At 43.5% G+C, this 128,031-nt stretch overlaps 5 protein-coding genes across 6 annotated transcripts; 1 reads left to right on the forward strand and 4 right to left on the reverse strand.

Moving 5' to 3' along the window:
• Positions 1-1,187: 1,187 nt before the first annotated feature.
• On the forward strand, positions 1,188-2,189 carry LOC120046255 (histone H1.0-B). Its single transcript, XM_038991331.1, has one exon. It carries the CDS (start codon positions 1,408-1,410, stop codon positions 2,002-2,004), a length of 597 nt encoding a protein of 198 aa, XP_038847259.1. The 5' UTR covers positions 1,188-1,407; the 3' UTR covers positions 2,005-2,189.
• A 7,428-nt stretch (positions 2,190-9,617) lies between these two features.
• On the reverse strand, positions 9,618-22,375 carry rhot2 (ras homolog family member T2). Its single transcript, XM_038991332.1, has 19 exons — positions 22,213-22,375; positions 21,190-21,248; positions 20,564-20,645; positions 20,274-20,317; positions 19,043-19,096; positions 18,799-18,851; positions 18,534-18,642; positions 18,242-18,343; positions 18,025-18,123; positions 16,655-16,763; positions 16,356-16,476; positions 15,544-15,628; positions 15,138-15,283; positions 13,242-13,342; positions 12,309-12,439; positions 11,993-12,073; positions 11,772-11,894; positions 11,394-11,596; positions 9,618-11,205 (listed from the first exon to the last, which is right to left on the reverse strand). Exons 1-19 carry the CDS (start codon positions 22,247-22,249, stop codon positions 11,088-11,090), a joined length of 1,857 nt encoding a protein of 618 aa, XP_038847260.1. The 5' UTR covers positions 22,250-22,375; the 3' UTR covers positions 9,618-11,087.
• A 6,408-nt stretch (positions 22,376-28,783) lies between these two features.
• Positions 28,784-33,318, reverse strand: LOC120046257 (adhesion G protein-coupled receptor E3-like). 2 transcript variants are annotated; one of them, XM_038991333.1, is made up of 6 exons: positions 33,204-33,318; positions 32,089-32,949; positions 31,806-31,928; positions 31,357-31,511; positions 30,747-30,908; positions 28,784-30,596 (listed from the first exon to the last, which is right to left on the reverse strand). In XM_038991333.1, the coding sequence occupies exons 3-6, from the start codon at positions 31,906-31,908 to the stop codon at positions 30,453-30,455; spliced, it is 564 nt and encodes a 187-aa protein (XP_038847261.1). In that variant the 5' UTR covers positions 31,909-31,928; positions 32,089-32,949; positions 33,204-33,318; the 3' UTR covers positions 28,784-30,452. The 2 variants fall into 2 exon arrangements, with proteins under 2 accessions (XP_038847261.1, XP_038847262.1); XM_038991334.1 differs by lacking the exons at positions 32,089-32,949; positions 33,204-33,318 and having other exon boundaries at positions 31,806-31,938.
• A 4,562-nt stretch (positions 33,319-37,880) lies between these two features.
• wdr90 (WD repeat domain 90) lies at positions 37,881-87,435 on the reverse strand. The gene is made up of 42 exons (XM_038991335.1): positions 87,144-87,435; positions 86,885-86,976; positions 86,401-86,577; positions 80,551-80,689; positions 80,163-80,333; positions 76,138-76,264; positions 75,725-75,792; positions 75,412-75,524; positions 74,945-75,205; positions 74,717-74,779; positions 74,506-74,574; positions 73,782-73,892; positions 73,373-73,518; positions 73,032-73,089; positions 63,552-63,670; positions 62,949-63,110; positions 62,117-62,247; positions 61,344-61,460; positions 60,256-60,491; positions 59,732-59,868; positions 57,249-57,379; positions 56,325-56,455; positions 52,773-52,934; positions 51,009-51,137; positions 50,719-50,852; positions 50,531-50,571; positions 50,239-50,370; positions 49,771-49,959; positions 47,717-47,799; positions 47,508-47,610; positions 45,792-45,913; positions 45,389-45,545; positions 45,051-45,241; positions 44,518-44,686; positions 44,213-44,336; positions 42,240-42,411; positions 41,993-42,115; positions 41,157-41,331; positions 40,808-40,938; positions 40,445-40,588; positions 38,939-39,143; positions 37,881-38,628 (listed from the first exon to the last, which is right to left on the reverse strand). The coding sequence occupies exons 1-42, from the start codon at positions 87,154-87,156 to the stop codon at positions 38,471-38,473; spliced, it is 5,616 nt and encodes a 1,871-aa protein (XP_038847263.1). The 5' UTR covers positions 87,157-87,435; the 3' UTR covers positions 37,881-38,470.
• Positions 87,436-91,927: 4,492 nt separating this feature from the next.
• LOC120045392 (glucagon receptor-like) lies at positions 91,928-106,268 on the reverse strand. The gene is made up of 13 exons (XM_038990266.1): positions 106,230-106,268; positions 105,566-105,668; positions 98,574-98,681; positions 97,450-97,571; positions 96,926-97,032; positions 96,472-96,628; positions 96,117-96,273; positions 95,963-96,023; positions 95,786-95,855; positions 95,517-95,608; positions 95,177-95,315; positions 95,023-95,064; positions 91,928-92,247 (listed from the first exon to the last, which is right to left on the reverse strand). Exons 1-13 carry the CDS (start codon positions 106,266-106,268, stop codon positions 92,176-92,178), a joined length of 1,269 nt encoding a protein of 422 aa, XP_038846194.1. The 3' UTR covers positions 91,928-92,175.
• Between the last annotated feature and the right edge of the window lie 21,763 nt (positions 106,269-128,031).

The raw sequence follows: 128,031 nt of genomic DNA on the forward strand, positions 1-128,031 counted from the left end.
GTGATTAATATATATATATATATATATATATTAGGAAAAATAGTACGTCACAATTACTTTATTAAAAACAGTCATAAAGGCCTAATAGCAGAAAATGAATTAAAAAAGAATATGACTTTTACTAAGGGATCCAAGATGGCGTTTGGGCTACAGGGAAAAATATCAGATGAAAATCTGAAATAAAAACAAACAATTGCAATGTTTCCTGTTGTAACAAATGTAGCCTGTATCACTGCGCATTAAACATTTATAGCAGTGGGAAATATGTGTTGATCCACGCGTAGTCATGTCGTTCAGTCGACGGTCCTATAGACTACCAGCCACTGAACAAAAGAATGTCATCAATGCGCCCTATGTTAAATGATAGGTTTAGTTTTGTGTAGATAGTAGTCACTCCACTTGAGCGAATACCACGTCAAATATCAGATAATCATGTTTCTTTGATGAAAATGTGGACAGATTCCGTGAATTATTATCAGAGAAGCAGATCTTTGGAGGTGTTGGCAACTTTCCTGACAATGGAGCACAGTCGCAAGAAGCATAGTGCCAGTTTGTTTATTCCCAATTCTGCCTTAAAACATCAAAGAAATGAAACGTAACCATTCCACTAAAGCCTATATAAATCTATATTAACATCAGATGCTTTACCCATACATCAGATATTCTGTCATTTATTTATAGGAGGTTTAACAGTAAATAATCTCGACCACGTCACTCAAAGTCAATGGCCGGACTGTGTTAGTTCGAAAATTATATCGGTGTATTAAAAGCAAAAACGAGCTGTTGCACGGGTCAAACCACGTGCATTCGTTAAAGTATTGATTCATTTTCATTATGCATTCGTCATTTGTATCGTCGGTTCTGTCTGTTTGGGTCAATTTAATAGGAATTCTTCAATATTGATAACAACGCGCAGTGCTTCGGGTAGGTTTTCATGAAATAAAAGTTTATCGGTCAGCGAATTCTATAAAAATATGAATATGCCCGTAAAGCCCAAAGTGTCTACTTTCAAGCCAGTCGATTTTGTAGACATATGCAATTCAATACTTTTTAAATTTAGCAAGAGTTCGAGGATGAAGAAACACAAACGGGACTACGTGAGTTCCATGGAGCCTGCTGGATCAGCTGCTGGCGGTTGGTGTTCTCAATCACGTCCGCGCTTACGCTTCATAAAGTCAGAGGAACGTTTGTAGAATAAGATGCCTTAATAGAAAATCAGCTGTGACGCGCCATCGTGTGTGGCAAATTTACATTAACTTATATGTTAATAGCAAACCCGGACCTTTCCAGGACTATTACAAGTTAGGAAATATTTATTTAGCAGCTTTTGACGTTTTGTGACAGACGGGAATACTTGAACTGAACCCGCATATTCTCACAGAATTCAACAACTCTCACGAGTCAACTATGGCAGAGACGGCGGCAGCTCCAGCCCCAAAGGCAAAAAAGGCGAAGGCACCCAAGAAACCTGCTTCACACCCGAAATACTCGGATATGATTAAGGCAGCCGTCCATGCAGACAAAAGCCGTGGAGGTGCGTCCAGACAATCTGTCCAGAAGTACATCAAAAGCCACTACAAGGTGGGGGACAATGCCGATTCTCAGATTAAGCTGTCCCTGAAGAGGATGGTGAGTGAAGGGGTCCTGCGCCACACCAAAGGCATCGGCGCGTCAGGCTCCTTCAAACTGGCTAAAGCAGAGGACACCAAAAATGCACCTAAAGTTAAAGCCGTTGTGAAAGCAAAGAAGTCGCCTGTTAAAGCCGCCAAGCCCAAGAAGGTTGCAAAGCCCAAGAAGGTGGCCAAATCACCAGCAAAAGCCAAGAAAGCAAAAGTGGCAGTGAAGAAAGTGAAAAAGTCCCCGAAGAAAGCGGCACCAAAGCCCAAGAAAGTAGCAAAGAAAACCAAGGTGGCCAAGCCAGCCAAGGCAACGAAATCCAAGAAGGCCAAAGCTGCGAAACCCAAACCCAAGGCCGCAGCCAAGAAAGCCGCAAAGAAGAAGTAAATGGACATTTCAGAGAGACTTATTATAATAAAAGTCACTGTAAATACTTTGAGGAAATGTTTTTCGTATATGTAATATTATTTTTGTATGGTCTCATGCGAACTTATACGTTTTTACCTATTGTTTTCCACTCCATTGATGCTGTAAAAGAGGGTCTGGAATTAAATTGTTGGTGTGTGACAGCATTAATTGTTGGGCTACTATGTACGCTATTAATCCTCTGTGATCTTTGGAAACCTGTAGCATATGGACCTGTTAGAAAATATATGTGACACTAATCTGGAATTATTATTGTTTAGGCTATTGGAACAAGTGAATAGTTATTGTTCTCTTTGCACGAGGTCATTCTGAAAACACACGTTTCAATAGCGAGCATTGTTAAACTATACAATGTATAGAACTGTGTAGGCAATGGACGTCAGCAAGATTTTCAAGTGATGCGTAATGGCTCCAAATGCGGAGTAGTATGCTACTACTTTGTAAACCAACCATGTTCAATTAATTAATGCTACTACTTTGAAAACCAACCATGTTCAATTAATTAAGTATATTTGTAATACACTGCGGACTATGTATTGCATTACTTTTGAAACTGTTTATAATACAATAAACTTTTCTCATCGAAATATGTGTCACAACTTCACGCGCATTTTAAGCATGCGTAGGCGTACATGTCTAAACTACCGTTCGCAACACTTATTTGAATGAATTGCACAGATTACGTAATCGAGGGGCTATTGACGAATGAAACAATTATTAACTAAATTCTACGCATATAAAACGAGTCAAAAGGAGAGCTTCCTTGACATCTGCAATCAGCTGAAAATGTTCGACTCGTATGAAGTTATAAGCCCCGGTATCCAAATTGGTAACATAATGAATAAATGTTTTATGTGGTTTATGCGGTTTGACTGAAACTATTAGCTACCGTAGACCTACAAATGTCATATATGATTGAATTACCTAGAATTGGGGTCATTGAAAGCCCACTTCAAGGCTTTTTATTTTATTGACCAGATGTAGGCCCACACTACAGTTAGGACCTATACGTCTGAAGACAAAAACAGACATCAACCAACACTACAACCATACATAACACTACCTACACAAACTGACGAAGCTATTACAGTTTCAGAACATGTGCCTATCAATTACCAACAAATGGCGGAGTATTAAAAAAAACAGTGTTGTTAAATAAACGACTTGTAATTTATGTTCTCAAGGTACACCTTTCAAGAAAGTACATTTTCCAAATCCTGAACCAAGCCCATTAGCCCGAACTAAAGGTCAGGAACTGAGTCGAGCTAAAGAAGCATCCTTCGCTAATTTCCTTGTATCATTTCTCTGTAAAGTAGGCCTAAACTATAGGTGAAGCAACATTATTTGTTGAGCGGAGCATCTGTTTTAAGCCATCGCTTTTTTCTGTCCTACTGTACAGTGCAGATGGGATTTGGACAAGGAAAGGATGCCACCCCTAAAGAAAACAGTTTTTTTCTACCTGAAGTTAACTCGATACTTCCATCTCCTGGTCGCTCTCCATACTTTCATGCGGTTTTCAGTGCAGCAGTTAAAATGTTTCTAAAAGGACAAGAATATTCAAACGTTCTTTTCTTCAAAGTAGTATAGCATTTATTTTCTATTACTTTTGAACTTTAAACATCAATATTTCAGTTATTCAGCCATGCTACTTACTGCTTGTAAAAAAGGAAAAACTCTTGGTTGGCCTGGTAGGCCTATCCTACCATTTCAACTTTACAGCTGCCTGTGGCCAAGGTAGCCTAAGTGAACAGCTATTTTGCGTTCAGTAGTTCTTCATGGCAAATATGCCCTGGGGTCGAGACAGTAGTTCATTCCAAATATAAAATATGTTTTAAAAGGTTGCCGTTTTTCACATTCCAAATATAAAATATGTTTTAAAAGGTTGCCGTTTTTGAATTTGTGAACGTTTTTGGTCACAATATAGTGACATGCCCATATACACTGCTCAAAAAAATAAAGGGAACACTTAAACAACACAATGTAACTCCAAGTCAATCACACTTCTGTGAAATCAAACTGTCCACTTAGGAAGCAACACTGATTGACAATAAATTTCACATGCTGTTGTGCAAATGGAATAGACAAAAGGTGGAAATTATAGGCAATTAGCAAGACACCCCCAATAAAGGAGTGGTTCTGCAGGTGGTGACCACAGACCACTTCTCAGTTCCTATGCTTCCTGGCTGATGTTTTGGTCACTTTTGAATGCTGGCGGTGCTTTCACTCTAGTGGTAGCATGAGACGGAGTCTACAACCCACACAAGTGGCTCAGGTAGTGCAGCTCATCCAGGATGGCACATCAATGCGAGCTGTGGCAAGAAGGTTTGCTGTGTCTGTCAGCGTAGTGTCCAGAGCATGGAGGCGCTACCAGGAGACAGGCCAGTACATCAGGAGACGTGGAGGAGGCCGTAGGACCCAGCAGTACAACCCAGCAGCAGGACCGCTACCTCCGCCTTTGTGCAAGGAGGAGCAGGAGGAGCACTGCCAGAGCCCTGCAAAATGACCTCCAGCAGGCCACAAATGTGCATGTGTCTGCTCAAACGGTCAGAAACAGACTCCATGAGGGTGGTATGAGGGCCCGACGTCCACAGGTGGGGGTTGTGCTTACAGCCCAACACCGTGCAGGACGTTTGGCATTTGCCAGAGAACACCAAGATTGGCAAATTCGCCACTGGCGCCCTGTGCTCTTCACAGATGAAAGCAGGTTCACACTGAGCACATGTGACAGACGTGACAGAGTCTGGAGACGCCGTGGAGAACGTTCTGCTGCCTGCAACATCCTCCAGCATGACCGGTTTGGCGGTGGGTCAGTCATGGTGTGGGGTGGCATTTCTTTGGGGGGCCGCACAGTCCTCCATGTGCTCGCCAGGGGTAGCCTGACTGCCATTAGGTACCGAGATGAGATCCTCAGACCCCTTGTGAGACCATATGCTGGTGCGGTTGGCCCTGGGTTCTTTCTAATGCAAGACAATGCTAGACCTCATGTGGCTGGAGTGTGTCAGCAGTTCCTGCAAGAGGAAGGCATTGATGCTATGGACTGGCCCGCCCGTTCCCCAGACCTGAATCCAATTGAGCACATCTGGGACAACATGTCTCGCTCCATCCACCAACGCCACGTTGCACCACAGACTGTCCAGGAGTTGGCGGATGCTTTAGTCCAGGTCTGGGAGGAGATCCCTCAGGAGACCATCCGCCACCTCATCAGGAGCATGCCCAGGCGTTGTAGGGAGGTCATACAGGCACTACTGAGCCTCATTTTGACTTGTTTTAAGGACATTACATCAAAGTTGGATCAGCCTGTAGTGTGGTTTTCCACTTTAATTTTGAGTGTGACTCCAAATCCAGACCTCCATGGGTTGATAAATTTGATTTCCATTGATAATTTTTGTGTGATTTTGTAGTCAGCACATTCAACTATGTAAAGAAAAAAGTATTTAATAAGAATGTTTCATTCATTCAGATCTAGGATGTGTTATTTTAGTGTTCCCTTTATTTTTTGGAGCAGTGTATTATTCTTAACCGCAAAGTTGTCTAATTAAATTCAGAGGATGCCAACTGCTCACGTGCGAAATAGTTCGAAAAAAATAGGTAAATAAGCAGAGGGCACCTCAGAAACTATTATTTTTAAAGAGTTCTGATAGCATAACTAGTCACACCATTCTGTTAGGCTATACCTTTTACCATATTGTCAATGCATTTATGTAAAACCTGTATCATTTTATGTGGAGTTTTGCACAAAATCTATTTGATATTTAATCATTTGCCTTTGGGCCCTCACATTAAGCACACATTGAACCAGTGCACACTAGTGGTGTGTATTCATGGATTCAAAGGGAAGCCAGGCTTCCCAAAGAAATGGACAAATAAATAACAAAATAATTAATATTTTGTCTCTCTGTGTTTCATAATGTTCCGGCTGAATGGATCTCACAGGACAAAGCATTCGAGCGACATATTGCCCCTCTGTCTCTATGTGTATGCCATCTACAGTTGAAGTCGGAAGTTTACATACACTTAGGTTGGAGTCATTAAAACTCGTTTTTCAACAACTCCACAAATTCCTTGTTAACAAACTATAGTTTTGGCAAGTCGGTTAGGACATCTACATTAATTTTTCCAACAATTGTTTCCAGACAGATCACAATTCCAGTGGGTCAGAAGTTTACATACACTAAGTTGACTGTGCCTTTAAACAGCTTGGAAAATTCCAGAAAATGTTGTCATGGCTTTAGAAGATTCTGATAGGCTAATTGACATAATTTGAGTCAATTGGAGGTGTACCTGTGGATGTATTTCAAGGCCTACCTTCAAACTCAATGCCTCTTTGCTTGACATCATGGGAAAATCAAAAGAAATCAGCCAAGACCTCAGAAAAAAATGGTAGACCTCCACAAGTCTGGTTCATCTTTGGGAGCAATTTCCAAACGCCTGAAGGTACCACGTTCATTTGTACAAACAATAGTACGCAAGTATAAACACCATGGGACCACGCAGCCGTCATACCGCTTAGGAAGGAGATAAGTTCTGTCTCCTAGAGATGAACGTACTTTGGTGTGAAAAGTGCAAATCAATCCCAAATCAATCCCAGACAACAGCAAAGGACCTTATGAAGATGCTGGCGGAAACGGGTACACAAAAGTATCTATATCCACAGTAAAACGAGTCCTATATCGACATAACCTGAAAGGCCGCTCAGCAAGGAAGAAGCCACTGCTCCAAAACCGTCATAAAAAAGCCAGACTACGGTTTGCAACTGCATATGGGGACAAAGATTGTACTTTTTGGAGAAATGTCCTCTGGTCTGATGAAACAAAAATAGAACTGTTTGGCCATAATGACCATCATTATGTTTGGAGGAAAAAGGGGGATGCTTGCAAGCCGAAGAACACCATCCCGACCGTGAAGCACGGGGGTGGCAGCATCATGTAGTGGGGGTGCATTGCTGCAGGAGGGACTGGTGCACTTCACAAAATAGATGGCATCATGAGGAGGGAACATTATGTGGATATATTGAAGCAACATCTCAAGACATCAGTCAGGAAGTTAAAGCTTGGTTGCAAATGGGTCTTCCAAATGGACAATGACCCCAAGCATACTTCCAAAGTTGTGGGAAAATGGATCAAGGACAACAAAGTCAAGGTATTGGAGTGGCCATCACAAAGCCCTGACCTCAATCCCATAGAAAATTTGTCGGCAGAACTGAAAAAGTGTGTGCGAAGCAAGAAGGCCTACAAACCTGACTCAATTACACAAGCTCTGTCAGGAGGAATGGGCCAAAATTCACCCAACTTATTGTGGGAAGCTTGTGGAAGGCTACCTGAAATGTTTGACCCAAGTTAAACAATTTAAAGGCAATGTTACCAAATACTAATTGGGTCTTTGTAAACTTCTGACCCACTGGGAATGTGATTAAAGAAATAAAAGCTGAAATAAATAATTATCTCTACTATTATTCTGACATTCCACATTCTTAAAATAATGTGGTGATCCTAACTGTCCTTAGACAGGGAATTGAGTGAAAAACTGAGTTCAAATGTATTCGCCTAAGGTGTATGTAAACTTCCGACTTCAACTGTACATGATGCTGTCTGGTCCAAACGAGTATGACATTGTTGCTGCCCATAGCACTGAACGCAAGGAAAGCATCTGGCCTCCCTTGACAAAAAAAAGTATACTAAACTGTGAATGGTCCTGGCACACCAAATAAAAGTGACAGACTCAGCGGGGATTTGGAGTCACTCCTACAAAGCCCATTGAGAGCATACATCATTGACAGAAAAACACGAATTGTTGCATCTTGTTGTGTTGTTGTCCTCCGGTGGCTAGCTAGCTAAAATTGGCCCTTTCCTTAAATTAGCCATGGATGGAGATAAGGATTTGGACTTGTGGTTTTACTTAATTCTCCATACTGGCCAATGATTATAACGGTGATTCTGATCCAACCATTAATTCATACATTGTTGTGCTCCTGGCCGGACAGGATGGAAGTTCAATATGTTGCTAGATGTAGAAGGCTAATGTTAACTAGCTAAGGTTACCCATGATTGGAAGGTAGGCTGGCAAGCAATTAGCCAGGTAGCATAGGACAACATTTTTTAAACGTGTACTGTATGACAGAGTGACAGACCATTTCATCAACATGAAAGAGGATGGCATTCGCGTTTCTTTAGAAGTAGGGTGAGTTAACATGTTTTTCTACTTCACAATGTCAATTACAAAATAGCCTCCAACACTCTACTCAGCAAATTGGATGCAGTCTATCTCGGTGCCACCCGTTTTGTCACCAAAGCCCCATATACTACCCACCACTGCGACCTGTATGCTCTCGTTGGCTGGCCCTAGCTTCATATTCGTTGCCAAACCCAACTCCAGGTCATCTATAAGTCTTCGCTAGGTAAAGCCCCGCCTTATCTCAGCTCACTGGTCACCATAGCAGCACCCACCCGTAGCACGCACTCCAGCAGGTATATTTCACTGGTCACCCCCAAAGCCAATTCCTTCTTTGGCCGCCTTTCCTTCCAGTTCTCTGCTGCCAATGACTGGAACGAATTGCAAGAATCACTGAAGCTGGAGTCTCATATCTCCCTCACTAACTTTAAGCACCAGCTGTCAGAGCAGCTCACAGATCACTGCACCTGTACATAGCCCATCTGTAAATAGCCCATCCAACTTCCTCATCCCCATGCTGTTATTAGTTTTGCTCCTTTGCACCCCAGTATCTCTACTTGCACATTCATCTTCTGCACATCTATCACTGCAGTGTTTAATTGCTAAATTGTAATTATTTCACCACTATGGCCTATTTATTGCCTTACCTCCCTTATCTTACCTCATTTGCACACACTGTATGTAGACTTTTTTTCCTACTGTGTTATTGACTATATGTTTGTTTATTCCATGTTTAACTCTGTGTTGTTGTTCGTGTCGCACTGCTTTGCTTTATCTTGGCCAGGTCGCAGTTGTAAATGAGAACTTGTTCTCAACTAGCCTACCTGGTTAAATAAAGGTTAAATAAAAAAATATATGTTTTTCTACTTGCATGAACGCACACACACAGAAATCATAACCATGGACAGCCACATATTTAGCTTATGTTGATTGGACTAAATTGTTTTTGGTATATTTTAGTTGTCACTGTCTTAAGACTTAGCAGAGTTGATTTGATGATGTCGAAATGTTGAAGTTCAAATGGTGCTGGAATAGCGGAGGCAGCTCCTGTTTGCTTTGTAACTTGCGGTAACTCTCTGGGGTTCTAAATCAATAGTCGCTTAGTGGTCCAAATATGTCAGAAACATTAACTTGCTTGACCATGCTGTAGGTAATGTAACTGTCTGTTGCTGTACATGCAATATGCTTTGTGGACGTCACTGGACAGAGGTTGCTATCCGGTTTTGTGATAAAACAAAAGGTGTGATTGAATTTATTCTACCACTGTCTTCTTATTATCTCTGCCTTTTTTTTGGGGGGGGGGGGGGGGGGGGGTTTGGCTTCCACAGTGATTTTACTCACGCACCAACAACACACTCTAATACTCAAACAGTCTGACAGTCAAGGATAGAAGTTTGGCAAAGCAGTAAACAATCCTTGTTTTGTTTTATTCAGCATTTCACTTCAGTTGTTTTGATATCACTTTCAATCAATAAGATCCACATAACTTTTTCTGTGGCAATAGCAGGTCCCCAACTAAAATAACCCACCAATAAAAATTTGTGATTCCCATATTTTTAAAAAATAAAATAAAAAAAAGAAAGAAAAAAAAGAAGTTTTTTTTAATTATACAATCAAAATCTTGACACACAGGTCCATGTATGCATACATGCAAATATACATGTGCACCCACACACACACACATGGCTGATTTAGCAGAAATAACATTTGGGGCCTAAATTCCTATTTGTGGTGAATGCACATAAAAGCCAAGACTAGGGGAGGCAGATATTTTCCTTATAATGATCATTCAAAGCGTTAATTTGCACGGGGCAGGATTTAGTCTTAATACCATAAAATAAAAATGATTCGGCTGTTTTAACATGACTGATTACTTTGAGTAAGGAGGATGCATTACAGAGTTCAATGTTTCTTTTTCATCAATCTAATACAATATAGTCACTTCTCTCAACAAGACATTGCTTCCTTCTCAATTCTAATCTGGCAAGCCACAACTACTGCTATTTTGTATTATTATTTTTTACATAAATAAATGTATCTAGTTAATTTCACCCACAACTGTAGTATTGTAGCAGAAGTTAATGGAGTGATAAGCATGTACTTTACTGGAACGGTCCGTAAGAGAGAGGCTTCTGTATTTGGCAAATCAGGTCTGAAAGTCTATCTCAGTGGCTTGGTCAATGGGAAGACAAGTCTTTAGCTTCTGCAGGGGACTTCCTGTGCCCGCTCAGAGTGTATGTTGCTCGGTTACGTCCGTGCAGCAGGGTCCTCCATACCCCCCCCCTGATATGGACTGTCTAAATTTGCCATTTTGGTTTCTAACCAGCACCAGACTTTTTAAAAAGTTTGATATGTTCTTCCAAATTGCATTATTACATTTTGAGATTCTTTTCCTTAGGAAAGACCACACATTAAAAATAAATCTATCCATTCTCCTGAACACCTTGTGGATGCAATGTGGAAAAGTCTTCTTGTATCTGTATATCCTCATTTGATAAAGCAACCACATATTCGTAGCAGCTCTTGGGGGAATCGTTGCATTGCGCACAGGGAGGCTGCCTCCTTAGCCTGGATTTTGACACCATAAGGCAGAGCGAGCAAAGGTGGTCAGGAGAGGGTGAGAGATATTGTCACGCGCCTCCATTTTGACTGAGATTATTACAGTCAGTCAAGAAGACGTGACTAACTGGAGTAGACTGGAAGAGCAGAGCAAAGACGAGGAGAGGGGAGGTTAGGGTATAAATCATGACAAAGTAAAACGTATCTGTGTTTTGTCTGTCTGGTCTAGTGTGTCTAGGCGCTTGGTCTGGAGGATTGGTCTGGAGATTGGGGTTGTGGGAAAAAAGAGGGAAGGTGGGCTCCGGTCAGGACCCTAGTCATTTCTGTCGGGCGAAAGCTCTGTACATGGCAAAGCCTAGGACCGCGACTACTGCTGCTCCTAGCGTCACTCTCAGCCAGAAGGATGTATTGCTCATGTCGGAGCCGTTCAGGTGTCTGTGGGGGGGAGACGAAGGCGTCAATGAAAGGACATATGAAACCGCATAGAGGTGCAGACATGAAAAAAGTGACATGATTTTCCAGTTTCTCAACACTGAATCGCAAAAACTATAGATTAAATGGCGAGTGATTGACAGAGGGACCAACAGTTTGTCAAATGTGACAGTCAGAGAACTAATACGTACGGGAACATGGCGGCCCAGGCCAGCTTGGTGTAGATGTTCTTGCTGGTGGAGTCCAGGGACAGGCCGGAGAAGGGGAGCGGCGGAGGCAGTCGGTGTTTGTAGCAGAACTCTGCCGGGGTCATCCCGTGGAGCTGTCTCACCTCGGGGAGGTCTGCTTTGGAGGCCACCATCACACAGGGAATACTGCTGTCCATGTAGTGTTGCTACAGAAAGGAGACAGATGTGGATGAAGAGGAATGGGATATGGCGAAGAGAAAGAGGATGTGGGGAAGAAAGAAAGGAGGGAACGAAAAAGAGAAGAGTGAAACACCGAACAGATTCCTGATCATATCTGTGAAAACCAGAGAAGCTCTGAAGAAGATATGAGATGCCACACACCTTGTAGATGCTGGCACAGTAGTCGAAGGAGTGGGGGTCGCTGACATCATACATGAGACAGGCTACGTCACACACTGCGTCCGACTCCTTTAGGAACTTTGTTTCCACATCCACCTCGTAGAGCTGCCAGGGGAAGACGACAGATGGGAGGTGAGGCTAATGTACTCTACCAAAAGGTCAGGGGTCAGAGTTGAGGTCAAAGTAAAAGGTACGGAACTCACGATGAGGAACTTCTCCTGGTTGCTAACTTGAACAGTGTTTATGGTGTAGAGGGAAAATGCACCGGTGGAACACTCCTCTCTCTGAAACAAACACACCGACTGTTACTCTCATCATTAGTTGTAGCAATGCTAGTAGTTGGGGCTTTCAACATCATTTCTCAGCTCGAACACGTATTGACAAAGTGGAATGGTTTTACAATGAAGAGTTCAAGGTGTACTACTAGTAACAAAGTACTAAACGGTTCTTCCAGGAATGTGTGATTCTGTATCGCTATTTAGTCTAAATAACAGGTCAACAACAGCGAGATAATCGTACCGCTGTGTTTCGGCCGAGGAAGGCCTGGAGGAAGGCAGACTTCCCAGTACCCCGTGGTCCGATCACCTTACATAGGAACACTGACCGCTGAGTCTGGCTCTTCTCCAGGTCCATAGCCTTCTCCCGCGTCACTGCAGAGGGACACACGCGGATAGCGCCAACACAGACACACCGAAAACACAGGGAGTACACATACACGGAAAAACAGACATATCAGGACAGGGAACCATTAATATGATGGAGCGCTATCAAAGCATTTCAAACATAATCGTATTTCCCCTTGTGGGTAACGCGGGATACATTTTGAATCTGATCTAAGGTGGTAGGACCTCTCCCACATTTATAGCCGCGTCAGCTAAACCTTCTCGACTCTGCTGGACAGGCTGAGTGGGTGTGAGACTTACGTCACCCTACCCTAATCCTGCTACCCCATGCAGCCACGCCCTCAGTTTTACACACACACACAGACACACACACACCAACCAGCGTTCCTGAAGCACCCTTGTTGATGCAGGTTTTCGCTTCAAACAATCCCACTCGGTTTCACTGGATGGTGGGTTGAGGTTAATTGACCAATTGAAGGAATGCGACTACGGTATTATTGGTACCCTCAAATAAATGTGTGAATTTTGTGTTAGCAGCGCATATAATAACTACACAACACACACTCTGGTAGTCTTCACACCAGTCAAATAGCATATTCAAAGTTGACCTTTCAGAGTCACTGTACATCCTCAGAAGGCATACATGTACTGTATATAATTCTGTCTGTAGGGCCTATAGTGAACCAGATTATAGTTCTAATCCTCCTCTATGTACAGCGAGTGAGGTTTACAGGTTCTTGTTAACATACAGTCTATTTTCCTAGAGAGGCTACTTGCAGCAATGTAAAAACAAAAAAAAAGATGTGTTGACATGCGTACAGACACAAACCTGTGACTGCAGTGGTTTGGGAGTCCTGCTCAGTGAGAATAGGGTAGCCCAGGTATCCCAAGTACTCCAGACAGCGATGGATGTCAAGGTACGCTGAAAGACTGTAATATGAAGAGAAGTCACATTAGTGAAATTAGGAGGGAATAAGAACACTCACTGTCCTAATCTAAATCCCCTAACACATTCATTTGTACTCACGGACCTCCTTACACTGAAACTCTAAACATAAAAACCCCCATAGCTGACATACACACATTGTCTGGCACACAAAGCTACAGTGCCTTATTCAGACCCCTTGACTTTCCCCACATTTTATTACATTACAGCCTTACTCTAAAATTGATTAAAATGTTTTTTTTACCCCCATCAATCTACAAACAATACCCCATAATGACAAAACAAAAACAGGTTTAGAAATATTAACTAATTTATAAAAAAAGATAAAAACTGAAATATCACATTTACATAAGTATTCCCTTACTCAGTACTCTGTTGAAGCACCTTTGGCAGCGATTACAGCATCGAGTCTGTGGGTATGACGCTACAACCTTGGCACACCTGTATTTGGAAAGTTTCTCCCATTTTGCTCTGCAGATGCTCTCAAGCTCTGTCAAGTTGGATGGGGAGAGTTTCTGCACAGCTATTTTCAGGTCTCTCCAGAGATGTTCAATCAGGTTCAAGTCCGGGCTCTGGCTGGGCCACTCAAGCACATTCAGAGACTTGTCCCGAAGCCACTCCTGCGTTGTCTTGGCTGTGTGCTTAGGGTTGTTGTCCTGTTGGAAGGTGAACCTTCCCCCCCAGTGAGGGCCTGAGCGCTCTGGAGCAGACTTTCATCAAGGATCTCTCTGTACTTTGCTCCTTTCATCTTTCCCTCGATGCTGATTAGTCTCCCAGTCCCTGCCGCTGAAAAACATCCCCACAGCATGATGTTGCCACCACCATGCTTCACTGTAGGGATGGTGCCAGGTCTCTTCCAGACATGACGTTTGGCATTCAGGCCAAAGAGTTCAATCTTGGTTTCATCAGTCCTTGGTCTGAGAGTCTTTAGGTGCCTTTTGGCAAACTCCAAGCGGGCTGTCATGTGCCTTTTACTGGAGTGGCTTCTGTCTGGCCACTCTACCATAAAAGCCTGATTGGTGGTGTGCTGCAGAGATGGTTGTCCTTCTGGAAGGTTCTACCATCTCCATAGAGGAACTCTAGAGCTCTATCAGAGTGACCATCGGGTTCTTGGTCACCTCCCTGACCGAGGCCCTTCTCTCACAATTTTTATTTAAAAAAATGTATTTAACCTTTATTTAACGATTGCTCAGTTTGGCCGGGCGGCCAGCTCTAGGAAGAGTCTTGGTGGTTCCAAACTTGTAGGCCACTGTGTTCTTGGGAACCTTCAATGCTGCAGAAATCTTTTCATACCCTTCCCCAGATATGTCCCTCGACACAATCCTGTCTCGGAGCTCTACGGACAATTCCTAATGGCTTGGTTTTTGCACTGTCAACTGTGGGACCTTATATAGACAGGTGTGTGCCTTTCCAAATGATATCCAATCAATTCAATTTACCACAGGTGGACTCCAATCAAGTTGTAGAAACATATCCAAGATGATCAATGGAAACAGAAGCACCTGAGCTCAACATCGAGTCTCATAGAAAAGGGTCTGAATACTTATGTAAATAAGGTATCTTTTTAAAATTTGTAATAAATTTGCAAAAATTTCTAACAACCTGTTTTTGCTTTGTCATTATGGGGTATTGTGTGTAGATTTTTAAAACGTATTTAATCCATTTTAGAATACGGCTGTAACGTAACAGAATTGAGGAAAAGCCCAGGGGTCTGAATACTTTCCGAAGGCACTTGTACATACCAAGATGGCTACAAAGCGAACAAAGGTCAATACTCACGTCCATTGACACATGTAGCCATGATTGGAGATGTAACCCTCGTCTGTGGTTGAGACCGCCGTGTACACGTCTGCGCCCCAGGGCATGTAGGGAAACACACTAAAGAGGTTCTTGAGCTCCGCGGGAGAGAGGGCAGAGTCCTTATCCTGGTGTAAAAATAAATATTGATAGAGGGGTAAAACACACCATTAAGTCCTAACAAACTTTCAGCAGCCCTAAAAACAGCCATGCTCTTGGAGAAGAGGGGCACATTTCAATGCCTAAAATGAACTGGGGGCATTCCACTTAAAAATGTGTATTCTATTTCCACTTAAAATATAACCTGCTTAGTGCTTTGTTGACAAATAGACAGATGGATATAAATAAATGGACTTCCTGATTGATGGCCACTGAGGTGGTCACACACCTCGTCATACTTGTCAAACAGCCTCTGGAGAAACTGGTGACCCAGATGATTGAGCTCGGTGGTGCAGCCCACGGGCACCCGTAACCTGGCAACACACAACAAACAGCCATATAAATACCTGGGCTTACCGTACACACACACGCACGCACGCACGCACGCACGCACGCACGCACGCACGCACGCACGCACGCACGCACGCACGCACGCACGCACGCACGCACGCACGCACGCACGCACGCACGCACGCACGCACGCACGCACGCACGCACGCACGCACGCACGCACGCACGCACGCACGCACGCACGCACGCACGCACGCACGCACGCACGCACGCACGCACGCACGCACGCACGCACGCACGCACGCACGCACGCACGCACGCACGCACGCACGCACGCACGCACGCACGCACGCACGCACGCACGCACGCACGCACGCACGCACGCACGCACGCACGCACGCACGCACGCACGCACGCACGCACGCACGCACGCACACACACACACACACACACACACACACACACACACACACACACACACACACACACACACACACACACACACACGAGACGTTACTTGCCTGAGGTTTAGCTAACGGAACGATCTATCGCTCTGGCTTGACAAATGAACATAAATCGTGTAAGGGCAGGATGTTTTCTGGAAAACACGGACTCACCAAAAACCTTTGTGACAATACTCGTGCAGTATCCTCTTCAATATCACATTAAAACATGGGGGAGGTAACCAACTGTCTCTAATACGTCTGTGATTGGGTCAGAAACACAAAGTAGTGGAGCCAGAACACCTACTGTGGGTATAGGTAGTCATCCGTCAGCTCCAGCGAGTCATCGTAACCAAACTTCCTCAGGATGGTCCACGTGGTCTCATGCCGACCCCTCTGGATGAACAACGTGTTGAGGAACAGGAAGCCTGGTGATAGAGGATACAATAGAATCATGTCTGTTATGTCGCCATCTTATCACGTCGGCTCCATACTAACTATTACCGCTACTAGCAACATTGAATTTCACCATTTTACCAGAAGCTAAACCCAACAAGTCCTATATCATTAAAGGCTGAGCCATCTCACTGTCGGTTCATCCCTCACCGTTCAGGGTAAGGCCGTTGTCCTGCACCCCGTCGCTCGTGTTCTTCCACACCACAGTCTTCACGTCCTCCAGAGCTTGAGAGGCTAGAGGGTTCCCGAAGCACGATTTCTGAGGAACCGCGCACACACACACACACACACACACACAGAGAGTTAAAACTATACCCGGCTGTTCCAATGGCCATGCCAGTTTTACACCTTGCCAGCAATTTATCTCTTACGCATGTACGTGTGGTGCGCGCATGTACACTTCCATTCAAAAGTTTGGGGTCACTTAGAAATGTCCTTGTTTTTGAAAGAAAAACAAAAAAATGTGTCCATTAAAATAACATCAAATTGATCAGAAATACAGTGTCGACATTGTTAATGTTGTAAATGACTATTGTAGCTGGAAACGGCAGATTTTTTATGGAATATCTACATATGCGTACAGAGGCCAATTATCAGCAACCATCACTCCTGTGTTCCAATGGCACGTTGTGTTAGCTAATCCACGTTTATCATTTTAAAAGGCTAATTGATAATTAGAAAACGCTTTTGCAATTATGTTAGCACAGCTGAAAACTGTTGTTCTGATTAAAGAAGCAATAAAACTGACCTTCTTTAGACTAGTTGAGTATCTGGAGCATCAGCATTTGTGGGTTCGATTGCATGCTCAAAATGGCCAGAAACAAAGACCTTTCTTCTGAAACTCGTCAGTCTATTCTTGTTCTGAGAAATTAAGGCTTTTCCATGCGTGAAATTGCCAAGAAACTGAAGCTCTCATACAGCGCTGTGTACTACTCCCTTCACAGAACAGCTCAAACTGGCTCTAACCAGAATAGAAAGAGGAGTGGGAGGCCCCGGTTCACAACTGAGCAAGAGGACAAGTACATTAGTGTGTCTAGTTTGAGAAACAGACACCTCACAAGTCCTCAACTGGCAGCTTCATTAAATAGTACCTGCAAAACACCAGTCTCAACGTCAACAGTGAGAGGCGACTCCGGGATGTTGGCCTTCTAGGCAGAGTTTCTCTGTCCAGTGTCTGTGTTATTTTGCCCATCTTAATATTATATTTTTATTGGCCAGTCTGAGATATGGCTTTTTCTTTGCAACTGCCTAAAAGGCCAGCATCCCGGAGTCGCCTCTTCACTGTTGACGTTGAGACTGGTGTTTTGCGGCTACTATTTAATGAAGCTGCCAGTTGAGGACTTGTGAGGCGTATTTCTGATCAATTTGAAGTTATTTTAATAGACAAAAAAATGTTGCTTTTCTTTCAAAAACAAGAACATTTCTAAGTGACCCCAAACTTTAGTGTATATATTAGTAGATTAATTGATGTATGGTTGATAGATTAAAGGATGGATGGAAGAGTGTTATTTGATTCTCACCTGGAAGCAGTTGAGTTCAGTGTCACTGAGGATGCGGTCATGGTCCTGGTCTGAGATGCTGAAGACTCGGCTGAGTGCTCGGACACACATTGACTTTAACTGGAAGTAACATCAGCACACAGACACAGTTAACACTCAACAAAGCAAGATTCTGCAATAAAACCAGGTCATTCCAAAGGTATAAAGCTAAAGCGATCCTCAAAATGTCCTCCCTGACCTGTTTGTCTTCCGGGTCGTAGAGCGGGGCGGTGGGGTGGAGCACAGCCTTCTGAGCGTAGTAGAACAGTTCAGAGATGTTCTTCAGGTTCTTGGCAGAACACTTGGGAGAGAAAAGTCAAAACCTCAGGTTTGCCTAATCATAGGTGTGTTCAAACAAAAACAGTTCAACTAAATATTGTTTGCATAAGATCGGTGGGAGTAATTATTGGTGCGAAATCAGGTCCTCATTGCGTTGAGTGAGTGGGGAGGCAGCTGAAGAGAGCAGAGTGAGTTTGAGATGCAAGCCTTACCTCTACACAGGTCTCAATCTCAGAAAACTGGTTCATGATAGGTAGAATGGTCTCCATGGAGCTCCCAGAGCGAAGGTCCGATTTATTCCCCACTAGGATTATGGGAACTCTGTGACATCATAAGGAATGAATTTAAGATCAAAGATATCTAAATGTTTTATGACACAAAAGGCCAAAGAGGCTAGTTCAAGCACAACACTTTTAGGCAAGGACGACGCACACAAGCTTCTAAGCACATGTCATTAAAACAACAGTATGTACATACTTATTCCCCTTCTCTGCTTCGCCATTTACCAAGGGGATCCATTTTGTTCGGATCTGAAAAGTGAGTATCATAAGAAATGATAGAAAAACACTAATAAAAATCTCTCATTTATCATATTGGTCCCATACTGTAGGCTACATTATACAAATGCTTGTTATACCATGCCAAATGCTTCCATATTGGTTTCTCCAAGAAGGAAATTTAAGATCTATAAAAGACAGTGTACATGTGTGAGAGAAGATACCTTGTCTATAGTTTCCTCCTGGGTGACGTCATAGACCACACACACCACGTTGGCCTGCAGGAGTTGGGAAATCATGGTTGGAGTGCAAGGTCTTTATCATCAACTAAAGCACGCAATTGAACACATTCTCCAAATGAACTCAAATGATTGTGAATTTGTAAGGCACAGCTGGGAAAGGCTCACTACAACACATACTCAACACATTATTAAATAATGAGGCGATAGATCAACTGGTGGTCATCTACAGATGCTTCTCCTGTTCATTAGTGCACTTTGATGTCTGTTAGGTTTCGGTTAGATTAGTAAAAAAATATTTTTTAAAACATAAAAAATGCACTATGCTGGTTGAATGTGCTATAATACAGAATAAAACAATTAATAAAAGACCCATGATGGTAGTGACTCCCCATTACAGCTTATCACCTATTAACCATCAGTTAATAAGTGAGGGCACATACTTAGTGTGCTGTGAATTCTGTAATGAATGTATTGTAATGTTTTTAAAATTGTATAAGTGCCTTAATTTTGCCGGACCCCAGGAAGAGTAGCTGCTGCCTTGGCATCAGCTAATGGCGATCCATAATAAATACAACACAAAGTTATTCACATTACTTTAATAAAATATTTATGTTGTTGTGTATATTACATTTGTTTTATTTGATCACTATTATTTCATTCCAAGTCATCAGCTCATCTCTTTAGAGCTGCTGCCTATGCTGTCTGACAGAATCACTATTTTAGTAGTTTTCAACGTAAATAAGGCATACTTTTATGACTGCTGAATAACAATACCTCGCAAAGCAACTGCTCTCTATGTATCCCCTCTTGATTGCACATTCTTCTATCTCTTACGTGGCAGGCATAAAAGAAACAGACCAGACAAGTAGCCACGCAATGGATTATGGTCATTGTAGTATATTATCATGTTTTCTGCGCATTGAGCTCACAGGAAAAAATAAAAACAATTATTTAACCGACGTCAGTCAATTAGTTGTTTAAAAACAGAAAAATAACAGATTTCGATTAATAGCTTAGCATTACCTGTTCAGCTAGGTGTAGCGTGTAGTTTCCCCTAGACGCTGATCTTGGGTCAGTTTAGTATTTTCCCCACTAATGGTTAAGGTTAGGATTGAGGGTGGGGAAGCTGATCCTAGATCTGTACCTAGGGGAAACTTCACCCTTGAGCGTTCAGCTAAGGAAGAGGTGGGTCAACACTGAGAACTAGCCTTACCTTGATAATCTCCTCTCTGAGGACCTCATCAGTCTGTTCCGTTTCTGTATGGCCAAAACAATGCACTCAATTTAATCAACTGATAACCAGTTGATAACATTTACAGCACCTCATCAGCAGCAGCACTGAATTGGACCGATAAGCAAGCAATTACACTTAACCAGGAGTTCTGTTAGCTTGCAGACTTTCTGGCAGCTAGGAAGATATTCGGTCTTCATAGAGACACACAGGCACATACACAGACTATAGCAAGAGAGTTGTATTAGGCCACTGAGCGAGCAGCACCTCACCTGAGTAGTCCACTATGTGTGTGGGCACCTTCTCTGGAGTGACATCGGCAGGGATAGTGATCTCCTCAGCTCGGAGGGGCACCTAAGGGGGATTACACAAATTCAACAGTCTAACAGAGGGACTCCATTAACCTTTAATTAGCTTGGAACTAACAGGCTGAAATTAACTTCATGGTTAGAGTGTGAGGAGTGTTTAGGCATTACACTGTCTGAGACTGGGATAATGACTTGGAAATGTCCTCTTTTTGGATGAGGTGAGGAGAAGTGGCATATTATGAGTACAACATTACAATAACGAGTGCTTATAAATGCAAAGTAAAGAGGACTAGTGGAGGTTTATTTTCCCTACCAATCACATTTTCACAGTTGAATAGAGCCACCCTCTGTGTGCTGTGGCGTAGATAGCAGACAATGTGTATGCAAACGTTGAATGTTCCAAGTCAATGAGAATGCTGCTTTTGTACGGTGTAGCAGTAGCCAGTGGATACATATTTTATAAATAAGCTGACTATTTAGTCATCAATGTAGAGTTTGCATTCGGTGGGTATAATTTCTTAGATGTGTCAGCACTGCACACAAAACGGAGAAATAAACCAGTGGGAATGTACAGTCATAGCTACACTTACATGCTCAGGAAATTCCTCCCCAACCAATGACATGATGAGTGATGTTTTGCCCACCTTGGCTGTTGACAGAGGGGTGAAAAGTGGAACGAGACATTATTGAAAAAGGAGGAAAATGAAGCCTGGAAGAAGAGTATTTCTGGTCTGCAAAACACATTTCACCTTGAGGTCATACCCTCAGGTAAACATATCACATTCTCCAGCTCATAAGTAGCCAGAGCTGGATTAAATGGGGGGCTAATACTTAAGCTGAACTATAACTAAGTCCTAAATCTAAATTTAGTCTAAGTTTATTATAAGTAACTAGTTAAATGTATTTTATTTTATTAACCACAGAGTACGGCCTGATAAGGGGTTCTCTTTGACATTCTCTTGTTGAGTTTCCATGAATAGGTCTGTTCATGAATAGCCTATTCAAAAAGAGGGGCAAACAAAGTAGTTAAAGTTACAATGCAGCTAGGGATACAAAGATAATTATTAGGAAAATACTTGGTGGTAGTTACTTGTAACAGTTTGCTAACTAGCTAGAATATATCTGTTTTTTTCTCCAACAACCAACCACCAATATTGTCAGCAAAACATGTCAAATAAGAAACATCCTCTTTAGCACACTTGGTGGCAAGGTATCTAAGTTAGTTTGCTAACTAACGCATGAGAAAACATTTTGACAGTTAACTAGCTAGCTAAATAGTTCTACCTAGCTACTAACTTGGCTAACTAACGTAGGCTAGTACTGTAAGTGCATGTGCAAAACAACACGTACTGACTAGGACTGTCAGATTTGGTGCTGGCTAACTAGCTAATGTTAGACTAGTTATGTTATGTAGCTAAAACATAATGATGGGATGGCTGCCAATGCTATAACATTGGGTAATTAGCTAGTAATTCACGGGGGGGCAGATTTAAAGAAAACTGCAGGTTTCCATCAGGCAGTCTGTAGCTAACAACAAGGCGTTAGCTGTACAGTAGCTAACTAACGTTAACGCGCTAAATATGTGTGTCAATATTAAAATAGGATTTACTTACGTTCCCCCAATAACAGTATCCTGACATCTCGTTTCATGTTTCGCTCCCTTTTCCAATGAGTGTACTCTGCTGGGTCTTATGCGTCTAAATTATTTTGACTTTTTAACCGCAGTTCAGGTAGCTAGCTACCTCTCGGACCCATTCCAGCTAGCTAGTAGCTACAGTTAGCTAGCAGCACCCAAGGAGAAATCTTGTGGCTTCCGGTTCAAGAGAGCCAAAAATAGCGCCCACTGTCGTCCATAGAGTGGGCGAACTTGTAGCTACTGTAACAATATCATGTGTACCAAGTACAGTAAGTTGAGGTTTTAAGAATGTCCTCTATAAGCCCGAGGCAAAAAAAGTAAAGAAAAAGCTAACAACCAATTTATTGACTCGACAATGTCAGATTTCATTTTCCATTTTTCCCAATACTTATATGAAATCAAATCGAATCCAAGTTTATTTGTCACGTGCGCCGAATACAACAAGTGTAGACCTTACAGTCAAATGCTTACTTACAGGCTCTAACCAATCAGCCTGATGGATAACAGTCAGATGCTGTATTATAAATAAAAAAATTAGTAATCAGTATTGGTAGTATGTTTATTGGTCTTACCAAACCCTCTTTAATGTAACCTAAGTGTTGTGGGCCATGGCGGCTATCACGTTACTTTAAATAACAATCATATAATCTGCACATTGTCGAACTAATCAAATCAAAGATTGGTCACTGTTCAGACGTATGGTCCAGGTCTCCAGGCAGCCAACTAGACAATTTCATATACGTAGGCACAGGCTAAAGTTGTTATGCACATCATATAAAAAAGGTTAAACAAAATCTGACAGATTGAAACCAATTGAAATAGTTCACTTTGCAATTTGTTATATCTATGTTGTAAAACATTTATGTATTTTGGGGGGTTCAGACTATATCCACAACTTTATCTTGAGCCATTATGGATCAGGGTTGCCTCTAGTAAAATCACAAGAATGTAAATAAAATATTAATATTGGCATGAGAATCTTAGAACCAAAACAATGACCATGTTTGTGACAATTGAAATACACCAATAAAATGCCAAACATACAGAATGGTGTATTAAAAAAAAATATATAATTAACCTTTATTTAATAAAGCGGAGGAGACCGGTTAAAGGATTTTTAAGCCTGGAGACAATTGAGACATGGATTGTGTATGTGTGCCATTCAGAGGGTGAATGGGAAAGAAAATATTTAAGTGTCTTTGAACGGGGTATGGTAGTAGGTGCCAGGCGCACCTCTTTGTGTAAAGAACTGCCTGAGTGGGTTCTTCATCAACCAGAATCATCTGGATTTCAGGCTTCGCCTCTAAGTCCATGCCCCGACCAATTGAGGCTGTTGTGAGGGCAAAAGGGGAGGGTGCAACTCAATATTAGGAAGTTGTTCCTAATGTTTAGTATACTCAGTGTATGGCGAGTGGTCAGTTCCATTGTCTGGTAGAAGGTGAGTTTTGCAAGACATACATTTTCAATATACATGATTGTGATATAACATTTCAGGGTACTGATCAGATTTGAAATACATAGTTATTTTAGCATTAACAGTATCAATGTATGAAAGGTACTTTGGAATTTCGACATGTGAATCAAAAAGTGTTCCCTACGCAGTGAACAGAGGGGTGGCACTTCCCAACTCCCCTCCGGAACCATGCTTTAACAACGGAAATCCGGTCGGACCTCCTTCACCAGAACACAGCTGGCTTCCATACTGCAGACATGGGGCCGGTAACTGCGGAGACAAACAGAAGACATTACCTAGAACTTTGACTGTTTGTTGATAAGGATATTAGTTCAATTATAACGTTAGATGATACCAGTGACTGGTTACCTCAACATAGAAAAACGATAATAACAAATGTCAAGACTAATTGTGCATTTCTGCAATAAAGCTATAGATGGGATATATGAAACCAAAACCAAGTGTCGCGTTGTTACTTATATATTATGTGTATAGCGCAAAGTGATTGTTAACGTGCATACATAACGATATTTGTTAGGCAGGGGGTTTTACTGTGCGGGCCGCGATGTGGCTGTCAGACTCCTTTCCCTCTTAGTAGTTCTACAGTGTTGTGCATCACCTTTCTCTCTTTGATTCCCCTGAACAGGTTGAAGCTGATGAGATGGGTGGAGGGAGAGGCGAAGCGAGACGGTTCACTCTCGCCAAAATCTGTCCAAAATAAGACCAGTGCGTTTCTATGGGCTTATTTTGACCTAAGCTTGTCACCTGCCTTGCCGCCTTTGGGACAACAGCTCCCAAAGTTAGGGCGGAGGCATGTGCATCTCGTCATTATATACAGATCTCTGGTGCAGGAGCATACAGCGTGGGTGGAGTTGGACACCCTATTAGATGCAACGTTGGCTTGACCTCTCCACCCTCTGACCAATTAACCTGACGTAGCAGGAGAAAGAAACACCTGAGTGGGGCCTTCATCAACCGGAATCATCTGGATTTCAGGCTTCGCCTCTATAAGCCTGTTGTCACTAAGAAGCCTAATGCCACTGCTGCTGAGTGGGACTGTACTTGGGTAATTCCTGTCCTTGCTGATCACTGTCTCCAAGGTGGTGTCAAGAAGGGCGTTCTCATTGGTCAGTCTGACTGGTCCTCGGGGTGGTGTCCTGTCCCTCTTCACCACAACCTCTACCTGTTTTACAAAAATCAACACTTGGCCATTCTTTCTCATTAATGTCTCCTAAACATACAGTTGAAGTCAGAAGTTTACATTCACTTAGGTTGGAGTCATTAGAACTCGTTTTTCAACCACTCCACAAATGTCTTGTTAAACTATAGTTTTGCCAAGTCGGTTAGCACATCTACTTTGTGCATGACACAAGCAATTTTTCAAAAAATTGTTTACAGACAGATTATTTCACTTATAACTCACTGTATCACAATTCCAGTGGGTCAGAAGTTAACATACACTAAGTTGACTGTGCCTTTAAAAAGCTTGGAAAATTCCAGAAAATTATGTCATGGTTTTAGAAGCTTCTGATTGACTCAGATGATGTCAATTAGCCTCTTGGAGGTGTACCTGTGGATGTATTTCAAGGCCTACAATTGGGAAATTGCTCCCAAGGATGAACCAGACTTGTGGAGGTCTACAATTGTTTTTCTGAGGTCTTGGCTGATTTCCCCATGATGTCAAGCAAAGAGGCACTGAGTTTGAAGGTAGGCCACAGGTACACCTCCAATTGACTCAAATGATGTCAATTAGTCTAACAGAAGCTTCTAAAGCCATGACATCATTTTCTGAAATTTTCCAAGCTGTTTAAAAGGCACAGTCAACTTAGTGTATGTAAACTTCTGACCCACTGGGATTGTGATACAGTGAAATAATTTGTCTAAACAATTGTTTGAAAAATTACTTGTGTCATGCACAAAGTAGATGTACTAACCGACTTGGCAAAACTATAGTTTGTCAGCAAGAAATTTGTGGAGTGGTTGAAAAACGAGTTTTAATGACTCCAACCTAAGTGTATGTAAACTTCCGACTTCATCTGTACATTCAATATGAAAATATATTCAGGTCTGTCTGGCTGCAGTGAAACAAGTGATTTTAAGGCTGCAAATGAAAGGTTTTTATACTGTTCAAGACTTACGGCATGGGAATATATTTCAGGATGTACAAGACATGTAGAGAACCCTGGAATGAGTAGGCGTGTCCAAACTTTTGACTGGTACTGTATATTCGCATTAAAATGGGTCGCCAATTGGATGGAAACCTAGCTACTGTAATAGATTTCCATTAAAATCTGCAAAAATTTCCTTTTTCCCAAAAACTATTTATCAAGCAATAATTTTGCTAGGACTGTCTGGGTGGGTAGGGAAAAACTGAAAACAAGATGTTATTGGCAGAGGGGTTTGGAACTCTTTATTGGTCTATTAAACAATTTACTGCATAGTGATGTCACCATGGAAAGCCCAAAACTCCCACCCATGCAATCCTGCGTAGATTGTATTTTCAACCAGCAACTATCAGGAAAAAAAACAGTTCATATTTTTTTCACACTTTTACAGTGTTAGTTTCATCAGCTGTTCTTTTGATCAACATGATACGAAAAACCCACATTTTGTCTGCACTAGTAGTGCACATAGAGAGATTAGTGTGATGACAAGGAAAGGCTTACACTTAAGACAAACGCATACATATTATTTCACAATTCTTACCCAGAAATTGTACAATTGCGTCAACCATGAACCCAGGTTGGCACTGACAGATGTAGTTGCCGATACAAATGTCCTCCACAGATGGAGGTGTGACACTCATCGATATCTATATTATACATACGGCTGAAAGACAATATATGTATGTCAGCCAAAATCACAGGAGGTTGGTGGCACTTTAATTGGGGAGGACGGGCTCGTGGTAATGGCTGGAGTGGAATCAGTGGAGTGGTATCAAATACATTATTATGAGCGTTCTCAGCAGCCTCCACTGGTCAAAATACATTCAATCGTCAAGGATGCTCAAAAGCTGTTTTTCTGGTCGATGTGTTCATACATCTTATCACATTTTTATTGGGCGCATACATAAGACCAGCATCATGACAGATAAGTTGTAGAGAAGCACATTCTGAAACAGTTGCACACACACAACAAAACATTAAGAACACCTGCTCTTTCCATGACAGACTGACTAGGTGAATCTAATTGAAAGCTATGATCAGTTATTGAGGTCACTGTTAAATTCACTTGAAATTAGCGTAGATGAAGGGGAGGAGACAGGGTAAAGAAGGATTTTTAAGCCTTGAGACATGGATTGTGTACGTGTGCCATTCAAAGGGTGAATGGGCAAGACAAAATATTGAAGTGTCTTTGAACAGGGTGTGGTAGTAAGTGCCAGGCGCACAAGTTTGAGTGTGTCAAGATTTGCAATACTGCCGAGTGTACAAAACATTAGGAACATCTTCGTACTATTGAGTTGACCCCCCTTTTGCCTTCAGAACAGATTCAATTTGTCGGGGCAAGAGCGTTCCACAGGGATGCTGCCCCGTGTTGCTTCCCACAGTTATGTCAAGTTGACTGGATGTCCTTTGGGTGGTGGATCATTCTTGATACACAGGAAACTGTTGAGCATGAAAACCCATCAGCGGTGAAGTTCTTGACACACTCAACCCGGTGCACCTGGCACCCACTACCATTCCTCGTTCAAAGGCACTTAAATCTTTGTCTTGCCCATTCACCCTCTGAATGGCACACATACACAATCCATGTCTCAAAGGCTTAAAAATCCTTCTTTAAGCTGTCTGCTACCCTTCATCTACACTGATTAAAGGGGATTTAACAAGTGACATCAATAAGGGATTATAGCTTTCACCTGGATTCACCTGGTCAGTCTGTCATCGAAAGAGTGTTTTGTACACTCATTGTTTATATACTGTATATATACACACACACACTGTATATACAGTGCCTCCAGAAACTAGTCACAACCTGTGTTTTTTGGTGGTTGTAGTAAAGCTTAAATTTAAAATTGGTTAAATTGGGATTTTGTGTCACTGGCCTACACACAATACCCATAATGTCAAAGTGGAAATCTTTTTTTTTGAATTTTTTACAAATTAATAAAACATGAAAAGTTGAAATGTCTTGAGTCAATAAGTATTCAACCCCTGCTTTCCAACAAACTGGGAGACAAATTCACCTTTCAGCGGGATAATAACCTAAAACACAAGGCCAAATATACACTTGAGTTGCTTACCAAGACGACATTAAATGTCCCTGTGTATTAAAATGAGCGGCTAAATGTGATGTTTCACCTAGTTACACTTCTGACTTAAATCGATTTGAAAATCTATGGCAAGACTTGAAAATGGCTGCTTAGCAATGATCAACCACCAACTTGAGAGCTTTAATGTGGTACAATCCAAGTGTGCAAAGTTCTTATAGACTTACTCAGAAAGACTCACAGCTGTAATCACTGCCTAAGGTGATTCTAACATGTATTGACTCGAGGGCATGATGTAAATGAGATTTCTGTATTCCATTTTCAATGAATTTGCTAAAATTTCTAAAAACATGTTTTCCCTTTGTCATTATGGGGGATTGTGTGTAGATGGATGAACCCCCCCCTCCCCCCATGCTTGGATCCCATGCTTTCTTGATAGTACAAACCTGCTGTCCGAACCAAGGCTTTAGTTATTAAGCTACTCTGAGCTCACGCCTGGAAGAAAGCACAGGGTTCAAGTGCAAGAAGTTTTCTGAGTTGATGTGTGATCAACGATTGCATGTTCTCACACACTCTCTGTTAATATTTATCATTTGATCTATTCTTGTGTTTCCTCCCTTTCTCAATCATACTTTTCATTTGTGACGATATGTACAGTATTTCATTTAACAGCAGAATGCGTAACTACAGCTACTCAGTCGCTCTATCAACATTAGGGGAACGGAGATAAAGGGTTAAAGCCATCCAGTCACATAACAAAAATAACTGATACACATGAGCTTTCGAGTATAACCCCAGTTACAAAATCGGAAATCATAAGCTTAAAAGGTCCAGCAGTCATATATTTCCCAAAGAAAATAGCATTTGAGTGACTAAAACACCCCCCCCCCCACCCCCCCAGATTCAAATGCTCAGAATGTACCTTCTCTCATTTCCAACTATCAGTAAGGCTGAAGGACCAGTCTGAGTGGGTGGGGAGCTCACCTTGATTGACGGCAACTTAGATGCAATGCTGCAGTGAGATCATCTCAAGCAAATGTGCTGATACACGAAGCGCAACTCAAACAAGATTTCAATCCTGTCATACATCACGGTTTCACAAATTATTTGTCTATCCAACTGCTTGGTTATTGTAACCGCATCGATAGACAACATCCTGTCTCAGTTCATGTTGGACAATTTCAGTTGAAACTGGTCGGGAAAAGCCTGGGTTGACTTCATCAATTACATTTGCTGACTGCCAGACCATGTACATAAACCATGCCTTGCCATGATGTCAATAATTTTGTATACATCGTTTGGCATGTCTCTTCTGTTGCAGTTCATAGCAGCACTGACATGACAACTGAGTCAGAGTTCCAAACATAATTTCTTCCCCCATGCTGGCCAGTAACTAGCTAACACCAGATACAGATGAAAGTGAAAACCTAAAAGTATATTTGCCACAGATAAATAGGAGAAACCTATAACAGCCTGCAGTCAAATTTTGACACCAGTAGTCTAGCTAGCTATGTAAACCACGTCCCTTTGCGAACACGTCTTCTGCAATGATGGTTACAAGGCAGTACTTATTTAAACAAGGTATGAGAATAAGACGTTACGATTGGTGTATTAAAATGAGCGGCTAAATGTGATGTTTCACCGATCCCCAATAAGCAAATAGTATCTGGATTCCTGAATTCAAGATTTTGACATAAAGAAGGAAGCAAGTCACTTTATGATCTAACTTTATCAATGTACCGGCGACAGTCATTTGTCATACTCTGATAGGGTTTAATCCAAGTCATCCAATTTGATGATAAACATGATTTTGACTATTCAGGACCTTTTAAATATGCTTTTCATTCTCTGACGTTCTAACCAAAACAGAAACTCAACCTGGACCGTCTGTTCTTCACCTACACATTTCAGGAAAGCCAGGTTTTAGGAACCTGCTGCTGATGGACTTGATGAGCTTTACTACGCAGCACTCTAATTTGAGCTTTCCTACTTAGAAAGCCTGAAATATTGAAGAGGTTTGCTGTTTTGTTCTCCTCGTTTCATGTTTTCACGCAATCTGCCTGATGCACTTGAACTGGTCTCCAGGCCGCCGATCATAGGCCACATAACAGTATGTATGTAATGTAGGTAAGCATGTGCAGTTTGTCCCTTTCTACGTGTACCTAATACACAGTGAGCGTAAAGGTGTGTGTTCATTCTTTCATGAACAAACATGTACGTCCTTCCTTTGATTACAACAGAGCTGCTATTTAAACTTGTACAATAATACTGTAAGGTAAGCTCGTCTACGTACAATTGAACCGAGATAAAAGTAAATTGACATTGATGGGAATTGAGAACAATCAATAATCTATCATTTCAAAATACATTTATATATTTCATGAAATCATGTTTATCAATTGACTGAGGTTGAAACTGAAACTTCATATTTACATTTTCTAACAGTTCGTTGACAGTCTAAATAGTTATTTTACAGTAAATTGACATAGGGTGGGATTATATACAAAACACAGGAAAGAGAGATTTTAGAAATCCCTGCTGTCTAAATTGAGGTGCTTTAGAGGTTAAAATGCTGTTCTGGTCGGCTCCCTCCATTGCTCTTTTTGCTGATAAAGCGACACCACAGGGTCATGAGCAGGGATAGGACCGCACAAGCCAGCGCCACGGAAGCGCCCGCCCACATCACCAACTGTCTGCATTTCTGTCAATGCGGAATAACAAGAATCAAATACAGACCATACTACTGCCCCAAGGAAGGTCTGCTCGGGATGGGAGTTAAGGCAAAAAGACCTTCTCACAGATCTAAGACCCTTTTCCCTCTTAGCAGTTCTACAGTGTTGTTGTATATCACCTTATTCTCTTGGATTCCCCTGAGCAGGGCAAAGCTGCTGAGATGGGTGCAGGAGCACACAGTGTGGGTGGAGTTGGACTTCACTGAGGTGCAGCCCTGGATTGACCACGCCCCCTCACCATCCTCTGACCAATAAACACAGGTGGTATTCGCATCACTGGACTGGGGAGATGAGGAGATGAGACTCATATAATTTTATGAACAGCTAGGGTCTACTGCGTGCATATCTGTTAAACATTTTTTACTTTTTTTTTTATATGTCTAATAAAACCTGTTTTAAAGGGATAGTTCACTTTATTTTGAAGTTAAATCCAGAATAATCTGGCTAGCATTTTTGTATCCGTTAGTGGTGCATTCAAAAGCATGGGGACGTAGACCACACAGAGCTCTTTCCCCATGATTTTGAACACATCGCTAATGGATACAATCCATTTCCACTAGCATGGCTACATTCCCCAAAAATTGTAGCTAGGAGATTATAAACATTGCTAAATACATTTTTTAAACCTGTTTGGAGCAAACAATCACAGCCTAGGGAAGTCAAAGATAAGCGAAAGAAGTGAACTATCACTAACTGACAGTCAGCCTTTTAGAGAAACACAATTGTTACCTTCAAGTGATTGAAGGTGAGAATGATAGGTTCAGACAGGTTTGTTGTGTTGGGGTTGCTAACAGATACAGTCACCACTCTGGAGGAGAGCTGCTCAGAGCTGTTGGTCAAAGTCTGCAGACTCTTGTAGCTGAGCAAAATGGCAAACCCAAATCCTGCAAACATCATAACACAAAACCAATCCACTTAAAACATACAGAAACACAAATAAAACAAAACCAATTCACAAATCATCAAGTATACAAACCCATCAACCTAAAATACATAAAATATGCCCCATATACAGTATAATAAGCCCTGCACAAAACACAAAAACCTCCACACAAATCCTACAAGATATAAAATAAAGAAACGTATAGAAATGTCAGTAAATACTTGTCACTCAGAAACTCCCAATTACTTTGTTTTTTTAAGAAGGCTAATGCCACTGCAGCTGAGTGGGACTATACCTGGGTAATTCGTGTCATCTCCGATCGCCGTCTCCCAGGTGGTGTCAAGTTGGATGTTTTCATTCGTCAGTCTGACTGGTCCTCGGGGTGGTGTCCTGTCCATCCTCACCACAACTTCTACCTCTGTTTTTCAACATAGGGACAAAAATCTATACCGAGTAGAAATCACCATTATTGAAAGAACAAGTGGTCACTTAGTGGTCAATGTGTTCGGTGTAAGGTTAAGTTGTGGTACCGGTGATGTTAAAGTGATCACCAAATGTGTTTTCATTATAAGTATTACCTGTATGGCTTGTATTTATCCTGCTCACATTTTCTCTCAGCTGTGGAGCAATCAGTCTGATAGAGTTTTCTACTGTCCTCAGTAGTGTAGTCACTTTACCGCTGTTACCACCTTGACCATTGGACTGGAGTTGAAGAACAGCAGTGACATTGGCCAGGACCTTTAGAAAAGACAGACAACAGAGGCGTGATGTAACGTGTGTGTGTGTGTCCGCGCGCGCTTGTATGTAGCTCAGGGAGGCAACATACTGTCAAAAGCACCTCTCCAGTCTTTTCTGTCGCTCCAGCCAACCCAGAGGAGTTACTCAACACCAAACAGTTGTTTCTCAGGAGAGACAAGAGGCTGTCAAAACCTGGTAGAGTCTGAGACAGAGAAAGTACACAGAAAGAGAGAGAAAGATAAATGAGAAGAATATGGTGAATAATCAAGATGAAGAGAAGTACTTGAGAAAATAATAATTTAAAAAGAGGAAGAATTTACCTGTTCAGGTGTACTCTGAGTTGCAAAAGGGTCACAATTCAGCTCTAAAGAAAAACCATGAATGCAGATGACCTCAGATCGTACAAATACAACACAATACATCAGGCCGGTCATCGCGATTGTGAAACTGGTAACTGGTAGGCTAGGTGGAGGTTTCAACAGATGGCCTCAAGATCAGTGGTCACAAGCGAAGACAACTGAGGTCAGCAGAAAATGAAAAGGTAGAACAAGCATTTCTCGCACCTTGACACTTAGATTGGTTGTTGCCATAGGTAGTGAATCCAGGGGGACAATGACACCTGTAGCTGCCCTCCAGATTCCAGCAGGTTCCAATCTCGCCACAGGGGTATTTGTTCCCAGCCCCTATACACTCATTTACGTCTGAGTGAGTGAGAGAGAAAGAAGAAGTGGGGGAATAAGAAAGACGATGACGACATGGATGTGTCGGATAGTGACCTAACAGAGTGATACTAAAGACACGCAATACCCGAAACACAATGTGGATAAGACGTTTCAAATAATTCTGGTCAATGCATTTATTAGTTTTGCGGTACTGTGAGGTAGTCCCAGTAAAGTGACTACCACAACTTAACCTTACACAGAACACATTGACCCATGGATGGTGTTTCTCTCACCTACACACATAGAACTTATATCGCCTTCCTGATGGAATCCCTGGAGACAACTGCACCAGTAGCTTCCCTTCATATTGTGACAGGTTCCCCACTCCCCACAAATATGTCTGTCCTCACCACACTCATCAATGTCTGAAAGTAGAAGAGATTGGTGGGGGAAAAAAGTGGTGGGGAGAGAGATGATGATGAAAGTGTATGTGATGAAAATGGGAGAGTAACAAAAAAATACAACATTGCAATTGTCTGTATATACAGTGCATTTGGAAAGTATTCAGACCCCTTGACTTTTCCCCCAAAACGTCCCCCCCAAAAATACGTTACAGCCTTATTCTAAAATAGATGAAATTAAATCTACACACAGTACCCCATAATGACAAAGTGAAAACAAAAAAAAACAGAAATATATTATTTACATAACTATTCACAGACCCTTTGCTATGAGACTCAAAATTGAGCTCAGGGGCATCCTGTTTCCACTGATCGACCTTGAGATGTTTCTACAACTTGATTGGAGTCCACCTGTGGTAAATTCAATTGATTGGACATGATTTGGAAAGGCACACACCTGTCTATATAAGGTCCCACAGTTGACGGTGCATGTCAGAGCAAAAAGCAAGCCATGAGGGCAAAGGAATTGTCCGTAGAGCTCAGAGACAGGATTGTGTTGAGGCACAGATCTGGGGAAGGGTACCAAAAACATTTCTGCAGCATTGAAGGTCTCCAAGAACACAGTGGCCTCCATCATTCTTAAATGGAAGAAGTTTGAACCACCAAGACTCTTCCTAGAGCTGGCTGCCCGGCCAAACTGAGCAATAGGAGGAGAATGGCCTTGGTCAGGGAGGTGACCAAGAACACGATGGTCCCTCTGACAGAGCTCCAGAGTTCCTCTGTGGAGATGGGAGAACCTTCCAGAAGGACAACCATCTCTGCAGCATTCCACCAATCAGGCCTTTATGGTAGAGTGGCCAGGCAGAAGCCACTCCTCAGTAAAATGCACGACAGCCCGCTTGGAGTTTGCCAAAAGGCACCTAAAGGACTCTCAGACCATGAGAAACAAGATTCTCTCGTCTGATGAAACCAAGATTGAACTCCTCGGCCTGAATGCCAATCGTCACGTCTGGAGGAAACCTGGCACCATCCCTACGGTGAAGCATGGTGGTGTGATAGACACATTACAAGATTATGTTTAATACTGTTTACGCATCAAATGGTTGTTTTATGCAATAGAATAGGTTTCTATTAGTACTTTCTCATGTGACTGTGTGAACTGAGAGGAGCCTCTGATGCTGACAATTTATTTATGAATGGTTTGGTGATACTATTTCATAGAATGAGTTGATGTTTGTACCAGGGAGAGATGGCTCGGGTATGGATAATAATAACGAGAGGAACCTTTTCTTAGGGGTCAAACTGGTTTCTATACAATAAGACCAGTCTTCACAGCAAATGCTATCTCGCTGGGGGATACTCCTTTCTCATATATCAAGGTAGAGAGATGAGGTAGTATTTCAAAAATAATGTTAAACACTATTATTACACACAGAGTCAGTCCATGCAAAATATTATGTGACTTGTTAAGCACATTTAGGATTGCCATAAAAAGGGGTTGAATACTTACTGACTTAAGACATTTCAGCTTTCATTTTTTATTAATTTGTAAAAAATTCAAAAACATAATTCCACTTTGACATTATGGGGTATTGTCTGTAGGCCAGTAATGTGGAAAACGTAAAGGGGTGTGAATACTTTCGGAAAGCATAGGATGTTGTTCAGTAACAGAATGACTACAAGGGATATTTAGGAATAGTTGATTAAGACCGAATTCCTTCATCCAAAGAGGATATGACTCACCAAATAAGCACTAATGCAATAGATAGATTTGTTATATTCCCGAGGTTTCTTATGTCTTAGATATAGGACAGACAGTTCAAAACCTTATGATTAAATTTTTTGACTGTCTATTTTAGACTTTTAGAGGTTAACAAGTAATACAATACAAATCTTTAAAAAGTTAGGGTCAAAATTATTGACACCCTTATTATCAATACCTCACCTTGTGAGGATAGGGGCATTTTAGGGATCTTAGAACATTCCTCCATACAGAATCCTTCCAGATACTTGATATATCTCTTAACTGAGCTTATGGACTGCCCTCTTCAATTTAAACCACAAGTTTTCAATGGGTTAGACATTTTTATTTGGTGGACAATAGACAATTTCTTTGTGGATTTTGATTTGTGCTTGGGGTTATTGTTTGACTGGAAGATCCACTTGCGGCCAAGTTTCCGCTTCCTGGCAGAGGCAACCAGGTTTTTGGCCAAAAAAATTACAAGGGCTCTAGGACCAGTGGAAGCAAAATAGCCCCATAACATCAAAGATCCACCACCATATTTTATAGTAGGTAAAAGGGGTTCTTTTCTGCTTATGCATTGTCATTTCCACGCCAAAACCATCCCTGTAGTGCAAGTCCACTGGTCCTGAGACCCTTGTTAAGGTCAATGGCATCATGAACTTTACCCAGTACCAAGTAATTTAACCAAAAAAAGGGTTGCCTCTGTCAGGAGGCTGAAACTTGGCCATAAGTGGATCTTCCACCAAGACAATAAACCCCAAGCACACAAAAATCCACAAAGAAATGGCTAATTGGCCAAAAATATATATTTTTTGGAATAGCCATCTCAGTCTCTGGACTTGAAACCCATTGAAAACCTGTGGTTTGAATTGAAGAGGGCAGTCCATAAGCGCAGACACGTGATATCAAGGATCTAGAAGGATTCTGTATGTAGGAATGGTCTAATATCCCTCCCAATCTGTTCTCCAATTCCAAACATTTTAGAAAAAGGCTCAGTGCCGTTATCCATGCAAGGTGAGGTATTGAAAACAGGTGTGTCAATTTTTACCCCTACCTTTGAGGAAAAAAGTATTACTTGTTTAACAAAATCTCCTTCTCTGAGCAATTGTACAAGTATAAAATCACATAATTTCCCAACATTTCTGAGCATACAATATAGCTCAGTATTTGAATTACGTATTTATTTTTTGATAAATCTTTATCAAGGGTGTCAATAATTTCAGACCCTACTGTATGCTACATTATCATAATGTTAAAACTGACAGACAGTGGTAGCTTTTAATTATCCTGTTTTATTCATATTAGTGGTAAGGAATTAAAGCTGTTATTAGTTATTAATAACATCTTAAAAACACAGTATTGACCTATACATCCTCCATCTGCAGAAGTGAAATAAGTGATCCTAGATTTGAACCCAGGATGACACCGACAGTGGTAGCTACCAAGGGTGTTGAAGCAAGTAGAATGGTTCCCACAGATGGAGGGATCTTCCACACACTCATCTGTATCTACATAACACCAAATAAGTATTTGAGGTTAGGACAGATCTTAGGTATTAATCAGTTAGTTGGTTGGCTTGAAATGAGTGAGAATAGAGAATAGTTTCAGCTAATGAACAGTGAATGCATTCTTTTAGACACCATCATTCTCACTCTAACCTCTTGGTAAGTCTGAATTCTAAACTTCTTATCCTAGATGTGAACCTGTAAAAGGCACCAGTTAAATTCAAACAGATAGAGATGAATGAAACAATAGCCTGCTGTCTACACTTGCCATTAAAATACAGTGATCTTTTTCCATCACCTGGGTAAATCAGTTGATCTTACCAGAACAGCCACTTCCAATCTTAGTAATCTTATGCCCTGTTTGACAGAGTGGAAGATATATCCCTTCCAAAGGTAGGGCCAGGTAGAGACCTGTAGGAAAAAAAAGAGAGAAGAAATATCAGACAAACAAATGATGCCTCTATATACATGCAAGCATATCCTTTAGACCAGTGCAGTCATGCCATTTGGCAGTGTCAAATTACAAACAGATATTCTCTCAATCTCTGAGATGCCCTCATCTTTATTTCAGGCAACAACAAAAAAACTCCTACAGTTGAAAGGCCCTCCAGTACCATGGGGAAATGAGCTAACTCACCAAGAATCAAGAAGCATAAATTCACTCCCATTACAAAGGCAGTTTTGTTGTTTGTCGATTAACTGTGCGTGCCGTGTAACTGACAGTGGTACTTCAACACGGTCACGTTATTCTCTCTCTGCAAATGTCTCCCTTTTATTACTTTTCTCAACACCGTCATCTGAAGAGATTTCATCTTGAAGTAGAAAAGGGAAGTCACTATAGCAGTTCTTCATCATCATCTCCACCTCCTCATTTACTCGATCAGTGATGGGGAAAGAGATGGGTAAAAAAAAAACAGTCAAAGATATCACAGACATTAAGAGCTTTAGCGTGTCACCCTACTTAAGGAATACAAAAATCAGCCACTTTAAAAGATGCATTCTTCCCTTATTTCCCCCCCTAAATAAAACAAAAAACGCAACTTGCAAAACTATGCATCATCCCAAACCTGGTTGTGCAATCAGAATGACACATTCAATAAACAAAAACATAATTTCTCAGTACTGGCTAAAACGCACGTCACACTAGATGGTGAGCGATAATGCAGCTTCCAGTACATAGCTGTCTAAATACTTGCAATTCAATGCCTCTCCGCCCCTTCAGGTCAACCAAAGTCACAATTTAATTTGATGACATAACATTAATGGAAATATACTTACCTTGCAATTGCATCACAAAAAACAATCACATTAATGAGACAATTTATGGTTTCATTTGAGGTGACAACCTTTATTGAAATTTCTTTGTTGAAAAAAATATATAAGTGTAGAACATCGATGGACAAAACATTTTTAGTGCATAATTTAGACTGAATGACCGTATTGGCTGATGGACATACCGTATTATAATTTTAAGAACATAAAATGTCAACAAAAAAAAAAAAGACTCCTATCAAGTGTAAAACCACTGAACAAAGGAGGCTCCCATATAAATAAAAATAAAATATTTTCTTCAAATATACAAAGTAATTTACAGGACTGATAAAAACCTCAGAATTAAAATGACTAAGGTAAACAATTGATCAATTATTCCGTTTCCTTCGTCAGTTGAACTGAGGCACTTGAACTGCGTGCGTGAGTATTGAGGACTTCTAATCTACACCCAACTGAGGGTTGATGCAGACAGGAGAGCAGTGTTTCAATTAACCTACATTACCACCACCCAACACCATGTCAATCTAGAAATCCATACTAACTAGGACCAATGTTGAAAGCTTGGGTCTATACAACTCCCTCATTGTCCTTTAATAATATAGTTCACAATCTACTAATGTATAGTAGTCTATCTTGTTCTAAAGGCCCTGCACCTCCCATAGCAGGATCTCATTGTAGGCAACGGTAAAAAGGAGTTTCCCTGAGGGGGAGAATCGACAGGTCTGCAAAGAGTCACTGTGGTGGAGGAAGTCCTGGAACCTACCGCTGGATGATTTGATGAGCTTCAGCACTCGCTCTGAGAGAGAGAGACAAAACACACAGCTTCATGCAACCTATTTACATACATACAGAATGTATCATTCCGTACAGTACTGTGCAGAGACACACATGCTGGTGGTTTGTCAAACTGATGCTGTATTGTAAATTCGAAAATACCAAGCAAGCCTGTGCCAAGCTGGTCTGCTTTTGATGGGTTTTTATTGCAGTTTATTTTAATGCTTCCGTCCTTGCTAGCAAACAAAGTGCTTTTTACAACACGAAACACAAGACACACCAGTCGCATTGTAAAACTGAAATGAGCGAGGTAGAAGAGAAGTGACATGCACCTTTTGAGCCCACAGCTATGAGGCGACCCTTGGAGGAGAGGCTGAAGCACATGGCCCAATGGGACAGGGCAATCTTCTTTATGACCCGTTTCTTGGCCAGGCTGTAGAAGGACAGCTCTCTCTCCACTCCATAGCCTGTGTACACCACCAGGCCAGGGTCTATGGGGCTGAAAGCAGCCAGGCTGGGAGGAAGGCTGTCTGACTCCTGATGAAGACAGAGATAAAGAGAGAGAGGACTTTTAAAACACAGAAATGTTCACGGTAAAACTATTCAATGCTTGCAAGGTTGAGAAAGGTTTTTCAAGTAAAAAACAGTCATTGACGATATCACGTCTCATCTTGCACTTCACGTCGGGGCCGATTCAGACTTTTTTAAAACCCGTTTTGATTGAAGCTCTTCTCAGTATTCAGACCTACCCTATGCACATGCGCAATGGGGTTTGCGGTTGTGGCTCCCTTGCAAGCGCTGAATAAATGTAATTCAAATCACAGAAAACACACCCCGTTTCCCACAGTGTAGTATAAAATGTTAGTTTTTTTATATACTTTTTTGTGTGGGAAATGGGGTGGAAATACCTGTCATCTTGATATGCTTTCCAGTTTGCTTCCATGAACGGTTTCACATTAGTCTCCAGCAATTAGAAGGAAAAATCATCTAAAACAATTGCTATTTGTATTTTACAATCCTCTTCTCCAAACAGATTACTAATTTACCTAGCTCTTATCAATAGCTCTTATCAATTTGTAAATTAAATTGCATGGAGAGCGGTGTGTTATTTCTAATAATTTTTTTTTTTTAAATCCACTTGGAACAAACAGGTAAACTCAAACTTATTCATGATTCCCGTATCTGTAGACACACCTCTGCCATACCTTCAATTTCTGTGATCTACCCCCCCCAAAGAAATACATTGCTGGCACATGCATTTCCCCATGCTTAAAGGTGCAATATGCAGAAATCACTCCGCCATTTCCTGGTTGATAAAATTAAAATAGTTTGCCTAATTTCAGTTTATGGTGACAAAACAAGCAGTCATTATGTAGAGAATCATTGTACCAGCTAATCCGCGGTGAAATTTATTTTCTATAACCAAAAATATTGAATTTTCATCTGTTTGAAGCTGGTGTACAAAACCGAAATGAAAAGACGAAAAAAAACGATACTTAAGAATGGGAAGCATAGAAATTACGCACATAGAACAAATCCACCAGTTCTTAGACTCGCTTTCAACGAGAATGACAGATCTATAACTTACTTTTCTATGTGAATTTGGTCGGGTCGCCTACATATTGCAGCTTTAAGTCCAAGTTCAGAATACATAGAGAAAAGTGCATAAAAGGGGAATAAAAAGTTACATTGATGCGCACGCGCATAACTTGGGTCTGAATTCCCAACATCCTGAACAAAATCCTCACCTGAAAGTGCTTGTCTAACTTGTCTAAGACTGATTTCCATGCTATTCATTTTGTGTGCATGTGTGTGTATGCCTATGAAGAGAGGTTTACCTCAGGATTGGCAGGGGCTGGAAATGTGAGCCAGTCCAGGAGCTCACACTTGTCCTTCATCCAATCAGCTGCCCAAACGCTGACCCGTCTGTCTGTACTGGCAGCCAACCACATCTCGTTTCCTTCAAGCCCAAATTCTTTGTACTGGTGGACAAAATGCATGACGACACAATTCCTTCATGTAGATTCTTAGTAGCTCCTCAAAAACAGTTACACTAGTAACCTCAGAAGACGTCACACAGAAGTATGTTCTAGTCATTCTATTATACTATAGGATGGGGTCCCCCCTTTTATTCATTATAATTTGAAAGGCAAAACTGATCCGAGATCTGCACTCCTACTCAGATGAATATGGGCCCTGACCTGTTTCTTCACACACTGGATGGTAGTAATGGGTGCCCCCTTGTGGTCGCTGATAAGTCGGACGGTAAGCCCGGTTTCTGGGCTGCTGACAGCCATCAGGCCGTCCCTCCCCGCAGAGAGGATCACCTGACCTGAGGGTCAGAGGTCACATATAGCCTCCGTTATTGGCAATGTGTATTATTATACATCCCAGTGAAATGACGTACAAACGGTGTCCCAACAGAAAGACTGCTATCACATCCTAAACATGAATAGGAAAGCAGAGTCGGCAGTGTCCGACTACCAAATTCACACACGAGACAATGTCCACTGGTAGCATTGACAGTGACCTTCCCAAACACACACACACCGTTAGCAGAGTACTGGATGGCGGTGACGGCCACAGGGTGCGGGTGCAGCTTGAGCTCCATCTCTGAGGAGGCCAGGCGAAAGATCCTTAGGGTCCCGTCGCTGTACCCCCCCACCACACAGGCACCCCCTTTAGAGGGACTGACGACCGGGCTCCAGCACGCACTACCACAGCTCTGACAGACAAGACGGGGGGACGGGGAAGGAAATCAGGTGTGTAGATATTGACAGTCAGACTCCTAGGTTTATAACTGGTGCATGATGCGTTGGAGCTTCTCTCTCTCTCTCAATGTGGCATGTAGCCTTGTAAGTACCATGTCATAATGGAATTGTTACAGCATGTGATATACAGCCATTTAGCCTGTGTAAGGCGGTAGTTGAAAATAATAGCTCTGTTCATGTCATAGCTCTAATTATAACATGCTTCACACAATTTTGTTGTTTATAAGCGCTTTATAATATTTGCATTATGATACTTATGGCTGCTGTTACAGTGTATTAATGTATATAGGTGTAATCAGGGGTTAAAGCAACAACAAAAATCCCATGACTGAAACTTAAGTGGATCTCAGATCGATTGTCTGCTGGCCCAAGTTATCCTCCCCTTCCATTTAAAAATGTCATGTCCATCATGCTTTTAGGGAGAGGATAATTTTGTACATGTATTAAAACGGCGAGTTTCACCACTATCAGTCCTTTTCGATTAGAAAGAAAAAATGACCCATACGAGTGGAAATCCGTCACAGCGACTGAACGCATTAACCTTATAAAGTATTTTTTTGAATCCACACGGCCATCTTAGCCTTAGCGGTTCCTGTAGTTGTCTTGCAGTCTCACCTGGTTGAGCACCTGAAACTGCACCACCAGTTCGTTGTTGGGGGCCGACCACACCCTCACACTGCCATCCTCCCCACACGTGGCAAAGTGGCTCTCGTCTGGGCTGAAAACCACGTCATTTACCTGACCACCGGGGAGGGGGGAGCAGGTCATTCAATGTACGGATAGAGGCGTCAACAATGAAAGGTCATATAGGATCCAAAAGTCATAAACGCATGCACACGCTGGCAAAAATGCTGCACTGTACCTTGCTCTTGTGTCCGCTGATGAGGCGGATGCTGGTGTTGTCCACCCAGTTGATGTACCACAGGGTACCCGCCGTGGTGCCCACGATGCCCATGTCCATGACGTCGTCAAAGGCCGCGCTCACCACCGTCCCGTCCAGCATCATCTCCTGCTCCAATAGCACCCGAGCACCTCTGATAGACAGAGGCAAGGACCAATGAGAGTAGACCATTAGATCAAATAAGCCAATTCATTGAATAAGAGTGGTTCTCTATATAAAACGTAATAGCCTCACAAGATCGCACTGATGCAATACATGTACACTGAACCAAAACATAAAAACACAAATAAACTGAGTTACAGTTCATACAAGGAAATCAGTCAATTGAAATAAATTAACTAGACCCAAATCTATGGATTTCACATGACTAGGAATACAGATATGCATCTGTTGGTCACAGATACAGTTCCTTTAAAAAAAAGTAGGGCCTTGGATCAGAAAACCAGTCAGTATCTGGTGTGACCACCATTCGCTTCATGCAGCGCGACATCTCCTTCACATAGAGTTGATCAGGCTGTTGACTGTGGCCTGTGGAATATTATCCAACTCCTCTTCAATGGCTGTGTGAAGTTGCTTGATATTGGCGGGAACTGGAACATGCTCTCGTACATGTCGATCCAGAGCATCCCAAACATGCTCAATGGGTGACATGTCTTGTGATTTTGCAGGCCATGGAAGAACTGGGACATTTCAGCTTCCAGGAATTGTGTACAGATCCTTGTGACATGGTGTTGTGCATTATCATACTGAAACATGAAGTGATGGTGGTGGATGAATGGCACGACAACGGGCCTCAGAATCTCGCCACGTATCTCTGTGCAGTCAAATTTCCATTGATAAAATGCAATTGTGTTGGTTGTTCGTAGATTATGCCTACCCATACCATAACCCCACCATGGGGCAATCTGTTCACAATGTTAACATCAGCAAACCACTCGCCAACACGACCATATAAAGCGCTGTCTGCCATCTGCCCGTCACAGTTAAAACTGGGATTCATTAGTGAAGGGCACACTTCTCCAGTGTCCCAGTGCCCATCGAAAGTGAGTATTTGCCAACTTAAGTCGGTCACGACACCAAACTGCAGTCAGGTCAAGACCCTGGTGAGGACGACGAGCACGCAGATGAGCTTCCCTGAGACGGTTTCTGACAGTTTGTGCAGAAGTTCTTCTGTTGTGCAAACCAACAGATGGGTATTCTCAGACAATCCGGAAGGAGAAAAAGCCAGATGTGGAGGTCCTGGGCTGGCTTGGTTACACGTGGTCTGCAGTTGTAAGGCCGGTTGGGCGTACTGCCAAATTCTCTAAAATGCCATTGGAGGAGGGTTATGGTAAAGAAATGAACATTCAATTATCTGGCAACAGCTCTGGTGGACATTCCTGTTGCCCTCTCCCTCAAAACTGGAGACATCTGTGGCATTGTGTTGTGTAACAAAACTGCACGTTTTAAAGTTGCCTTTTATTGTCCCCAGCAGAAGGTGGACCTGTGTAATGATAATGCCGTTTAATCAGCTTATTGATATGCCACACCTATTTAACAGGGATGTTAGACAGGTGTGACTAACAGGGATGTAAACAACACTTTACATGTTGCATGCTGAAATCGATCCGCCGTAAAAGACAAATAAACCAGAAGCATAGAAATAGAGCACATAGAACAGATCTACCGCTTCTTAGACTTGCTTTCAATGAGAATGACAGATCTGTAACTACCATTTCTATGTGAATTTGATCAGGTCCCCTCAAAAAGTAACATATTGCAGCTTTAACTAAATACCACATTTTCAAGGTATATAAATCAACAGGCCACAGAGATGAATGGGCTTTAAAGACATGTCATGAGAAGATACACTATGTAACATAGGAGGATGAGGGAAAAGGTATGTAAGGAGTAGAATGTGTAGGCTGAGAAGGAGTGTGCGGTGAGCAACAGACCTGTCCTCTGTGTTAGAGGCCTCTCCTCCAGGCCTCATGCCCTGTACAGCTGCTACGCCCCACAGCCTCAGCCTGCGAGTGTTACTGCCCGTCAACAGACGGTTCCCCCGACACAGCAGCACTCCTAGAAACACACACAAACGTACACTAATACTGTACATAGAGACTCACAAACCTGTTTTGGAGACTGGTTTATTTGCAAGGATTGTGATATGTGTTTATTTACCAACTTTAGTTGAATGAAGTCTGGATAAGCTTCGGATAAGAGTGCCTGCTATGAGTAACATTTTTTAAATGTAACTGACCGATCTCCCCCTGGTCAGCCTCCCAGGTCATGAAGCAACGCTGGGTGTTGCAGTCCCAGGCACACACATGTCCAGTGTTGGTGCCCGTGAAGAGGATGGAGTTGGCGTTGTAGCACAGAGCTGTCAGCTCCACGTCACCCACCTCCTCTGGCACACATACTCTCTGCACCTAGAATTTGAATTAGAAAAACTTTATTGTCCACACAACGTGGCCATTTTTCTTCAAAGTCTTTGTTTAAAAAAAAACGTTGTTGTCCTCGTTATGTGGAAATATGTCTTCCTATGAGGGAGGACATGTTGAACATACCTGGTGCCGGCCTCATTTTTATCCAAGCAGAGGGGCTCTAGTTAGCTCGACATGCCCAGCCCAAACCAGGCAGGAAATAAGCAGTGTTAAACAAAAGAAGGCTGGTATTACACCGAAACAACATGTTCTCTAGAAAGCAGGCCAAAAAAGCATAGATTGGGTCGGTACGATAGTTACCTTCTTAGAAAAACAATTAATTAGAAATTCATTCTAATTCTATTGTTACCTTGAGCTCCACGTCCAGGCCCTGTGTGTGGGTGTTGCAGAAGTAGAGTCCCTGGCTGCCCACACAGGCCAGCTGGCTGGCTGCAGAGGGGCTGAAGGCCACGTCGTGGAGCGGGCCGGACACACTGACCCTAGACAGCAGCTGGTAGGTCCTGGTGCTCCACAGCGCCACCTCCGGGTCGGTGAAGTCCCCTGCAGGAGGGCAGATTCAAATACCATTTAAAAAAAAAATGTTCTCTCTCATCCTTGAGGTAATCATTGATCTGTATGTGACTGGATAAGTGAATGCTATGTAGTGTTACTCTACTACACTTGTCCTTGAAGGACTGTTCCACTGACCCACAGTGAGGAAGAAGAAATCATCCCTGGAGAAGGACAGGGCCTGCACCGCCCCCCGGTGGTAGGAGATGGTATTACTGCAGGTTCCGTCCTGAACATTCCAGATGCAGATGAGGCTCCTGGTGCCACCGCTGCCCCCTGCCGCCGAGGCCACCGTCTGAAAGAGAACAACACACCGTCAGAGACGTGCAATGACTCATAAAATCACCTGTCTAGTTAGAAGGGATCAAAGTCACATAAACACTTTAAACAGGATAATTCAGACTTAGCACAACTAGTCACAGAGAGAAACCACATTCAGACAGTGGTTGAGACGCAGAGAATGCATCATCCTTATTGGCACCAGCACAGTCCACCACCTTCATCATCATCGCTCATGCTAGAGAGGAGACTGGAGGCCTACCTGCGCGTCATTGGTAACAGCCAGACAGGAGATCTCCTCAGTGTGGCCCAGCCAGTGTCTCTGGGAGCCAGTGTGTAGGTTCTCCACCACCACCACACAACCACAGGAGTACGCAAACAGACCTGCAATCAGTCAACACAACTAGGGCTGTGGCGGTCACGAAATTTCGTCAGCCGGTGATTGTCAAGCAAATAACTATCAGTCTCACGGTAATTGACCGTTAATTAATACAAACACATCTCCTGGTGTCCACGCATAGCCTAAAATACATTTTAAAAAGTCTAATAAAGCCATGTAATATAGCCTACATCTTCACAATAAATCCATTATTTATTTAGACAGGTCTAAAGAAGCATGATATGAAGAAAATGTAGTCCATTTCAGAAGAAAATAATAGCATACTCTGAGTTCTCCTTAGGTTAGGTCCTGGTGTGGCTGTGGGCTACACTAGTTAATTTAGCAGACAAGATTTGCTTATCATTCTGTGGCATTATTTTATAGAATGAAGAATACAATTGAACAAAGCTGAATAAAATATTAATATTTTCTCCAAACGATTTGATGGAGTTCGCACATTTGACTATTCTGTGTTGAGCGGTTAACAAAGAAATAGGTACTCCTATATGCTTAATTTAGAGTTATTAATGTAACTTGAGTAGTTATGTAAACGTTGGGCTATACGTTTTGATTTTTAATACATTGTAAGGCTGCATGATGAGACTAATGATGATTTGAAGAAAGTCGCTTGAAAGTTGTACACACTCCAATAGTCTCTCACAATTTGACAAGCACTTGATGATGCCTTGAATTTCATGGCGGCATCTCCTTTGTGGTCGTAATGCACCATTAAAAGATAACCATGCCTTTTGAAGCCCGGAGTGCTGCGTTGTGCCCTTCTCCCTGAGTGTGCTGCGCAATCCGAAACGTCTCTCACTCACACGGCTCTCTGTCACGTGATCGAGTCTTTCTCATAGGCTACAAGTGAAGACGGACACGTCGGGGACGCAACTGCGCGAGTCATTATCCAATTCTGAGGTGCATATTGAAAACATCGGATGAACTGTCCACATTTACTTTTCGTCAACCAACAAGATGAGTAGGCCTAACGCTACTAATGACCAGCAGCAGCATCAGAGCTTGGAGAAGCCTAATTACCGTGACTAAACGGTCATGTGGAATTTGACTGCCTTCATGACTCGTGACTGTCAGTGTGGCGGTAATATGGTCACCGCAACAGCCCTAAACAAAACCACATAACCCCCACACAATCACAGGAGTACGCAAACAGACCTGCAATCAGTCAAGTTTCAAGTTTTAATGTCACGTGGACAAGAAACATAACATGCCTTTCTTGCTAGCTCCAAACCCAACAATCAATATCAATGTAGTACTAAAAATAACATAAGATAGAACAAAGGCACAAGAGAAATAAAAATAAAGACACGAGAAAGTAAGAAGCTATATACAGGAAAGTATTCAACTACCACACAACCACAGCAGTACACAAACAGACCTGTAATCAGTCAACACAACCACATAAGATAAACAAACAGCGATGAAACTGTAAATAAGAAGGAAAGAGACACAAGGGGTCGGGTCATACATGCTTACGCCAAGTCTTACAATGCATTATAACTTGCATCATAATATTTTCTGTATTCTATCAGTATATTTTAGTCAGCCAATAAAATCAGTTGAACAAGCGCAAGGTTTTACCTGTTTCTGGATTCCACACCATGTTGGCCCGCCCATTGCCATTGTAACCAATTACTGCCTTCAGACTCAGGCCCTCTTCGCCCAGTTCGGGAGTTGCAGTACTCTGAGATGGAGACAAGCAGACAGAATGCTTGGAAAGTAAGCCTTAATGATGCAGGCTTCCTTATTTCTCAATGACAGGACCTGAGCTGGCGAGAGGTGCTCTCTACCTGGTCGAGGGTGGAGGTTTTGAAACGTGGGGTGAAGTGCTTGTAGCAGTCGGGGCGCACTGGCTTCTCCACCTCCAAAGAATCTGTATAACATACAACAAAGTAAGAAAAGGTTAAAGACATGCTCCGGAACATTGGTAACTACTGAGTATTTTTTAAACCTCCCGCATTGGGCAGGACGTGTCAATGTGTAGAAGCTATGCTGTGCCATTTTCCCTACATTTCCCCTCCCCACGTGGGCCCCTCCTCGAGCAGCTCAAGCAATGACCTTCAGCCCCTCACCGTATAAGTGTCCACAATATGCACATGAAGCAACCAGCAGAGCGAGAGAGAAAGCAATGAAGTGTTGCACGAATCTGCACATATGTGACATTGTACGCAATGTTTGGGTGACCATTTTTGGCTTGTTAGCGCTACTTTCAGAACTACTGGCTTAAAAAGTATACACAAGTACCGGATAATCCCTTTAATAGAGAGAGGAATGGCTTTGTCTAGAAATATCCACTATTGTCAAAGTCAACTATAGAGCATACTATATTAAAATAAATATTGAAATAAGTATATTAGACACACACACATATATATATACATACACACATATATACACATACACATACATATATAGCGCATTCGGAAAGTATTCAGACCCTTTTACTTTTTCCACATTTTGTTACGTTACAGCCTTATTCTAAAATGGATTAAAAAAAGAATAATCCTCAATCTACACAAAATACCCCATAATGTCAAAGCAAAAACAGGTTTTTAGAAATGTTTGCTAATTTATTATTATTAAAAGCAGAAATACCTTATTCAGACCCTTTGCTATGAGACTCGAAATTGAGCTCACGTGCATCCTGTTTCCATTGATCATCCCATACCATCCCTACAGGGAAGAATTGTGGTGGCAGCTTCATGCTGTGTGGATATTTTTCAGCGGCATGGACTGAGAGACCAGTAAGGATCGAGAGAAAGATGTACAGAGAGATCATTGATGAAAACCTACTACAGAGCGCTCAGGACCTCAGACTGGGACAAAGGTTCACCTCCAACAGGACAACGACCCTAAGCACAAAGCCAAGATAATGCAGGAGTGGCTTCGGGACAAGTCTCTGAATCTCCTTGAGTGGCCCAGCCAGAGTCCGGACTTGAACCCAATCGAACATCTCTGCAGACCTGAATATAGCTGTGCAGCGGCGCTCCCGATTGACTGCAGGAATGTCCAACAGAGCTGTTGCCGGAGAATTTCATGTTCATTTCTCTACCATAAGCCACCTCCAACGTAATTGTTATAGAATTTGGCAGTACATCCAACCAGCCTCACAAACGCAGAACACGTGTAGCCCCGCCAGCCCAGGACCTCCACATCCGGCTTCTTCACCTACGGGACCATCTGAGGGGGGTGCTGAGGAGTATTTGTGTCTGTAATGAAGCCCTTTTGTGGGGAAAAACTAATTCTGATTGGCTGGGCCTGGCTTCCCAGTGGGTGGAACTGGCGACCAAGTGGGTGGGCCCATGCCCTCCCAAGCCCACCCATTGCTGCACCCCTGTCCAGTCATGTGAAATCCATAGATTAGGGCCTAATGAATGTATTTAAAATGGACTGATTTCCTTCTATGAACTGTAACTCAGTAAAATCTTTGAAATTGTTGCGTTTATATTTTTGTTCAGTATGTACGCATGTACAGTACCAGTCAAAAGTTTGGACACACCTACTCATTCAAGGGGTTTTCTTTATTTTGACTCTTTTCTACATTGTATAATAATAGTGAAGACTTCAAAACTATGAAATAACACATGGAATCATGTAGTGTGCAAAGCTGTCATCAAGGCAGAAGAAGAATCTCAAATATATTTTTAATTTTTTTAATTTTTTTTTGTTTACTACATGATTCCATGTGTTATTTCATAGTTTTGATGTCTTCACTTTTATTCTACAATGTAGAAAATAGTACAAATAAAGAAAAATCCTTGAATGAGTAGGTGTCCAAACTTTTGACTGGTACTGCATTCATGATGATATTCTTTGCCACTGAATTTATAAATAAATAATTTACCACTGTCCGCTGCTCTCTTCAGACTAGACTTCAGGGTTGATGAGTCTCCGCCTCCTGCCATCTCAGTGACTTTGAGAAAGGAGCCAGACGCAGGGCGAGGGGAGGGGCCTGCCAGGGGGGCAGGGAGGGGGGCAGCGCGGGGAAGAACCTCGTCAATGTCCTCCTCACACAGAGACAGGTGGCTCAGAGCTTAAGAAAGAAAGAGGGAGACACAGGAGAAGGGCAAAGTGGGGGAGAACATGATACTTTAGGTCGGTTGTAAAACAACACCTTGCTCCTTATCTTTCTGTGTTTTCAGGAAGTCATAAGAAAAATGGTGGAAACCCATTGGTGGGCTAGGTGGAACGATCACCATAGTTTTTTGCACACTTTTCCAGGGTTTGGTGCTAGGGGTAATTTTACAAGTAAGGGTGAGATAAAAAACAAAGCGTAAAAAAAGTGAATGAAAAAGGGAGCAGCGATTCTCACCTTGTCCAATCCTGTCTATGAAGCTGATGTCCAAACAGGGCGGAGGTGAGGAGGGAAGGGGCGCTGTCCGTCGAGGCATTCCATTGGATAGCAGCCTACCGTTGACCTCTGACTCTGAATGACCTTTAAGGGCTACAGTAGAACCCCCAAATTCTGAATATCTATTGATAGCCAGAACTAGAAGACTTACTTCTTTCTGTACATGGTATTCTATTTACTGGCAACCTTTTAAAATATGGTGTGAATGACATAGAAAGAAATGATGATTCTTCATCTCTGTTTTTGTATTTACCTGGTTTAGGAGGGGAAACAGAGGCAGAGTTGGGTGGTGAACTGCGAGAGAAAAATGAAAACTGATAAATTACACACAGATGCATGAATACAACCTACTTATACAATTTACAACAGTACAGTAATGCAATGCCACTGTGGATAATTCTTTGGGGGACAGACAGACAGACCCACAGGCAAGACTCTCACCGTCTGTCAGTTCCAGTCTCCTGAGGGTGGGCCAGGAAGTCCCAGAAGAAGATGGCGTCTCCTACTGAGACCACAGCCATCTGGTCTGGGGAGAAGTTCACCTGGCGAATAGGCTGGCTGTGGCCTATGAACATCTGGGATGGAATGTCGTCTTCAGTCAACACATTTCAAATGAATAACGTCACAACTTTAAAAACTACTTGAAATTTGGTAAGATCACAATACTGAAATCCATAAATTGCTAATACAAAATGCAGGTTGGCATGGTAACTGAACCCAATCAACTTTACCTGCGAGTTGACATGCAGCTGCATGCTGTAATCCCACACCTTCACAGCATTGTGTCCTGCTGTCAGTAAGAAACGTCCATCCTCACTCACTGCCAGAGAGGAACACTGGTGCTTGTGTACCTTAGACACCTGGCAGGGAAACCATACACAAACACTGAAGAACTCCACCAAAACAACGTACATATATTAAGTACCTTGATTAATATTATTTATTTTTTTAAACACAAACACCCACGCTTTTCTTTTCTCACTAGCTCGGACTTTGCTGATAAGTTGCTTTGTTGAGGAAATGTTTTACTTACTACGATCGTGATATATGGTTGTGTCACCGAGCTACCTTAAAAAGATGAATGCACTAACTAAGTCCCTCTGGTTAAGAGCATCAGCTAAATGACTAAAATGTAAAAACATCTCTTTAGAAAAGTCAGTGGCAAAGATAATCATCACCTTCATTACAACACACATCACTGTATTATGCACATCCACGATGTCACACACACAAGCACACTATATACACAAAAGTATGTGGACACCCCTTCAAAATTTGTGGATTTGGCTATATCAGCCACACCCGTTGCTGACAGGTGTATAACATCGAACACACAGCTATGCAATCTCCAAAGACAAACATTGGCAGTTGAATGGCCTTACTGAAGAGCTCAATGACTTTCAATGTGGCACCGTCATAGGATGCCACCTTTCCAACAAGTCAGTTCATAAAATGTCTGCCCTGCTAGAGCTGCCCCGGTCAAATGTAAGTGCGGTTATTGTGAAGTGGAAATGTCAAGGAGCAACAACAGCTCAGCTGCGAAGTGGTAGGCCACACAAGCTCACAGAACGGGGCCGCCGAGTGTTGGGAAAAATTGTCTGTCCTCGATTGCAACACTCACCACCGAGTTCCAAACTGCAACGTCAGCACAAGAACTGTTCGACGGGAGCTTCATGAAATGGGTTTCCGTGGCCGAGCAGCCACACAAAAACCTAAGATCACTAAGCGCAATGCCAAGCGCCGCCATTGGACTCTGGGGCAGCGGAAACGCGTTCTCGGGAGTGATGAATCACGCTTCACCATCTGGCAATGCGACGGACGAATCTGGGTTTGGAGGATGCCAGGAAAACGCTACCTGCCCCAATGCATAGTGCCAACTGTAAAGACGGAGCAGGAATAATGATCCGTGGCTGTTTTTCATGGTTCGGGCTAGGCCCCTTAGTTCCAGTGAAAAGAAAATGTAACACTACAGCATACAATGACATTCTAGACAATTCTGTGCTTCCAACATTGTGGCAACAGTTTGGGGAAGGCCCTTTCCTGTTTCAGCATGACTATGCCTCCCCCATGACAGTGCACAAAGTGAGGTCCATATAGAAATGGTTTGTCGAGATCAGTGTGGAAGAACTTGACTGGGCTGCACAGAGCCCTGACCTCAACCCCATTGAACACCTTTGGGATGAATTTGAACGGCGACTGAGAGCCAGGCTTAATTGCCCAACATCAGTGTCCGACCTCACTAATGCACTCGTGGCTGAATGGAAGCAAGGCACCCGCATCAATGTTCCAACATCTAGTGGAAAGCCTTCCGAGAAGAGTGGAGGCTGTTATAGCAGCAAACGGGGGACCAACTCCATATTAATGCCCATGATTTTAGAATGAGATGTTCGACGAGCAGGTGTCCCCCACACACAACAAAAGTATCTCCCACACTAAAACGCAGGCACACACACAGCTCAGAAACAGAGAGACGGCATGCAAATCAGTACCACTACCTCTCTGAGCAGTCGTCCGGTGTTTGCGCTAATCCACAGGATCTTGTTGGCGGAGGTGGTGACCAGTAGGTGTCCGGTGGAGGCCGGGGAGAAGCACACCTTCAAGGCCGAGTCCAGACTGGTGCTCTCCACATCCAGGATACTCACGTCCACACGCAGCAGCTGAGTGATGCAACGTAGAGCATCATGTTACCTCGGCTCAGATACACATCCGAACTAGTTCAAATCTCATTTTAATTTGTCACATGCTTCATAAACAACAGGTAAAGACTAACAGTGAAATGCTTACCTTCCCAACAATGCAAGGAGATTTTTTTCTTACAAATAATAGGAAAGTTGAACACGTAATAAGTTATAATAAATACACAATGTGTAACAATAACTTAGCTATATATACACACAGGAATCCAGTACCGAGTCGATGTGAAGGGTAATTGAGGTAGATATGTACATTTAACATATACAGTTGAAGTCTGAAGTTTACATACACCTTAGCCAAATACATTTAAACTCAGTTTTTCACAATTCCTGACATTTAATCCTAGTAAAAATTCCCTGTCTTAGGTCAGTCAGGATAACCACTTTATTTTAAGAATGTGAAATGTCAGAATAATAGGAGAATGATTTATTTCAGCTTTTATTTCTTTCATCACATTCCCAATGGGTCAGAAGTTTACATACACTCAATTAGTATTTGGTAGCATTGCCTTTAAATTGTTTGACTTGGGTCAAACATTTCAGGTAGCCTTCCACAAGCTTCCCACAATAAGTTGGATGAATTTTGGCCCATTCCTCCCGACAGAGCTGGTGTAACTGAGTCAGGTTTGTAGGCCTCCTTGCTCGCACACGCTTTTTCAGTTCTGCCCACCAATTTTCTATGGGATTGAGGTCAGGGCTTTGTGATGGCCACTCCAATACCTTGACTTTGCTGTCGTTAAGCCATTTTGCCACAAACTTGTAAGTATGCTTGGGGTCATTGTTCATTTGGAAGACTCATTTGCGACCAAGCTTTAACTTCCTGACTGATGTCTTGAGATATTGCTTCAATATATCCACAATTTTCCTCCCTCATGATGCCATCTATTTTGTGAAGTGCACCAGTCCCTCCTGCAGCAAAACACCCCCACAACATGATGCTGCCACCACCGTGCTTCACGGTCGGGATGGTGTTCTTCGGCTTGCAAGCCTCCCCCCTTTTCCTCCAAACATAATGATGGTCATTATGGCCAAACAGTTCTATTTTTGTTTCATCAGACCAGAGGACATTTCTCCAAAAAGTACAATCTTTGTCCCCATATGCAGTTGCAAACCGTAGTCTGGCTTGTTTATGGCGGTTTTGGAGCAGTGGCTTCTTCCTTGCTGAGCGGCCTTTCAGGTTATGTCGATATAGGACTCGTTTTACTGTGGATATAGATAATTTTGTACCTGTTTCCTCCAGCATCTTCACAAGGTCCTTTGCTGTTGTTCTGGGATTGATTTGCACTTTTTGCACTAAAGTACGTTCATCTCTAGGAGACCGCGTATGACGGCTGCGTGGTCCCATGGTGTTTATACTTGCATACTATTGTTTGTACAGATGAACGTGGTACCTTCAGGTGTTTGGAAATTGCTCCCAAGGATGAACCAGACTTGTGGAGGTCTACAATTGTTTTTCTGAGGTCTTGGCTGATTTCTTTTGATTTTCCTATAATGTCAAGCAAAGAGGCACTGAGTTTGAAGGTAGGCCTCGAAATACATCCACAGGTACACCTCCAATTGACTCAAATGATGTTAATTAGCCTATCAGAAGCTCCTAAAGCCATGACAACATTTTCTGGAATTTTCCAAGCTGTTTAAAGGCACAGTCAACTTAGTGTATGTAAACTTCTGACCCACTGGAATTGTGATACAGTGAATTATACAAGTGAAATAATCTGTCTGTAAACAATAGTTGGAAAAATTACTTGTGTCATGCACAAAGTAGATGTCCTAAACGACTTGCCAAAACTATTTGTTATCAAGAAATTTGTGGAGCGGTTGAAAACGAGTTTTAATGACGCCAACCTAAGTGTATGTAAACTTCCAACTTCAACTGTAACTAGGAATAAAGTGTCAGATAATAAAACAGTACCAGCAGTGTATGTGATGAGTCCAAAAAGTTGTGCAAAAAGGGTCAATGCAGATAGTTAACCAATCAGCTACCCAAACTATTTAAATAACTATTTAGCAGTTTTACGGCTTGGCGGTATAAGCTGTTTAGGGTTCTGTTGGTTCCAGACTTGATGCATCGGCACCGCTTGAGGTGCGGATGCAGAGAAAACAGTCTATAACTTGGGTGGCTGGTGCCTTTGACAATTTTAGGACCTTCCTCTGACACCGCCTGGTATAGAGGTCCTGGATGGCAGGAAGCTTGGCCCCAGTGATGTACTGGGCCGGACACAGTACCCTCTGTAGCGCCTTGCGGTCGGATGCCAAGCAGTTGCCACACCAAGCAATGATGGGGCCAGTCAAGTTGCTCTCAATGGTGCAGCTGTAGAACTTTTTCAGGATCTGAGGCCCAGTGCCAAATCTTTTCAGCCTCCTGAGGGGCAAGAAGTGTTGTCGTGCCCTCTTCACGACTGTCTTGGTGTGTGTGGACCATGATAGATCCCCGCTCCACTAGAGCCATGCCGATGTCAATGGTGACGTGCTTGGTCCTCTGTTTCCTGTAGTCCACAATCAGCTCCTTTGTCTTGCTGACGTTGAGGGAGAGATTGTTGTCCTGGCACCACACTGACTTCCTCCCTATAGGCTGTCTCATCGTCGTCGATGACCAGGCCTGTCACTGTCATGTCGTTAGCCAACTTAATGATGGCGTTGGAGTCCTGGGTGAACAGGGACTACAGGCGGGGACTAAGCACACACCCCTGAGGGGCCCACGTGTTGAGGGTCAGCGTGGCGGATGTGTTGTTGCCTACCCTCACCACCTGGGGGCAGCCCGTCAGGAAGTCCAGATGCAGACAGAGGTGTTCAATCCCAGGGTCCTTAGCTTAGTGATGAGCTTTGAGGGCACTATGGTGTTGAATGCTGAGCTGTAGTCAATGAACAGCATTCTCACGTAGGTGTTCCGCTTATCCAGGTGGGAAATGGCAGTGTGGAATGCAATAGAGATTGCATCATCTGTGGCTCTGTTGGGGTGGTAGGTGAATTGGAGTGGGCCCAGGGTGTCTGGGATGATGCCGTTGATGTGAGCCATGACCGGCCTTTCAAAGCATTTCATGGCTACAGATGAGAGTAGTACGGGGCGATAGTCATTTAGACAGGTTACCTTGGCATTCTTGGGCACAGGGACTATGGTGGTCTACTTGAAACATGTAGGTGTTACTTTGTATCTGCAAAAATTACTGCAGAGACACACCAGTTGGTCCTGACCTACCATCTGGGAAGTAGAGAGTAAATCACAATTTTTTTACACTATAATTTGAACAATAAAGTTGTCCAAGCCACATATAGGATAACAAAGCTCAAAGACTAATTGATTGACACAATAACAGGGGGCAGAGATTTTGTTGATCGTAAGAGAACCAACAGTACCTCATCCAGGGAGCGGGCGGCCATGATGGTGACGGTGTACTCAGACGGCCCGACGAAAGCCAGACAGCGATTGTCACTGCTTACAGTGAGGGCGTCAGGAGCACGTTCAGTGCCTTGCGCAACCACATTACCTACACAAAAATAGAATGAGGGAGGGTGTGTTGGGGCATAACATTTACTTTTTGGGCTACCAGCCACTGTTGCAGGTATATTTAAAAATCTACAAGCCACTCAGATTTTTTAGCAGCCAAAATAAAAAAAAAGTCATTAAAATTACACCAACAAAACACACAAAAATCAGATATGCTTTCTAATGTTTCAAAAACAAATGTATTACCAGTAAGAAGTAATGTGGTGTGTTGTTTAATTTCATTTTTTGTGACCGGAGTATTTTAACCAAAATATCACAGCCCCCAGCCAGGCAGTGTTTCAGCGCGAGGTGGAATAGGCTATAGTAGGATTCGTAGTTCTTTGACTTTGTGCGATTAATTTACCAGCTATGAAACAAAACGTCAGAAATACTTTGAGAACAGCTACTGCAGCATTTATTTTACTATAAATGTGATCATACTTAACTACTTTTATTCACAAATCCGAGTGAAATGCTCGCACTGTGGAGCCCTGACCACTCGCCATTGTGGCTAGTGAAATGAACATCTTACCCGCAAATGCCAAAATCTACCCACATTTGGCTAGTGGAGGGTGTTAATATTAGGCCCTGCCTGTAAGTCATTGAAAATTGAAGATACAGTACCTTCACTGGAGATGGAGCTGTCTGACAGGTAATATCAGAACAATACAATACACTGAGTGCAGTCCTTGTCTTTCTGAAGGTGAAAGGTTCCATCTTCCATTCCATTCATAACATACCAGCTAATTCAACCAGCTCCTGTTGTATATGTGTGGTTGTCAGTGTTAACTCACCCAGTACTCGGAGTACATGGTGGTCTTCCTGAGAGGAGTTGTAGAGAGCCAGAGAGCCCAGAGACCCAGCGCTGTACATGAACTCGCCATCTGGAGAAAAGGCCAGGCCCACCACCTCCCCTCTGTGCTGCCTGCAGAAACAAAAAAAACACAGGAGGACTCGAGGTGTTCTGAAAGATGAGACGTCGAGAATTATAATAAATAGCACTTTGATGTCATAGAAGCAAACCACACACACCTGTGAGTCCAAATGCGCACTTCACATTTCCATTTAAAACTCATGTAATTTACATTTACAGTATGATGGATTCTATCAAAATGTTTCAAGTTAAACTGCAGTTTGTTAGTATTGTGTTTAGTGAATGACTTCTGTGAGTATTAAATGGAGTTTAGGCCATTAAACCGTGTGTACGCTAATTTAGAAAGGTTGACCTCATCAGATAAGAGGAAATTGCCTAGGATCAGGGTCAAGAGAGCAGGGTCAAGCCCAGAACAGAGGATGGACGGGGTGCGATTCTGACATCTGGCAAAACAAAGAGAGAACCATGGACATTCCACAGCGGAAAGGAGGGAAACTCATTGGGGTCATAAAATGTATAGCTGGGGAGGTGACGCCTACAAAGGAAGAGTACAAAATGTGTTGTGCGCTTTCTAAAATGTATGCACTCAGCTGACTGTATCCTCAGTAGTAAACACTTCCTTATTGCAAAGAGGTGGCAATAGCATTTTTCTTTTTAACAAGTATCAACGTTTCTGATCGCTATGTTTGATGGACAGTTACAAGGATACCATGGCGTCATAGCCTGGGTTGCCCTTAACAGAATGAGCCTGTTTGTTTATTGTGAAGAAAATAAGCAGCGGAACCACGCACTTAAATGCCCCCCTGACTCCATTCTATAAGCACCAAAATGACTATCCGTTTCTATGAAGTGCCTTGTGACAGCCTAATTTAGCTAGTCATGTTGGCAATAGAACAAGCTTTCAAATGATGCCCACCTAAGCCAGATTGAGATTTAAATTAAAAAATAACAGTAATTGTGTGATGGTGTAAATAACAACAGTAATTGTGTGATGGTGGGGACGCAGGGCTGTGTTCCAATCAAACATCTACAAGTCTGCTTCAGTTACTAAACGGCACAACTAAGAGAGCTAAAAAAAGCACAGAAAAGTTGAAAGCGCTTTCCTTTGAGTCATAAAAGCGCATTGAAAGTACTTAGAAACGGTGCACACTGGACAGGTGTGTGGCCACCAGTTCGACACCAGTTCGACCCCTCACTCAAACCCTTCGCATTTTATTTTGTCTTACATTGCACCTACCCCCACACACTTCATGAATATTCTTACTACGTTACAGAATGTATGCAGAGTATTTTCAGATTTCATTGTCGATAAATGCTGCGAAAAGCACAGTAAAACGTAAAATCAACAGTTATTTTAGATTCAGTCGTGTCAGGTGGACAGGTGTCCTCACCATAATCTCCAAATTGTTCCCTTTCAATTCCTGCCATGGTTATGCATATGCTTCTCATACTGTAGTTCTTCAATTAGAAACATTTCATCCATCTATCCATATAGGCCAATTCCCACGATTGTAAAGGATTAACAAACACCCAAATACAATGAGTCAGAGCGAGAGCCAAAAACGCTGCACTAATCATATATTTAATAAAACCATTTCCATTCTCCCTCTCATTCTCTAAACCTTTACACCGGTTAACACTGAAGTGTTCAAACTGCAGCGGTGGTCTCGACATTCATACAAGACCTTATTAAATGTGTCTATAATAGCCTTGCTGCCAACTCTGTCCCACAGACTCTGTGTGTGTGTGTGTGTGTGTGTGTGTGTGTGTGTGTGTACAGTAGGTGCGCGAGGGAGCGTGGCTCAGTCACGAATCACAGATTCTCTCATCTCCAGAAGGCCTCCGCTCGATTCCTCTATAACGAGATACCACACTGGTACCAACTGACAGACTGTGACAAGAGCCAAATCTCTGTCACCCTTCCTACACCGCCATTGCCCATGCCTGTAAGAGGCCAAAAGAAAAAAATGGTCAAAGAGAGCGAGAGATAGAGGCACAGCAGATGTCACAGGTGTGACACTTCCTTGTGAGGGGTGGTGGTGGTGTCCGAGAGGTTTATGGTAGGTCACAGTAATGACATGACTCAGCTGGCGGGATAAACAGTCACTGACTTAACTGGCTATATATTCAAATCAGTACCAAGACGTATGATCCACTGACAGCGACAGCTAGTCACGTCCGGCAAATTGGCCGTCGGGTTACGGCGTCTTACAGCACGTGATCAGAACTGAAAGGATTATTGCGAGTCAAGGCAAAACTGTGCTGAAGGTCTTTTCCTGCTCAGAGACTGTATCTAGATTCTGTTGGATCAAGGCACCACATAACGTCTGTTGTTCATTAATCTATCAACTCCAGAACCCACTATGTATACGACAGTATCTCCTCTAGTCTGGGTCTACCTACTTGTGTTCTGCCAGTAGTTTGGCGCTGGCGATGTCAAAGACCCTGACAAGGCCGGAGCTGGATCCACAGGAGAAGACTTGCAGGCTGGGGTGGAAGGCCACGGAGCAGGGCGTGTCTTCAGAAACAAAGTCATACAGCTGGAGAAGGCCCAGAGGACACATAGCAGTCATGAGGTTACAGCGATTCAGTCAGATAAGATCACGGTGGAACAGTCAGAATTCTAAGGAGGAGAGGTCAGTTACTTCAGGTGAGAGAAATCATACAATAATTCTCGAAAAACATAACACTGACCATTTTCTTACTATCGCGTCGACCTGTACCAAACTGTGGCATTATCCATATCAACACTGTTCAAGCAACTATGGTGGACGCATGACCAGGCCAGCTCAGTTTCCCTCAATTCGTCTCAGCAGTGCGAAAACAATATGTGGGTTTGAAAATGAGCCTTGTAGCTATGTGTGTCAGTGTGTGCCATCAGTGTGTGCGTCAGTGTGTGCCATCAGTTCCAGGGCTCGAGTTCCCACCTGCTGCATGGAGTCCATGTCCCAGACGCGCACGGTGCGGTCGCAGGAGGCGGTGGTGATGCGCCGACGGATACCGTCCACGCTGAAGCCCAGCACGCCGTCCGTGTGTGACCTCATCAGGGTGCTGTAGCCCCGGCTGCTCACGTCCAGGTAGCCCAGGTTACCGCCGGTGGTGGCCGCCATGACGCTGAGGCCGTCGTCGGACACGGACACAAGGCTCACAGGACCCTCGTGTTCTGGGGAGGAAAGACAGGGGGCTGAGGAACACCGGAGTGTGTGTCTGTGTACTGTAGGCTGAGAAAGTGCGTTGGCTGAGGAAATGGGAGGCAGCGTGCGCAGAATGTGGGTTTTGATTAAATGGCAGCGATTACATTACTCTAAAATCCCATCAAGACTGCTTTGAAACCCTTCATACGAGCAATACGATTTTAGCTCTTTGATAAGTGCTTTGACTGGGATTCAACCTGGAAACCCCTTTGATATGGGTTGTGTTCAAACACCTTCAGTTTATCAGAGACATTTACTTCAAACAAGTTACCAATTCTTTAGATGCCAGTCAATATTGACACGTTGAATGCGGCAGATGTACTGAATAAAACAAATGACTGTGGCTGAGTGAGATGTCTTTTCTTCCTGCCACTGGTTTTGCAGATGACTTTAGGAATGAGTGATGTGGTTGTTTTTTACCTATATTAGGGAAAGGGAGATACCTAGTCAGTTGTACAACTGAATGCCTTCAACTGAAATGTGTCTTCTGCATTTAACCCAACCCCTCTGAATCAGAGAGGTGCGGGGGGCTGCCTTAAATCGACCTCCACGTCTTTGGTGCTCGGGGAACGGTGGGTTAACTGCCTTGCTCAGGGGCAGAACGACAGATTTTTAGCATGTCAGCTCGGGGATTCGATCCAGCAACCTTTCGGTTACTGGCCCAACGCACTAACCACTAGGCCACCTAAGTCACTCTGGATTAGAATGTCTGCTGAATGACTAAAATGTTCAATGTAAATGTAGATGATTGACAGACCGAGCAGGGATGGAGCTGAATGTTAAAATAAGGGGCCCTGCTGTTGAACTGTGCCTGTTCTCACCAGCCTCCAGGAACACGGTGGAGAAGTCTAGGGGCCAGAGCCGCAGGAAGCCGTCCTCAGAGCCTGTGGCGCAGAACCCTGATGACACGCTGATGCTGTTGACAGCGATGCCCAGACCTGGTGGGAAGGAGAACTTATTTTATTTTTTATTTTTTTTATTTTTTTAAAATAAATTTATCCCATTTTCTCCCCAATTTTCGTGGTATCCAATCGCTAGTAATTACTATCTTGTCTCATCGCTACAACTCCCGTACGGGCTCGGGAGAGACGAAGGTCGAAAGCCATGCGTCCTCCGAAGCACAACCCAACCAAGCCGCACTGCTTCTTAACAACACAGCGCGCCTCCAACCCGGAAGCCAGCCGCACCAATGTGTCGGAGGAAACACCGTGTACCTGGCCCCCTTGGTTAGCGCGCACTGCGCCCGGCCCGCCACAGGAGTCGCTGGAGCGCGATGAGACAAGGATATCCCTACTGGCCAAACCCTCCCTAACCCGGACGACGCTATGCCAATTGTGCGTCGCCCCACGGACCTCCCGGTCGCGGCCGGCTGCGACAGAGCCTGGGCGCGAACCCAGAGACTCTGGTGGCGCAGTTAGCACTGCGATGCAGTGCCCTAGACCACTGCGCCACCCGGGAGGCCCTAGGAGAACATTTTTATTGTTCAACACAGCACAGTTTAAAGTGATCTCATGTCTCACCTCAAATGACCTTTATCCCTCTCTTTCTCCCTCCCTACATCCCTCCCCGCCCTCCTCCTCCACCGTCCTCTCACCCATGCCGAAGGTCTGTTTCTCACGGCGCTGAGCGTGGGGCTGCTGGGCAGGCAGCAGTCTCCTGACGTTCTTGATCGCCACGCTCCCGTAGTCTATCTCCAGGATGTGGCCACTGCGGCTACTGGCAAATCTATTGGAAACAAGAAAACCGAGGCTCCATAATGGCTCAAAGTCTTCTTAGAAAATTGAGCACTTACGGCCTCCTCTCCGAAGAGTGGGCGGGATTATGTACTTTAGACTGGGTTATTAGGGGATTGAGTAGTGTGGCTCCAGCAGGTGAGGTGTCAGTCACTCAGAGGCAGTGATGTGTGGATCTTTTCAAACCTTTCATAGGCTCAGCGGGAGAGAAGTAGAGAGAGAAAGAGAAGGCACTGGGTTCTGATTCCCCCCAAAATGGAACTACACAGGGCTTGGAGGAAGACATAAGTAAGCTCACAGTTTGGAGAGCCAGATTTGCACATATACCAATTTAAAAATGTTCTTCCGCCATGTTTTAAGGTCAAGGTAATTTATCTTAGATGGTAAAATGCTTACAGTGGGTCAGATTTAGCCTCGTAAACACCAGACTGAGTCACGCTGCGCTATCAGCAACATTCATGTAAGCTCGCGGGATCAGGCAGCTTTGCGAGGCCAGATTTACTGTAGAAGGGTTTCTAGATATACTGTGACATTTGCACCCTTCCAGAAATTATAGACTGCATCTCAAAATGGTATCCTATTCCCTCTATAGTGTACTACTTTTGACCAGAGCCCGCACTATTTGGGATGCAGCCATAGCCTACCTATAATATATGAAAAGTTTTTAAAAAACTGAAAGGAGTGTGTGCTCACAGCGTGCGGTCCTCAGGCTCGCGGTCAGCAGAGTGACCCTCCTCAAAGGCCACGTCGGTGAAGTCCAGGGCGTGGTACTCCCCCAGGTTGACCGGACAAGACCGCAGGACCCCGCTCCGCACACGCCACAACCGAACGTTATCCCGACCACAGGACACCATCCTGGGGCGTAAATACACAAAATAACATATTTACATTTTGGCTATTTAGCAAAGGCAAAACAATTATAATTATCACAGTGACACAAACTCAAGATGACAGAATGGACACATTCCTACACACATTTCTTTTAACCTCTAATGAATCCTGAATGAAGCCTTACATATTTGTATTTATTATGGATCCCCATTACTCTTCCTGGGGTCCAGCAAAATTAAGGAAGTTTATACACTTTTAAAACATTACAATACATTCACCGATTTCACTGCCAGAGGGCACACAGAACACACTGTGTGGCCTCAGGCCCCTACTCCACCACTACCACATATCTACATTACTAAATACATGTGTATGTATAGTGCGTATGTTATCGCGTGTGTGTGTGTGTGTGTGTCAATGTTTGTGTTGCTTCACATATTGAAGTATGATAGACTGTAACGTTACCGTGTGTCATCAAAGAAGGCAATCTTCATGGTCTGTATGTCCACGTCGGTGTGTGCTTTGGCCAGGACAGACACCTCTCCTCCTTTAGTGACACACAGGGTGTTCCACACAACCACCATCTGTGGAGGAGAGTTAAAAGAGTGAAAAGATTTGACATGGGCCCGCAGGTGCTCAAAAGTTCTATAGCTGCACCATTGAGAGCATCTTGACTGGCTGCGTCACTGCTTGGTTCGGCAACTGCAAGGCACGACAGAGGGTAGTGAGTATACCCACTGCTGCTACCGTCTATGATATATCCTGTTCCCTAGTCACTTTAACCCTACCTAAACTCAGCAAAAAAAGAAACGTCCTCTCACTGTCAACAGCGTTTATTTTCAGCAAACACGTGTCAATATTTGTATGAAACAAATACAAGTTCCACAGACATGTGACTAACAGAAATGGAATAATGTGTCCCTGAACAAAAGGGGGGGTCAAAATCCAAAGTAACAGTCAGTATTGGTGTGGCCACCATCTGCATTAAGTACTGCAGTGCATCTCCTCCTCATGGACTGCACCAGATTTGCCAGTTCTTGCTGTGAGATGTTACCCCACTCTTCCAACAAGGCACCTGCAATTTCCCGGACATTTCTAGGGGGAATGGACATAGCCCTCACCCTCCGATCCAACAGGTCCCAGACCTGCTCAATGGGATTGAGATCCGGGCTCTTCGCTGGCCATGGCAGAACACTGACATTCCTGTCTTACAGGAAATCACGCACATAACGAGCAGTATGGTTGGTGGCATTGTCATGCTGGAGGGTCATGTCAGGATTAGCCTGCAGGAAGGGTACCACATGAGGAAGGAGGATGTCTTCCCTGTAACGCACAGCGTAGAGATTGCCTGCAATGACAACAAGCTCAGTCCGATGATGCTGTGGCACCGCCCCAGACCATGACAGACCCTCCACCTCCAAATCGATCCCGCTCCAGAGTACAGGCCTCGGTGTAACGCTCATTCCTTCGACGATAAACTCGAATCCGACCATCACCCCTGGTGAGAGAGAACCGCAACTCGTCAGTGAAGAGCACTTTTTGCCAGTCCTGTCTGGTCCAGCGACGGTGGGTTTGTGCCTATACGTAACGTTGTTGCCAGTGATGTCTGGTGGGGACCTGCCTTACAACAGGCCTACAAGCCCTCAGTCCAGCCTCTCTCAGCCTATTGCGGACAGTCTGAGCACTGATGGAGGGATTGTGCGTTCCTGGTTTAACTCGGGCAGTTGTTGTTGCCATCCTGTACCTGTCCCGCAGTGTACCTGTCCCGCAGTGTGATGTTCGGATGTACCGATCCTGTGCAGGTGTTGTTACACGTGGTCTGCCACTGCGAGAACGATCAGCTGTCCGTCCTGTCTCCCTGTAGCGCTGTCTTAGGCATCTCACAGTACGGACATTGCAATTTATTGCCCTGGCCACATCTGCAGTCATCATGCCTCTTTGCAGCATACCTAAGGCACGTTCACGCAGATGAGCAGGGACCCTGGGCATCTTTCTTTTGATGTTTTTCAGAGTCAGGAGAAAGGCCTCTTTAGTGTCTTAAGTTTTCATAAATGTGACCATAATTGCCTACCCTCTGTAAGCTGTGTCTTAACGACCGTTCCACAGGTGAATGTTCATTAATTGTTCATTGAACAAGCATTGTTTAAACCCTTTACAATGAAGATCTGTGAAGTTATTTGGATTTTTACAAATTATCTTTGAAAGACAAGGTCCTGAAAAAGAGACATTTCTTTTTTTGCTGAGTTTATATGTACATAGCTACAACAATTACCTTGTACAACTGCACATCGACTCAACACTGGTACTTCCTTTGTATAGCCACGCTATTGTCCACGTCCTGTGTATAGCCACGCTATTTTCCACGTCCTGTGTATAGCCACGCTATTGTCCACGTCCTGTGTATAGCCACGCTATTTTCCACGTCCTGTGTATAGCCACGCTATTTTCCACGTCCTGTGTATAGCCACGCTATTTTCCACGTCCTGTGTATAGCCACGCTATTTTCCACTCCCTGTCTATAGCCACGCTATTTTCCACTCCCTGTCTATAGCCACGCTATTTTCCACTCCCTGTCTATAGCCACGCTATTTTCCACTCCCTGTCTATAGCCACGCTATTTTCCACTCCCTGTCTATAGCCACGCTATTTTCCACTCCCTGAATATAGCCACGCTATTTTCCACTCCCTGAATATAGCCACGCTATTTTCCACTCCCTGTCTATAGCCACGCTATTTTCCACTCCCTGAATATAGCCACGCTATTTTCCACTCCCTGAATATAGCCACGCTATTTTCCACTCCCTGAATATAGCCACGCTATTTTCCACTCCCTGAATATAGCCATGCTATTTTCCACTCCCTGTATATAGCCATGCTATTCTCCACTCCCTGTATATAGCCATGCTATTCTCCACTCCCTGAATATAGCCATGCTATTCTCCACTCCCTGAATATAGCCATGCTATTTTCTACTCCCTGTATATAGCCATGCTATTCTCCACTCCCTGTATATAGCCATGCTATTTTCCACTCCCTGTATATAGCCATGCTATTCTCCACTCCCTGAATATAGCCATGCTATTTTCCACTCCCTGTATATAGCCATGCTATTTTCTACTCCCTGTATATAGCCATGCTATTTTCCACTCCCTGTATATAGCCATGCTATTTTCTACTCCCTGTAAAGGCACGCCCTACTCAGAGACAGCTGCATGTGAGCTCTCACATTTTTCAACATGTTTTTTTTTTTTTTTTACAAAAGGATAGATTGGAGTTCGATAAACTTGGATTTTTCGGCAGGTACATACACAGGATGCTACCCTCCACAGCATGGCCTTCGCTCCAGATCAAAACTCCAAACCTACAACCTAATTTTGACGAAAATTAACCGGAGAGATGACTGCTTCCAAGGTTATTTTCCCAAGCTATACGTAGGGTGGTCTAGCAAACAAACAGCAGAGACCTGAGGACACCATCCAACCTGGAACTGAGTGAGCAGTGTTTGGTCTGATGCTATTTTGAAAGTCAAGAAGAAAAAATAAGAAAAAAATAAAGTACATTACAATGATATATTTTATGGGGACTGAATGCTGAGTTAAGGCTCCCAGGCTTGCAAGGACAGACCAGATACAAATTCAATTAGCATGAATGTGTGAAGTAAAAGGTGTCGAGGCCTTTGGGCCCAACAAGTGGCAGGAGTTTTTGAAGCATCCTCTGAAGCCCCCTCCCGCTGTTCTAAGACCATTCACTGGCATTTCCTACAAGAAATCTGCCTCCAGAAATAAAAACTTCTCCCAAGTGGGCGTGACACCTACTCCCGTTGCCTGCTACACTGCTGCTTGGATTCCACCTGGCGATCTGTTCACCGTCTGCCCCTGTCTGGTACAGGTACCCCCACCACACTCACCCCTCTCTCCCGAGCTTTCGCACGCCTCCAGCACTCATGCAGTTGGGCGAGTGACTCTGAAGTCATTATATATTTTATTTGTTTCTTGTGCATTTTGCTATTTGCCTCATGACTCCTGTATACTTTGTTGACTACAAACTTTCTTTACCCAACCGTGGGACAGACTGTTTGTTCCCACACTCGGGACTCTGACCCTCTATTGGTTACACTGACTTTTGGCCTCCCATCCTATTCTAACCACCTCTCGCCGGCTTTGTATTCATGTTACCTGATGAAATTGCTGTTCAATATGATCTTGTTGCCATCTGATGCACATTCATATGTCATAAATCAGCACTGCAGAGCTCTCCCTGCAGAGCTCTCCCAAATTCTGACTTGTGCTCTGATATCTGCATCACTGATTTCTGCTCTCGTAAAAGCCTGGGTTTTCTGCACGTTAACACTAGAAGCTTATTACCTAAAATGGATCAATTGAAAGTGTGGGTTCACAGCTCCAATCCAGATCTGTTGGTCATTACGGAGACGTGGTTAAAGAAGAGTGTTTTGAATACTGATGTTAACCTTCCTTGTTATAACCTTTTTCAGCAAGACAGATCTTCCAAAAGGTGGGGGAGTGGCAATCTTTACCAAGGATCACCTTCAGTGCTCGGTTGTCTCCACCAAGTCTGTCCCCAAACAATTTGATTTGCTGGTTTTAAGCATTCAACTTTCAAATAGCTCTTTGTTGACTGATGCTGGGTGCTGCTTGTCCTGCTTGGTGACTTGAACATGCTTAAACCACCTGATCAAGTCCAAAAGCAATGGGACTCCCTAAATCTTTCTCAGATTATCACCAATCCCACAAGGTGGGACTCCAAACACCCAGAAAAGGCTACTCTCCTCGATGTTATCCTCACAAATAATCAGTCTGGTGTTTTCTGTAATGACCTTAGTGATCACTGTTTTACAGCCTGTGTTCGTAATGGCTGCTCAGTGAAACGACCTGTCCTGATTTGTCATAGACAATTGCTAAAAACACTTTAATGAGCAAGCTTTCCTTCATGAACTGGCCTCTAAAATGGTATAGAATCGGCTTGATCCCCTCTGTCGAAGACGCTTGGACCTTCTTTTTTGATATTTTCAGTGGTATTGTATTAACAAACACACCCCTATAAAGAAAAAAAGAATTCAGCCCCTGGTTCGACCGTGATCTTGCAGAGTTACTCCACCTCAAGAATTGCATTTGGCGAAAGGCTCGGTACACGCATTCTCAGGTTGACTGGCTATCATTCAGGCAAATGAGAAATAAGTGCACTCAGGCCAAAGTTAGTTACTTTAAGGAGCAGTTCTCTTTTTGTGGGTCTAACCCCAAGTAGTTCTGGAAATCGGTTAAAGACCTGGAGAATAAACCCTCCTCACAGCTGCCCATGTCCCTTAATGTTGATGATGTGGTTGTTACTGACAAGAAGCACATGGCTGAGCGCTTTAATCACCACTTCATTAAGTCAAGATTCCTATTTCACTCAGCCATGCCTCCTTGCCCGTCCAACATTTCCTCATCTCCCACCCCTTCTAATGCGACTATCCCCGATGCTTCTCCCTCTTCTTCCCCTGCCCCGCTACAAAGTTTCTCCTTGCAGGCAGTCACTGAGTCCGAGGTGCTGAAGGAGCTCCTTAAACTTGACCACAAAAAAACATCTGGGTCAGATGGTTTAGACCCTTTCTTCTAAGTTTGCTGCCCCTATCATCGTCAAGCCTGTCTCTCCTTTCTGGGGAGGTTCCCATTGCTTGGAAGGCAGCCACGGTTCGTCCTTTATTTAAAGGGGGAGATCAAGCTGATCTTAACTGTTATAGGCCTATTTCTATTTTGCCCTGTTAATCAAAAGTGTTGGAAAAACTTGTCAATCAACTGACTGGCTTTCTTGATGTCAATAGTATTCTCTCTTGTATGCAATCTGTTTTTTGCTCAGGTTATGGATGTGTCTTAAAAAGGTCCTCAATGATGTCACCATTGCCCTTGATTCTAAGCAATATTGTGCTGCTATTTTTATTGACTTGGCCAAAGCTTTTGATACGGTAGACCATTTCATTCTTGTGGGCCGGCTAAGGAGTATTAGTGTCTCTGAGGGGTCTTTGGGCTGGTTTGCTAACTACCTCAAAGAGTGCAGTGTGTAAAGTCAGACAATCTGCTGTCTCAGCCACTGCCTGTCACCAAGGGAGTACCCAAAGGCTCAATCCTAGGCCCCAAGTTCTTATCAATTTACATCAACAACATAGCTCAGGCAGTAGGAAGATCTCTCACCCATTTATATGCAGATGATACAGTCATATCCTCAGCTGGCCCCTCCGTGGATTTTGTGTTAAATGCTCTACAACAAAGCTTTCTTAGTGTCCAACAAGCTTTCTCTACCCTTAACCTTGTTCTGAACACCTCCAAAACAAAGGTCATATGGTTTGGTAAGAAGAATGCCCCACCTCCCACAGGTGTGATTACTAGCTCTGAGGGTTTAGAGCATGAGGTAGTCACCTCATACAAGTGCTTGGGAATATGGCTTGACGGTGCACTGCCCTTCTTTCAGCACATATCAAAGCTGCAGGCCAAAGTCAAATCTAGACTTGGTTTCCTCTATCATAATCGCTCCTCTTTCACCCCAGCTGCCAAACTAACCCTGATTCAGATGACCATCCTACCCATGCTAGATTACAGAGACATCATTTATAGGTGCTCTCGAGCGGCTACGGGTGCTCTCGAGCGGCTAGATGTTCTTTACCATTTGGCCATCAGATTTGCCACCAATGCTCCTTATAGGACACATCACTGCACTCTATACTCTTCTGTAAATTGGTCATCTCTGTATACCCGTCGCAAGACCCACTGGTTGATCCTTATTTATAAAACCCTCTTAGGCCTCACTCCCCCCTATCTGAGATATCTACTGCAGCCCTCATCCTCCACATACAACACCCGTTCTGCCAGTCACATGCTGTTAAAGGTCCCCAAAGCACACACATCCCTGAGTCGCTCCTCTTTTCAGTTCGCTGCAGCTAGCGACTGGAACGAGCTGCAACAAACACTCAAACTGGACAGTTTTATCTTAATCTCTTCATTCAAAGACTCAATCATGGACACTTACTGACAGTTGTGGCTGCTTTGTGTGATGTATTGTTGTCTCTACCTTCTTGCCCTAATGTGTGTACCATGTTTTGTACTGCTACCATGTTGTTGTTATGTTGTGTTGCTACCATGCTGTGTTGTCATGTGTTGCTGCCTTGCTATGTTGTCTTAGGTCTCTCTTTATGTAGAGTTGTCTCTTTTGTGATGTGTGTTTTGTCCTATATTTATATTTTATTTATTTATTATTTTTAATCCCAGGCCCCCGGCCCCGCAGGAGGCCTTTTGCCTTTTGGTAGGCCGTCATTGTAAATAAGAATTTGTTCTTAACTTTCCCAGTTAAATAAAGGTTCAATAAAAAAATATAGCCATGTTATTGGCTACTCCCTGTATTATAGCCATGTTATTGGCTACTCCCTGTATTATAGCCATGTTATTGGCTACTCCCTGTATTATAGCCATGTTATTGGCTACTCCCTGTATTATAGCCATGTTATTGGCTACTCCCTGTATTATAGCCATGTTATTGGCTACTCCCTGTATTATAGCCATGTTATTGGCTACTCCCTGTATTATAGCCATGTTATTGGCTACTCCCTGTATTATAGCCATGTTATTGGCTACTCCCTGTATTATAGCCATGTTATTGGCTACTCCCTGTATTATAGCCATGTTATTGGCTACTCCCTGTATTATAGCCATGTTATTGGCTACTCCCTGTATTATAGCCATGTTATTGGCTACTCCCTGTATTATAGCCATGTTATTGGCTACTCCCTGTATTATAGCCATGTTATTGGCTACTCCCTGTATTATAGCCATGTTATTGGCTACTCCCTGTATATAGCCATGTTATTGGCTACTCCCTGTATATAGCCATGTTATTGGCTACTCCCTGTATATAGCCATGTTATTGGCTACTCCCTGTATATAGCCATGTTATTGGATACTCCCTGTATATAGCCATGTTATTTGCTACTCCCTGTATATAGCCATGTTATTTGCTACTCCCTGTATATAGCCATGTTATTTGCTACTCCCTATTAGAGGTCGACCGATTAATCAGAATGGCCGATTAATTAGGTTACAGGAAATCGGTATTTTTGGGCGCCGACTTGCCGATTTTTATACCTTTATTTAACTAGGCAAGTCAGTTAAGAACACATTCTTATTTTCAAGGACGGCCTAGGAACGGTGGGTTAACTGCCTCGTTCAGGGGCCGAACGACAGATTTTCACCTTGTCAGCTCGGGGGATCCAATCTTGCAACCTTACAGTTAACTAGTTCAACGCAATAACGACCTGCCTCTCTCTCGTTGCACTCCACAAGGAGACTGCCCGTTACGCGAATGCAGTAAGCCAAGGTAAGTTGCTAGCTAGCATTAAACTTATCTTATAAAAAACAATCAATCATAATCACTAGTTAACTCCACATGGTTGATGATATTACTAGATATTATCTAGCGTGTCCTGCGTTGCATATAATCTGACTGAGCATACAAGTATCTAAGTATCTGACTGAGCGGTGGTAGGCAGAAGCAGGCGCGTAAACATTCATTCAAACAGCACTTTCGTGCGTTTTGCCAGCAGCTCTTCGTTGTGCGTCAAGCATTGCGCTGTTTATGACTTCAAGCCTATCAACTCCCGAGATGAGGCTGGTGTAACCGAAGTGAAATGGCTAGCTAGTTAGCGTGCGCTAATAGCGTTTCAAACGTCACTCGCTCTGAGCATTCTAGTAGTTGTTCCCGTGGCTCTGCATGGGTAACGCTGCTTCGATGGTGGCTGTTGTCGTTGTGTTGCTGGTTTGAGCCCAGGGAGGAGCGAGGAGAGGGACGGAAGCTATACTGTTACACTTGCAATACTAAAGTGCCTATAAGAACATCTAATAGTCAAAGGTTAATGAAATACAAATGGTATAGAGGGAAATAGTCCTATAATTCCTATAATAACTACAACCTAAAACTTCTTACATGGGAATATTAAAGACTCATGTTAAAAGGAACCACCAGCTTTCATATGTTCTCATGTTCTGAGCAAGGAACTGAAACGTTAGCTTTCTTACATCATATTGCACTTTTACTTTCTTCTCCAACACTTTGTTTTTCCATTATTTAAACCAAATTGAACATGTTTCATTATTTACTTGAGGCTAAATTGATTTTATTGATGTATTATATTAAGTTAAAATAAGTGTTCATTCAGTATTGTTGTAATTGTCATTATTACAAAAAATAATAATAATTGGCCGATTAATCTGTATCGGCTTTTTTGGTCCTCCAATAATCGGTATCGGCGTTGAAAAAGCATAATCGGTCGACCTCTACTCCCTATATAAAGTTATTTTAACTGGTCATTGTTATTCAATCTTATTCACCATTTTTTAATCTTTAACTCTGCATTGTTGAAAAAGGACCCGTAAGCATTTCACTGTTACTCTACACCTGTTGTTTACGAAGCATGTGACAAATAATTGTTTTTTTTAAGTTAGGCCCCCACCGCCAAACAACAAGCAATTAACTTTCTGTTCACAGTCACAGCAATCAGTCAACCATAAAGTGACTAACACTGATTGCGAAGCCATGGTAAAAGTCATGATGATGATAATGAATTGTTTCCCCCCCCCCTGAGCGTTTCTCATTAGGTCCGTAAGCAGTGCGCTGAAGTGTTTTTCTATTGACCTTGGTTGCTCCCTAGCTGGGTAACCATGGTAAACAGACTGTTTTGTTTTCAGGTAAGAAAGCAGCTAGAAGGCCAAAATAAAGATAATTGTTTAACCTGAAACAAACTGAGTTTAAGACTGAATAAGGTCGTCTTGGCTGTAGCCAAAACGTGACTAAGAAGAATTGTTTCGACAGAATTGTATATATGGTTCATATTAAGAATACAATCTGTATACAATTCTTCCGAGTCACGCATCATATCATGGCTATGTTGGCTGTGGCGCTTACTGTTTTACTGTGTCCGTCTTTCCCCACTCCACATAGAACCCCACCGCTGTAGGAGAAGCTGAGGACAACAAGAAGCACAAGTCAGGAACAGAGTGAATATCAGTCCTTAAAGCAAATGTGTGTGTGTTGTATTATACTGTATAGGCGTGTGGTTCGCTCAATGAGGACAATGGGCCAGGAACACACAGGGGAAAGTCAAATGTGAAGAGCAGTTACATAAGAGGGGAGATGTGAGGTGAAGAGGTGTGTGCGTTTATATGTGAAGGGTCACCTTAGTGAGGTCAGCAAGTGAGCATGGGTATTGTGGCCGAGCGTGTGCGTTTGTGTGTGTGAACGGTCACCTCAACGAGGACAGTGAGTGAGCGTGGGTCTTGAACATGGCCAAGCAGTTGGCCTTGAGGTAGTTCCAAACCCGCACCACACTCTGAATGCCGGTCTGGGCCGAGGCCAGCACTGTGCTGTTCCCATTGAACGTGAGAGCAGACACCTGACAGCACAGAGACAGCACACTGTGAGGTGACATTGACGCGACTTTGACAGTGACAAAATGCAGCGCTAGTGTCAAAAAAGACCACGGAACTCTCATTACCTGCTGTGGCATTTCATTCAAAACCTGTTATAGTACAACGTCTACAGCACCAGCCAGGCCAAGTATTTGAAGTGGTATGGCCTACTATGACAACAGCGGCGCTGTTTGTGAGTGTGTGTTGTGTGTGTATTCAGGATATTTCATTAAACTGTGTGTTACACCTTATCAGTGTGGCCGATGAAGAACCTCTGCTGTCCGGAGGAGATCTTCATGGAGACGATGATGGCGTGACAGGGATACACCACCGTATCCCCAGACTTAGTCCATAGAGCCTATAGGGAGAGAGGTAGTAGATTGCTATTTAGAAATCGAGTAGTTTGAATCCTGGATGCTGATTGGCTGAAAGCCATGGTATATCAGACATTATAAACTGTGTGGTTCAAGCCCTGAGTGCCGATTGACTGAAAGCCGCAATATATCAGACCGTATACTACGGGCATGACAAAATGTACATTTTTCTGCTCTAATTAAGTTGGTAGCCAGTTTATAATAGCAATATAGCAATATAGCACCTATAACACCTGCCCGCTTAACCCGGAAGCCAGCTGCACCAATGTGTCGGAGGAAACAGCATTCAACTGACGACAGAAGTCAGCCTGCAGGCACCCGGCCCGCCATAGGGAGTCGCTAGAGAGCGATGAACCAAGTAAAGCCCCTCCCCGGCCAAACCCTCCCCTAACCCGGAATACGCTGGTCCAATTGTGCGCCACCCTATGGGACTCCCGGTCACGGCCGGTTGTGACACAACCTGGGATCGAACCAGAGTCTGTAGTAACGCCTCAAGCACTGCGACGCAGTGCCTTAGATCGCTGCTCCACTCGTGAGGCCCCTGTGCGAAAACACATCTCATAGCGTAAACAAACACAGTGCCACCTTGAGACTTACACATTTCATAGTGGCTCCCCCGAAACCAATGATTCTGTTGAGCCTGAGGATAGGGTCAGGATGCAGCTTCTGAGTAGACAGAAACAGGATTCACACCAATAACTGCATGGGTTCACACAATATTCTGTACAATATCATTGTACGGAAACTAACAAAGTCGTCAGGTGTTTCAAAAACTAAAGTCAATCTCTTTTTTCTTGTCTTTTCTTACCCGCTGTTGGGATTCCTTGGCTATTGGAAGAGTGACAGGTCTTGAGACTGCTGTACAAACAATCTGGAAACGCAAAGAGACGAATACGGAATCATTCAACAATACAGAAACAAAGCAGTGTGTAGGAGCAGGGAAGCACAGGAAGTGGCTTTGTGAAAGAGGTCTGTTACATAAAGGTGGGGTGTAAATTGAGAGGTGTGTGTGTAAGTGCTAAATGGTGTGTCTCACCTCCTCTACGTCACTGTCGTCTCTGTGGGTGTTGATGTCATCCTCGGTGTGGGCGTAAACGTGCACGCCCCCATCGTCCGTGCACGGTATCCTGAAAGCCGAGCGGTGCGACCTGGAGGTCCTCGACCCCTGACCTTTTCCCAGGTTGTCACCATGGCAATGCCAGTCGTCCTGTGATGTGTCTTGGCCGTTCAGGCCAGATGTGACCACTCCCAGCTCAGCAATACTGGACGTCTCCAGAGTGGTGCGATGCCTTGGGTGCTGGGGGAGGAAACGGCACATCAGGTTATGACAATGCGAAATACAGCCGTTTGTAATTGTACACAGAACAGTCAGTCTGACACAGACTGTATACAGAAAATGGGACGACCACAGATAGACATATACTTAGAGCATAAAAATACAATTTCAGACACAAAGAACACACACACAAACCAACCACCCACCCACCCAGGCTATTGTCTTACTAGTTTGGGGGTGGTGATCTGCTGGATGAGTGACACTCTGTCCTGCACTGGTTTGCTGATGTTCACACTGCGAGACATCTCTCTCATGGGACTCCTCTCTGCTGGGGAACATGCTGGGGCAAGACAACAATAACGTGCTGTTACTACAGAATTTGTACTGTGCAATTAATGTTTTCATTCTACTGTAATTATACACTAACATAGTAATCACTGCATTTGTCACAATTGCTGCTTAGGCATATCTATTCTTAACTTCATAGGAATTACTGAGGTAAATCAAACATTCATAGGCGTTATAGTGCTGTCCACTTACTAGATACAGCGCTGGGATAGCCTTTCTGAATGGAGTCAAAGGGCATCTTGGCTCCGTCTGATGGAAACCTGTCAGAATAAACAAAGTAGCAGCTCAAAAGTTTTAAACATAAGAAGCAGTTGAAAGGCAAGATGACACTTCAATACCGACTGAAACTAGACACTTCAATACCGACTGAAACTAGAAAATGTGCATAGAGTCAGCCATTGATTTGAATTGTGACAGCAGCTCGATTCACCATGTCTATGGTAACTGAATAGCGGTTCATTAGGGCATACCGGTGCAAAACATTTGAAAATGTTATTTAACAGACAATGAAAACAAGCAGTTATTTTTGGACAAGTCCAGGTAGTCCCTCGCTTTTTCAATTCAGTTTTCTCCCATTTGAATACCACCCTGGTGAAGCCACCCACCTGATGTAGTCATAGAGGTCATGCCAGCTGCCTCCCTTGGGCACAGGGAAGGACATCTCCCTAGGCATGGGGCCTGTGCCCAGAGATGACGCCAACCCGGCCTGCTTTGCCTCATTGAAGGACACTCCTGGAGGGAAATGAACAAAGGATAAAAAGATGAGGAATTTCTTGAAGAGATAGATTAGCCTTAGAGCCAGGATAGAACCTTGAGGGAGGCACATTGAATGAACGCAATTGATTGCATCCCCGCACAGCCTGCTCAATTGCACTGTGGTTGAATTGAATAATTATTTTTGAAATAAAAATAAGTACTTCAAACTCAGGAGATAGCCATGAATAAGTAGGTTCAGCTGTTTTTGAAAAATTTCAAGTACCAAAAAATGCACCACAAATTCAGGAAATGGTCTGAAATAAGCAGGTTGAAGGTACAGCTGTTTAACATTTTCTAAACTAAAAAAATATGCCAAACTAAGGAAATGGTCTTGTAAATAGGCTCAGCTGAAGGATTCTCTGCATTTGAACTATTTCTATAAAAATGCAGAGATAAGGCCCTGGCCTTTGAACATCCTGAAGAAAATGAGCCCTTAACCGAAATATATTTTTGTTTAACTGTGGTAGCTATACACTCACCGGACAGTTTTTTAGGTACACCACCCCGTTCATGAAAATGGATCGCTCCTACAGACAGTGAGTCACGTGGCCGTGGCTTGCTATATAAAGCAGGCAGACTGGCATCGAGGCATTCAGTTACTGTTCGATTTAACGTTTGAATGGGCAAAACGACCTAAGCAACTTTGAGCGCGGTATGATCGTTGGTGCCAGGTGTACCGGATTCAGTATCTCAGAAACGGCCAGCTTCCTGGGCTTTTCACGCATGACAGTGTCTAGGATTTACCGAGAATAGTGCGAAAAAAAAAAAAAAAACATCCAGTCAGCGGCAGTTCTGTGGGCGAAAACAGCTTGTTGATGAGAGAGGTCAAAGGAAAATGGCAAGAATTGTGCAAGCTAACAGACGGGCAACAAACACAGATAACAGCGCAACACAACAGCGGTGTGCAGAACGGCATCTCGGAACACACAACATGTCGATCCTTGTCACAGATGGTGGTCATCTGCTGCAAAAGCCAGAGTTCCACTCCTATCAGCTAAAAACAAGAAGAAGCGGCTCCAGTGGGCACACGATCACCAACACTAGACAATTAAGGAGTGGAAAAACATTGCCTAGAACATGACAGCGAGTTCAGCTTACTTGAGCGGCCTGCTCAGTCCCCAGACCTCAACCCAATAGGGCATATTTGGGATGAAATGGAAAGGGCTGTTCGCAGCATGAATGTACCGCCGTCCAATCTGCAACAACTGCGTGATGCCGTCACGTCAGCATGGACCAAAATCCCTGTGGAATGTTTCCGACACCTTGTAGAGTGCCTCGAAAAATTCAGGCTGTTCTAGGGGCAAAGGTGGGTCCGCCACGGTGCTAAATGGGTGTACCTAATAAGCTGGCTGGTGAGTGAATGTTTCTACACTGAATGGGGTCTTAAGTGCAGTGCTCTGTTCACAACCACGCGGGCCTTGAAAGCTCCCCAGGCCTGCCAACCCTGTCCAACTTTTTAGAGTACCAGACGCATGTGGCAAATTGGAGATTCATGTGCTTAGACAAACATTATGGATCACACCTGGTTCAGTTCAGTCCTCTGAAAAGGTACACTGCTCAAAAAAATAAAGGGAACACTTAAACAACACAATGTAACTCCAAGTCAATCACACTTCTGTGAAATCAAACTGTCCACTTAGGAAGCAACACTGATTGACAATAAATTTCACATGCTGTTGTGCAAATGGAATAGACAAAAGGTGGAAATTAGAGGCAATTAGCAAGACACCCCCAATAAAGGAGTGGTTCTGCAGGTGGTGACCACAGACCACTTCTCAGTTCCTATGCTTCCTGGCTGATGTTTTGGTCACTTTTGAATGCTGGCGGTGCTTTCACTCTAGTGGTAGCATGAGACGGAGTCTACAACCCACACAAGTGGCTCAGGTAGTGCAGCTTATCCAGGATGGCACATCAATGCGAGCTGTGGCAAGAAGGTTTGCTGTGTCTGTCAGCGTAGTGTCCAGAGCATGGAGGCGCTACCAGGAGACAGGCCAGTACATCAGGAGACGTGGAGGAGGGCAACAACCCAGCAGCAGGACCGCTACCTCCGCCTTTGTGCAAGGAGGAGCACTGCCAGAGCCCTGCAAAATGACCTCCAGCAGGCCACAAATGTGCATGTGTCAGCATATGGTCTCACAAGGGGTCTGAGGATCTCATCTCGGTACCTAATGGCAGTCAGGCTACCTCTGGCGAGCACATGGAGGGCTGTGCGGCCCCACAAAGAAATGCCACCCCACACCATGACTGACCCACCGCCAAACCGGTCATGCTGGAGGATGTTGCAGGCAGCAGAACGTTCTCCACGGCGTCTCCAGACTCTGTCACGTCTGTCACATGTGCTCATGTGCTCAGTGTGAACCTGCTTTCATCTGTGAAGAGCACAGGGCGCCAGTGGCGAATTTGCCAATCTTGGTGTTCTAAAAGCAACACTAAAAGCAAAATCATTTTGAAAACATTAAAACAAAAACAAATGATTGCATCGACACAGACTGCAAACTGACGACACAAAGCTTAAGTAGGCTACCGCAAAGGGAATCTGAACGCTGTTCGCTAGAAGAGTCCGCTGTTTCAGCCTACGTAGAGGTGCCTATTGTATTTCTTTGCAGCGCATACATCATTTCAGAGTTTTGAAGATGTATAAAATCTCAAATCTAGTGCAAAGGCATTTTAGAAGCATTGCCTCTATAGCAAATACCGGACACTCATTCATTCTTCATCGCGCAGTCTTCTAAAATCCCGACTCCATTTAATGCCAATCTGTATATTTATTTTTGATTATACTTTTGTAATGCTTTTTGTGACGTGGATCATAATTACAGTTACAGTCTATCAGGTTGCGTGATGCTCGTAATGTTACGTGGAAAATACAACTAATGGGACGCAGCATTGTGCAACCAGTTATTTTTCGAACTTTCATTTAATTTCTTTCACTAGCAAATGCGAGTGAACTGCTGGTACTTTACAGGCCGACTACACCGCTCGCGCAAGTGTTGTAAAAGAAATGTAGAAATCTATATTATTCAATTATTGCACCCACACTGCTCGCACATGCCAACGAGCGTCTGCGTTGCCAAGCGCTAACACGGAACCCAAACCGGCTGCGCGCGTGCGCCATCGTGCATAAATTTATTTTGTCCCCCCACACCAAACACGCAGGTTAAAATATCAAAACAAACTCTGAACCAATTACATTAATTTGGGGACAGGTCAAAAAGCATTAAACCTTTATAGCAATTTAGCTAGCTAGCTTGCACTTGCTAGCTAATTTGTTCTATTTAGCTAGCTTGCTGTTGCTAGCTAATTTGTCCTGGGATATAAACATTGTTATTTTACCTGAAATGCACAAGGTCCTCTACTCCGATAATTAATCCACACATAAAACGGTCTACCAAATCGTTTCTAGTCATCTCTTGTCCTTCTAGGCTTTTTCTTCTCTTGACTTAAATTGCGATTGGCAACTTTCATAAATTACGTGCATTACTGCCACCGACCTATTTTGTCTTTCAGTCACCCACATGGGTAAAACCAATGAGGAGATGGCACGCGACGCGAGCGGTGTAGTTAGCCTGTAAAATAGAAGTCAGTTCTATTTGTGACGCAGATCGCGCTGCAAGTGCTGCCTCTCCCATCTCAGGGAACATTCTTCCTCAATGACAAAAGCTGACATTACTACTAATAAAAAAGGTAACTAATAGCTAGTTCTGTGGAAACAAAAACATTGAGCCAGGAATTCTCTCTCAGATTGCTCACCAGAATGCAGTTTCATTTTGTGCACATACACAGTGATTGGTAAACCTGACATGAAGCATCTAATACTATACTACATTATAATCCTATTATAAAATCCTGTGATAGCCTTGGGTCTCAGTCTCACCAGGGTCGAGCACCAGGTCACTGGTGAACATGTTTTTCACGGACATGTTGGCACACAGTTTGACTGTCTTCAGGTGGCTGTGGCGGCGGTTGAGGTAGACAGAGAGAACGTACTGCAGGTCCATCATCAGACAGGTCCAACGCACCGTAGAGGGGGCGGGACCCACTAGTCCTGGCCAATAGAAGAACTTGGTCATGATCAAGGAACACCACAGTACAATTGTAATTAGCTGGTTTAGCCATGTTCAGTGAAGACATCACAGAAGGCAAAACTCGACAAATCTGTTTCAAATTACCAGCTTTTAGCTGTTACAATTCAACCAGTTTTGCTTGAACATGATTGTTGTTGTAACTGTGTCACTATGTTCAGTGAAGACGTATGTTTTTACCGTGTCTGGCTGTTTTTGCAGTGCTCTCGTACACCGAGCCCTTGGCCGCTCCACACAGGAAGGGGAACTGCAGCCAGGTGGCTGTGGACTTGAACTCCTTAAACAGGTTGGAGAAGGAGACACGGATCACCTGGCCCTCCTACAAAAAACAGCAGAGGAAACAGGGAGGTCAAATATAGTACCTGTAATTCTTATGGTGGGGTTGTACTGGAAATTGGTAAAAATGTGAATACTTATTTGTACAGTTTAGTTCGTTTGAGGTAAAATGGACTCCTAACAACGTGATGAAACTTTGCTAGTTTCTTGATTCGGCAAGGAGCAACAAAGTCTTGGGTTGCAGAAGTAACAACCCCCATAATGTAGCAGCAGCACAAATAGAAATATAATTAATAGATTAATTCTGATTCTATGGCAGCACATGCAATCAGGAGCGAAGGAGAAAATGTGTGTCTAAAAATATGTTTTTATTTTTGCTATTCAAACTGTTACGGAGACCGCGTCATTAGTCTGGCCAATTAGACATCCAAAATTCCAGGACAGTCACAACCCTGCATCTAAAGTGAGAATAGGTCTATGTTTTTAATTTTGCTATTCAAACTGTTACGGAGACCGCGTCATTAGTCTGGCCAATTAGTCATCCAAAATTCCAGGACCGTCACAACCCTGCATCTAGAGTGAGAATAGGTCTATTTCACTCTTTGCAACCATGATGAGAGTGATAAGTGATCCACTAAACCCCTAGGCAAATCTAATGACAGAATGATATAGTGTGTCTAACTTTCAAGCATGGCTTTGGGTGCCCTTGGGTAGAAGAAATCAACCTTGTCAAAATGAGGTACTAGGTCTTGTGTATTGGGGTTCTGCCGCAGAGCATCATAGGGGTTTGTATGTGTTAAGATGAGCAAGTTCAAATAAATGGTTGAACTCATTCCTGGACTCCCGTCTCATTACTATAAAGATGTGGTTATGAAACTCACGAGACATAACAAAAGACTGCTGACGAGTGAGTCTGAACATACAGAAACTATTCTGTCTGGAAGAAGTCCGTTTCAACAAGTTTAAATTGTTATTTTCCCGTGGTACAGTCTAGGCTAATGTTAGCTCAGTGTATTGCTAGCAGAGGCAAGTGCAGTTGAACTAGCTAAGAGAGAGAGTAAGCATCGTCATGGACGGACGGAGCAGGGGGAAAAAAATGAATTTTAAAGGGAGGAATATCCAGTGAGTAAAGGAAAATGAAGAACTTTGAAATTAAAAAAACTGCTACATTAGCAAACTTGAGGATGAAACGTTAGTGAGTGAGATGAATGACGATCCCGTGACAGAGGAAAATATTGCTCTGGCAGAACAGAATGTTGCCATGGTTGAAGTGAGTGAGAATCAGAAAGAAACCTTTTGAGAAACGAAAAATGTTTGAAATTGTTGGAAACACTGAACAGTTTGATGAAAGCATTGAGCAGTGGAGCTCATATACAGAACGGTTTGACTATTTTGTTCTTGCAAATTACAACGATGAGGACAAAATTGTGGCTACATTTTTTTGTGTTATGGGGCCAGGGACATTTGGTTTGCTATGCAGCCTGCTACAGCCAGACAGGCCAGGTAATAAGACGTATGGGGATATTGTGGAAATACTGAAAGGACACTTTTCACCAAAACCTTTGCGAAAGGTTTAGGTTCCACCAAATAAATCAGGAAGAGAGAGAATCAGTGACAATGTTTGCTGCTGCATTAAATAAACTAAATCAGAGCACTGTGAGTTGAATGATGTTCTAAATGACACTACTAGAGACAGAGTGAAACTACTATAAGAACATTTTGAAGATAAGTACACAACGCAGAGGATGAGAGGACTAGGATTAACAATCAATAGGAGTTGGTTTTCAATTCAACATCTGTTTAGAATCCGTGGAATGTCACTCCTGAACTCAGAGCTGTGTGTGCTACGGTCTGTACATTGAGTCGGGAGCAGGACACTTATATGGCCATTGGCCAGTTGTCCTGCAAGGACTTCTGATTGGTCAACCTTAGGCTAGGGTTATAAGTGGAATCCTGTTCCTTTGTTCGGTGGAGAAAAGCTGAGGAGAGGGGAGATTGAACATCAGTAGCATGGCTACTATGTCTCTCCCTTACTAGATGGGCAGCCAGTACATATGGAGATTGACACAGGGGCAGCTGTATCTCGTGTCAGACACAAACCAACGTTTTTGAAAGCACAACGCTTAACTTGTACTATCAAACCAAAAATCGAGGCTGACTTCAAAGCTCTAGTTAAGAACAAAGTACTGGAGCTGGTCAGCGTGAGTGAATGGGCTACACAACAAAAACTACGAGAGATAGGCGGGCACCTCAACGCTTGGACTTGTAGAATAGACTCTCCCAACAGTTCATGTAGGAGGAGATGCGTACTGGAGTTGTGCCGCAGAGCATAATGGGGGTTCGTATGTGTTAAGATGAGCCCGTTCAGATAAATGGTTGAACAAATTCATGTCTCATCATGATTTAATTGTTATAAAGACGTGGTTATGAAACCCACGAGACAAGGAACCCAGATAGAGTCAGAGACAAGGTAGATGCGACAAAACTTATAATGGTGGTAAGAAACCATACGGGCAATCCCAGGGGGAAGGTCACCCTGACAAAAAAGTGAATTATTCCAAAATGAAACCATGCTCATACAGTAATTATCCTTAAGGTATATATACTGACCAAAAATATAAACGCAACATGTAAAGTATTGGTCCCATGTTCATGAGCTGAAATTAAAGATGTCCCCCAGAGCTGTTGCCAGAGAATTTAATGTTAATTTCTCTACCATAAACCACTTCTAACGTTGTTTTAGAGAATTTGGCAGTACGTCCAACCGGCCTCACAACGCAGACCACGTGTAACCAAGCAAGCCCAGGACCTCCACATCAGACTTCTTCACCTGTGGGATCATCTGAGACCAGCCACCCAGACAGCTGATGAAACAGAGGAGTATTTCTGTCTGTAATAAAGCCTGTTTGTGGGGGAAAACTCATTCTAATTGGCTGGGCTGGCTCCCCAATGGGTGGACCTATGCCCTCCCAGGCCCACCCATGGCTGTGACCCTGCCCAGTCATGTGAAATCCATTGATTAGGGCCTAATGAATTTATTTAAATTGACTGATTTCCTTACATGAACTGTAACTTAGTAAAATCGTTGAAATTGTTGCATTTATATTTTTTGTTCAGTATATTTTGAAGTGCAGACATTATTTAGGTACTATTCCATCTGCTGACATTTTACAAAAGTTCCAGGATGACAACAAATGTGTTACGATAGATGTTAATAAAGAAATCTTTAAGATTTGAATGTCAATGGGTGTAATATCCATAACGGTTGTATTTCCACTCTAAAGTAACAATGGAAATTACATCCTTTTCAAATGTTTCCTTTTTTTTGTGTTCAGCCAAGCCTTTCCTTCAAAATGCCTATTCATGTTGACCTAAGAGACTTACAAACTCAGACTTCTGCTAATATGTTCAGTCTCCCCAAAATCTTGCCCATTTCATGTTACAACCATAATGCCTCTTTTTGTTTTATTTGGCCAACACGCCAATATTTGGGTATACACTATATTCCAAGGGGACCTATAGACACACACATCAGAAGCTTCATTTACATTTTGTTTGTCCATTCTGTGAGATATTCAAGTTGTGATTTTGCCTGCAAATGTAACATCCATGAAGCTGGAATCAACAATACCAGTCATGATTATGTCTGGTAACTTATCAAGGAGAGTTCCATGGTTGAATATCTGAACAGCACACGTATTCATAAAGGGTCTCGGAATAGGAGTACTGATCTAGGATCAGGTCCCCTACTAATCTTATTCATTATGATCTAGAGAAAAATGATTTTAGACCAGCACACCAACTCAGAGGCTTTATGAATATGGGCCCTGGCTAAATGCAAGGATATTAGAATAACATAATCCCCCAAAACCCTAGACAAGACAATAACAGAGCTGAACGTGAGACTCGAGGTGCTAAAACCTAGACTGTATTATAGAGACACTAAAACAACTAGCCTAATGAACTACTGTAGGCTTAAAACTTAGAGATTTATATTACTTGTTCAATAATTTTATGGATAAATCTAAGAAGCTTAGAAGGCTTATTTTCCCAATTAAGATCTCAACTAAATGCCATAATCCCCAATGAGCGGTGGCAAAATAACCTTAGGTTTTAAATTCATAGGAATTACAGCACTTCCAAAATGAAAGGTTGGGTATAAAACACATGAAGCAGCCAATTCTAGCAGGTAGATCAATACCACAAGGAACAAGCGGTGTTCTACTGAGAATCAGTTCCAGAGGCATGCTACTATACTCAACAAAAATATAAAACGCAACATGTAAAGTGTTGGGCCCATGTTTCATGAGCTGAAATAAAAGATTCCAGAAATTCTCCATATGCACAAAAAGCATCTCTCTAAAATGTTGTGCACAAATTTGTTTACATCCCTGTTAGTCAGCATTTTTCCTCTGCCAAGATAATCCATCCACCTGTCAGGTGTGGCATATCAAGAAGCTGATTAAACAGCATGATCCTTACACAGGTGCACCTTGGACTGGGGACAATAAAAGGCCACTCTAAAATTTGCAGTTTTGTCACACAACACAATGCCACATCTGTCTCAAGTTGAGGGAGATTGCAATTGGCATGCTGACTGCACAAATATTCACCAGAGCTGTTCTCAGAAAATTGAATGCTAATTTCCCTACCATAAGCCGCATCCAATGTCATTTTAGAGAATTTGGCAGTATGTCCAACCGGCCTCACAACCGCAGACCATGTGTAACCACGCCAGCCCAGTGGGTGGTCCTATGCCTTCCCAGGCCCACCCATTGCTGCACCCCTTCCCAGTCTTGTGAAATCCATAGATTAGGGCCTAATGAATTTATTTCAACTGACTGATTTCCTTATATGAACTGTAACTCAGTAAAATCGTTGAAATTGTTTCATGTTACGATACACAGCCTGCGAGACAGACGCTGGAGCATAGACTGGAGACAGACAGATATAGCACCTGTGTTTTATTGGATTTATTGGATGTTTTATTGGATTTATATTTTTGTTCAGTATAAAAACAGGTATTGAGTGTCGTGGAAGTGGGAGAGAGAAGAGACAGACTGTTCTGAATAGTAATGTTATTTGACCTTTAACACGGCAAATTCCTTAGAATTATGAGGCATATATTTATTTTATCAGTGCTATGCCAATCCATCATACTATCAAAATACTAAGTACTATGCCCTTGTTGAATAATAACATGCCTCACAACACAGAGATCCTATAAAAATCAGTTTTATAAAGTATGTAAATACATGCCTGATAATGCCATTGTGTTCCTTCCTATTCTCGAAAACCCAACCCTAGGCAACACAGTGACTAGGGTCTGGTTTGATGGACTCTTTTGGCATTGAGGAACTATGTCACTTCCTAGGTACGCTTGAATAAAATACTAAATATTTGCTAGCAAGATGGAGATCACAGAGGTTATTTTGCAAGAGGTTAGTTTGCATTAACTAGCTTAACTAAAACCACTGCAAATGTCCCCCCCCCCCCCAAACTATGGTTTTGAATCGCGACGTTCTGACATGTCTGCCTCGTGATTTGTTGGTTGAGTATTTTTTACGCTTATTGACGAAGGCAGTGACATAGGTCCTCTATCATTGAAACCAGACCCTAGTTCCTTCAATTGGAATGACAACCACAATGGAGTGTGCCAACACAGAAAATAATGGCACACCCAAGCTGTACATAACAATGCTGAATTCAACCCAAGAAAGGGCCGGGGTTGAAAACCATGTCCCCAGTCAGTACCTCAGCAGCGATGTCCAAATGCACTACAAAGTGTTTGGCAGGACTGGGTCTGAAGAGCAGGTAGAGGTAGCGTCCTGTCAGCCCCAGGGACTGAGTGCTGGTCTTGGGCAGAAGGATGTAATTGCTGGCTGGAATGGACCCCCGGATCCGAAACACTGAACACATCAGTGTTTTGTCCTGTCAAAATGTCATAATGAAAAGTCACAATTAAAAGCAAACTGAAGACCTGGGGTGAATCTCAAAAGTAGTTTCTGATTCCTCACTTCCATCTGACATGAGCAGGGGCATTGGATGAGAAGGTCTAAAGGGGGTCAACCTCAGAGCTTCTCCTCACTTCTCTGATATTTTGAGGAGGTGAGAGAGTGGGCACAAGGTATTGAGTACTTTTGACATGATTGCCACCCCAGGTTGCCTCCTCTCTCCAATGCAGCGTTGATTAATAACAGTGATTTGATAAGAGGTATAAGAGTAGAGTGTTGCCTACCATATAGGTTGTCACATCTCCCTCTCTTGAGGTCTTCTTCCATTCCTCAACTCTCATGTGTTTGAAGATGTTGACATAGGGGTGTTGCCACACTGTCAGGCACAATAAACATTGAATGGCACTAGTTTTAAATACTGTAAATGCATTTAACGTTAGCTAGTTGGAATAGTTGTCATAATTCATTACTCTGTATTTTTAACAACTAGCAGTGAAATACGTTAGCTGGTAACCTGCAGTTATATGCAAATAAACCCTTTACCTCTCGACGTCATTGTAGCAATATGTCAGGGAGTCCTTTCAAGCTACTTAGCTAACGTTAGCTAGTAAGTGAATTCACCTGTTGATATCTGGCAAAATATGTACTATACTGCTGTACGGTGGCTTTGCTGTGCTATCAACTCGACCTTTGGTAACAAAGGTACCATCAACATTTAACGTGCTTTACGAAAGAAGTACATATCTTGTCTCACTCCATATTTTCCTTTAAATTTGTGCAAGCAAGGTATTTTATGTTCTCCGCCATGTAAACAACAGATTTTGGCATGGCAATCTGTACTCTCCCGCTACAATCGCCGCTGTTTCCAACGGTAATACGTAGTCACGTCTTTACGTCCCACGGTGCCTCTGGGAGCGGTAGTTCAGGACCATAGAGAGCAATAGTAATGGCGTTTTTTTGTAGGCATTAACGCCACCATGGCTCGTTGTGCAAATTAATGTGGTTTTGTGGTAAACACAGGTTTATGAGATCTTATAAGTTTGGCTCTATGTGGTAATCTTCATCAGCTGCAACACTCACTACTGAGTTCCAAACTGCCTCTGGAAGCAACGTCAGCACAAGAACTGTTCGTCGGAAGCTTCATGAAATGGGTTTCCATGGCCTAGTAGCCACACAAAAACCTAAGATCACCATGCGCAATGCCAAGTGTCGGCTGGAGTGGTATAAAACTCACCGCCATTGGACTCTGGAGCAGTGGAAACGCGTTCTCTGGATTGATGAATCACGCTTCACCATCTGGCAGTCCGATGGACGTTTGGCTGATGCCAGGAGAACGATACCTGCCCAAATGCATAGTGCCAACTGTAAAGTTTGGCGGAGGAGGAATAATGGTCTGTGGCTGTTTTTCATAGTTTGGGCTAGGCCCCTTAGTTCCAGTGAAGGGAAATCTTAAGTCCACAGCATACAATGACATTCTAGACAATTCTGTGCTTCCAAATTTGTGGCAACAGTTTTGGGAAGGCCCTTTCCTCTTTCAGCATGACAATTCCTACATGCATAAAGCAAGGTCCATACAGAAATGGTTTGTTGACATAGTGTGGAAGAACTTGACTGGCCTTCACAGAGCCCGGACCTCTACCCCATTGAACACCTTTGGGATGAATTGGAATGCTGACTGAGAGCCAGGCCTAATTGCCCGAAGTCAGTGCCCGACCTCACTAATGCTCTTGTGGCTGAATGGAAGCAAGTCCCCGCAGCAATGTTCCAACATCTAGTGGAAAGTCTTCCCAGAAGAGTGGAGGAGGGACCAACTCCATATTAATTCCCATGATTTTGGAATGAGATGTTCGACAAGCAGGTGTCCACATACCTTTGGTCATGTAGTGTATAAGATCTCCTAAACCTGTGTCTATCCCAAAACCCCATTCTTTCCCCATTAATTTCCCCCATAGGAATGGTTGAGCCAGAGAGTATGAGGCGAAACAAGAGGTTTTACTCTGCCCAAAATCTGTCCACAGAAATAAGCCCATGAAGTGAGGATTTTTTATATGGAGGTCAATGAGATAAGAGTATCAAATTTGGTCAACAATAAAAAAGTATTGCTAATTTGCTAAATGGGCTTATTTGACCAAATAGAGGTTTGGTTAGGTTAGGAATGCACTGATATAGGTGGACTCAAGTGGCATTTCGGCAACTTAGAAAAAATAACTTGATATTGGAGTTGTGTCTGTTGTCATAAAGATAGACTCATTATGGATAAAAACCCATTTTAGCATGGACATTGCCATTGAGGGCTTCCACCATTTTAAAGTAGTCAACTGGGTGGGGATTCCTATGAGTTGGGAGCAATCAGCCAATGAAGAAGAAAATGTACTACTTCAAAACAGCGATAGCCTCAATGGCGATGCCTATGCTATCACAGGCGCTATAATGGCACAGATACAAAGATGAGTCCTTTATCTATTTCTATGGCCTGTTGTTCACGCGTGTTTCTGCTCTCTCATTGGAAAGAATGGTCCTACCTAATCTCACCTCTTCCCGCCTGCCTTCCATCTTTGAGGACATATATTTCCATTGTTAGAGCGGTCACTCGACTATCTTGTCAATAAAATAGACAATCTTTGGCTGAACAACCAGAGGTAACTAATTTCCGGTTTTTAGGACTACAAGCTGTTGAGCTTTATTGGTCAGGATAGGTCATGGGCGCATTAATCTGCCCAGGCGTTGCTGACACATGACAGATCTTAAAATGCCTGGATAGGTATTTTACGTTTCAGTAAACCACATCGTTTGTTCTATCAATCTGTCAGTCGATGAAACAGTTGATGATGTGGCCTGCAACCATTGGTTGATGCATGCAGCATCTGAGCAGGGGAGCCCGACCCATGTCTTGAGTTGGATAAGGATAATTTCAATCATAAATTCCACACTAAACATGATATGGTAAAAGGTCATGTTAAATTGCATAAAGTGACTGATGCATTCAGGGTTCACATACGCATCACTGACATAAACGTGTTTGAGTTATCCACCCTATGGCCTCCAGAAAGACAACAGCATGAAAAAGTATGATTTTTATTTCATATTTCTCTTTATCTATTGACATTTCAAAAGTTAATAGAGCTTCCCTCATCTCGAATACAAAATGACTACTTGAGACACAATCGCTAGTGAAAATCTACACACCCCTTGCACAGTCTTCACATTTGGTGCCTTAAAATGAAATCTCAAAAGGGAATAAATGTGTTTTTTTTTTTGCCCCCTAATGATCTACACAACCTACTCCGCATTTTCAAAGCGAGAGAAAAAATATAGAACAATTTCCAAATTAATCAAAAATGAAGATGTTTTGATTGTGTATGTCTTCACACCCCAGAGTTAATACTTGGTGGAAGCAGCCTTTGGCAGCCACTACAGCTGTGAACAATTTTGAATAACATTCTACCAACTTTTATTTTCAACTATTGTGGTGGCAGCATCATGTTATGGGTATGCTTGTCACCGGCAGAGACTGGGGTGTTTTGTTAGGATCAAAATAAATATGAAAGGAGGTCCTGCGTGGTCCAGGCCAGAAGGTTTATATATTGCTGTCCATCAATTAACCTTAATTTACTGAGCTTGAGCAATTTTGACAAAAACAATGTACACTGAGTATACAAAACATTAAGAACACCTGCTCTTCCCATGACATAGACTGACCAGGTGAATCCAGCTGACAGCTATGATCCCTTATGGATGTCACTTGTTAAATCCACGTCAGTGTAGATGAAGGAGAGGAGACAGGTTAAAGAAGGATTTTTAAGCCTTGAGACAATTGAGACATGGATTGTGTATGTGTGTCATTCAGAGGGTGAATGGGCAAGACAAAATATTTACAGTAAGTGCCTTTGAACATGATATGGTAGTAGGTGCCAGGCACACCGTTTTGTGTCAAAAACTGCAACGCTGCTGTATTTTTCATGCTCAACAGTTTCCCGTGTGTATCAAGAATGGTCTACCAGCCAAAGGACTACCAGCCAAAGGACATCCAGCCGACTTGACACAACTGTGGGAAGCATTGGAGCCAACATGGGCCAGCATCCCTGTGAAACGTTTTTGACACCTTGTAGAGTCCATGCCCCGACAAATTGAGGCTGTTCTGAGGGGAAAAGGGGGGGTGCAACTCAATATTAGGAAGGTGTTCCTAATGTTTGGTTAACTCAGTGTATGTTGCCCTAAGAGTTGTGCAAATGTAACAGTCTTTGCTTCCGTCCCTCTCCTTGCTCCAACCTGGGCTCATACGAGGGATCCTCTGAACCCATCAACATCTGCCTCCCATGAAGCATAGTTAACTATCGCTACACAAAAGCCACGGCCCTTGCAGAGCAAGTGAAACAACTACTTCAAAGTCTCAGAGCAAGTGATGTCACAGATTTAAATGCTACTGTCTAGCTAGCCATTTGACACCGGTTACATCTTATTTAAAATGATTCCCAGCTGTAATGGCTTCCAAAATACTTCCACAAAGTATTAACTCTGGGGTGTGAACACAAATGCAATTTAGACATGTTCTTTTTTCTTGTGGAACATTTTCCATAATTTTCTTTAACTTTGAAAATGTGGAGTAGGTTATGTAGATCGGCAGGATTTGTATTTATTTAATCCCTTTTTAGATGTAATTTTAAGGCATGGGGGTATTTGGACGTGTAGACTTTCACTAGGCACTGTACCACTCATCATTTGGAAATACATTAAAATACTGTACATCAACAGAGTGACACACAAATAATATCTTACTTAAAGGCCCAGTGCAGTCAAATTTCAGTTTTCCCTGTGTTTTGTATCATATTGTACAACAGCTGATGAAACTAACACTGTAAAAGTGGGAAAAATGTGATCAGTGTAACTTTCTGATAGTTGACCATTGAAAATACAATTTACACAGGACCTTCTAATCTGCAAGTTTTGCATGGGCGGAGTTGTCTTGCATGGTGACATCCCCAGGCAGTATAAGTTGATAGACCAATAACAAAAAAGTGTTAAACCTCTCTGCCAACAGCTAGTTTTCAAGTTACATTAGGCACCCCCAATTAGACCCCTCACTCAGACCACTCCTAGACAGACCTCTGAAAGTTCTTGCTTGCGAAAAAATTATTTTTGTCATTTTTTTTAACATTTTAATTTAAAACTATTACACTACGGTACTTAATTGTTACCCCCTAATGATTCGATATTAAGATAAAAATGGCTGCATTTGGGCCTTTAATCTGAATAAATATTTACAACATGTGGAGGTAACTCTACTGGGTCATTTAAGTGAATGAGGAATGACACCTGCATAGATGGACTAGACCCTGTGGTCTCATTATGAGTTAGGTGTGTGCAGTCTGTACTCTTGTCCAGGGTTGCCGTTGTGGTACGACAATGCAGTTGAGCGAGAGACTCAGGTGTCATGGAGGTGTTCCGAGCATGCTGTCTTGAACTGAGTCTGTGGAGATGGAGGACTATCAGGCTGGACTCCTGTTGGTGGTGTAGAAGCTCCATTGTTCTCTGGAACTGTGGCGATGGAGAATGGTACTACTCTTGTCTCGGTTAGTCACTGTCCACAGCACACCACCTCCATCTCCATCCTCCAGCTTCGCAGTTTCTTCGCAAGCTCTGTCTTCACCTGCAACCAACAGAGGAAAAAACATTATTCCCTCCCTTCAACTGAAATGTGTGAGTTTGTCCTTGCTGGTCACTGATGCACGGCCTACTATTCTTCATACAATTCTACTCCCTCAGTAAATGACAGCCTGTCTTTTTGCAAAACCAATTTTTAATCAAAGGATGTTGGATTGATGCATTTTTCCTACTCAGGAAGGGCGATTACAGAGCAAAAGAGGACATCTGCAACTATACTGTACATGAGAATGGAAGAAGCTACCTGCGCCCGGATCCACGAGGGGGCTAAAGGGGGCTTTGGCGCAAAAAATGATCTGTATCTCCGTTGCGCTGTGTCAGCACAATGGGCAGGGAACGCCGCGGTGTGTGTAGGGCGGCTATGAGAAGTCACTGGGTGTTAAGGTATGACTCCTTTTGGTTTCCATAAAAAGCAGGGGAAAATGCATGCGTTCCTAAAACACAGAAGTAAGACTCGAGGCTGCAAGGTTGCTGAGGACAGTGACAGACCCTGGCTTTAAGTTTACAGCCACCATGGTGCACAGAATCCTCAGTCTTCTCGATCCTCCAAACAAATTACTCCAGGCAAAAGCAACGGATCTTTACACTAGAGTCAAAGTGGTCCACAGTGTATTGGAGTGTGTCAAGAAGCTGTGGGGCGACAGTGAGTTCGAAGCCATTTAGGCACAGTGCAGTGCCAGTGGCACTGATGCACCACCACCAGCTCCAAGCAAACAACGATGTTACAGTATATAAGTATAAACCTCCAGGCCTACATGATGGCCAGTACAGTAGGCCAGCAGGACTGAGGAGAAGAGACTGAGTGGAAAACACCGTTCTTCAGCACGTTGGATACTGTCATTGGTGAAATGTCAGAACTGGCGAAGGCCCTGTGTGCCTTTGACCCAGAGAGCCATGACTTTCTAAATGAGTTAAAAGGTGAATCCACTGCTGGATCTAAGCAAAACAGATTTGGTGGAAGCTGAGTTTAGTGCCGTTTGCTAGGTTTTGCAGACTGAAATCGCCCGCTCTGGTTCCAATGAGGACAAATTGACCCCACTTGATATCCTGCAACGATTCTCTGGGCCTCTTTCCGCTATGCCGACCATGCTTACTACACTGAAACACGGACTGACTTTTTGGGAGTCCAATCAGAACAGAACAAACACGCTACACCCGAGGAAAGCTCAACTAATCCAACTGGCATTTGAGGGGGATCTCACAAGAAGATTTCGGGGAATGATCGATTGATCGATTATTCACAAAATTTCACAGAGCATCAAGGAAGCTGCAACCCTTTTGAAAACGTAAGATTGTTTCAATCTAGCTGGTTGGTTTTGATCAAAATCTTGCTTTAGGGTTTAGGGCGCTGTCCATGGTGTTGATGGAGCGCAGCGAGATGTCACTTCTTGGTCAAAAGCAGTTCTTGAACTTTTGTTTACTGTGGTGTAGCGTAATGCAAGCTGAATTCCATATAATTCCAATGTAAGAACCCAATGACGCCCCTGGGTATAGCTACATATCAGTATGTTTCATCATAGAAATAGATAACCCGAATCAAATTGAGCCTTTTTTCATAGCCTATTGGTTTTCGCTGCTGTAAATGGAACTGTACGTATTGGAAACGTGTTTATGGTAGGCTGGCATTGCTTAATTGATTATGTGGGTCGAATTTGATTCACAGAAGTGTGTTCACAACCTGTTGCCATATCATAACCTGTTGCTGAACTCATGAGCGAGCAGTATGATTTTCCATGTTTGAAGCAGGCCTGTATAGGCCTATTTGTTTGGCAAGACAGCTGTGCATGGCTGCATCTCACTGTAGGCTATGTTTTGGTTATTTGGATCTCTATTCGCCTTTTGTTTACTGTGTTTGTTCACTGTTAATGTAACTAGCCTAAATATAGATTGTGTCATGCCTTTATCGATCTGACATTTTGTTTACTAAGCCTAGTACTTGGTTCCGCTGTTGTGTTCTGGTCGCATTCATTCATTCATTCGCAGTTGTGTCGTATTCTAAGTCAAACTGCTATTCAGTATTTATGTTTGCACGCATGAATAACTAGGCTACTACTATTTTGGTAAGACAACTGTGTGTATCACTGCATTCACATAGGCTGCTTGTAATAGATGAATTTCCCTATCTATCTTGTAGCCAATATTCATGACCAAAACGGGCTAGCTGTATGGCGTGGTCCATTGTGCTGATAAAGCGCAGCAGAGATTTCAGATTTCAAAAGCACTCAATGATCTTGGAGTCTCAGCATTTGAACGTTATGTTTATTGTGGAATAGCGTGATTATATAAGCAGAATTCAATATCATTCCAATGCAAGAACACCCCCAAAATCTAGCCCCCTCGCCGATTTCAACTGCCCCTTTAGTCACTTTATCCTGAGGCCGGGTCCGAAGCTAACGCACATTAGAATGAACAAGTCTGACGTTCAAAAGGCATTCATCTAATAATAGTAGTTGCCCATTCTTAAAGTAATTCAGAATATCATTAACATTTCTTTCAGAAACTAGTGAACCTGTCAGATACTTGTGACCCATCTGACATCACATCACACCATAACCCAGACCATTTACAGCAATTGTCACAGATCATTTAGGTAGCCAAATGAGTCTTCAATCAGGGATGTGCAGTTGGCAGTAAGTGTGCGTTACAGCTTATATAGGAAAAGATCGGGCAGCTCAGGGGGAGCATGTGATGAGTTTGATGGATGGAAAACAATAGAAAAACATAGAACATAACAGAAAAAACACAATAGAATCTTACAAACCTCTTTGTTACAGTAGCAGTACAGCACAGCCACCAGAAATCCCTATAGAGACAACGCTTGGGTTTAAACAGAACACTGATAGGCTTCACTTGCTAGGTAATAATGCAAGGCTATGGTTTGTTGACCTGGGTAACCTGGTTTTCAGGTTCCTCACCTGAAATGAGTTGAGGAAGAGCGTGAAGAAGACCTTGATGTAGCGCAGGATGCCAGTGGTCTGCTCATCAGTGGCGAAGATGAAGATGACCTCATGGATGCCAAATAGAGGGATGAGGGTCAAGGTCGCCTTGGCCAAGCTATCAGGAGATAGGACATAGGGAGGCAATTTGTCTCACTGTCTCAACTCATTTTCCACATGTCTTGCCCTCTTTCTTTTAATCTGCCCCTTTATCTTTCCTTCTCTCTCTGTCACCAACTATCAAATTGGATGCCACATCGGTAAAGGAAGAGGCCTGTGTGTAATATCATTATATCAGTCTCTTGGCCTTCTTCCTTACCGAAGCTTGTAGTCAGGATAGCCATTCTGATTGTTGGCACGTAGTTTGGATAGAATCACCTTCAAAATCTTCATGAAAATCAATAAGTTGATCTGTTGACAGTAGCATTTGCAATCTTTCAAAAACAGACACACATACACAGCCATGTATGACAAGTAGGCTATAAATATGCAGACCAACACTCAACACAATGCACACAGACAGGCATGCAAACACACACACACACACTGAAAAATGTACATAACAACAGAGCCAAAAGCCGCCCTCACCAGTGACGCAAACAGAATGGGGAACCGTATTATCCACCAGTAGCTCATATTTTCATTGACTGCCCAGCACCTGAGGGTACCAGATTGGGACATTCATTGTTTACGCCTGTCTCTAAATCAATACAAACAGGCCGTGCAGTGTGCACTGATTGAGGTGACGCATGGACACCCACTCACTCTTTGTTTTCTCTCAATAGCTTGGCCAACATCCAAGGAAGGACAAATAAAAGAGGGGTTCCTGACAAAGAAAGACATTGAGCATTAATAAGACACAGTGGGTATAAAAGGCTGAAGTGGTATTTTGGATGTAGACAAAGGATACGTTACTCACCCCAGCCGAGGCAGATATAAGGTAAGTACTTGTTCTCAATTAATACAGAGGCGATGAGCACCGAATACAGGTAGATGGCCTCTCCAAAGAACCAGTAGTGATTGGCTAGAACACAATACTGCATCACCACCTGGGCCATCCTGCAGCCAATGGCAGCCTTGAGATAAATATTGCAAAGATGGTGATTACTATAAAGGTCAAGAAGTGATGACATTTTGCTGAGTCCAAAAACAACTCCTAGTCTCCACAGATCACGTCACCATATTCAAGGGCATTCAAGTGTTTGCAGACTTGAAGGAATAAATATGATAGGAACAAGCAATACGGTGCTCCACCTACACCGCTCACAACCCACCTCGTGACTCAGCATTTCTCCCAGGTCGGCCTGTCTCATGATTTCCCGGCCCCAGTGACGCTCCAGCATGGTGTCCTTGACGATCACCGACACAGCTCGCAGGATGAAAGACACAAACAGGTTTGCGTGGATGTAGTTGCGGGTGCAGTGAAGCTTCCTGGCGGGGAACGATAGAGGCAATGGCCAAGAAGTATTACTACCAAAAAAAATACCAATCAAAGAACACTACCAAGAAATCTTCTCAAGATGTCCTTATGTTTCGTCACACTCACAAACCTTCCCATACTGTTACTTCTCTAGGGTTGCTTTTCCCAATGCTCATCCAAAGCATTCTTTCGGGCTTTCTGTGGTAAATATGACTTTGATGTAAGTGCTTGATTACTGGAGTAGAGATGAGTGAAGTGGACCAGAGTTTCAATTTGAAGAGTGGTGGTGAACAGAAGGACAAGTGTACCTGATACTCAGTAGAATGATGAGTGCTGAGACCAGGGTGAAGAGGGACAGGGTGTAGCCAACCGTGTAAAGCATCCTGAAGCTCACCATCAGCTGCTTGAACCACAGCTGTGGGGGAAAAAAACAATGCAGAGCGGCATTACCATGGAAACTCATGTCAGAAGAGATTATGTTAATTAGGACTTTATATACACATCTTCTCAACGAGAAAGACAGAAACAACTTTTTTTTTAAAGCGTTGGCCGTTCCCAAATCGCTTCCTAGCCTTTCCCCTTAGCCTTACTCCATTAATGTTTGCAGATCTGTAAGGTGGAAACTCCATCATTACACTGCTTATACCTACAATATCCAGACCCTTCAGATCTCCAGACATTGAAGGCTTTGCGTTATGGGACTGCATAAGTTGACAGTAGTACAGCCCCCCAAATGACGGAACAGAAGGCTGATTTACCTGAAGAGCTCAGGGGCACAGTGCTCATTAACACCTGCAAGTAAAAAACAATAGATAGTGTTTTTGTCAGGTACCTCCTGAGATGTGATTTCCTGTTCCTCTTCACACTGAGACATGTCCCTCCAGACTTCCCCGTCCTCCTCCTCCACCCAGTGGCCATCAGAGCCACACCGCCGACGCACCACACCCTGAGACACTGGACATCCCGCAGACATGTCCAGTGTGTGCGCACATATGCACACATGCACGTGCGCACACACACAAACATAAATACACATTGAGTGCACAGACAAAAATATTTTTTCCACAGAAACACACATACAGCTTGTGCCCACACACACCCACACACTATTCTGAAAGCAACGCGCACAAACAATGTTTCCGAATTGGCATAATTATTGGAGATGTGTCTCAGAGTAGGCGTGCTAAAATAAGATCAGTTTTGCCATTTAGATCTGTTGGGTTCAGAGAATATGAAATGTTACTTATTCATGTCACTGATGGAGTGCTAAGGTTGAGGGTCTACAACAGAAGTTAAGGGTTATAAGAGGACGGTATATAGTGGGTGCAACTAAGCTTGGAATGTGTTGAGTGCAGGGAAGAGATTACATGTGGCAGGCATTGAGAAGGGGAGACGGGTGGAGAGCTTAGAAACGAACAAATGTCACTAAGGGAGAGAGGGTAATGTATAACGTTTACATTATGTCAGGATATGTTATTGTTAGCCATCAGGCATCCTATGGGAGGAGGAGAGACACAGTCTGGTATCAATAACCATGACAACCTTGAGTTGGGGAGGAGTGAGCACTTTGGGGTAGAGGTCAGGTCAGATGAAGTGAGGAGGAACAGATATCACTATGGTTCTGTCTAGCAACAGGGATGCATTGGCTGTTCAGTTGTGGAGAGAAGAAAGGGTTAAATATCAGTGCTTGTGTGAAATGTTTTTCTGTCTGAATTACAGCTGTAACGACCCTTTGGGAAGAATTAAACTTGGTTAAGCTTCTCTAGTGTTCGTGAGTTATTTACTCTGAAAAATAAGAACCTAACAGATCATAATGAATATGAACAGCACGGCTACTTTTATATGTTTTATGAATAGGTCAATATATTTTGGGGTATTATTCTGTGACATCATATCACAATTCAATAGATGACCATCGACAATACAATGTAGATGAAAGTAAAAAAAGTCAGTCACCTTTGTCAAACCAGGGCAGGTAGGAGGGACAGGACACGTTGACCACCAACCCAGGAGGACTATCAGGCCAGCAGGCGTAGCGGTCAAACGTCCTGTTACAGAACAAGCCTGGGAGACAGAGAAAGAACATGACCACGAGCGTTCCGTTTGCAGCCTGGTCATCCAGACTGACCAAAATAGTGTGTGCAGTGTTTAGAATGCTTTACGAGGCAATTCTATCTGACCAAGGATAGGCAACTACAACTAGCTGCACCTCAATGTAAACTTACAGCGTATTTGGAAAGTATTCAGACCCCTTGACTTTTCCACATTTTGTTACATTACAGCCTTATTCTAAAATTGATTAAAACAAATTAAAAATACTCATCAATTTACACACAATACCCCGTAATTTCAAAGCAAAATGTTTTGGGGGGATTTTTTTTGCAAATGTATTACATTTTTTTAACTGGAATATGACATTTACACACTAAGTATTCAGACCCTTTACTCAGTACTTTGTTGAAGCACCTTTGGCAGCGATTACAGACTAAAATCTTCTTGGATATGGTGCTACAAGCTTGACACACCTGTATTTGTGTCACGGCTGTCTATCTCTTCCTCCTCATCTGACGAGGAGAGGCGAGAAGGATCGGAGGACCAATACGCAGAGTGGTAAGTTTCCATGTTTTAACATATTCCACGAAAACAAGACACAATACAAAATAACAAAAGAACTAACCGAAACAGTCCCGTGTGGCGACAAACACTGACACGGAAGACAATCACCCACAAAATACCCAAAGAACATGGCTGCCTAAATATGGTTCCCAATCAGAGACAACGTTGAACACCTGCCTCTAATTGAGAACCAATCTAGGCAACCATAGACTTACATAAACACCTACAATGAACACAACCCCATAACTCTACAAAAAAAACCTAGACAGTACAAACACCCTAGACCAGGGGTGTCAAACTCATTCCACGGAGGGCCTAGTGTCTGCAGGTTTTTGTTTTTTCCTTTCAATAAAGCCCTAGACAACCAGGTGTGGGGAGTTCCTAACTAATTAGTGATGTTAATTCATCAATCAAGTACAAGGGAGGAGCGAAAACCCGCAGACACTCGGCCCTCCGTGGAATGAGTTTGACACCTGTGCCCTAGACAGTACAAAAACACACAAACCACCCTCGTCACACCCTGACCTAACCAAAATACTAAAGAGAACAAAGATAACTAAGGCCAGGGCTTGACATTACCCCCCCCCCACAAAGGTGCGGACTCCGGCCGCAAAAACCTAATCTAAAAGGGAGGGTCCGGGTGGGCCTCATTCATGGCGGCGGCTCGGGTGCGGGACGTAGACCCCACTCTACCATAGTCATTACCCGCTTTGGTGGCGCCTCTGGAGAGAGGACCCTTACAGCGAGTCCCGGACCATCCTAGAGGGCGCCACTGGACGGAGGGGCCGGTCCTGGCTGACTGACGACTCTGGCAGGTCCTGGCTGACTGACGACTCTGGCAGGTCCTGGCTGACTGACGACTCTGGCAGGTCCTGGCTGACTGACGACTCTGGCAGGTCCTGGCTGACTGACGACTCTGGCAGGTCCTGGCTGACTGACGACTCTGGCAGGTCCTGGCTGACTGACGGGTTTGTCGCATTTTTCTCTGCAGATCCTCTCAAGCTCTGTCAGGTTGGATGGGAAGCGTTGCTGCACAGCTATTTTCAGGTCTCTCCAGAGATGTTTGTTCGGGTTCAAGTCCGGGCTCTGGCTGGGCCACTCAAGGACATTGTACTTTGCTCCGTTCATCTTTCCCTCGATCCTGACTAGTCTCCCAGTGCATCATGCTTCACCGTAGGGATGGTGCCAGATTTCCTCCAGACGTGACACTTGGTATTAAGGCCCAAGAGTTCAATCTTGGTTTCATCAGACCAGATAATCTTGTTTCTCATGGTCTGAGTCCTTCAGGTGCCTTTTGGCAAACTCCAAGCGGGCTGTCGTGTGCCTTTTACTGTGGAGTGGCTGCCATCTGGCAATCTACCACAAGTACCTGATTGGTGGAGTTCTGCAGAGATGGTTGTCCTTCTGGAAGGTTCTCCCATCTCCACAGAGGAACTCTGGAGCTCTGTCAGAGTGACCATCAGGTTCTTGGTCACCTCCCTGACCAAGGCCCTTCTCCCCTGATTGTTGAGTTTGGCCCGGGCGGCCAGCTCTAGGAAGAGTCTTGGTGGTTACAAACTTCTCCCATTTAAGAATGATGGAGGCCGCTGTGTTCTTCGGTACCTTCAATGCTGCAGAAATGTTTTTGGTACGCTTCCCCAGATCTGTGCTTCGTCACAATCCTGTCTCAGAGCTCTACAGACAATTCCTTTGACCTCATGGCTTGGTTTTTGCTCTAATATGCAATGTCAACTGTGGGACCTTATATAGACAGGTGTGTGCCTTTCCAAATCATGTCCAATCAATTGAATTTACCACAGGTGGACTTAGGACTGTGGCAGTCACGAAATTTCATCAGCCGGTGATTATCAAGCAAATAACTGTCGGTCTCAGGGTAATTGACCGTTAATTAACATAAACACATGTAGCATCTCCTGGCTTCCAAACATAGCCTACAAGCCACTGATGCAGATCTTTGGAACATCTACATTTTAAAATGTCTAACAAATCCATGTATTATAGCCTACACCTTCACAATAAATTCATTATTCATTTTAGACAGGTCTAAAGAAACATAATATGAAGAAAATGCACTCTATTTCAGAAGAACATACTCTGAGTTGTCCTTATGTTAGGTCTTGATCTGGCTATGCCAAATGGCTGTGGGCTATACTATCTCATTTAGCAGACAAGATTTGCTTAGAATTATGTGGCATTATTTTATAGTATGAAGAATACAATTGAACATCGCTGAATAAAATAGAAAGGATATTTTCTCCAAACGATTTGAGGGAGTGCGCACATGCGGATATTCTGTGTTGAGCGGTTAACAAAGAAATAGTTATTCCAATAAGCTTACTTTAGAGTTATTAATATAACTTTAGTTGTTCTACAAATGTTGGGATATATGTTTTGATTTTTAATACATTGTAAGGCCGTATGATGCGACTCTAATGATGATTTTTTTTTTAAGTTGCTTCAAATTAATGAGCTCTGCTTTTTCTTTTACACTGGCTGTACACACTTCATCAGTCTTGGCCCAGAGTGCTGTGTTGTGCCCTTCTCCCGGAGTGCTGCGTGCTCTGAAGCACCTCTCACTCATATGGCTCTCCATCACGTGATCAGGTCTTTCTCACAGGCGACAAATGAAGACAGACACATCCGGGAAGCAACTGTGCGCATCCTTATTCAATTCCAAGTTGCATAATTGAAGATATTGGAAGAACCGTCCACATTTACTTTTCGTCAGCCAAGAATATGAGTAGGCCTAACAAACAGCAAAAGCACTAGCCTATGTCAATCTACTATCCCCCATAGTACAAAAGTTGACCTATTCTATTCTGTGTGAGAAAGAAATATTCCAAACATGGTCTAGGACAGTTGTGGGATGCGACAGATCCCAAATTCATACAACCACTAGCAAAAAAAAAAAAAACGTTTTTCACGCAATGAGGCTAACGCAACAGATCAGAACATTTAGATGAAAATGTGGATAAACGATTAGGGTACTTCTTCACATTATAAGCCAGTAGGCTATAAGCGCGAATGTTCCATTAGCGGGAAAATACCCTTATCAAAAGTGACCGCAAATGCGATAATGCACGTAATGCTTTTATTATAAAGGTGCATTCTTAATAGATTATATTTATCAATTAACAAAACGCACATTGAGTGAACAGAAGAAAAATCTACATCAAATCAATATTTGATGTGACCAACCTTTGCCTTCAAAACAGCTTAAATTCTTCTAGGTACACTTGCACACAGTATTTGAAGGAACTTGGCAGGTAGGTTGGCCCAAACATCTTGGATAACAAACCACAGTTCTTTTGTGGATTTAGTTAGCCTCAGGTGCTTCTCTCTATTCATGTAATCCCAGACATTGTAACGGCTGTCTAATGCCTCCTCCTCGGATGAGGAGGAGGAGTAAGGGTCAGACCAAAACGCAGCGTTGTATGCAGACATAATGGAATATTTATTTAAACAATACGAAACACGAAAACTCTTACACAAACTACAAAACAACAAACGACGTAGACAGACCTGAACTTGAGCACTTACATATAGACACGAAGAACGCACGAACAGGAAAGACCAGCCAAACGAACGAACAAACGAAACAGTCCCGTGTGGTGCAACAGACACAGACACAGGAACAATCACCCACAAACAAACAGTGAGAACAGCCTACCTTAATATGGTTCTCAATCAGAGGAAACGTCAAACACCTGCCTCTAATTGAGAACCATATCAGGCAACACATTTAACCCAACATAGAAACACATAACATAGAATGCCCACCCCAACTCACGCCCTGACCAACTAAACACATACAAAAACAATGGAAAACAGGTCAGGAACGTGACAGACATACTCGATGATGTTGAGATCAGGGCTCTGTGGGGGCCATACCATCACTTCCAGGACTCCTTGTTCTTATTTACACTTAAGATAGTACTTAATGACTTTCGCTGTATGTTTGGGGTCGTTGTCATGCTGCAGAATAAATTTGGGGCCAATCAGATGCCTCCATGATGGTATTGCATGATGGATAAGAATCTGCCTGTACTTCTCAGCATTGAAGAGACCATTAATTCTGACCAAATCCCCAACTCCATTTGCAGAAATGCAGCCCCACCATGCTTCACTGTGGCCTGCAGACACTCATGTGTACCGCTCTCCAGCCCTTTGGCAAATAAATTGCCTTATGCTACAGCCAAATATTTCAAATTTTAACTCATCACTCCAGAGCACCTGCTGCCATTTTTTTGCACCCCAGTTCCTGTGTTTTCGTGCATAGTTGAGTCACTTGGCCTTGTTTCCACGTCGGAGGTATGACTTTTTGGCCGCAAGTCTTCCATGAAGGCCACTTCTGACCAGACTTCTCCAGACGGTAGATGGGTGTACCAGGGTCCCACAATTCTGAACTGATGGCACTGCTGGACATCTTCTGATTGTGAAGGGAAGTAAGCATGATGTGTCTCATCTGCTGCAATAAGTTTTCTTGGCCGACCACTGCGTCTACGGTCCTTAACGTTGCCCGTTTCTTTGTGCTTCTTCAAAAGAGTTTGGACAGCACATCTGGAAACCCCTTTCTGCCTTGACATTTCTGCCTGGGAGACACCTTGCTGATGCCGTATAACTATCTTGTGTCTTGCTGCTGTGCTCAGTCTTGCCGTGGTGTATGACTTTTGACGGCAAACTGTCTTCAGCAACCTCACCTTGTTAACTGAGTTTGGCTGTTCCTCACCCAGTTTTATTCCTCCTACACAGCTGTTTCTGTTTCAGTTAATGATTGTGTTTCAACCTACGTATTGAGTTGATGATCATTAGCACCTGTTTGATATAATTGTTTAATCATACACCTGACTATATGCCTACAAAATCTCAGACTTTGTGCAAGTGTACCTAAAATAATTGATGCTGTTTTGAAGGCAAAGGGTGGTCACACCCAATATGGATTGATTTAGATGTTTCTTCTGTTCACTCACTTTGCATTTAGTTAATTGATAAATATAATCTATTAACATGTCTATTTTTGAAAGCATTCTTACTTTACAGCATTTTTTCACACCTGCCTAAAACTTTTGCACAGTACTGTATGTGTGAAATTTGTTTTGATTTAGAATGGACAATTATCATGCACCTGTCTGGAAACAGGGTGCAGGGGAAAAAAATACATGCCATCTATGGTATTAAATAGCGAATGGAAGATGCTTTTCCCATGGTTAACTTTCATGCCAGCCAGATAGGCTATACTCTTGTTGTAAAGATACGCAAAGTGCTTAATATTAGGAAAGTTGAGAAAACAACTTGTAGGCCTAGTCTATAGAAAGTCTATAGAAAGCTGATGGGACCCTCCTCTTTTTAAGAGGCCATCACTCTGTTTTCTCATGCCTATAGAAATGTTGCGCAACATGACCTCATGGGCCCTCATGAAGTGTTTGATTCGATTTTTTCAATAACATTTGCATTGATGTTAGAGTGATTATAGGGACAATAAAGTGCTGAGTACCAGGTAGTTAGCAAGTTTGGTAGGCTACTAATGACCATGAGCAGCATCAGAGCTTGGAGAAGTCTAATTACCGTGACTAAATGGTCACGTGGAATTTGACTGCCTTCATGACTCGTGACCGCCGGTGTGGCAGTAATACGGTCACCGCAACAGCCCTAGGTGGACTCTAATCAAGTTGTAGAAACATCTCAAGGTTGATCAATGGAAACAGGATGCACCTGAGCTCAATTTCGAGTCTCATAGCAAAGGGTCTGAATACTTATGTAAATAAGGTATTTCATTTTTACATTTGTAATAAATGTTAACAAAAAAATGTAAACCTGTTTTTGCTTTGTCATTGTGGGGTATTGTGTGTATATTGATGAGGGAAAAAATGTTTTAATCCATTTTAGAATAAGGCTGTAACAAAGTTATGTGAAAAAAGTAAAAGGGTCTGAATACTTTCCGAATGCACTGTATATGTATATGTTTCCTGTATACATAAATACTTGGCCTATCCATAGGGGGTACTTGAAAAGACTTGTGAGACCATAGGCTTACTGGTAAAATGCACATGAGGGGGTACTTCAAGGGTACTCTGGGCAGGGCATAATTCAGTTGGTTGTACAGTAATCCAAAAAGGTTGGAAACCACTGTTCTACCAGAAGCCTTCTGGCCCACTTCATAATATAAAACAACAAACAAAATATGCCAATGGAACCAATCCTATTTTATCCTTAATTAGTCTTGCTTGTCAGACTTATGGCACTCTACTCCCAGTTGTGTTAGAGACTGTGGGAAGTTTACCAATCAACCACTTCTAAATGCCAAATCTATTTGAGTCAAGTTGTGTTCTTACCTTGAGGAAATGGCTCAGAGTCAATCATCTTCACACATTCGTCTTTGTAGTGGATCCACCTCATGTAGGTCTCCTCCAGGACTTTCCCACCAACCATCTCCACCTGGAAGAGGAAACAAAAAAACAGGAAGAACCAAGAGAATAATAACAAGTACAGTACATTCTATCATACAGTATTTTCTGGTATGTGTAGATGTGTGTGTTTGGTAACACTTTTTAATTTTTTTATATATAATTATTGATATGTTTGATATGTTTGGTAACACTTTGCTCTATGCTTTTATTACTGAGTTAATGGAATAGCCTTCTTCTCTTTTGCCATCTAGTGGGATTTCAAAAACATGATTGAATGAATAAATGAATTAATGAAAGGTTTCATTGGAGGGGGCAGCTAAAAATGTATTGCTCTGTACGACAGTAGCTACGTTCTGTCTCACCACAGTCCAACCACTAAACAATAGGTGTTTCCTGTGTATAGACTCAGCTCACTGTACACTGGACACTCACTGTACTCTACAGTGTCCAATAAGTGGCTCTTGATAGCACTTTGGCTATTATAGTGTGTCACGCTCAACAACACACGACTGTATGGTTCTGCTCAAAACAACACAACATTTGCATGTAACAGATACAGTCTCAATACAGTATTTTGTTCACATCTCACCTTTAGCATCTTCAGCAGCAGTAGGCAGGTCAGGGCCATGCTTCCCACGGTCCAACTCATCTCTGTTCGGAGGATGAGCGCTCTCTGTGAGGTCAAGAACAGAGACAATCATCTCTTTTTACCATTCTGGACAAGCAGTGCACAATACACATACTGCATAAAACCTAAAAAATATATATTCTGTGTACGACCTTATGGTAGACTGCACAAAAAGCAGAAAGAATCATTCACTCTGCCCTGTAATTTCTTGATATTTTTATATACAGTACCTGGTCTCTGACCTCTCTTCAGTCAGGAATTTTATATTCATACATTTCCCTCAGAGATTCAAGGCGATCCACAGCAATATTTTCAAATGATAAATATCTTCCAATTATTCTGTTATTAATTTCTGTGTTTGTTAAGTTTTTTTTTTATTGAGATGCCAGTCAATGGGTAAGTCCTATAGATGGTGGATCTTCATTTTATCACCCTTTTGTTGCTGCACAGCAGGAAAAACCTTCTAAAGTTTGTAATTTCAACTTTAAATTGACAGACGTGATTTGTACTAACGAAAAATGTATCAACCGCTACAAAAAATGTCCAATACTTATAATCCACATAATAATTCACATTTCCTGTTGCTGCAGGATTATCTTACTGCTCATGACTTTTTAAGGAACTCAGTCGGGTTCTCAACTTACTGTTGAGCGTTAAAATAGTAGAATTGTTGGTGCAATTTCGAAATGTGGTTGTGCGTCAGCAGTTTTCCTCTTGTTATGTCAGTCACTGACAGTCACTCAATTAGCCCTTCAGTAAAACATTTCTGATTGGTAAGTTAGTCTACCCAGGTATCAAAACTTGAGTGACTGTAGTAATCATGGCCGAATTACCGACCGGGCACGAATGGCACGTGCCCAGGGGCCCTGACCTCCATGGTCTCCATTGATTTTGTTAGTCACTCTCACTCAGATATCATATTAACATGACATAAGTCATGACAAAATGTGTATAATTTCAGAAAACGTGCTTTAGAACTGCCAAAATTTCTCTCCAGCCCATGGCAAAATGTGTAGAATTGCAGCAAATTAGCTGTAAAACGGCAAAAAGAATTCTGCCCCATGGCAAAACAAATAGAATTGCAAGAAAATAGTTATAAAATTGCTAAATGTTTTCTCCAACCCATAGCAAAATGTGTATAATTTCAGCAAATTAGCTGGAAGACTGAGGAGAAGAAAATATTGTGTGGAATGTGTAGTAAATTAACTTTAAAACGTAAAATGTTTCTCCGCCGTCAAGAGGGGGTCACTAAAATGTTTTGTTTTTATAACCAAATAGTCCCCCCCCCCGCGTCACAATGAGATGTGATAAACTATTAGAGTCCGTTGCTATATCAACAGATAATTACAGCCAAAATTATGTTATTTTCATCCCCACTATGTTTAAAGTAGTTTTGTTTAGCTATTAAGATGAAAACAAACTTCAAACTACTTTTAGGTACCTTGATAACTAGGGATGCACAATACATCGATGACCATATCGGAATCGGCCGATATTAGCTAAAAATGCCAACATCGGTATCGCCCGATGTCTAGTTTAACGCTGATGTGCAAAACCGATGTCAAAGCTGACACGCTGCGTAAAATTTTGCGCTACACGTGCAACACAGCATTCCTAACCTACCCCACAATGTCTGCTGTATGGCTCGAGCAGTCAACAAGTCGATCAGTCATTTGAAAGAGTAAGACAATTTCAGCGAGACACCTCAAAGGTGAAATCCATTAACGCCAAGATAATGGAATTCATTGCCCTTGACAATCAACCGTTCTCTGTCGTGGGTGATGTTGGCTTTCGCCAACTGGTCGAGCACCGGTACACACTACCTAGTGGGCTATTTTTCAGATGTTGCCCTACCGGAGTTACAGTAATAGCGTCACTGCTATTAGCTTCACGACTGACATTTGGACCAGCGATATCAGCCACATGAGCATGCTGAATCTGACAGTACAGTGGTTCGTCGAGGATTTCATACTGAGGAAAGTCGTATTGCATGCTCATGAATATGCTGGTGGTCATACCGCTGCTGCCATTTCAATGGCATTTGAGAACATGTTTCAAACTTGGAAACATGAACACACTAGCTAGCTCAATTCGAACAACTGACTCGAGAAATAAGCTCATCAACTGCGCCTGCAGCAGACGTGATACACTCTTGCATGGCATTGAAACGCCTGCTCAACAAAACTGCCGACACAGGCTGTGAACAAGCGATTCGGTAGCATTCTCTCTTTACTGTGTCGCCACCATGCTCAATGCTATGTACAAGGACCGCTACTTCGATGCAGACAACAAACAGGGTTTACGTGAAATGTTACATACACAGCTGGACAAGATGGAAACGGACACAGTGACAGTGCGCATCGAGGAAGAGAGGCCACGGACAGACAGAGCTGAAACTTCACTGCTTGACATGTAGTATGATGAAATCCTGGTTGAAAATGAAACGACAGAACAAATGAACAACGAAACAGCACAGCAAGTAAAAGAAAGAAATAGGTTTTGATTAAGTTTTACTGGTAATGGGGACATACGTAAATGCCGACAAAATAACTTTTTGGTCAGTGTGGTGTGCGTGTGTGTGTAACCTTTATTTAACCAGGCAAGTCAGTTAAGAACAAATTCATATATATATATATAATGATGGCCTACCACAGCCAAACCCGGACAACGCTGGGCCAATTCTGCGCCACCCTATGGGACTCCCAATCACGGCCGGATGTGATACAGCCTGGATTCGAACGACGGACTGTAGGGATGCCTTTTGCACTAAGATGCAGTGCCTTAGACCGCTGTGTCCATGTGTGTGTGTTAACTATTTAACTGTACTAGAATGCTTAAAAAGGCCGCTTGTCACGATCATCTTGAGGATAATGAGTGGACCAAGGCGCAGCGTGTGAAAAATACATCTTCTTTTATTAGGAAGACAAAAACGAACCAAAACAAAACAACAAACATGAAGCTATGAAAGACTAAGTGCTAACATGCAACATAGACATAGACAATTACCCACGAAAGCCTACTGTCTATGGCTGCCTTAAATATGGCTCCCAATCAGAGACAATGAATGACAGCTGTCTCTGATTGAGAACCATTCAGGCAACCATAGACTTGCCTAGACAACTATACTAAACCCAACCCCATACACTCAACAAAACCCCCTATACAATACAACCACCCAAGACGAGACAAAACATACAAAACATCCCCCCTGTCACACCCTGACCTAACCAAAATATTACAGAAACAAAGAATACTAAGGCCAGGGTGTGACACCGCTAACATTTTAAATATCGGTTATCGGTATCGTATTTGTTGGGGCAAGGAAAATATTGGATATTGGTATCGGCCAAAAATGTAATATCGGTGCGTCACTATTGTTAACATTTCAACAACACGAATGATACGATTAAATGAACAGCACTCCTACTTTGATATGTTTTATGAATAGATCAACATATTTGCGGTATTATTCTACAATATCATTCCCTTGTCTTGTCTACACTGAACTTTGAAAGTTTCTTCAAGTGCAGTCGCAAAAACCATCAAGCGCTATGATGAAACTGGCTCTCATAAGGACCGCCACAAGAAAGGAAGACCCAGAGTTACCTCTGCTGCAGAAGATAAGTTTATTAGAGTTACCAGCCTCAGAAATTGGTATTTAACTGCATCTCAGATTGCACCTCACAGAGTTCAAGTAACAGACACATCTCAAAATCAACTGTTCAGAGGAGGCTGCATGAATCAGTCCTTCATGGTCAAATTGCTGCAAAGAAACCACCACTAAAGGACACCAATAATAAAAAGAGACTTGCTTGGACCAAGAAACACGAGCAATGGACATTAGACCAGTGGAAATCTGCCCTTTGGTCTGATGAGTCCAAACTTTATAGTTTTGGTTCCAACGGCTGTGTCTTTGTGAGACGCAGAGTAGGTGAACGGATGACCTCTGCATGTGTGGTTCCCACCGTGAAGCATGGAGGAGGAGGTGTGATGGTGCTTTACTGGAGAAACTGTCTGTGATTTATTTAGAATTCAAGGCACACTTAACCAGCATGGCTACCACAGCATTCTGCAGCGATACGCTATCCCATCTGGTTTGCGCTTATTGGGACTAACATTTGTTTTTCAACAGGACAATGACCCAACACACCACCAGGCTGTGTAAGGGCTATTTGACCTAGAAGGAGAGTGATGGAGTGGTGCATCAGATGACCTGGCCTCCACAATTACCCAACCTCAACCAAATTGAGATGGTTTGGTATGAGTCGGACCGCAGAGTGAAGGAAAAGCAGCCAACAAGTGCTCGGCATATGTGGGAACTCCTTCAAGACTGTTGGAAAAGCGTTCCAGGTGAAGCTGGTTGAGAGAATGCCAAGAGTGTGCAAAGCTGTCATCAAGGCAAAGGGTGGCTACTTTGAAGAATCTCAAACATAAAATATATTTAGATTTATTTAACACTTTTTTGGTTACTACATGATTCCATATGTGTTATTTCATAGTTTTGATGTCTTCACTATTATTCTACTGTCAGTGCTGCTAGGAGTACTGGGTGGATGGAGTCAGGCGCAGAGAGCAGGTTTCAATAATGAGGATTTATTTTTCCAAACGATCATGCCCTAAAACACACGGGCGCATGAAAAAGACGAGTCCAAAAACACCGGACTAAACTGTAAACAGAAAATAACAAAATCCACATTACAATCCAACCACAACATAACAGAATACAAGCCCGCACAACAGCCAGCGGGCTACCTGCCCTTAAATAGCCTACCCACCAAACTAAACTCAAAACAGGTGCACCCAATCAGCCCAAACTAACAGAAACAAAAAGAAAGGAATCGATGGCAGCTAGTAGGCCGGTGACGACGACCGCCGAGCGCCGCCCGAACAGGAAGAGGCACCATCCTCGGCGGGATTCGTGACAGTACCCCCCCTCTGACGCGCGGCTCCCGCAGCGCGCCGACCCCGGCCTCGAGGACGACCCGGAGGGCGAGGCGCAGGACAATCCGGGTGGCGACGGTGGAAATCAGCCAAGAGGGAAGGATCTAAAATGTCTCTCCCCGGTACCCAGCACCTCTCCTCCGGACCGTACCCCTCCCAGTCAACGAGGTACTGCAGGCCCCTCACCCGGCGTCTCGAGTCCAGAATAGCTCGTACAGCGTACGCCGGGGACCCCTCGATATCCAGAGGGGGCGGAGGGACCTCCGGTACCTCACCTTCCTGAAGGGGACCAGCTACCACCGGCCTGAGGAGAGACACATGAAACGAGGGGTTAATGCGATAGTAAGAAGGGAGTTGTAATCTATAACACACCTCGTTTATCCTCCTCAGGACTTTAAATGGCCCCACACACTGCGGCCCCAGCTTCCGGCAGGGCAGGCGGAGGGGCAGGTTTCGGGTCGAGAGCCAGACCCTGTCCCCTGGTGCGAACACAGGGGCCTCACTGCGGTGGCGGTCAGCGCTCCTCTTCTGCCGCTCACTGGCCTGCCTGAGAGAGGCCTGGACTGCCCGCCAGGTCTCTCTAGAGCGCTGTACCCACTCCTCCACCGCAGGAGCTTCGGTCTGGCTCTGATGCCACGGAGCCAGGACCGGCTGGTACCCCAATACGCACTCAAATGGCGACATGTTAGTTGAGGAGTGGCGGAGTGAGTTCTGGGCCAACTCTCCCCACGGGACGTACCTTGCCCATTCTCCTGGCCGGTCCTGGCAATACGACCTCAGAAACCTACCCACTTCCTGGTTCACTCTTTCCACCTGCCCATTACTTTCGGGGTGATACCCAGAGGTAAGGCTGACCGAGACCCCCAGACGCTCCATAAACGCCCTCCATACCCGGGACGTGAACTGGGGACCTCGATCAGATACGATGTCCTCCGGCACCCCGTAGTGTCGGAAGACGTGGGTAAATAGAGCCTCCGCAGTCTGTAGGGCCGTAGGGAGACCAGGCAATGGAAGGAGACGACAGGACTTAGAAAACCGATCCACAACGACCAAAACGGTAGTGTTCAGTCAGAGATCAGTCAGGAAATCTACCGATAAATGAGACCATGGCCGTTGTGGAACCGGGAGGGGTTGTAACTTCCCTCTCGGCAGGTGCCTAGGAGCCTTACTCTGTGCGCATACCGAGCAGGAAGAGACATAGAGTCTCACGTCCTTAGCCAAGGTGGGCCACCAGTATTTCCCCCTAAGACCCCGCACTGTCCTCTCAATCCCCGGATGACCCGAAGAAGGTAGTGTATGAGCCCACCGAATCAATCGATCACGAACACCAAGCGGTACGTACCTAAGGCCAGTAGGACACTGGGACGGCACAGGTTCTACCCTCAACGCCCGCTCGATGTCCGCGTCCACCTCCCATACCACCGGGGCCACCAGACACGAGGCTGGAAGGATGGGAGTCGGATCGATGGGCCGGTCATCCGTGTCATAGAGACGAGACAGCGCGTCGGCCTTAGTGTTGAGGGAACCTGGTCGGTAAGAGATCGTAAATCTAAAACGAGTAAAGAACATGGCCCACCTAGCCTGACGCGGATTCAGTCTCTTCGCCTCTCGGATATACTTCAGATTGCGGTGGTCAGTCCAGATGAGAAAAGGGTATTTAGCCCCCTCAAGCCAGTGTCTCCACACCTTCAGGGCTTTTACCATAGCTAGTAACTCCCGGTCCCCCACATCATAGTTCCGCTCCGCCGGCTCCAGCTTCTTAGAAAAGAAAGCACAGGGACGGAGCTTCGGTGGTGTGCCCGAGCGCTGTGATAGCACGGCTCCAACACCAGCCTCGGACGCATCCACCTCCACTATGAACGCTAACGAAGGGTCCGGATGCGCCAACACGGGAGCCTCAGTAAACCTTGCCTTCAACTGGTTGAAGGCTCCATCTGCCTCGGCCGACCACCGTAGACGCACCGGCCCCCCCTTCAGCAGTGAGGTAATGGGTGCCGCCACTTGGCCAAAACCCCGGATAAACCTCCGGTAGTAATTGGCAAACCCTAAAAACCGCTGCACCTCCTTTACCGTGGTTGGAGTCGGCCAATTACGCACGGCGTTTACGCGGTCACACTCCATCATCACCCCCGAGGTGGAAATGCGATAACCCAGGAAGGAAACGGCTGGTTTGGAGAACACACATTTCTCAGCCTTGACGTACAGGTCATGCTCCAGCAGTCGCCTAAGCACCCTGCGCACCAGGGAGACATGCGCGGCGCGTGTGGCAGAATAGATCAAGATGTCATCAATATATACTACCACACCCTGCCCCTGCAAGTCCCTGAGAATCTCATCTACAAAGGATTGGAAGACGGCTGGAGCATTCTTCAACCCATACGGCATGACGAGGTACTCATAGTGGCCTGATGTGGTACTAAACGCTGTTTTCCACTCGTCTCCTCCCCGAATACGCACCAGATTATACGCGCTCCTGAGGTCCAGTTTTGTGAAAAAACACGCTCCGTGGAATGATTCCATCGCCGTAGCGATGAGAGGTAGTGGATAACTAAATCCCACTGTGATTGAATTTAGACCTCGATAATCAATGCACGGACGCAGTCCTCCCTCCTTTTTTCTCACAAAAAAGAAACTCGAGGAGGCGGGGGACATGGAGGGCCGAATGAACCCTTGTCCCAGAGCTTCCGTGACATATGTCTCCATAGCCAACGTCTCCTCCTGTGACAATGGGTACACGTGACTCCTGGGAAGTGCAGCGTTCTCCTGGAGGTTTATCACGCAATCCCACCGTCGATGAGGTGGTAATTTAGTCGCTTCTTTCTTACTAAAAGCGATAGCCAAATCGGCATATTCTGGGGGAATGCGCACAGTGGAAACCTGGTCTGAACTCTCCACCGATGTGGCACCGATGGAAACTCCCACACACCTACCTGAACACTCATCTGACCACCCCTGAAGAGCTCCCTGTCGCCAGGAAATGAGGGGATTGTGAATGGCTAGCCAGGGAACCCCCAACACCACTGGAAACCCAGGTGAATCAATAAGGTAAAAACTGATCTGCTCCCTATGATCCCCCTGGGTTACCATGTCCAGCGGAATCGTGGCCTCCCTGACCAGCCCTGACCCTAACGGTCGGCTATCTAGGGAGTGCACGGGAAAAGGTGGGTCTATCTGCACCAGCGGAATACCCAACTTACGGGCGAGTCCGCGATCCATAAAACTTCCAGCTGCGCCTGAATCGACTAGCGCCTTATGCTGAAGAGAGGGGAAAAACGCAGGGAAAAAAATAACCAAAAACATGTGACCAACAGGGAGCTCTGGGTGAGTCTTGTGCCTACTCACCTGGGGTGGCCGAGGAGTATTCCGCCTGCCATCCTGACTCCCAGATGGACTCCTCCAGCACCGGTCCGAAGTGTGTCCTCTCCGGCCACAGTAGGTGCAAGAAGAGCCACCTCCTCCGGTCCCCCTAGATGCAGCTCCTCCCAACTCCATCGGAGTTGGAGCGGGAGGGCTGGGAGGTGGAATGGACAGGACCCCCTCTGAACGCCCGCGGGCAGCTAGCAAGTTATCTAGTCGGATCGACATGTCTATCAGTTCATCGAGGGAGAGTGTGGTGTCCCGACAAGCTAGCTCCCGACGGACGTCCTCCCGGAGGCTGCAACGGTAATGGTCTATTAAGGCCCTGTCATTCCACCCCGCACCAGCAGCCAAGGTCCGGAACTCTAAAGCGAACTCCTGAGCGCTCCTCGTCTCCTGTCTGAGGTGGAACAGACGCTCACCCGCCGCTCGGCCCTCTGGTGGGTGGTCGAACACAGCCCGAAACCGGCGGGTGAACTCCGCGTAATGGTCCCGAGCCGAGTCTGGGCTGTTCCATACTGCGTTGGCCCAGTCCAGGGCCCTCCCTGACAAACAGGAGACAAGGAGGCTTACACTCTCTTCACCCGAGGGAGTCGGACGCACGGTAGCCAGGTAAAGCTCAAGCTGGAGCAGAAATCCCTGGCAACCAGCCGCTGCTCCATCGTACACCCTCGGGGGGGTGAGACGCAATGTGCTGGTCCCAGCCGATGACCCTGTAGGAGTGGGTTGTGTCGTCTGCAGGGGAGCTGAATGGGGCGTCGGGAGACCACTCCTCTCCCATCGTTCCATCCTCTCCATCATCTGGTCCATCGCTGACCCGATACGATGAAGGACAGCTGTATGATGATGAACACGCTCCTCCATAGTTGGGAGAGGGGTGGTCGCTGCTCCTGCTGACTCCATATGGGTGGTGCGGGCTTCTGTCAATGCTGCTAGGAGTACTGGGTGGATGGAGTCAGGCGCAGAGAGCAGGTTTCAATAATGAGGATTTATTTTTCCAAACGATCATGCCCTAAAACACACGGGCGCATGAAAAAGACGAGTCCAAAAACACCGGACTAAACTGTAAACAGAAAATAACAAAATCCACATTACAATCCAACCACAACATAACAGAATACAAGCCCGCACAACAGCCAGCGGGCTACCTGCCCTTAAATAGCCTACCCACCAAACTAAACTCAAAACAGGTGCACCCAATCAGCCCAAACTAACAGAAACAAAAAGAAAGGAATCGATGGCAGCTAGTAGGCCGGTGACGACGACCGCCGAGCGCCGCCCGAACAGGAAGAGGCACCATCCTCGGCGGGATTCGTGACATCTACAATGTAGAAAATAGTAAAAATAAAGAAAAGCCCTTGAATGAGTAGGTGTGTCCAAACTTTTGACTGGTAATGTATGTACCTATTGTAGGTCCTAGGATACAACAATGAATAATGTTCAACTAACACATACCATTGTAATGGAGGGGGACACCTTTGGGCAGGGGGACATTATTCGGCATGATAGGCCCCCCAACAAAATGTTGCCTTAGGGCCTCAAAAGGCTATAGCATATATTCTGACACATAAACGGATCAGTGCCAGCCTTCAATCATCACAGATGGTTTTTAGCATACTTTGAGAAACCTTATTATACTTTATTATAAATAGGAATGAGTCATCCTCCTTCATATGCTCTGCAAATATGGCCATTCATCAATCTATCATTCAAAGAGGGAGATCTCTGAACAAACAGAGCAAGATATCCACTTACCCCACTTAGCTAGGAGAACATTGCATCCTAGGGCAATAATTACCCCTGCACACCTTTGAAACACTTTTTTAATCCCAAACTGATGTACCATATGATTAGGCTTTTTTTCACACTAAAGCGCATCATTCTGCGAGGGGGTAAGAGGGGAAGAAACAGAGAGAACAGAAGCAGTGAAACGATTATCTTCCTCTTCTGACGAGGAGTAAGAAAGATCGGACCAAAACGCAGCGTGGTAAGTGTCCATGTTACTTTAATAGAATAGAACAGAACACGAAAATACAAAAATAACAAAGTGAAAAAACAACGAAAATCGAAACAGTCCTGAATGGTGAAAACAAACACAAAACAGGAAACAACTACCCACAAACTCAGGTGGGAACAGGCTACCTAAGTATGGTTCTCAATCAGAGACAACGATAGACAGCTGCCTCTGATTGAGAATCACACACGGCCAAACACAAAGAAATAGACAACATAGAACACCAGACATAGAATGCCCACCCCAACTCACGCCCTGACCAAACCAAAATAAAGATATAAAAAAGGAACTAAGGTCAGAACGTGACAAGCAGTGGGTATTGTTAGAGAACATCTAATTAGGCTGGTTGGCTGCAATAGGTAGTCCATTCGTGAGAATCACACAAGATGACACAAGTTAATTTTGTTGCCATCACAAGTGTTTGTCCCTACCCTCAAATCGTCAATGCACAATTGGAAAAGCCAGATGAAAGAAGGACGACAATTGAGAGTGAACCCAGCAAACCAAAATTGGTTCTGTGAAAGTTCCCAGAACATTTGTTATGTCACGGCAAATGTTCTCATAACACAAAAACTGTCCAGTCGTGGTGATGATTATAGAATGTTTGTATAAAACATTCTCCTGATGTTGCAAGAACGTTCCTAGAACACATTTAACCTGTTCTTATAGGTTCCCAGAATGCTTCATTAGGTTGTGGAAACTGTCTGGTGAGAACAATGTTGGGACATCACAAAAGATATGTTCCCAAAACACAAAAACTATCCAGTTGTGTGGATGATTCTACAATGTTTCTTTTAGGGAGCAAAACACCTGATGTTACAAGAATGTTCTCAAAATGCATTTTGTCTGTCTTTTCAAGGAATAGCTGTGTGGACCAAATAGATGAGCTGTGGGTACTCAAATTAAATATAATTTTGTTCGGCACATGCTTCGTAAACAATAGAATAGAAAAGTAATAACACGTAATAATAAAAGTAATAATAAATACACAATAGGTAAAGATAACTCGGCTATATACACGGGTTAACTAGGCAACAAATAGATAATAAACAGAACCAGCAGAGTATGTGATGAGTTAGAAAAATAAGTTGTTGCAAAAAGGATCAATGCAGATAGTTAAATAAACCAAATAGCTACCCAGACTAACTATTTATCAGTCTTAAGGCTTGGGGTAGAAGCTGTTCAGGGTCCTGTTGGGTCCAGACTTGGTGCGTTGGTACCGCTTTCCGTGCGGTAGCAGTGAGAACAGTCTATGACTTGGGTGGCTGGAGTCTTTGACAATGTTTAGGGCCTCCTTCTGACACCGCCTGGTATAGAGCTCCTGGATGGCAGGGAGCTCGGTCCCAGTGATGTACTGGGCCATACGCACTACCTTCTGTAGCGCCTTGCGGTCGGATTCCAAGCAGTTTCCATACCAAGCAGTGATGCAGCCAGTCAAGATGTTCTCAATGGTGCAGCTATAGAACTTTTTGAGGATCTGAGGGCCAGTGGCAAATCTTTTCAGCCTCCTGAGGGGGAAGATGTGTTGTCGTGCCCTCTTCATAACTGTGTTGCTGTGTGTGGACCATGATAGGTCCTTAGTGATGTGGACACTGAGGAACTTGAAGCTTTTTTTATTTATTTATATAAGAGTCCGGATTAGTGTCCCGCCCCTTGAAATCGGCAGCTCTAGCCTTTAGCTCAGTGCGGATGTTGCCTGTAATCCATGGCTTCTAGTTGGGATATGTACGTACGGTCACTGTGGGGACAACGTTTTCGATGCACTTATTAATGAAGCTGGTGACTGATGTGTGAAACTCCTCAATGCCATCAGATAAATCCCAGAACACATTCCAGTCTGTGCTAGTGAAACAGTCCTGTAGCTTAGCATCCGCTTCATCGGACCACTTCCTTATTGGGCGCATCACTGGTACTTCCTGTTTGAGTTTTTGCTTGCAAGTAGGAATCAGGAGGATACAGTTATGGTCAGATTTGCTAAATGGAGGGTGAGGGAGAGCTTTGTATGCATTTTTATGTGTGGAGTAAAAGGGATTTAGAGTTTTTTTGCCTCTAGTTGCTCAGGTGACATGCTGGTAGAAATGAGGTAAGACGGATTTCAGTTTCCCTGCATTAAAATCACCAGCTACTAGGAGTGCAACCTCTAGATGAGCATTTTCTTGTTTGCTTATATCCCTATACAGACAGCTATAATAGACAGCTATGAAAAATATAGATGAAAAATCTCTTGGTAAATAGTATGCTCTACAGCTTATCATGAGTTATTCTAACTCAGGCTAGCAGAACCTTGAGACGTACTTAACAAAGAGACACACACCTCCCCCCTGTAGTTTACCCTAAGCTGCTGTTCTGTCCTGCCAATGATTAGAAAAAACATATTGAGTGTACAAAATGAGTGTACAAAACATTAGGAACACCTTCCTAATATTGAGTTGCACCCCCTTTGCCCTCAGAACAGCCTCAATTCGTCGGGGCACGAACTCTACAAGGTGTCGAAAGCATTCCACAGGGATGCTGGCCCCTGTTGACTCAAATGCTTCCCACATTTGTGTCAAGTTGGCTGGAAGTTCATTGGGTGGGGGACCATTTTTGATACACACAGGAAACGTTTGACGGTAAAAAACCCCGGAGCGTTGCAGTTCTACCATACCCTATTCAAAGGCACTTAGATATTTTGTCTTGCCTATTCACCCCCTGAATGGCACACATAAACAATCCATGTCTCAGTTGTTTCAAGGCTTAAAAATCCTTCTTTAACTTGTCTCCTCCCCTTCATCTACACTGATTGAAATGACATCAATAAGGGATCATAGCTTTCACCGGAATTCACCTGGTCAGTCTATTTCATGGAAAGAGCAGCTGTCCCTAATGTTTTGCACACTCAGTGTATATTATCCATGTCCAGCAACGACTCCGAGAAACATAGGCTATTACAGTCCTTCAGGTCCCGTTGATAGGATAGTCTCGAATGGAGCTCGTCCAGTTTATTCTCCAGTGATTGTACGTTAGCCAATAGAGCGGAGGGTAAAGGCGGTTTATTTACTCGCCAACGTAGTGTCGTCAGGGTGCCCGCACGTTGGCCTCTCTCGCGGCGTCTCTTTACCTGCGTTGCGTTGATTGCTTTGTATACCTCCATACTGCTCAATTGCCACCATAGCAACTCAATCCCTGCAAGGGCAGGATAAGGCTACAGTAGATAAGGATGGTACACTTGTGAAGACAACAACATGAAAGAAAAATAAAGAAAAAAAGACCAGCTCCAAGACCAGCTCCAGCAGAGCCTTTTGGTCAAACTGAATCCTAATAAGAGTCAGTCGGAGAAAACCCAGGTAAATCCTCAAGAGGTCTAAAAGCTAATGTACGTGTATTTCTTAGTCAATCACAACACAAGAGTGTGCATAACCACAGTGGCGATGTGATTTGGGGGGGGGGGTGTACTGTTTTGCTTGGTTATTTGTTTGCTAGTTTGTTGAGAAATTGAATGTGGCAACATAACCTGTGTGGGTGGTGACATAATATCCACTCCTGCTGGTAAGAGTATACACAGTGGACCTCCCCTGCAATCAGTCAGTCAGTCAGTCTGTGTGGAACAATGCTCATCACTGTGCCAGACAGACACCTGCCGACCCTGGAACCTACCCTCACCAGGAACCCTCTTCAGGCTCCAGACTAACACACACTGGTGGGCTGAGATTGGCATATCACATTTAGTGATTTTACTTTCTTGGCAGGACCAATTTCACAGTCATTGCCAGTGGCAGCTCAAACAATGGTTCCCTATGGAGAGAAAGACTCTTGGGTCTGTTGAGTGACACAATAGCAAAAGACAGTGGATGTCTGTGTGCTCCCTGAGCAGTATGTGTTAGAGCAGGGGTCCCCAATTACATTCAGCAGTCAGACGATTTTTCCTTGAGCGGATGGTCCAGGGGCCGGAACATAGTTATAAATAATTTGTACACTGCAAATTCGCAGCAAGAATCCCAAACAGATATAGTATTTGACAACAATTTTTTTTTTTTTCAAACCTTGATTACATTTGGGATATGATCACATATGTCTCTATATTTATGCGTGGGAATACTTGGGAACAGATTTCCTAAACGAACATAACTTTGAGCTCATTTTCTGGTAATGTTACAGCAGTGGAGGCTGCTGAGGGGAGGACAGCTAATAATAATGGCTGGAATGGAGTCAATGGAATGGTATCAACCACATGGAAACTACGTGTTTGGTGTGTTTAGTACCATTCCATTGAATCCATTCCAGCCATTATAATGAGCCGTCCTCCACTCAGCAGCATCCACTGCTGTAATATTACCAGGAAATGAGCTCAAAGTTATGTTAATTTAGGAAATCTGTTCCCAAGTATTCCCACGCATAAATAAATGTTACAATCTGATATTTCTAAGAAAGAAAAAAAGAAAAAAAATGTTTTTGCTCCTGTAAACTTGGGCCACTTACAGTGGCAGGAAAAAGTATGGGAACCCTTTGGAATTACCTGGATTTCTGCATAAATTGGTAATACAATTTGATCTGATCTTCATCTAAGTCACAACAATGGACAAACACAGTCTGCTTAACCAAATAACGCACAAACAATTATACGTTTCATGTCTTTATTGAACACACCGTGTAAACATTCACAGTGTAGGGTGGAAAAAGTATGTGAACCCTTGGATTTAATAACTGGTTGACCCTCCTTTGGCAGCAATAACCTCAACCAAACGTTTTCTGTATTTGCGGATCAGACCTGCACAATGGTCAGGAGGAATTTTGGACCATTCATCTTTACAAAACTGTTTCAGTTTAGCAATATTCTTAGGATGTCTGGTGTGAACCGCTCTCGAGGTCATGCAACAGCATTTTAAATCAGGTTGAGGTCAGGACTCTGACTGGGCCACTCCAGAAGGCGTATTTTCTTCTGTTGAAGCCATTCTGTTGATGATTTACTTCTGTGTTTTGGGTCGTTGTCCTGTTGCATCACCCAAATTCTGTTGAGCTTCAATTGGCGGACAGATAGCCTTACATTCTCCTGCAAAATGTCTTGATAAACTTGGGAATTCATTTTTCCGTGGATGATAGCAAGCTGTCCAGGCCCTGAGGCAGCCCCAAATCATGATGCTCCTTCTACCATACTTTACAGTTGGGATGAGGTTTTGATGTTGGTGTGTTGTGCCTTTTTTTCTCCACACAGTGTTGTGTGTTCCTTCCAAACAACTCAATTTTAGTTTAATCTGTCCACAGAATATTTTGCCAGAAGCACTGTGGAACATCCAGGTGCTATTTTGCCAACTTCAGATGTGCAGCAATGTTTTTTTTGGACAGCAGTGACTTCTTCCGTGGTGTCCTCCCAAGAACACCATTCTTGTTTCGTGTTTTACATATTGTAGACTCGTCAACAGAGATGTTAACATGTCCCAGAGATTTCTGTAAGTCTTTAGCTGACACTCTAGGATTCTTCTTAACCTCATAGAGAATTCTGCACTGTGCTCTTGCAGTCATCTTTGCAGGAGGGCCACTCCTAGAGAGAGTAGCAACAGTGCTGAACTTTCTCCATTTGTAGACAATTTATCTTAACATGGACTGATGAAATTCAACGCTTTTAGAGATACATTTGTAACCCTTTCCAGCTTTATGCAAGTCAACCATTTTTAATCTTAGGTCTTCTGAGATCTATTTTGTTCAAGGCATGGTTTACATCAGGCAATGCTTCTTGTGAACAGCAAACTCACATTTTGTGAGTATTTTTTTATAGGGCAGGGCAGCTCTAACCAACATCTCCAATCTTCATTGATTGGACTCCAGGTTACCTGACTCCTGACTCCAATTAGCTTTTGGAGAAGTCATTAGCCTAGGGGTTCACATACTTTTTCCAACCTACAATGTGAATGTTTAAATGATGTATTCAATATAGACAAGAATAATACAATAATTTGTGTGTTATTAGTTTATGCAGACTGTGTTTGTCTATTGTTGGAACTAAGATGAAGATCAGATCACATTTTATGACTAATTTATGTAGAAATCCAGGTAATTCCAAAGGGTTCACATACTTTTTCTTGACACTATATTTGTGAACCTTGTGTTAGAGTAACCTACACAGAACAACATTATAAACACAACATGCAACAATTTCAAAGATTTTACTGAGTTACAGTTCATATAAGGAAATCAATCAATTGAAATAAATTCATTAGGCCCTAATCTATGGATTTCACATGACTGGGAACACAGATATGCATCGGTTTGTCACAGATACCTTTAAAAAAGTATCGGTGTGGATCAGAAAACCAGTCAGTATCTGGTGTGACCACCATTTGCCACATGCAGCACAACACATCTCCTTTGCATAGAGTTGATCAGGCTTTTGATTGTGGCCTGCGGAATGTTTGTGGCCCACTCCTATTCAATGGCTGTGCGAAGTTGCTGGATATTGGTGGGAACTGGAACACGCTGTCGTACATGTCGATCCAGAGCATCGCAAACATGCTCAATGTGTGACATGTCTGTTGAATATGCAGGCCAAGGAAGAACAAGGACATTTTCAGAATCCAGGAATTATGTAGATATCCTTGCGTGCATTTTAACAAAGCAAATTTGAGGAAAACGCTACCGAAGTTTTATCAACACATTGCCTCTAATACTCGCTGGGCAAAAACACTTGACCATTGTTACTCCCCCTTCCGGGATGGCTACAAGGCCCTCCCCCGTCCTCCCTTCGGCAAATCAGATTACTACTCCATTTTGCTCCTCCCTTCCTATAGGCAGAAACTTTTTTTAAAGTGCCTGTGCTAAGGTCTATTCAACACTGGTCTGACCAATCGGAAATCGATGCTTCAAAATAGTTTTAATCACGCGGGCTGGGATATGTTCTGGGCAGCCTCTGAGAATAACATTGACACGGTGACTGAGTTAATCAGGAAGTGTATAAACGATGTTGTTCCCAGTGTGACTTTTAAAACCTATCCAAACCAAAAAACGTGGATAGATGGCAGCATTCGCGCAAAATTGAAAGCGCAACATCCCGGCCGGCCAAACCCTCCCCTAACCCGGACGACGCTGTGCCAATTGTGCGCCGTCTCATGGGTCTCCCGGTAGCGGCCGGCTGCGACACAGCCTGGGTTCGAACCCGGATCTGTAGTGACGCATCTACCACTGCGATGCAGTGCCTTAGACTGCTGCGCCACTCTGGAGGCCTAAATACCTTATTCGCCCGCTCTGATGATTACACAGTGCCATTGAAGCGGCCCGCTCCCAAGGACTGTGTGTCCCATTCTCCGTGGCCGACGTGAGTAAGACATTTAAGCGTGTTAACCCTCACAAGGCTGCCGGCCCAGACAGCATCCCTTGCCGCGTCCTCAGAGCATGGGCAGACCAGCTGGCTGGAGTGTTTATTCAATCTCTCCCTATGCCAGTCTGCTGTCCCCATTTGCTTCAAGATGTCCACCATCGTTCCTGCACCCAAGAAAGCAAAGCTAACTGAACTAAATGAGTATCATCCCGTAGCACTCATTTCTGTCATCATGAAGTGCTTTGCGGATCATATGACCTCTACCTTACCTGACACCCTAGACCCACTTCCATTTGCATACCGCCCCAATAGATCCACAGATAATGCAATCACCATCGCACTGCACACTGCCCTATCTCATCTGGACAAGAGGACTACCTATTTAAGAATGCTTTTCATTGACTATAGCTCAGTCTTCAACACCATAGTACCCTCCAAGCTCATCATTAAGCTCGATGGCCCTGGGTCTGAACCCTGCCCTGTGCAACTGGGTACTGGACATCCTAATGGGCCACCCCCAGGTGGTGAAGGTAGGAAACAACACCTCCACTTCACTGATCCTCCACAAGGGTGCGTGCTCAGCCCCCTCCTGTACTTCCTGTTCACTAATGACAGCGTGGCCACGCACACCTCCAACTCATTCATCAAGTTTGCAGACAACACAACAGTAGTAGGCCTGATTACGAACAATGACGAGACAGCCTACAGGGAGGAGGTGAGGGCCCTGGCGGAGTGGTGCCAGGAACATAACCTCTCACTCAATGTCAACAAAACGAAGGAGCTGATTGTGGACTTCAGGAAACAATAGAGGGAGCACGCCCCTATCCACATCGACGGGACCGCAGTGGAGAAGTTGAAAAACTTCAAGTTCCTCGGCGTACACATCACTGACTATCTGAAATGGTCCACCCAAACAGACAGTGTGGTGAAGAAGGCACTGCCTGCCCTCCAGGACACCTACAGCACCCAATGTCACAGGAAGGCCAAAGTATATCATCAAGGACATCAACCACCCGAGCCATGGCCTGTTCACCCCGCTATCATCCAGAAGGCGAGGTCAGTACACATGCATCAAAGCTGGGACCGAGAGACTGAAAAACAGATTCTATCTCAAGGCCATCAGACTGTTAAATAGCCATCACTAGCCGTCTTCCACCCGGTTACTCAACGCTGCACCTTAGAGGTTGCTGCCCTATGTACATAGACATGGAATCACTGGTCACTTTAATAATGGAACACTAGTCACTTTTAATAATGTTTACATTCTGCTTTACTCTTTTCATATGTATATACTGTATTCTATTCTACTGTATTTAAGTCAATGCCACTCCGGAATTGCTCGTCCTAATATTTATATATTTCTTTATTCCATTCTTTTACTTTTAGACGTGTGTATTGTTGTGAATCGTTAGATACTACTGCACTGTTGGAGCTAGGAACACAAGCATTTCGCTACACCCTCAATAACATCTGCTAAATATGTGTACATGACCAATAAAATGTGCTTTGATCATGCTGAAACATGAGGTGATGCCGGCGGATGAATGGCACAACAATGGGCCTCAGGATCTCGTCACGGTATCTCTGTGCATTCAAATTAACATTGATAAAATACAATCGTGTTTGTTGTCCGTAGCTTATACCTTCCCATAACATAACCCCACCACCGTCATGGGGCACTCTGTTCACAACCGTGACATCAGCAAACCACTTGCCCACACGTCGCCATACACGCCATTGTCTGCCATCTTCCGGGTACAGTTGAAATCGGGATTCATCAGTGAAGAGCACACTTCTCCAGCATGCCAATGGCCTTCAAATGTGAGCATTTGCCCACTGAAGTCTTACAACCCCGAACTGGAGTCAGGTCAAGACACTGGTGAGGATGATGAGCACGCAGATGAGCTTCCCTGAAACGGTTTCCGACAGTTTTTGCAGAAATTCTTCAGTTGTGCAAACCCACAGTTTCATCAGCTGTCCGGGTAGCTGGTCTCAGACGATCCTGCAAGTCAAGAAGCCGAATGTGGAGGTCCTGGGCTGGTGTGGTTACATGTGGTCTGCGGTTGTGAGGCCGGCTGGACGTACTGACAAATTATCTCAAACAACGTTGGAGGTGGCTTATGGCAGAGAAATTCTCTTGCAACAGCTTACATTTACATTTTAGTCATTTAGCAGACACTTTTATCCAGAGCGACTTACAGTAGTGAGTGCATACATTTTCATACTTTTTTTCCAATACTGGTCCCCCGTGGGAATCAAACCTACAACCCTGGCGTTGCAAGTGCCATGTTTTACCAACTGAGCCACACGGAACCTTTCTGCAGTCTCAAAACATCTGTGGCATTGTGTTGTGTGACAAAACTGCACATTTTAAAGAGGCAGAGGTGCACCTGTGTAATGATCATGCTGTTTAATCAGCTTCTTGATATGCCACACCTGTCAGGTGGATGGATTATCTTGGCAATGGAAAAATGCTCACTAACAGGGAGTAAAGAAAATTGTGCAACATTTGAAAGAAATAAGCTTTTTGGGCATATGGACAACTTCTGTTTTTTTTTTCAGCTCATGGAACATGGGACCAACACTTTACATGTTGCGTTTATATTGTTGTTCAGTATAATATAGAAACACCTGAGTGGGGACGCAATAAACTGGAAGCATCTGGTTTTCAGGCTTTTCCTCTTCTCTGCTTTGCCCCTGAAAACTGGATGCTTCCTGTTTCAACCGACCTCGCTGAGGGTGGTGAAAATAGAGCTCTTTGGCTACACACACCAGTGGTGGGTTTGATGTTGAAATGAAAATGCAGAAAATATATTATGAGGCTATTTTGCTTCCACTCGTCCTAGGGTCCCTGTCAACGACATCATGAACTTTACCCAGTACCAGGATTTTTTGGCCCAAAAAATTGGATATTCTAGCAAGACAATAACTCTAAGCACATATCAAAATCCACAAAGAAATGGTTAATTGTCTACAAAATTAACATTTCAGTCTCTGGACTTGAAATCCATCGAAAACATGTGGTTTGAGTTGAAGAGAGTATTTCATAAGCACAGACAAAGGATATCAAGGATCTGGAAGGATTCTGTATAGAGAAATTGTCTCCAACTCATAAAACATTTTAGATAAAGGCTTATTGCCATTATCCTTGCAAGGTGAGGTATGGAAAGGTATTGATAACTTTTACCGCTACCTTGAGAAAACAAAGTATTACTTGTTAAACAAAACCAATGAACAATAAAGTTACATTGTATTCGGGTCTATTCTACTGTATTTCACATAACTGTAACTTCTTTAAGAGATTTTTTTTTCAACTCAAATGGTTATAATAAGAGGTAATCACAACTTCAAACCCGTAATAATGGCATTACAACAGGTAAAGCAAAATAACACCTCTGGAGTCCGCACAGGTTGACATTTACAATTGGATAAATTGTCGATAAAAAGCTGCTGGAGGTCAGTAGTCTTACGTTTCAGTAGGCTTCAGTAAATCAAACAAATTGTGATTGCAACTATACCATAAACTTTGTGAAATTGTATATACCATCAAGTGGGATACCAACAAAAGGTAAACAGAATAGAGCAAATGCACAAAAATATAATTTATTCTATATACAGTAGAATTTATTATATTTCTGCCCTCGCAAATAAAAAGGAATTCTCATATTTTCATTGCAATGAAGGGTATTTATGCCGGTATATAATTTAATCAACAACAGATCCATTCTTAATTGCTGTAGTCCACCATCCATTATTATATATATATTTCTTTCAAGTGCCCACAATGTTCTTATATTGAAGAACATTGATTGTATGCACGCCACATTAAAGTTTGCCTACAGTAACCTACCTTTACAACATCAACTATAAAGTAAGAGCAGTTTAATAGCTAAACAAACATGGTACATAAAATAGAGTACAATATATAGAGTAGATAAAGATACTGTACCTTCAAGTAGAGATGCTGCCTCTTGGTGCTGGCGCTGAGATGCAGTGCACCTGTAGCGGTCCAGTGGCAGCATTATACATACAGAAAACTACGTACGTACCACGAGTGCACCAATACTGACAGTTGATACCCGGTTGAAATATAATATTCTAGGGATTGAGGCCAATTATTATAATGCATGCAATGTAAATTCACAGCCCCTATAATCTACGCA

This window comes from Salvelinus namaycush, chromosome 4, assembly GCF_016432855.1.
Source record: "Salvelinus namaycush isolate Seneca chromosome 4, SaNama_1.0, whole genome shotgun sequence".
In the NCBI taxonomy this organism is placed as follows: Eukaryota; Metazoa; Chordata; class Actinopteri; order Salmoniformes; family Salmonidae; genus Salvelinus; species Salvelinus namaycush.

Excerpts from the sequence above, each read along its gene's own strand:
- LOC120046255 (XM_038991331.1), top strand. The coding sequence starts at position 1,408 with ATGGCAGAGACGGCGGCAGCTCCAGCCCCAAAGGCAAAAAAGGCGAAG.
- rhot2 (XM_038991332.1), bottom strand. The coding sequence starts at position 22,249 with ATGAAACGAGATGTCAGGATACTGTTATTGGGGGAAC. Across the intron at positions 19,097-20,273 it reads TCAGAGAGGAGATTATCAAG|GCCAACGTGGTGTGTGTGGT; the intron begins GTAAGGCTAGTT and ends CAACTCCTGCAG. Across the intron at positions 18,852-19,042 it reads AGGAGGAAACTATAGACAAG|ATCCGAACAAAATGGATCCC; the intron begins GTATCTTCTCTC and ends CTCACTTTTCAG.
- LOC120046257 (XM_038991333.1), bottom strand. The coding sequence starts at position 31,908 with ATGGACAGGACACCACCCCGAGGACCAGTCAGACTGACGAATGAAAAC. Across the intron at positions 30,909-31,356 it reads TCACCTTCAATCACTTGAAG|TCCAGTGATGCGAATACCAC; the intron begins GTAACAATTGTG and ends TCATCTCCCCAG. Across the intron at positions 30,597-30,746 it reads GGGGAATCCAAGAGAATAAG|AAATGCAGACAGTTGGTGAT; the intron begins GTGATATACAAC and ends CCGCATTGACAG.
- wdr90 (XM_038991335.1), bottom strand. Across the intron at positions 75,525-75,724 it reads CTATCCCAGCGCTGTATCTA|CATGTTCCCCAGCAGAGAGG; the intron begins GTAAGTGGACAG and ends GTCTTGCCCCAG. Across the intron at positions 74,575-74,716 it reads CCAAGGAATCCCAACAGCGG|AAGCTGCATCCTGACCCTAT; the intron begins GTAAGAAAAGAC and ends CTGTCTACTCAG.
- LOC120045392 (XM_038990266.1), bottom strand. The coding sequence starts at position 106,268 with ATGGCCCTGACCTGCCTACTGCTGCTGAAGATGCTAAAG. Across the intron at positions 98,682-105,565 it reads CTCTGAGCCATTTCCTCAAG|GCTTGTTCTGTAACAGGACG; the intron begins GTAAGAACACAA and ends TCTGTCTCCCAG. Across the intron at positions 96,274-96,471 it reads GAGAAATGCTGAGTCACGAG|GCTGCCATTGGCTGCAGGAT; the intron begins GTGGGTTGTGAG and ends ATTTATCTCAAG.